At 37.0% G+C, this 144,179-nt stretch overlaps 1 protein-coding gene and 1 long non-coding RNA gene across 14 annotated transcripts; one reads left to right on the top strand and one right to left on the bottom strand.

The window, feature by feature from the left end:
* Positions 1 to 45,523: 45,523 nt before the first annotated feature.
* RBM26 (RNA binding motif protein 26) lies at positions 45,524 to 134,531 on the bottom strand. Of its 13 annotated transcripts, none has more exons than XM_049700968.1 (24): positions 133,980 to 134,489; positions 107,516 to 107,634; positions 106,763 to 106,899; positions 103,022 to 103,110; positions 102,137 to 102,354; positions 95,516 to 95,776; positions 94,583 to 94,822; positions 93,996 to 94,166; positions 93,492 to 93,647; positions 89,636 to 89,747; positions 88,424 to 88,583; positions 85,785 to 85,949; positions 84,834 to 84,965; positions 83,535 to 83,606; positions 74,835 to 74,960; positions 74,409 to 74,483; positions 72,800 to 72,967; positions 70,823 to 70,927; positions 66,475 to 66,675; positions 63,686 to 63,772; positions 54,838 to 56,072; positions 53,178 to 54,338; positions 52,481 to 52,539; positions 45,524 to 48,747 (listed from the first exon to the last, which is right to left on the bottom strand). In XM_049700968.1, the coding sequence occupies exons 1-21, from the start codon at positions 134,048 to 134,050 to the stop codon at positions 55,926 to 55,928; spliced, it is 3,012 nt and encodes a 1,003-aa protein (XP_049556925.1). In that variant the 5' UTR covers positions 134,051 to 134,489; the 3' UTR covers positions 45,524 to 48,747; positions 52,481 to 52,539; positions 53,178 to 54,338; positions 54,838 to 55,925. The 13 variants fall into 13 exon arrangements, with proteins under 13 accessions (XP_049556925.1, XP_033255996.1, XP_033255991.1 ...); XM_033400105.2 differs by having other exon boundaries at positions 53,178 to 55,224; positions 55,959 to 56,072; XM_033400100.2 differs by having other exon boundaries at positions 55,959 to 56,072; positions 133,980 to 134,488.
* Positions 134,532 to 134,600: 69 nt separating this feature from the next.
* LOC125961896 (uncharacterized) lies at positions 134,601 to 140,183 on the top strand. Its single transcript, XR_007472999.1, has 2 exons — positions 134,601 to 134,852; positions 139,905 to 140,183. It is a non-coding gene; the product is annotated as an uncharacterized LOC125961896 (long non-coding RNA).
* The last annotated feature ends 3,996 nt before the right edge of the window (positions 140,184 to 144,179 follow it).

The raw sequence follows: 144,179 nt of genomic DNA, 5'->3' as shown, positions 1-144,179 counted from the left end.
ACTGATCTAGCAAGCTGTTTTCAAAGCAACCTAACCTTGCCCTCTATCCAATCTTTTAAAAGAAGTATTGATAAATTCGTTTGCCTATGTAAACAGAATGATAGAGAATGTGACTCTATTTGGCTGTTTTCATTTTCTATATATGGCATTGTATTGAATATTTTTTCATATTTTTATAGAAGGCAAAACAGAGACTGATGAACTGGATTTGTCCCTATTGATTACAATTTATATGATCATTTGTATGAATTTTCCACAGTTGTCTGGTGAAAAAAAATTTATAAATTTTTTCATAAATTTATTTATTTTACTTCTGGCTGTGTTGGGTCTTCATTGCTGCGCGCGGGACTTTCTCTAGTTGCGGAGAGCAGGGGCTACTCTTTGTTGTGGTGTGTAGGCTTCTCATTTCAGTGGCTTCTCTTGTTGCAGAGCATGGGCTCTAGGTGTGCGGGATTCAGTAGTTGCAGCACGCGGGCTCAGTAGTTGTGGCTCGCAGGCTCTAGAGCACAGGCTCAGTAGTTGTGGCACACGGGCTTAGTTGCTCCGCGGCATGTGGGATCTTCCCAGACCAGGGCTTGAACCCGTGTCCCCTGCACTGGCAGGTGAATTCTTAACCACTGCGCCACCAGGGAAGCCCAATTCGAATTTTTAAACTTTTTAAATTGAACCATTTATTTCTAACCATTTATTTAGTATCTGGAAAATCTATTCAAACCACGATATTTTATTAGGTTCTTGATAATGATTCATTAAAATGTCTACAATGTCAAGGTTCATTTCATTGCATACAAATATCCAATTGTTCCAGCGCTATTTGTTTTTTTTCCACTTCTACAACAAATATTTATTTATTTATTTATTTATTTATTTATTTATTTATTTATTTATTTATTTTAACCAGCACTATTTGTTGAAAACATCTTTTTCCCCAATTGCCTTGGCACACTTGTTGAACACCAACTGTCCATATGTGTGTGGGTTTAATTTCTGTGTTCTCTATTCTGTACCATTAATGTATTTGCTTATCTATATACCAATTCCACATTTTCTTTATTACTATAGCTTTACAGTAAGTCTTGATATAAGGTAGTGTAAGTCATCCAAATTTGTTCTTTTTAAACTTCTTTTGGCTACTTTAGGTCCTTTCCATATAAATTTTAAAATCAGCTTGTTGATTTTTATTTTAAAAAGGCTGCTGGGATCCTTATTGGGATCAATCTGGGGAGAACTGACACCTTAACAGTATTGAGTCTTCTGATCCATGTAATTTTCCATTTATTTAAGTCTTTTAAAAATTTTGCTAAGCAATGATTTGTAGTACAAAATTTAATTCAAAATGAATCATAGGGTTTCCCTGGTGACGCAGTGGTTGAGAGTCCACCTGCCGATGCAGGGGACACGGGTTCGTGCCCCGGTCCGGGAAGATCCCACATGCCACGGAGTGGCTGGGCCCGTGAGCCATGGCCAATGAGCCTGCGCGTCCGGAGCCTGTGCTCCGCAACGGGAGAGGCCACAACATTGAGAGGCCCGCGTACCGCAAAAAAAAAAAAAAAAAAGTGAATCATAGACCTAAATGTAATGTTTAAAATTACAAAAATTCTAGAAGAAAACATAGAAAAATTCTTAGTGATCCTAGGTTTAGGAAACAGTTCTTAAATAGGACACACACAAAAATCACAAACTGTAAGATAAAATAATAAGTTGGATGTTATCAAAATTAAAATGTTGTTCTTCAAAAGACACTATTACAAAAAACAAAGAGCAAACTTCAGACTGGGAGTAAACATTTGCAAAGCATGTATATGAAAAAAAGTGCATCTACATTATATAAAGAATTCTTACAACTCAATCAGAAGACAACTCACTTTTATAAATGGGTAAAAAATGTGAACAAGTATATAATCAAAGGAGATATACAGATGACAAATAAGCACATCAAAAGATGTCCAATATTAGTCGTTAGTGAAGTGCACATTAAAACCACAGAGATCTCACCACATTGCCATTAGAATGGCTAAAAGACTCTCCATACCAAGTGTTGGTGAGGATGGGCAGCTACTGGAACTTCCAAATACTCTTGGAGGGAATATAAAATTGTACAGTTGATTTGGAAAACAGTTTGACAGTTTTAAAAGTTAAACATACACCCATCATACAGCTCAGCAATTCTGTTCTTAGGCATTCCTAAAAGAAATGAAAGCCTATGTCTACACAAAAATTGGCATAGAAATGTTCATAGCAGTTTTATCCTATTAGCCAAAACTAGAAACAACCCAAATGTCCATCAACTGATGAATGGATAAATAAGTTGTGGTATATCTATACAATAGATTACTACTCAGCAATAAAAAGAAATGAATTTTCTCAGAAATAAGAAAGAATAAGCTATTGCCACATACAGCAACACAGACGAACCCAAAATAATTATGCTGAAATAAGCCAAACAAAAAGGAGTACACATCATATTGTTCCATTTATATAATATTCCATAACATGCAAACAAAACTACAGTGATGCAAAGCAGATCAGTAGTTTCCCAGGGATTGGAAGGAGGTTGGAGAAGGGAGCAAGGGAGAGATTACAAAAAGGCACAAAGAAACTTCTAGGGCTGTAGATACATTCATTTATCTTTACTGTGGTGATTGTTTCATGGGTGTATACATATGTCAAAACTCATCAAAGTCTACATTTTAAATATGTGCAGTTAATTTCATGTCAATTACACCTCAATACAGCTGTAAAAATAATGTCACTCAGTTGTGGCAAAAAGCTGGTTAGATAAAATATTAATTTTTAAATGTTTTATTGTTCTTTACTTTGAGGAATTTACTTTTGCCTTGGTGTTTCTGGCGTTTTAATTGTCAGTGACATTATTGGCACAGTAGTAATAGAGCAGACATACTCTTGTACCTATGCAAAAGGTAGAGTGGCAGAGTAATGTGATTGCATTTACCAGCTGGACCGACCCTCCCAACTAAAAATAAATCTGTCACTGAACTCTACCTTTATTTTCAATATGTTAATTAAGAGTTCACAGATTATCTCCACACCTGAGTCTGAGCATTCAATTATTAAATCTATCTATGCTGATAGATGTGAAAATGAAACATTCAGCAACTCTAACTATGGTTCTTAATGATCAAGTTGATTGTGCATATTAAAACACAACCAAACACAAAAACGCAGCTCAACCTGAAATAATTGCTAATTATGTTAGTATAAAAATAAAACCACTTCCCCTCTACCTAGAGTTAGCCATGTTAACAACAGCAAAGAAGAGCTCTCACATCTTCCTACAGTTTGCTTCCTTTCCATAGCAACTGGGCCCGCTTCCCTTCACTGAGAATCAGGTTAATAACAGTAAGTAGGGATTTTTCATTTGGTCACATGGTTATGAGAGGTGAAAGGAGAAGTTTCACCTATTGGGGTTTAAAAAGGAGAGTTTAAAAGTGGCCCAGGGGCTTCCCTGGTGGTGCAGTGGTTGAGAGTCCGCCTGCCGATGCAGGGGACATGGGTTCGTGCCCCGGTCCGGGAAGATCCCACATGCCGCGGAGCGGCTGGGCCCGTGAGCCATGGCCGCTGAGCCTGCGCGTCCGGAGCCTGTGCTCCGCAACGGGAGAGGCCACAACAGTGAGAGGCCCGCGTACCGCAAAAAAAAAAAAAAAAAAAAAAAAAAAAAAAGTGGCCTAGAACAGCATTGCAATGATACTGTAACTGGTTAGATACCTTATAACGCATGAGAGCTCATGTGGACCCTTTCCCTCCATCCCAACAAGAAAGTTTTTCAGTCTCAAAAGATTGTACTCATTTTAAAATGTCTTGAAATCTTCAGAATAGATATGCTTAATCTCTTTTAGAAATACCATTTTCAGCCAGAGCTCCCATGACTGAAGTTCCAGCCAACTCTAAGGAAAACTTTTTAAGGATCAATGAACTTATTGCTTTTGGTTTTCTCTCACAATGTTCTCTCGTTTCAGAGTCCATTCCCAGCTCTTTCTAAGTCCTACCCATGGACACTTTGTTGGGACTTCACAGTCTGGCTGCCAAGAATGACTCTTCCTGGGAAGTCCCAGGGAACAGCTTGATGAGCATGGTTTTGAGGGGCTCCAAAAGGCCCACCTCCCTGCTCACCCAGGGCCTGAGTTCAATAAATACCTGTTAAATGAATGTATAAATAGATCTCAGACATAAACAAACTGGACTGAAACCCTTACATTTAGAATCCAAAATTGGGTTAGACCCAACAGGTGAGAATATTGTCTCCAAAAACAGAGAATATCTATTTCAAGGGTCATTGTGTGAATTAAATGAGATTTCTGTGGGTAATTACCTCTAATAGGCAATATCTGCAGGAGAAGAATCTTAGAGAATATCAAGACAATAAAACATAATCACAGAAGTTTGGAGCAACTTGTGAAAGTCACTCAGCTCATGATGAAAAGAAGCAGGTTGGAACTCACATATTCCTGCTCCCAGGTCAGTGCTCTGCACTTGAGAATATCACCATGGAACTCCAGGAATCCCATGGAACTTCACAGTAAATCGAAGAGCTTCAGGGTAAAGGAGATACAAAATGGACAGATTTCAGTGGGGGGTGTGAGAAAAAGAAAGCAGGAAAGAGCATATTTTAGCTTTTAGTTTCATCTATTGTCTGTCTCTCCCCATTATAATTTCTCTATTGTTTGCAACATACAAAACACTGCATTAGGCATTTTATATAGGTTGACCTCTTTTGATTTGCACAGTGGCTCTCTGAAATAGAGATTCTTATCCTGTTTTAATAATAAGGAAACAGACTCCAGGAGGCTGAATAACTTGCCCAAGACCGCCAGTATACGCTGGAGCAAGAGTTACAGCTCAGGTCTGTCACATCCAAGGTCCATTCTTTTTCACCATGTGACACAGACTCTTTATGGTGGGCAGATGAAACCCTCAGACAAGCATGCCAGCCAAAGGCCTCTATCGTACTCACTCACTCCTCGTTTTGCACATAAGAAGTTGTTTCTTCAAGATGTCCCTATTGAAATTCTAACCCTGAAAGTGGAGAAATGTCAGTACTTCTTTGGGGTGAATTAGATGACAAGTAAAAAGGGAACCTGTGACATGGGCATAGTATTTAGGGTAGGAGCCTGCAATGTGTAGAACAGAAAATCAAGGATTACAGAAACACCCAGGGCACTGAGGGGCATAAACACATGTTTCACAAACTTCATTTTTCCCAGAGATAAACTAGAACTCATTCAAGGAAAACCATACATATATCACTGCTTCATTCCTCAATTATAGAATTTATCACATGACATAGTAATATACCTGTTAATAAATACACTGTTGTCTTTTTTCACTAGACCATGAGTCTCTTGAATCCGGGCAATGGAGGGTGATAAAAAAGGAACATTTTTTCTTTTCTCCTGGCTTCAAACACAGACGGTACTACCTTAAATAACACTATTGCAATGGGATTTTAAAGTGATTACTGCATATCATAATAACTAATGTCCCAGTTTAGAGCCATGGGTGATTGGTTCAATACCAAACGACAGTGAATTCTGAGAAAAATGTCTGAAATCCAGGAGCTTATTGGTTAAATATTGTTTTAATTTAAATCTGAATCTTAGCCCATGCACAACACTTCCCTTCGCCCATGCAACCCCTTTCTGGTTCTCTCTATTGTATGACAGTGTTTGTATCTGTGTCTGGGTACTATATTACACCATACCATTCTTGAAACCAGGGACCATGGCTTATTCCTACAACCAAAAGAGTAATGCTTTGGAAATAAAGGGCATTCACATAGCATTTGTAAAAACTAACAGCTAGATTTACAGTCTTCCCATCCTCTCCCAACAAAAGTGAGTGAGGGGTCCCTGGTGGCTCAGTGGTTGAGAGTTCGCCTGCCGATGCAGGGGACACAGGTTCATGCCCCGGTCCGGGAAGATCCCACATGCCGCAGAGTGGCTGGGCCCGTGAGCCATGGCCGCTGAGCCTGTGCGTCCACAGCCTGTGCTCCACAACGGGAGAGGCCACAACAGTGAGAGGCCTGCGTACCGAAAAAAAAAAAAAAAAAGTGAGTGAGAATAGGGTTTGAGTATAAGTCAATTGTGATTACTACTTCAAGCACATATCAAGGTGGGAAAAAAATAGGCTACTGGTAAAATAGCTTCATAAACATCACATCAGACATACCACAATACAATCTAATGGACCATGTATAAGAAGACAATTATCATTATTAATTATAATGATAATGATATTAATTAATATTAACTAACATTTACTGACCGTTTGCTACATGTCAGAACTGGTGCTACTGTATTTACATATATCAGCTCACTTAGCTCCCCCACAAAATACAAAATTCATTATGTACAATTCTTATGTCCCATTTACTGAATGAGCAAATTATGGTGTGGAGACATTGAGCAAATCTCCTGCGGTCGTCCTTGAGTGTTGAAGCGGGGAATAAGCAGGTTTGTATGGGCTCAGGGGTTCTGCAGATCTATGATTTTAGCATTATTTTGATTACTTTATTGGGAGTTTGGTTTTTGTTTCTGTTGCCTTGTCATTTGATCTATTTATTTTTAATTCATCAGGCTGTTCTTTAGACTTTCACAGATTGTCTTCGAGTGTAGGAGTTGAGAGAGTTGATTTCTTGATTGCCCTGCACTGTTCCATCACTTACAGTAATAATTACAGAAGTAAAAGTGTAATAAAATGGGAGGTTTTAACCCATATTTTATGAGTCACAAATGGGCTCTAAAAAGCTGCTATTTTATTATTTCCTTTAGAGATACTTAATAGGTAATGTCAGTAGTAAAGTTTAGTGCCCAACTAGCACTTAATATATTCCCTGCCTCAAGAATTATCAACCATCCTTAAAGGAAGAAAAATCAAAGGAGGTTTGTAATATATACACATGTCCATCCAATTTCATATCACATAGATTAATAACTCAAATGTAAAGGAGTAGGAATTAAAGGGCTGCCATCAACTATACAGATTGGGTAACAAGAAAAGGTAGGAAAAGAACCAAAATGAGGATCTTATCCAAAAAATTAAAATTGTATGTGGCTGTACATGTAGCATATACCACCTGGAAGAAATGGCCTTAAATTGTAGACACAGCATGAAACAGCCATTGCAGAGTTGGTTAGTTTCACATTAACTCATATAATCTGACCTTCTTGACATAGTTCAGCACCTAAAAATTTTTCATTCCTCCCTAATAAACTAAACATCTCTTCACCTTGGTTCAGCTAGATTTTCCGTAACTACCCTTACTAGAAGCAGCTGATTAACTAAATTCTTTGCAGCTCTTGCCTAGCTGCTGGTTTCTTTGCATTTTCTGCAAAACAAGTGTATGTATTTCTATCAAGGCATCATTGGAAGTAGTTTGTCACCTCATAATTCAGCTTGCAGCAAAGCCTATTCATCCCCTTTCCCAACACAACAACCCAAGGTTGTAGACCCATTTGGGCACTTACTAATCTCTCCACGTGGAGTTAACCCACAGAGCTATTGCTGCTCAAGCATTTACCAGAAAGCTTCAGAACTTTTGAGGATCTGGGAGATGTAGGTTACAGGTCAGTGTATATAATACTGATTTTTTTGAAATTTGTTGAGACTCACTTTTTAATCCAGTTCATAATCATTTTTTGTAAATGTCCTATGTGTGCTTAAGAAGAATTTGGATTCCTTAAGAGTTTGATGCAGAGTTCTATTAAATCAAACTTGTTTATTGTGTTGTGCAAATTTCTGTATCTTTATTAACTATTTTTATCTTGGATATGACAATGAAACAGGTGTAATAAAATTTTCACCGTTACTGGCAGACTTATCTTCCTCTGGTTCTTTCAATTTTTGTATTATATTTTATTAGAGGCATACAAGTTTAGAGTTGCTATGTCTTATTGGTAATTTCAGTATTTTATCATTATTTAGTAACCCTCTACATTCCTAATAATGCTTTTCGTCTTAAAGCCTCTTTTGTCTGATAATATAACATACCATTCTTGTTTCGGTTAATATTTGCTTAGTATACTGTCCTTCTATCCTTTAAACCATTCTATTCCTTCATACTTTAGATGTAAACTAGTATATTTTAACCTAATCTGATCATCCCTATCTTTAACTAATACGTTTAATCTATTTTTCTTTATTGTATTTTTAATATAGTTGGACTTCTTGTTACCATCTTTTTTATTTATATTTGTTCCAATTTTTTTTTTTTGCTGTACACGGGCCTCTCACTGTTGTGGCCTCTCCCGTTGCGGGGCACAGGCTCCGGACGCGCAGGCTCAGCGGCCATGGCCCACGGGCCCAGACGCTCCGCAGTATGTGGGATCCTCCCGGACCGGGTCACGAACCTGCATCCCCTAGCATCGGCAGGCGGACTCTCAACAACTGCGCCACCAGGGAAGCCCTATTTGTTCCATTTTTAATGGACCTTTTTGGATATTTAATTTACTTTTGTTTGCTTATTTGTTGCTTTGTCTGTATTGAACCTATCTGATATTTAACTTCCGAGTCTCTTGCCCTACCTATCTTTTATTTCAGCTACTGCTGCAATAACCATCTCACTGTGGGCTCCAACCAGCTTCACACAGAAGCAAACTGACAGCATCGTGCCTCAGCCCCATATTCTAAACATAAAGCAGTTTGTATGTAAATTGCCATATGCTCTTAAGTTAAACTGATAGACTCCTGTCTGTGGAGGACTCGACGTTTTGTTACAAATATATGGAAAAAACTCATTGCACAAATACTTCCAAGAAAAAGAGAAGAAGTGTCACATAAGAGTAGCAAACAAACTTTGTGTCTAATTCAACTTGGTCATGAATAATATTTTGCGTTTGTCTCTGATAATGTTCTAACAAAAACCATGTTCTCTGTTTTAAATGAAGGGCATTAGGTAGTGAAGCATTTTTCTTTATTAAAAAATTTAGATTACACACATGCTACGTGGATCAGGCAAAGCCTGTACCTTCCACCGTGTAACTGCCCCAGCTTCTAAAACAACACGCACACATACACACATGCACATGCACACACAGTGCAAGGCACAAAAAGATACCTACATCTTTACCACAGCTCATGTTCAAAGTAAACTTTCAGTAAGATGAAATAATTTAACTCAAATTTATTCCCCACCAAAATCGCGATGACATAGTTCTGTTCATAAAGAAAGACCGTTTTAGTTTTATCGAAAAATGTACAATAGCCATATTTAAGTAATTTAATCATCTACTTATTATACACTTTATTCCATCATCCAACATTCTAAACTATATTTAAATAAATTGAATAGGGCAATAGAACAAACTTGCATAACACTAAATTTTTGTATATTTAAGAGATCCATGGGAGAGTGGTTATTTAGGATAAGGCAGGAGGATGAAGTAAGCAATGGTACTTGAAAAAACAATTACAGGATCCCAGGAGTGCTTTCAAGACCATTCATTCATTCGTTCACTCATTAAACATTTCCTAGCACCTCCTAAGTACCAGGCCCTCTTCTAAACACTAGTGATATGGAGGCTGCTACCGACTGAATGTTTGTGTCCCTCCAAAATCCTAATCCCTAGTATGGTGGTATTAGGACATGGAGCTGGTGATTAGGTCATGGGAGAGGAGCCCTCATGAATGGGATTTGTCCTTATAAAAGAGACCCTACAGGGGCTTCCCTGGTGGTGCAGTGGTTAAGAATCCGCCTGCCAATGCAGGGGACATGGGTTTGAGACCTGGTACGGGAAGATCCCACATGCCGTGGAGCAACTAAGCCCGTGAGCCACAACTACTGAGCCTGCGCTCTAGAGCCTGCAAGCCACAATTACTGAGCCCGCATGCCACAACTACTGAGCCCGCATGCCACATCTACTGAAGCTCACATTCCTAGAGCCCATGCTCCACAACGAGAAGCCATTGCAATAAGAAGCCTGCGTACTGCAACGAAGAATAGCCACCGCTCGCCGCAACTAGAGAAAGCCTGCATGCAGCGACAAAGATTCAAGGCAGCAAAAACAAATAAAAATAAAAATAAATTAATTAAAAAAAAAAAAAGAGACCCTACAGAGTTCCCTCACCCCTTCCACTATGTGAGGGCACAGAGAGAAGACAGCTGACTATAAACCGGAAAGCAAGCCTTCACCAGACACCAAATCTGCCTGCACCTTGATCTTGGACTTCCCAGCTTCCAGAACAGTGAGAAATAAATTTCTGTTGTTTAAGTCACCCAGTCTATGGTATTTTTATTTCAGCAGTCTGAATGGTAGAGGTAAACAAGAGCAGCAATATCCCTGGCCTCATGGAGCTTACATTCTGGAGGTAAAGAAGACAATCAAATTAGCAAATAGTGATATAATGTCCCATTGTGGTGAGGTGGTGAGTGCTATGAAGAAAATAGAACAGAGCAACATGATGCTTTTAAGCAAAGTACAATGTTATCTCATTTACATTCTTAAAGTATCATTTTGTCTACTGTGTAAAGAATAAACTACAGTAAGGTGACTATGGAAGCAGGGGGACTAGTTAGAATGTATTGTCTTAGACAAGGCAAGAGAAAAGAACAATGTGAATTAGAGTGCTAGTGATGAAAGAGATGAAAAAGGGGTCATATGGGAGTTCCCTGTGGCCTAGCGGTTAGGATTCCGTGCTTTCACTGCCGCGGCCCGGGTTCAATCTCTGGTCGGGGAACTGAGATCCCACAAGCCGCACAGCACAGTAAAAATAAAATAAAATAAAATAAAAATGGTCATATGTGGAATCCATTTTAAAGGAAGAGGCAACAGGATTTTTGAATCGATTGGATGTGGAGTGTGAGAAAAAGGTGCCAAGGATGAGTTCAAGGTTTGGAGATGGAGAAATATTGGCTGTAAGAGGAACCATTTACAGAAATCAGGGACGCTGGGGGAAGAATGGGTGTGAAGGGGAAAATCAAGAGTTCTCCTGGGCACATTGAATCTCAGAAGCCTGTTAAGCAGCTGAGTGAAAAAGTTGAGCAGGTAGTTGAATATGCAAGTTTGAGGTTCAGTGGAGAACAAATATTGGCATCATCAGTATAGAGATGTATTAAAGCCTCAGAAATGGCTGTATCATCTAAGAAATAAAAATTCAAAAAGGAAAAGAAGTCCAGGGACTAAGCTCTGGAGCATTCCCGTATGTAGAGGTCAAGAAGAGGAGAATGATCTGGAAAAGGAGTCTATAATGGATAGATAGCAGCCTTATGAAAGAAGAAAATCCAGAAGGGTGCAGTGTTTCTAGAAGAAGGAAGAAGCCAGCAGAGTGAAATTCTACTGAGAGACTGAGTAAAGGAGCACTGGGACTCGCCCAGTGGACTAGGCAGTGGGGCAGCCCTCAATGTTCCTGATAAAAGTAGTTTCAGTGGAGGGCTAAGTGCAAAAGCCTGATGTGAGATGATTCAAGAAATCATGTGAGAAGGAAAGTGAAGAAAGCAAACAGATACCACTCAAGCAACTTTTCTGTAAAAGGGGGGAGAGAGGTAGAAGGGTAGGTAGATGAGGGCTCAGCAGTCAAGGCAGGAATTTTTTTTTTTCTTTAATGAAGAATACCATTCCATGACGTATGTTTATGAAGTCCTCCAAGAGAGAAGGGAAAAATGATGATACAAGAGTCTTCAGGCAGGCAAAAAGGGCTGGGATCCTGTGTCCTGAGGTGGAGTTCACCTAAATTAGGATCAGGGACAGTTCATCCAGTGCAACAAGAGAGAAAATAGCGGTATGGGTTAGGGTCAGTAGATTTGATAGAAGGATGCGGAAGTTCTTTTCTGGTAGCTTCCATTTTCTCAGTGATAAAAGAAACAAGGTCATCAGTGGAGCATGAGTAGGGAAAAGAGAGTGTTCAAGTTGGAGGAGAGCAGAGTGAGTATAAAACATTCATCTGGGAGAGTGGGAGCAGGAAAATGGAGTGACATCTGGGTACAGAGGTGATCAAGACTGGGAGTGACACATAGACTGTGATGCACCAAAGAGAGAGCCCAGCAGAGAGGGTGAGTAAGGCACAGGGAGCCTGCCTGAAGAACAGAAAAAGAGAAGGGGGATGTCCTAAATAGTCAGCGCCATCGGGAGGCTGCGTGTCTAGGAATAGAGCTTAACTCTGCTTCTTACAAGCAAAGCAGTAAAAACATCGGAGCAACGTTGGGCCCTATTGATGTGCTAAAATGAAGACAACATGTCTTTCACATGAAGAAGAGGTACTATGGCACCACAGAAAATGAGGAGGTTCAAACACAATCTGAACAACTTACCTATCATATGATGTTGGATCTATTACTTATTTCTTCTGAACCTCGGATTCCTCATTTACAAAGTAAAGACGTCTGGGAATTCCCTGGCGGTCCAGTGGTTAGGACTTCATGCTTTCACTGCTGAGGGAGCAGGTTCAAACCCTGGTCGGGGAACTAAGATCCTGCATGGCCAAAAAACAAAAGAAAACAAACAAACAAAAACAAAGTAAAGATGTCATATCTCCTTTTTAAGATTGTTGCGATGACAAGATACCTATAAATTATCTTACTGAGTACAAGTGGAACTACTAGTAAGTTAAATAAGTTAAATGTTTGGACTTCTCTTTAAAAACAGGTCAGTTTAAACATACATATCATGTTTTTACTCTCTCAGAAAAATCACAAAAACAACAGAGAAAAAAAAAGAAAATCATAAACCCATAGGGACAAAGAGGACAGAAAATGAAACACTTTTGAAGGTGTTCTATCTGACTTACAGGAGTTGTAACCTGCATATCTTCCAAAAAGAAGCAAGCAGTTTCCAGCCACAGAGCCCCAGAAAGTCTCAATAATTGGCGATATCAAGTACATATGAAGTGGAGGTTAGACATGGGGTTGAAAAAAGGTGCAATGGATGAAATGCCCAAATAACCCACCTCTACTATATGGCACCAAATTAACATTCCTCCCCAACCCCTCAAGACAGTTTATCAAAGCATTTGAGATCTGGGTAAATTGAATCATAGAGGTTACAGTCACCAAGGACAGGTTGAGGTGAAATATCAGATTGTAAACAGAAAGATCCCAGCTCTTCATCAAACCCTCAACCCTTTAGTCACTAGATCTCTGATAATGAAGTTTCTACTCTACAAATAGGTGTTTGGTGAATTCTGTGCTTATATGACATTATTGCTTTTGTTAAAATGTTCATTTTTTAAAACCGAATGCTTTAATGTCATACAGACCTAGTTTTAGAATTGAAGTTGTTATTCTATTTCAGATCCTGACCATGTGGAAAGCTTGCTTGGCACATAGAAACTTTTGTGTCTATCAAACTCCATCTTTTGAAAATAAAGATGAATTTAAGAGTCTCATATGTAACATAAATCTAAGAAGGGCAGATAATCCCCAATCCAGTTCAACAATCCTGTGGTGTATGCTACTGAATAACCAGTATGATTATTGCCTTCCTGCCCTGTGTGGTTCAATATAAAGGTATGTGTTTATGGGTATTTAGAATTTTAGGAAAGGAAAGAAGATGGGAGTGGAATAGTTGGAAAAGAAAATTAATTTCAAAATATTAATTTCTGTTTTTATCAAAAATAACACACATAATTTGAAATATCAAAGTTTTTGATGGAAACCACAGCCATCTACCCCTCTGTCCTGTTCCCCAGAGACAACTACCTTCAAGCCTTTGTGTTGTTCCTTATGGTCCTTACCTCTGTACTTCTGGATAATATGCTCATATTGCTATTATATTTTCTTAAATTGATTTAATCAAATTTAAATTGATTAACCACTATGAGAACCATCTATTGACCTGCTACCGTGGTAGATGAGGATATAGTTCTCTTCACTCTCCTCTCCCCCATCAATATAGTTATATCACCTCTCTTCAATATAGTTATGCCATAATTTTTATTAAAAACTTTATTGTTTACATTATTCTGACAATGTAATTTTTATTGCTGAGCAAAATAGGGTACTACGATTAAATTTCTTTTCTAATATATTTTCCTGTTATTAATGATTGCTAGTTTTTTCTCTTGCTAATTTTTCTGTGTTATTTTCATTAATTGTTCCCAATCCTACCAACATCGTCTCAATACAATTTTTAAAGTGATCAAATATATCTGATCATCTAGCAAATCCTTCTTCTTCTTGCCCTACCCCCATCCTCACTCCTGAAGCGCTTCATTCTCCTACTCCAGTCTAGGAATCTTTCTATCTTGATTAATGCTATCATCCTGTCACACCTGGGACTCTTAAATTCATATCTTTGTTTTCAGAAAATGGAGTTTGGTAGTCATAAAAGTTTCTATGTTCCAAGTAAGTTTTCCACATGATCAGGATCTAAAATAGAATAACAACTTCAATTGTAAAACTAGGTCTGTATGACATTAAAGCATTCAGTTAAAAAAAAAAAAAAAAGACTAAACATTTTAACAAAAACACAAAACTCACCAAACCCTTATTTACAGAATTCCACAGAAGGTTCTTTTTATGAATCAGTACAACCTAAAAGAAAGGCCTTGTTTTTCTCCATGCAGGGAAGCTCACCAGTACCATGAAATAAAATAGAGAATGAAACAATAGGTCCATTGTCTGGAATATCATTTCCTTAAATCTGAAAGCATAAAATGCCTTTTGTGTCTTAGAATTAATCTAAGTAACCTACATTTAGATGCTGGAAAATACCTGACAGTTCTTCCCATAAAGATTAAAATCCATCTTTACTCTTCATCCTCCCTAGATCTTATGGAGGTTTTGTTTTGTTTTTTGTTCAGGATGAAAACAGCACTGAAAATTGGTAACAAATCAAGCCAGCCTAATTTTCAGTCTCAAAGTTAACTGACATTACATTAAACAGATGATCAACCAACAAAATTACTACAGCAGTGTTTATTTTCCAGATCATATTTTGTAGTCTTTGAAATGTCAAATATGCATTCCCACTGAGAGGTAAATGTGGATATACATATGCAAGGATGTCATCAACGTAGAGAAGACTGAAAGCAAATTCACAAGAATTCATTGCAGAACTAATCCTTCCTAAAATTCTGATTAAACAAGGAACTGACAGGTGGCTGGATGTGGGGGGATTCGAGTTATTGATTACTGACGTAGGAACTTGATCTACTCATGGTCTGATCAATCGGAACTTCAGATTTGAAAGTGTGTGGCCTCTAGATAAAGGACATTCGTTTTGGGTGTGGTGTATTCAAACTAACATTCTACAGTCTCTTCCTACCTATAACAGGCAGAGAGCTGTCACCTGAAGAGCTGTATTCCTTTTTATCACATTAAAGAACAAAAGGCCACAAACATGCTCATTAATGAGTCTAAAAGTCCCTTGAAAACATATAAATCTTTTAGAGCAATGATGGGAAACATTATCTCAGACCTCTGTGCCAATTAGTCAACCCAAACACTTAAATTTGCCTTTGCTTTGTGGCTTAGCCAACCCTCCACCTCCCCGACCTACCCCAAACACACACACTTTAAAAAGTGTCTGTAAATGTGTTTAACCATGACACACAAGTGACCGATTTCTCCTGGCAACCACCCTCCTCAATCTGTCTTGTCTTGCCCCAAGTCACAAAACACAAGGCACTAATTGGGAACAATGGCTCTCCTTCAGACTCCTTGTGCCTTTGTTCTTACACTATGTGTGAGGACAATGGCACAGGTTTCTCTTTTTAAAGGGTTCATCGTTTATGTGCCGAAACAACAGCCAAACACAATTTCTGGGTAATAGCTGAGGACTAGAAGAGACTAAGCTAAGCATGAGGGAGGAGCAGAGGGAAGGAAGGTGCTCACACGGGCTCAAGTAGAGACTGCATTTGAGGGCAGCCTTGAAGGGCAGGGCAGGCAGGGGCGCCAGCAGGGGCCAAGGGCAACATTCCAGTCTGGGGAATAGCATCTGAACAGTGTTCTCAGGAACCCATAAATGGGTTCCGTGTAACTGAGGCCAAAATGCATTGGTAGAAAATGAAAGAGATGAGGCTGCAAAGTTGTGGGAATAAATGACAAAGGGTCTGGACTTCCCTGGTGGCGCAGTGGTTAAGAATCCGCCTGCCAATGCAGGGGACATGGGTTTGAGCCCTGGTCTGCGAAGATCCCACATGCCACAGAGCAACTAAGCCCATGTGCCACAACTACTGAGCCTGCACTCTCGAGCCCACACACCACAACTACTGAAGCCCACGCCCCTCGAGCCTGTGCTCCACAACAAGAGAAGCCACCGCAATGAGAAGCCTGTGCACCACAACAAAGAGTAGCCCCCGATCGCCGCAACTAGAGAAAGCCCGCGTGCAGCAACAAAGACCCAACGCAGCCAGAAATAAATAAATAAATTTATATATTACAAAAATGACAGAGTCTGCTATGTGGAGCTAAGGAGCTTGGATTTTTATCTTATAGGCAATAGGGAACCATTCAGAATTTTTAAGTAAGAGAATATAGTTCTAGAAGTTTCAAGATTAATCTGCTTCTTCATGTTTTACCACAAATTCGCCTAAGAAAACTCTGAAAAGGCTCTTCTCTCCATTTTAGAGTTGATAGGAGGATTCACTCACCAACACAAATTTCTCTCATGGCCTAAGATCAAGGGCCCATAAACGGAGAGAATGCTTCTCTTCTGTGTGCTTTATACTCCCTCTAATTCCACTTAGCCCTAAGCAAGGGAGCCTTGAGTGCATGCTAAATCTATTCCTAGAATTTCCTAAAGTAATCCACAGCTTCAGTTTTCTACAAATAACTTTCACCAAAGAAAACTTTCAGGAGCCTCTCCTGACAACATACTGCTTCCTTCTCTAGGACCGATGTTTCCCGATAGAAAATTTCAGTGCATTTGGATTTTTTGCCCTTTTACCAATCCAATTTGTGGTTATGTGTCATGACAATGCCTCCATTCCTTCACACTCCACCTCAGATGCAAACATTTGACCCTGGGTCACATACTAAACACAGACGAAAGTCATTTTCTTGCATTCCTGTGAAAAGAGATCCTTTTTAAAAAACATAGTAAGTGCTCAACAAATGCTAACTGCCGGACTTGTGAGCACCTCCTGCTCATTTCTCAGCAGATTAGAGGAGCAGCGGATTGGATCTCCGGACAAGGCAACGTTCCCGGGGCAGATCTAACTAGAGCACACAAAAACCATCAGCACTAAAATTAGCCTTAGCTGAATGCCGGCTGGAGATGGTTCTTTGAAGAGCTGAACCATACAGTGCCAGAGGGACAGATGTAGTTTATTCAGAAACCAGAGAGCTCGCCAGAGAGCTCTATGCTAAAAATTGCCACTGGGGCTCAGGAGAGGTCAGTCCAGGCTTGGAGGCCACTGGCCCGAGGCCAGTGCACGTCACACTTACAGCTTTGGCTTCTCATGTTGTTGAGAAGCAGAGGGAGCTGAAGCCCAGCTCCCACCCCACATCAGAAGCCCCCATGCAGCCCCCCTGAGCCAGCCAGCACCTGTTAGCAGTGCCTTCGGCATCCTGTGGATGGAGGTGCTCTCTGGGGAACGTCACCACCTCCAGACATGGTCACACAATTAACTCTACATTGATTTTTTTTTTAATTCCCCTTTACAATTTTTAACATTTTAAAGGTTATTTTTCAGCCTAATTAAAGACAGGGAATTAAACTACTTTTTTTTTTGGCTGTGTTGGGTCTTTGTTTCTGTGCAAGGGCTTTCTCTAGTTGCGGTGAGCGGGGGCCACTCTTCATCGCGGTGCGCCGGCCTCTCACTGCCGCGGCCTCTCCCGTTGCGGAGCACAGGCTCCAGATGCGCAGGCTCAGTAGTTGTGGCGCACGGGCTTAGTTGCTCCGTGGCATGTGGGATCTTCCCAGACCAGGGCTCGAACCCGTGTCCCCTGCATTGGCAGGCAGATTCTTAACAACTGCGCCACCAGGGAAGCCCTAAACTACTTTTTAAAGCACTACTATATGTTTATTCCATGCATATAACGTATATAGCCTTTATGATACTGTTCCCATTCTAGAGAGAAGGAAAATAAGACTCTGAGAAGATAAGGGATTTGACCATCACACAGCTTTTAGGTAGTGGAACCAGGGCCACCTCTCAGATTGTTCTGTTCCCTTGGCCAAACCTTTCTCTGTGCTACACTCCCTCTTGGGACTTGCTGAGGCAAGTGGAATCAGTGAGGAACTCAGGGACAATTGGAGAGTCCCTCCTGGAGACCGCTTTCAGGTGTGTGATGATGCCCTGATAGAGAGGAGGGTGGAGCGGGGAGAGAGACCGAGAAGGGGGGAGAAGGGAAGAGGAGGGGAGGGGAATTTAACTTGCTGATTCCCACCCCTCCAAGTAGATCCTATGAAATGTTGGCACAGGATGTAGAACATGTTTCATAATTAGAAATATGTCTAGCTTCAGTCAAAGGAGCTAGAGTTTCCAAATGTGTTGAGCACCCATTTCAGGATTTTAGAGTGATTTTTATCAAACTAAGTGTTTGGGGTATTGATTTCCCTCCCTCTCTGCCATTGACCATTGTTGCCATTACTGATCTGATGGCCAACAGTGATACAGAGGAAGTTCCTGAGGCATTAGGAAACTCCATGCCAGGGGGCTGCTTAAGGCCTTAAGTGGGAGAGGAAGGGGAGTGGTTTAAGACAACAAAAAGAGGCATTAAATTTTCTTCAGCTACAGAAATCACATTTGGTTTTTCCTAAACCCTTGGCTGTGACAAAGCCTACCATTCTTCTGCCTTTCCTCAGAACCCATGTCTTCTTCCCATGTTGTGTCCAGAAAAAAATTTTTAGGGACAATCTGACTAGGGAAATATTTTATGAAAAACAATGAATCGGGCAATCCCTAATTGCTCCTCACATAATAGAGCTTCTGGAGGCCAATCTTAGAAACATCAAATTATAAATTGTAGCCCTTCTGATTACTGAAGTATAATAATTAAATTACATAGAAATTTCCTTAACTGTAAGGTTGAAAGGAACAAAATAACTGGTAATTGGTCTCAACCGGAGTAAATAATGTCCTTCTTTTTATTTACATTTGGTTTTCCTATAAACTGCCTACTGGGTTGTGTGGAACTAAGAGGCTAGCAAAAAACTGAATCCCCATCCATCAGTATTAATCTCACACTTTACTGTGGCTCCATCCATTTATCTTTCCGACACAAATTAGAAATTCAAGAGTTTTAACAAATGAGCCTGCAAATGTAAACTTATTAGGCCATATATTTTTACTACACACTGTGCAGTGCCCTCCACAAAGCTGTCCCTTCAGAGAGCATTTTCCTATTTTGTGTTATTGATGGCAGCTAACTAATCACATTTTTAATGTTGTCTTTGGGGAGGGCTGTTTGAGTGAATGTGCAAGCTAAACTACCCAGAATAAATCTACCTTATTAAATGCTTGAAATTATGTGTCTTTTACGATAAAGAAACTCCCGAGCATTGTTACATTTGCTAACCTTTTTTCTGCAGGATTCAAAAGACTGGGATTAATTAAAATAATACATCAAAACTGGGGTGTTGTACAGAATGTGTCTATGTGTGAGGAAAGGCCAAGAAAAATTGGTTAATTGGCCTCTTCATCCCTATTCAGTCCCCTCCATCTAAATAGCTTTAAGTGTTGCTTTCTGAACGGAAACTACAATAACAGGAGGAGGAAGACTCACTCTGCCTGCTTGTATACAATGGCTGGTCCCCACCCACAGGAAATTTGTTCTAGTTTACATAGTGCCTCTCTGATTAACAAAGAACTCCAAAAAATTTGGTCTCTAGACCTAGATGCTCTAAAACATAGAGAAAGTATCAATATATTAACAGCCCAGCATTATATTTCATCTAAACAAAGATGCACTGATTTAATACCCCTGAACAATGTCATGTTTTGGAGGTGTCGAAAGAAAGAATCTGGAGGTCAATACCTCTTCCCTGGAAGCCCAGGTCCTCCTTTCCTTTAGCTATGATGAGCAATCTAATGGTGGGCCTCCCTCCATACTGTGTACAATCATTTTATTATTCTGAAGTGGTTTAATTACTGGCAGGTCCTTTATTACTGAGCTCAAGTGCTAATCTGAGCCCTGAGTGCATCTGCTTTCTACCTCTTTGCTTTGTATGTTCTGCGCTCTCCGAAGCAAATGCATACATGGCCACAATTCTGGCTTGTCACATAAATTTCAAGGATAACAAATGATGCTTAAGCTCGAACAGAGGGAATGGAGATCATCTGGGAATCAGAGCTCTCAACAGCACAAGTGGTACGGATTTGAAAGCTGAAGCTGCGTCAATACATACACTTTAGGACATAAAGAGATGTAATAGAAATTTACCTAAAAGGGAAAAAAAAAATTTCAAAGTGGGAGGTGATAAAGGAAGGACTCAAGTTTTTGCAAATTATTTTCCAATTACTTGACTGTCCCACTTGTGATGTATGCCTTTTGTAAAACTGACATTTAAACACAATAAGCATATGCTCTTCATGGAAATTAAAGTCACAAGCATTTTAAGACTGTATAATAGATGGTTTTAGTGTTCTCTTGTAATCAGAGTTCTTCTCTATTACTTAGCTTGGAGGGGACACAAACTTGATTAGTACTTAACTGGAGTGTAATGGCTGATAAATTGGCCTTAATGTTTCAAAACTAGACAACTATGCTAAGGTTGCCTGGAATTTATTTCTTGACTACACAGATACATTCATTTTTCTCACTTAGTCACAGGAATCAACAATTTAAGAATTCATTGGCTCTCTTGAAGTGTATTTCTTATTTATCTTGGATTACTTAGAGGAAAGATTTAGCTGTTATCTCTAGCAAACCTGCAAACTAAAGAGAGGTAAGGACTGATGAATTAAGAATAAAGTCATGGTCGGCAGAGGCAAAACTGACTAGAAAAGCTTTCTGCTTTAGAATCTGGTTTGAAAAATGCAAGGTATTGTTTTAGTCACTCAGCAAATATTATTGAGCACCTACTAAGAGCCCAGACCTGTGTCAGGTGTTGGAAAGACAAAGTTAACTAACATCTCCTGTCCTCAGTGACAGAGCTAGTGAAGAAGATAGCCCTGTAAGCCTGTAATTCTACTTGATAAGGGGTATGATAGAAACATAAACTAAGAGTTTGAGAGCTCAAATAATCACTAAAGAAATGTTGCTGCCTCTCAAAATTGTATTTGTTCCAATGCTTACAGTCTAAATTACACTTGCTTTCATTGCATTCACGTGGGGAAAAAAAACACCAACAACTCCATTCTGCTGTTAATGTTAATGGAAACAATATTCACATATCTTAAATATGTACATTGTTACCTTCACTGTGAAACAGGTAAAACTCCGCATCACAGAAGAGCTTCTAAAAAGCTGCGTTTACACAGAATTAAATAAATATTCATTTCTAATAGCCCATTTAAGGAATATTTACTCTTAAAGAGCACCCTGCAATTAATCCTTTATTTAAGCAAAGAATCTTTTTGCAGTTTGAGCAATCCCCATATTTATTTGCAGTATAAGCCTGGATTTTCATATATTAGGTTTGAATCACAAAAATCTTAGTGATGGGTCCCCAGGCAACATATTGTATTATCTTCTTAGCCATGACACTGCCTGTGCTTGCAGTGAATAGAGCAAAAGGCATTAAAAGCACTGATCTCTTGCCCTCAGGATAAAGTCCAAATTCTTTAACCTTTCATGGATGGTCCCTGCTTAATCCTCCAGACTCCCATTGAGTGACATAAGCTAGTGGACCTAGGTTCCTGAGTGACTACCTGGAAAAGAGACACCTCCACACCCCCGACTGTCCCTTCCTGTCATGTTGGGTATATAATGTGAACCATAAATAAATAAGCCATTTTTCTTACACTCCTGAATTCAGGGCTTGTTTGTTACAGCAGCATAGCCTTTCCTGACCCTCAGCCCTCCTGCAGCCATACTAGTGTGGCCTAGAGCAATATTTTCAACACTTAAGCACTCAAGTGCTATCTTCACATTTTTTTGCAAACCTAAATACTATTTTTCATTTAAATCAATTTAATTTTATCTACCTAAAAACATTTACTTTAAAATAAAACTATATATTCTTATTTAGTAAGTAGAAAATTAACTGTAAAACCCTTAACTCTTCAAATAAGCTGCTTATTTTTGTACCACATTAAAATCTCTGATTTACCACCAGTATAGATCTAACACACCTTTAGAAATACTAGTAAAGAAAGGCATAGGCCTTGATGTCCAAGAAAATTCCATGTGAATCCCAGCTTTACCACCTACTGTGTATCCTCAGGTAAGTTACCTGACCTCCCTGAGCCATGGATATTTTATAATGTGGACAACTATTAAATAAGATTAATTTGGAGATTAAATAAGAAATGTATGTGAAATGCCTAGCACATATTTTTAAGTGCAAATTCAATGGTTTTTGGTATACTGGCGCATTTTTAATGCTCAGAGATATTGTTGTTATTATTATTGTTATCATTGATGTCACATACTCCCTAGTTGTGAGCTCCCTAAGCTATGTTTATCCATCTCTGAATCTTCATCACCCCTAGTACTGTCCTTTGCACATCAGAAGTGCTAAATAAATGAAGTGATCTGCATAATCAAAGATTTCTCACCTTATCTGTGATGTTTGTTTTTCATGTATGTGTAGAATCAACTAATCAGTCAAATTACTTCTCAAGGTTTGCATGTAAATCATTTTGACTAGGCTTTGACTGATTTCCATCCATAGGCTAATCAAGGGTTCTCATTTTGTCAAACTGTTATAATTCTTCAAAATAATCTGTATCACGTCTTTTAGTTCAAAGATTTAGTTACTAATTAGTAGCAGAAAGGATCTCAAGTTTGAAATTCTGATGAATGTAATTATAGTAGAAGAAAAGGCTGGGTTTTATATTCAGACAACACAGGATTCAGGACATTCAGACATCAGTGTCAATTGCTGTGCACCTTTCACGCACACATCTGGAAGCACAAAGAACCTAAAAACAGACATATTGGGTTTGAACATTGAATTTGCCATGGAGAAGTTCCCAGACCTCTCTGTCCTTAGTTTTATTATTTGTAATATGGCCCTATTAATAAAAGTCTCCTCTTAGGATTGTCATGAGGGTTAAATGAGAGAATGTACAGAGCTTAGATGGGTTTAGAACAGGTCTTGGCATACAGAAAGAGCTTATTAAATGTTAGCTCTTATTACTACCCTGTTTATACCTATTGTTATAAAATTTTACATTCTAAGTATAAGGATTTATACTTGGAACCACTATAAACATTTCAGGTAAGTGAAGGGAGACCTGTAGGCATTCTGTAACTTGCCTTTTTTATACTTTTCAATTCAGTCATTTTATTTATCAGAATAAGCTAGATTAAGCTGCGGTTTAAAAAAAAAAAAAAAAAAGTTCAACAAAAGTTTCTCTCTCTCTCACTCTCCCAGACAACAGACAACAGACAGCACTCTGGGGCAGCTTACCTTCACATGTTGGCTTCATTATCACCTGCTTGAGTCTTACAGCATCTTCACATCAACATGCATGTCCGTGATCAATCACAATGGGAAGGACAAGCAGGTTGAAGAGTTGAGTCATTACTAACACATAGTACTTCCACTCACACGCCCTGGGAAAAGCAAATTGCATGCATACCTATCTTCAGGACAGCAGGGTGGGGAAAAGCTGCCCACCCATCTGCCTGCCCAAAGGTGAAGGAAAACCAGACATTGAAGAGGAGTGGTAATGCCTGCTGTGATTGTGAATGATCACAATAATCACTTACTGTAGTCACTCACTACAATCACTTACTGTAGTCACTCACTACAGTGACTGGGTCTTGGCAGTTATAATTTCTCAAAGCTTTTAATAAAAAGCTATTATTATCTTACAACCCCAATAAAACATTTAACAAAATTCTAAAGCAGATATCAAAGGTCGTGAAAAAAGAATCCTACTAAAACATTTTTAATTCACACACAATTTCAGGAATTTATGGTAGTTTCCCACTCTGAACTCTGATCTTACCTCTTGCTACAAGAAAGGGAGTTCCCTTTCTTTGCTGTCCCCAGAGCAGCAAAAAAAAGGAACCTAATTCTTGAATCTAATCCAGTGTGGGATTTGGACTTTTATTGATATTGTTTACCTAAAACAGACTGCCAGTTACTTCTCCAGCAAAAATGGATTTATTCAGGATCAGCAAAGAATTGCAATTCGTGGTCTACAACCATTGTGAGCCGTGTACAAGTCCCCACTTGACAAGAGAAGGAAAACTCTATTATAGAGGGGAAAAGGAAGTTGAGAGGACTCTAGTAAACAAAGAGTCCAATGGCTTTTCATTGGTTGAGTTGTTACCAGGAAAGAAGAGGAATCATTCTTCTTCTGTTGGGCTCCAGTATCATCACAGAAGAGCCCCTCCACTTCTCTCTCGTTTCCCCAATCTATTTTAATTGAGGTTTATGTTTATTAATTTTTTTACAATATGATCATGTGATTTGCTTTGGGCAGAGAAAGAGGTGTCCCTACTTTACTGGCCCCTCCCAATTTTCCTCCCTTTTCCTGAAAAATAATAACTTTCTTATAATTCTCCTACTTGCTCAAGCTATCTCTCTAGCTTTTCTTTCACTGTCAAAGTCCTGAAACAAGTTATATCCCCTGACTCTAGTTTATCATTTTTCATTTCCTCCTTCCATGTAACTTTCATATTTGATCTCCACACCTGCACTTCCAATCTCAATCACCACAACTACCTATACACGACATCACTTAAATATTTTACTTTATAAATCTAGAATCACACTCAGAACTTCCCCCCAAAGCCAGCTAGCTCTGTTTCATTAGTTAATATTCTGCCCGAGTTTGAAACATCAATGAACTTTGATTTCTTTATCTTTCTGAGCTCCAAATTTTATCTGGTCTCAAGACCTATTAATTCTTTTTATGAAACCTTCATTTTATGTGCTCTTCCGTTTCCATGTTTCACCACCTTTATACTTAGTACCTCGTACCTGGACCACTGAAATCATCTTCAAACTGGTCTCTTTTTCTCCAGGCTTTTCTCTGTCCCCTAATTTCAGCACACCACCTGCACAATCATCCTAAACCAAATATTACTTTCATTAGGTTAATCTCCAGGGGGGAGGGGAGGGGGAGGCATCCCCTTCTGTAATTTGCCCCTGCACACAGTATAAACATCAACTCCTTTTCACCACTGGAGCTTTTGTCTTGGGCATGAATTTCCTCTCAAATAAAATCAAAGCGTTCACTCATCTTAGGAAAGATCATCTACTTTTTCTTTCTCTGCCTTTCCCCTTCCATCACTTCTACCTAGCATATGGCCTCCTATTTTCAAGTCCCACTTGTCATTTAAAGCTTAAAACCAATGTCTTCATAAACTCTTCCTGAACCATGGCTGGTTCTGTAAACATAATTTGCATGCAAGTAGTTAGAAAGCAGCATCCCACAGAATGTCACACAGATGTATTTTGTTTCGTCAACATGGTGTTGTTGTTGTTGCTACTGATTAAATTTTAATACTTTCAGGGACCACATACACTCTTCAGTTCCCATACTGCTGAAGTTTGAAAATCCTGGTCTACGCATGTCATGCTGGTGTTATTTCCTAATCTTTATCTGTGATTTTTAAAAATGTTTTGTTTATATTTCTAACCATCTTGTAAGTTTTCTAAGGTCAGGGAAATGTTTTTATACAATTAAAAATTTAAATAGGCCAAGATGAGTGGAAAGCACTTTGTAAACATAATTAGCCCAAGAGCTGTTGAGTCTCTTTTATCTCAAGTTCTGCTAGCTCCAAGACCAGGAGGATATATTAGAGCCATTCAGGAACCAACATGGTTTCACTCACTGGGGAAGAGAAGTGATTTCATAAAAGTCTTCTCTCCTCTTTTCTGCTTTCCCCACCCAAATGACAGCTTATATTTTCATATTAACTCATGGATTCCTTCAGTATTTTATCCCAATATAAGCTTAGTATTCAATAAAAAAAATTCTATATACTCTTCAAATCCCAAACAAGAGTAGTCATTGAAGCAGGTGAGTCTAATATGGAGAAATGAGTAAAGATGATTTCAAAGAAAAAAATACCAAAATTCAGCAGAGAGAATAAAGAATCTCAGCATTTGCAATGGTTTGGAAATGGGAGAGGAAAAATATTTCCAGGAAATATTCTGAGAAAAGAGCAAGAGTAGGAACATAGTAGTAATTGAAAGAGTAAATTAACTAATATTTATTGAGTGCCTAAAGCCAGCCAAGATTTCACATGCCTTAAATCACAATAACCAAACAAGTTTGGTATGGTTGCTCTTATCCTAAATGAGGAATTGAAGTTGACAGATTTCGCCTGAGGTTACCCAGCTTGGTAAATAATAACATCAGGATTCAAACCCGGATCTGTCTGACTTGAAGCCTGTATTCTTGGAACTAGGCTGTGCAGTTTCCTAATACAAAAAAAAAAAATTTTAATGGTAGACTTAGTAGGCAATTGATTCAATGGTTTATTTTAACTAATAAAAACTTTTAACTTTATTCAAGAAGCCACAGAAGAATAATTCTAATGGTGCCAAAAGACAGACAATGGTTAAGAAGAATTATTCTAATGTGAAATGAATAAGGGGTAACTATGCAGTAGTTTCGAGCTGGGATGCGACTTTGAGGGGATGAACACACCAAAGCAGGAAATGCAAGCAAGACCAACACTAGTGAGGGCAGAGATTGCGGTTGACATTGTAAAGTGGTTCAACTTCTTAGATGACAATTTTGCAATATAGTTCAATATTCATAAAGAGTTCATGCCATATGAAACAGGAATCTCACTCTGGAAACTTAGCTCAGAGGAATAATACAAAAGGTGGGGGTAGTAGGGTAGGGGGCTTGAATGAACAGAGATACAGATAACAGTGTTTATTTATAAAAGTAAGAGGACTAGTAATAATATGAACATCCACTTGTTGGGGAAATATTGGGTAAACTATGGAATATTATATAAAACCATTAAAATACTAAATATGATTGCTCAGAAACCTTTAAAAGGTATTTAAAATAGGTCAAAGGCAAAAGTAAAGCATTAATTTTGTATGCACTACAATAATAGCTACTACTTTTGAGCACTTACTATGTGCCAAATTATAATCTAAAAGTATCACATGCATTAAGTCATTTAAACCTAATAACTAATCTGTGAGGATGGTGTTATTATCACCTCCAGTATGTCAAAGAGAAATCTGGAGATAACAGTGAGTTTCTCCCAAGGTCATACAGTTACTGAGAGCATGAGACAGGACTCCAACCCATGCCTGGTTCTAAAAGCCAAATTATTAACCACAGTGTTAATGCTACCTCCATAATTAAATGATCCATAATTAAACTAATGCAAAATGAAAATATATGTGGATAAAGGAAAAATATTACTGAAGAGGAATCAGAACAACACGGAAGTAGAATGAAGGTAGACCATGGTTTAGACTTATTAATTTATTTTGTTTCTACTCTGTAAAAGGTCCTGTGCTAAATGCTATAATAAGAGAGTTCTCTGGTAAGAGTTTCATTCAACCCTTCCTAGAGTGTTAAATTAATTTTTGTGGTCTTTTCCAGATGTTTGGTTTAGAGATATTAAAATATCTTATAATCAATATTGTTCATATGTGACTAGCCATATCTAGTTGAAATTTATACATCAGGGTCATAGAGACTTTCACCCACACAGTAAGAAATTACGATGACATAAAAATAGTGAAGTATAAACAAAATATAATAGGGATGAAATTATTCCTCTAGCTGTTAAAAAAAAAATTTAAGTTTATCATGTATGTGTTAAAGTGGTGAGCATTTCATACCATAATATAACTCCTTTGAACTAAAACGGGATTAAACATTGTAAAGAGATTAGTGTGCATTCAAATTTTCACGTTAGATTTAACCACTCAGCATTTTAGGGGGTTGTAGCAAAAAGAAAGACCTTCTTTTCTTTAGGATAAGACTGTATAAAATTATACCATTCAAATATTTCTTTAATCCATTTCATATGACCTACTAAAAATAAATCCCAAAGGAATACTGCAATAAATGATGTTACATCCAACTTTTGCAAACCACAAACTGTCACTGTAATGTCACATTTCATTTTAACCCAATTTCAAGAATATAACCCTCCAATTCTTCAAGGTAATTTAAGCTGTATTCAACCCTAAAAGGTTTCAACTTTAGTTAATGCCATCTTCTTTGTTGCTTGAACATCACATACCTAAAATATTAGAAACAAATTAATGCAGTAAAGCAATGAGAGGTATTGTTATAAATGAAAGAGACATTTTCTCGTGCGACTCCTGGAAAACAAGGTTTTTGACTTTATAGAGATACCATTATGTATTGTTTTAATGAGCATCAAGAAATTACCAACTTAATGCCTGTAAAAACAAGTTAAAGCCTCTTTATAACAAATATTGAACGAGACTGTACATAGTACACATACAAATTTTCAAAACACTCATACTACCTACCATTTAAACAGCTCATGTGATTGAGTATTGTGAGCAAAGGAATTTTATCCATTGTTTCTAATACAATTTCAAATGGAATCATTTGAAACCTTGATTAAAAATGTATACTGGTATGGCAGGTAAAGTATTACGGAACAGAAATACGCTTTTTAAGACCCATTATACAAGTTTTGTTATTTGAGGAACAGAAAGGAGCAAAATAACACATAGGTTTTAAAATAACATAAAGGTTTCTACAACGCCCATTCTTAATTTTCTCCTACCAAAAGGTTATATAAAGAAATAAAATTATCAAATGGAAGAACACACAGAGGCATCCATCAGCATTGTAAAAATCAATTTAAGAAGTGCAACTGCAGTTGTCTTTCCTGGGTTTTTAATTATGTGTTTGTTTGCCATGGTGGCCTAATTTAGTCAAGAAGATGAGCCAACATTAAAAGCTGGTAGGAGAGGTAAGTAATCCCCAGGGTGGGCTGCTTGTGCTCAAGAGTTTAAAAGCTACATGTACAGAGGCAGAAGCCAAGGCACATTTGAGAAGGGGGTCCACATGACAAACAGTGAAAGGCAAGCAAATCAAATTTTTCACAATTAGTTGAACAACAACTGTGACAGGTTTAGCGCTTAGCATTTTCATTTGTGTGCTCAAATTTGGTTATCTGTCCTCTTTTATGCAAATGCGATGTGACAGGAGAAGCTGGGAGCGCTGGAGCAGGCCAATCACTCACAACAGGGGCTAGGGCAGCTCGGCTGAGAGGCCGGGATTAAATGGACTGGATGCTGATGGATGAATGACAGGAAGCGCGCTGAAAGCCTCATGAACTGATTTAAAACTTCTAAGGGAGGATGCCAAGAATATAATAATGCTTTATGCCCCAGCCTAAACTGTCAAAAATAAAAAGATAAAAGAAGAATATAAATTGTACCAAATGAATATTATCAGCATTCATAATTTAACTAAACCCAACATGTTTATCCTACATTGGAAAATAGATAAGATTGGAAAGCTGTGTTCTTGTACCACAGGCTTTAGGACTGAAGCAAAGTTTAAAATTTTTAAAGCGAAGCACAATGGAAAGAAATCCGAGACATCGCAGCTGTTCTCTTAACAGGCTTCCATCTCCAAGGCAGAGGTCCTCTCTGTAGTTAATATAGTCAGTTCATCTTCAAGTGTGTCTCTGCAAAGAGGTTCAGGTTCAGGGTGGCACCTCCTTTGTGCTCAGAACCTTGGAGAACAATCACCAGCAACCAGGAGATTCTGAGGGACAATTTCCATGAATGTGAGGGTGTTTGACCTCTGTCCCAACCAGCACAAACAGTCTATGATTCTATGAAGCCAGAAGGGTTAAAAAACACTAGAGCTTGTTACCTAGTTTGCTTCGCTGAGGCTTTATAATTCTGTAGTCTCTAAAAGTTCTCAATAAAATGCTTTACAACACCAAATTTCTCAGAGGGTAGTGTCTGCTATCTGAAAACAGGAATATGAACTATTATCCTCAGCTCCTTTTAATATCTGATTTTACAATTTCTCTAATTATCACTACACACACACACACACACACACACACACACCTTTCTGGGAAGACATCACTGATTTTAGACAAAAAGACAGAAAACGGAGGACCTCCCTGGTGCCACAGTGGTTAAGAATCCGCCTGCAGGGGACATGGGTTCGATCCCTGGTCTGGGAAGATCCCACATGCCACAGAGCAACTAAGCCTGTGCACCACAACTACTGAGCCTGCACTCTAGAGCCCACGTGCTGCAACTACTGAGCCAGTATGCCGCAACTACTGAAGCCCAGGTGCCTAGAGCCCATCCTCCGCAACAAGAGAAGCCATCGCAATGAGAAGCCTGCACACCACAATGAAGAGTAGCCCCCGCTCGCCACAACTAGAGAAAGCCCGCGCACAGCAACGAAGACCCAATGCAGCCAAAAAAAAAAAAAAGACAGAAAACACCCACACATATGTACTTTATGGCTAAATATATATATATATATTTATTAAAATATATATATAAAGGGGCAATGTAATCTTAAATCTTTTTATAAAAAGGGAGGATACCAAACAATACTTTATGAAGAGATGCAGAAAGTAAAGATAGTAACAAAGGCAAACCATGTTTAAATGAATTACATAGCATGTGTTACATAGACAAAGGATTAATCTCCAAAATTTACAAGCAGCTCATGCAGCTCAGTATCATAAAAACAAGCAACCCAATCCAAAAATGGGCAGAAGACCTAAATAGACATTTATCCAAAGAAGATACACAGATTGCCAACAAACAAATGAAAGGATGCTCAACATCACTAATCATTAGAAAATTGCAAATCAAAACTACAATGAGGTATTGCCTCACACCAGTCAGAATGGCCATCATCAAAAAATCTACAGACAATAAATGCTGGAGTGAGCATTTATTTGCCCTGTTGGTGAGAATGTAAATTGATACAGCCACTATGGAGAGCAGTATGGAGGTTCCTTAAAAAACTCAAAATAGAACTACCATATGATCCAGCAATCCCTCTACTGGACATATACCCTGAGAAAACCATAATTCAAAAGGAGACATGAACCACAATGTTCACTGCAGCTCTCTTTGCAATAGCCAGGACATGGAAGCAACCTAAGTGTCCATCAGATGAATGGATAATGAAGATGTGACACATATATAAAATGGGATATTACTCAGCCATAAAAACAAACAAAATTGAGTTATTTGTAGTGAGGTGGATGGACCTAGAGACTGTCATACGGAGTGAAGTAAGTCAGAAAGAGAAAAACAAATACCGTATGCTAACACGTAAATAGGGAACCTAAAAAAAAAGTGGTTCTGAAGAACCTAGGGGCAGGACAGGAATAAAGACGCAGCCTTGAGGACATGGGGACAGGGAAGGGGAAGCTGGGACGAAGTGAGAGACTGGCATGGACATATATACATGACCAAATGTAAAATAGATAGCTAGTGGGAAGCAGCCACATAGCACAGGGAGATCAGCTTGGTGCTTTGTGACCACCTAGAGGGGTGGGATAGGGAGGGTGGGAAGGAGACACAAGAGGGAGGAGATATGGGGATATATGTATATGTATAGCTGATTCACTTTGTTACAAAGCAGAAACACACCATCGTAAAGCAATTATACTCCAATAAAGATGTTAAAAAAAAAACGCCCACATGTATGTACTTTATGGATATATATATATAGGGGCCATATATATATATATATATATATATATAATATATATATAAAGGGGCAATGTAATCTTAAATTCTTTTTATAAAAAGGGAGGATACCAAACAATACAATAAAGTAAAGATAGTAACCAAACAATACAATAAAGTAAAGATAGTAACAAAGGCAAACCATGTTTAAATGAGTTACATAGTACTCATATTCAAGTAAATAAATACACAAATGTTAAAATATACTTTGTTAAAGGCAACTGATACTATTAGCTAATAGACATCTTTGGCTCTGCAAGAAACTTTGACATAATTTGCTACCTTAGTCCATCTCTTAAAATCATCATTGCTTACCGCAGGATTAACTACTACAGAGAATGTCATAAAATTCAGAAAATACTAACTGGTACACACATGTATTTAATGAAAAATAAAAATAAAAATACTGATTCCTGTGCAAAATACTTGATCCTACTATGCTAATGAGAAAGAAATCTTTAAACCTAACTTTACAAGGCTAGAATATTACAAATGTAAATGCTTGTTACTAAAACCCGTTTAAATTTTTTATAGAAGTAAAAATACATATACAGAAAAGTGCACAAATCATAAGTGTATATATCAATGACATTTAACAAACTAAACACACCTGTGTAACCACCATTCAGATTAAAAAAAAAATGCAGCATTAACAATGCCGCATAAGCCCCCGATATGCCTCTTCTCAGTGATTAACCCCTTCAAATATAACCACTCTTCCGAATTTCGTCAGCATAGCTCGGTTTTGCCTGTTTTTGAAACTCATATAAATTGAATCTTACAAAGTCTACTTTTTGTGGTCTGGCTTCTTTTTTGGGGAGGTGGGAGTGCCTGACTACTTTACTCAATATTGTTTGTGGCATTTATCTGTGTTGTTGTGTAACAGTAGTTTATACTTTCTCACTGCATAGTATTCTGTTGTATGCACAGCATATCCTTACCGTTGGATTGCTGCTGGGAACATTCTTGTACATTTGCTTTGGTGCACATGTATTTTAATTTCTATGTAGTCTAATACCTAGAAGCAGGATTCCTGGGTCACTGGGTGTACACATATATTTGAATACGACTCTTCAGCTTTAGTAGATCCTGCCTAACAGTCTTCTAAAGCAGAACAAAGCCCTTTTTATATAGTAAGGAAATTTCACTATGTCCTATGAAATTTTCTTTTAGGTTACCAAAAAAAAAAAAAAAACCCAAGAAAAAGAAATTGACTAAAATTAAATACGCATGCCACACATGTAATTCTCAGCCAGAAAATAACGTGCCTGAGTTGAAATCTGAATGTTAATATTTGCTAACCCTGCCAATATCGTATATGACTTGCTGTGAAAAGAAAGAGTGGCAGTCCAAGCTGCAACTCTGATGCCGTCTGCTTAAGGAGTTCATTAAATGGACTGGAAAATGATCAGTTTGTTGAGTGACTTCCCAAAAGTGTGCTACGCAACTAAAGTTAGATATAGCTGCCCACAAATCCCAATTCTATGCTGCAGACACAGGACCCACTTTATTTCATTCAGAACATGAGCTACATTTTTTTGTTTTTATTTTTGGCTGCACTGGGTCTTAGGTGCTGTGTGTGGGCTTTCTCTAGTTGCAGCGAGTGGGGGCGACTCTTCGTTGCTGTGGGTGGGCTTCTCATTGCAGTGGCTTCTCTTGTTGCGGAACACGGGCTCCAGGTGCACAGGCTCAGTAGTTGTAGCTCAAGGGATCTAGAGTGCAGGCTCAGTAGTTGTGGTGCACGGGCTTAGTTGCTCTGCGGCACGTGGGATCTTCCCGGACCAGGGATCGAACCCGTGTCCCTTGCACTGGCAGGTGGATTCTTAACCACTGCGCCACCAGGGAAGTCCATGAGCCACGTTTTTATTCATCTAATACATCTGATTTTATCCTTTTAAAACAACAAAAGACCTGTTGCACTTTCAATCTATAAATGTGCTTTTTCAGTGGGTAAATGGACAGAGTCCTCACAGTTCAGTGTCACAGCTCGTCTTGCACAGGAGAGGGCCTGGATAATACTATTAGCCAATCATTGCACGAGTAAGGCTCATCTGCTGCCCAAATGCGTACATGCAGCTTAAAAAGCAAATCCAATTGCTAACTCTACTTACCAGGCGTGCCAACACATAGTCACAACTCAGAGCATCAGCAACCAAACCCTCTGAGCAACATTTAAGTCTATTTCGGGGAAATTTACAGTCTGGTCCACTCTCACTTCTCCCCAACAGTTTTCAATAGCTCCAAGGGAGAGGGAGCTGAGATCTCGAACTACTCCCTCTAAGGAAGCACCTGGTCTGAGAATTTCCCCACTTTACCCTGGAAACCATCACAGTCTACAGAGTAAATTTTTTCTATCGTTTTTTGCAAGTATTAAAAATGAAGGCTTTGGGCTTCCCTGGTGGCGCAGTGGTTGAGAGTACGCCTGCCAGTGGACAGGGGACATGAGTTCGTGCCCCGGTCCGGGAAGATCCAAAATGCCGCGGAGCGGCTGGACCCGTAAGCCATGGCCGCTGAGCCTGTGCGTCCGGAGCCTGTGCTCTGCAACGGGAGAGGCCACAGCAGTGAGGGGCCCGCGTACCGCAAAAAAAATAAAATAAAATAAAAAATGAAGGCTTCACCCACTAATACACAGTCAGCATGTCCCTCCATGGGTTCTACATAACCTTTCTTCTGGTAACTGAGTTCTCTTGTTCACCTGACTTTTGATGGTCATTCTCATAACTTAATACTTTATTTCACTGTCATATTCCAGCATGAGATACTGCTTCCATCTCTGTGTTCCTGGAGATGCTAAGTCCTTTCCTGGGAGGCCCTTGGTTTAGGACAATCCCTTTCCAAATCCTTACACAAATTCCCTGATGAACCCCTCCAACCCCCAAGACCCTTCTCATCCAGTGTGCCCTCTACCCTTCTCTCTGAGTCTCCAGTTTTGATCAGGATGGTTCTGTCATCTCTCCTTCCAAATTGTTCCCTGCGGTTGTCATCCAGAGATATTTAAACTTCCACCTAAATGCTTCATCCCTACTCTCCCAGGCAGCCCAAATTGCATTTTCAGGCCTACATGATTTGACAATATTTTCTTAAACAAGCAAGAATAATCACTAACAATTACAGTTCAATTTTCTAGACTCTAACTTAACCAAAAAAACCCCCCAAAATACAAATAATTTGTGGGAAGGAATTCTTTTTCAACAGTGCCAAAATACCTAAGCTACCCTGCTCCACCAGACAGATTTTTATTCGCCCTTTAACATTCAGCTCAGATGTCATCTTCTGTGTGGAACCTGCAGGAACTCCTTCAGAAAAAGTTGGTCATTTCATTTTTTAAGCTTCACAAAACCATTATAGCATTTAACATATTGTATTGGAATTACCTGCTAGGATGTCTGCCTTCCCCACTGGGCCATGAACTCTACAAGAGCAAAGGCTGTGTCTATTCATCTTTCTATCCCCCAATTCAATTCAATTCAGCAAATATTCAACACCCACACTGTGACAATTTCAAAGTTGGTACTTAATATTTCATGCGATAATGAAAGCGTGAAGGGAGATAAGTTTACATTATTTTAAAACGCTTTCAAAAAAGTTCTGGCAGAAACTTCCTTTTTTATTTCTACTTCCAAAAGGAAAAATTGTGTTTTTCCAAAATCCATGTTTAGGTCAGGAAACCTCAAGATTTGTTTTTCCAGTTTGCTTTATGTTTGTAAATTAAATTTAAATGATGAATAACTTGAATTATATGGCATAGCACAAGTGGCCTTGGAGGTAAGCTAGTCTAGGGAGACAGCTAGTATCTGGCACTTACATTGCCGCTCTCCATATCCTGCACTCACAGCAGACAGCACTAATCGATCGTGGCACTCCTCATTAAGCCCAGACCCAGCCTTAGAATTTTCAACTCAGCTCTTAACGGGCTACTTTCTGGAGTTGGTGGTCAGGATGTATCCTGCTTATTCCTAGTCTGATTCATTTTCTTTTATCACAGATAAGCAGTCAGGTCCAGAGAGGTTAAATGACTGCCTAGGTCACAGAGTTAATTAGTAGTAGAGCCTGAACTGGAATGGAACCCTGGTCACCAAAGGCTCTTTCCACTAGAATACACGTTTTATTGTTATAGTCAGTTAATAAAAATGAACACTTCATAGAACATGTTAGTTTTGCTCATTTTATGCACATGTGCATGTTATGTATGATACGTACTAGTTTAGAACCTTCACTTATTACTTCTTAGCCGATGGTGTTATTAGCAAACCAATGTATCATAAAGACTTCCTTGGGATGTTATATCAAGACAGTCTTCCCTTAAAGCCATAGAGGCATAATTTTTCAAAAACTGACTGCAGCTAGGTCTAGCTCTCTGAGACAAATATTCCATTTTTTAAGTCAAAAAGTGAGGTACCTCTAAAAGTTTCCATAAAAAGTTATAAAGCACAAAATGATGCAATGAAAAAGAAGCACTCATCAGTTTAACTGTTTGGTATCCTTCTTATAGCTTCTTAGCATATCAAAGATGTATTTGAAAAAAATAGCTATGAAAATTAGAATATAAGCAAGACTTGTCATCTATAGTTCATTTAGTAATTTTCATTAACTTTCTCTGTATATTCACATTATCCTCTTCCATCCTGGTGTCACTGCCACCAGTACAAGCAGGTATCAGGTAGGATCCCAGAACTGTCTTAACAGTATTTTTAAACCGCTCAAATGCTGTGGTTATCCATCTTTATCACACACAAATGCTTATGTGTAAATGAATGTATGTAAAAGAAAACAAGAAATATATTAAGAAGTATGTGCAAGCCTCTGTTTTCGTTTCCAGAGCATAAGCTTAAAATTCTCCAAAGGCATAGGTTTGTTTCTTCCCAGTGGGTCAGGAGGGGTATAACAAAGAAACAAAGAAAGTTGAAATGAATTAAAATCTCAGATTCCTTAGCCTCTTTTTCTTTGAGTACCATACTGAAAAATCCTCTCAAAGAATGAACACCCAGGATACCTCATTACCAGAAATAGAGAGGCAAATGAGAAAGGGTGTAAAGAAAAAGCAAACCCACAGCCTGAGAATAGATAAAAGGCGGCCAGCAAAGTTCTTGGACATGGAATCACACAAAGGTTAGCCATTTGAGGATCAGAAATGAAATGAACTATTACCAAAAACAATGATAGCCTTTGGGAAAAAGTGTCTGATTTTTGTAGACCAAAAAAAAGTAGTTGTAACTGACCTGTGGTTGATATTTGGGCAAAAAGTGTCCATTTATTTCAATGCATGACTTACAAGCGCTGCAAACATATGACAGTGGCCCTGTGGACATGCCTCTTCAAAGATCTGAGGTGTCAAAGCAAGGCATTAGCAATCCTATTTTTCCAACAATCCCTGGGAGAAATGGTGATGGCAGCTATGCTGTTATTTACCTACTGCCTCTCAGACTCAATCCAACCCCTCTATACTTGGCTTTGTAACGCTGGGTGTCTGCGAGCTACATTTCCCAGACTAACTGCCAATGGGAGGCACCACTGGGAGACTACCAGGGAAAGAAAGGAAGAAAAGAAGCTCCCACTTCCAGCTCTTGTGTGTATCCTTCCAGCATCTTTTATCACTTTCAGAATCAGCCGTGTATGAACTCCTCAGAAGTCCAAGCAGCCCCTGTGAGCCAGCCCCTCTTCCATGACAGTTAACTGTCCCCTTCTATTCTTCACTCTTGAGACAGCAAAGACCCTCTCCGCCATTTTAAAACTGCTGTAACTAGCACTTCATTACCCATTTTTGTAAACTGTTTCATGAGTCTATCACTGGGAGACAAGAAGGCAACACAACTACATGCTAATATACTGTGATAACTGATTTTTGAATCATGGCATTTGGGGACTGGTGCTATTTAAGTAAACTGTGGTAACGGAAATTTGTCCACATCTTTTAACCTTGAATAATTTTGGAATTCCTCACCAAACTCTCAAGCCAGTTTCCCCCAAGACACAGAGCTCACAGGGAGTACCTGAAGCAGCCTTAACTCCTTGCAATACAAAAAGCTCAGCTATCACTATTCCACAGGCTCCATGCCCCTTTAATTTAGGGCTCCAGAGTATTTAGAAGCAGCTGGAGTGAAGAAGGGGAAATACCGAGACTTTTCCCAGGATTCCCTACAACTAAACCAGAGCAGATGAGAAGGTAAATCCAATTCACCTTCCCAGATGAGGCACTGGGAGTGGATGATGGAACTATCCTGCATCCATTTTCATTGACCTTCCTCTGGGCCTTCCTTTCCCCCAGACAGGGAGCTCATAGGCGGTGTTTTCCAACCCCCAAGTCTTTATAAACAATTACTAATCCATTGAGTCATTGCTATGCCCCAAATAAATCCTTACTTTTTGCGGTTTCATCAGATTTTCTCAATAGTTCAGTGAGAAAGGTGCTGTTTTTAGCTCCACTTTCCATATGAGGAGACAGATCTTTACTCCAATCATTTGCTGGAGGTCACACAATTACTAAACCCAGGTGCTTCCTCTCTCTACTTAACTTACATTACTCATTTCTAGGAAGCAGTAGCAGGAGCCAAAGTTAACAACTCTTGCCCTGGGAAGATTTTCATTACTCCAGGCATCAAGACACAGCTTGAAAGAAATAAACAGTTCAGAGTTAAAAAAAAAAAAAAAAAGAAAGAAAGAAAGAAAAGAAAAGAAAAACCCAAAATTTTCTTTTATTCCTGGAAAGCATAGACAAACACATTTTTCTTACACAGGGTCTTTTTAATTCTGGTGCCAGGCTTTGTTATTTCATCTTTCTTCCCTTGGTATTTTCCCTCTCCTCACTACCCCTTCCTACACGTTTATTATTATTAATTTCCCTTCTCTCTTTTCCAGAAAAGTCCAGAGCAGCCTAATCCATTTGGATGCTTATTATGAGCAAAGTACTTACATTTTGTAATGGACAATTACAATATTCCAGTTGTGTTTAGATGTGTGGGGATTGGTTGCAAATGACAACCAGCATCCCCCAGCACCTGACACCTGCCTCAGTAATGACCAAAAGCACTATCAAAACTGATTTAAAATACAGAATTTGGCTAGTTCCATGCATTTCTCTCTGCCACATTCCACTTGGGCCTTGGCGACCACATTCTAGCATACGCTCATCATTCTTCTCACAACTGCTCTGTCATTCCTTTCCACGGTGTACCCTGAAACACCTTATCAATTATAAACAAATTCCCTTACATTCTTAATCTCTTCCTTCCATTGACTCTTTTCCTTCAGTCTATAAAATGAGCTCATGTTTCTGCCATTCTAAAAAGAATCAACCACCACCTTTCCTTTACCCAGCAAGCTACCACACTGAATTTTGCCTTCCACTTTGAGTTTCCTACATTGTCTCCACCTAGCATCCCAGTTACTCTTCATTCCACATCAGCATGTCTTTTCCTTCCATTAAGCTACGTACAGACTTATGAATTGTCAATCTATCTTGACCTTACTTGACTTATTTGATTAAGCCCCCATTTGTGAAGTTCTCTCCTTCACTGGCTTTTGTGACATCACTTCAGTTTGGTCTTCTTCTAGCAACTTTTTTCATCTACTTCATGGTTACCTCCTCCTCCAGTCCTTGCAAATAATGGAGTTCACCATCCTGTCTTCCCTCTTTGAATGCTATGTGTCCTTCACTGGGAAATCTCATTCTTATATATGGTTCCCAGCCCTGTATCTGCATCCCAGACTTCTCTCCTGGGCTTCAGATAGCAGACATCTGCCCACAGGTTATTTCCATTTTGATATGCTACAGGCCCTGAAGCTCAACATGTCAGAAATGAATTCAACTTCTTTCCTTTTTTACAAGCCAGTTCCCAATCCCACAACCAGTCAGCTTTACTGCTCAGCCCAGAAATCTGGGGTTTCTCTGCCCTTGTTATGCTCACTGTCCTCCCTGCCTCCAATTCACCCTCCTTACCACTGCAAAAATGATCTTTCAAAACTGCAAATATAATCATTTAACACTACCCTGCCCTCATCCCTGTCTTCCTTTCATTCCATCACCTTCTTTCTTATAAACTTTCAAACCTTTCAGTGGCAACACCACAGTATGAAGTTCAAAGTTCTTACCATGCTCTAAACCTTGTTTCTTTTCAGACTCCTTCTATCCTTCTATTTTCCTTAAAACCCTTTACATTCTAATTACTTCATGCTTTTGCCACTCCTCTGACCGCTTATTTTCATTAATTGATATTTACGAAAACTACTTTTTCGCCTAAATATAAAAAAAGAGAGTAGAAAGGGCAAAAAAAGGATTCTGAGATAGCAAGATGTTTGTTTACCCACTGGCATGAGAGGTTTAGGGCAGGAAATAGAAGAGCTGTGTTCAAGAGAGACAGGCTCTGAGCAGATGCTATACACTGGATCCCAGGAACAAAGACTGACAGAGTTGGAGAAGGGTCATTGACTTTCTCACAGCTCAGTGCAGCTCTGGTGTCCTGGGTAGGGGAGAAGGACACTATGAGGGTTACCAGTAAAGCAGTGTTTTAACAGAGGCCACATAGTGATAGAGGCCTTCGTGAAGAGTCCAGATGATTCTGGTAAGGAAGAATGTGAGGGGACTAGTTAAGACTAGATATTTAGGAGATTCTCAGGTATAACTGAGAAAGATGGTAAAAGGGGGATGCTATACAGCAGTTACACAGGTGAGGGCTATGTAGCAAATGATATTCCTACTTGTAAAGAAAACTGAAGTCATTTGATGGGAACTCCTTTAATTCCATTACCAAACCTAAAATCATAATGAAATTTTCTTTCTCTCCTTGTCTCCAGTTAGTCCTCCAGTGGACGACTTGTGTGTATTACTACCTAGGAGCAGTCCTTCTAATTGTGCTTTGGATCTTTTCTCATCCCATCTTTTGGGCACCGTAAACTATCATTACTGTCTACTCTGTCTTCTAATTGGGACTCCTTTCTGCAGTGATTTAAACATGATTAGGCCTCTGGCCTCCCTTTATCTCATCTGCCTTGCAAACTACTAATCTCTCTTCTACCCTTAAAAATCTTCTCAAAAAACTTGTCTATACTCTGTCTCCATATCCTTACCCTCATTTCACTCCTTAGCCTATACATTTTGTCTCCGATATCCATCATTAAAAAGCAAATAAGCAAAACAAAAAAAGACAAAAACACATTCCAGGGTTATCAATGACTTCCTTATCCTAAAATCCAATGGACATTTTCACATTTCATCTTACTTTACCTTGCAACATTTAAAACTGTTGATCATTTCCTTATAAAGCAAAGTGGGCTTTTTTTATTTTGGCCTCTATAACTCCCATTCCTGGGTTTTTTTCTACCTCTGTCATTGCCCCTTCTAATTTTCCTTTGCAGAATCTGTCCACATTATCTGGATTAAATGTAGAGTTCCTCACTCTATACTTGACCTCTAGGAATTTCATGCTGACAGATTAAGATTTCTGTAATAAGTAATTCTCAAATTGTGTATCTCTGCCTTGTAGCCACACTGGGTTTCTCTCATTCTTCAAATGCACATCTGGTCCCTCTATAGTACTTCTGTACAAAACTGTTCACTCCCTCAAGAATATGCTCCCCCATAGTAGACTGCTTAGCTCTCATCTCAAATGAAAGATCACTTGTTACGGGAAGCCTTTCCTAAGTCAGATCCATTTGCTTTATACTTTCATGAAACTCTGTTCCTTCAGAGCATTTAAAATTTTGCTTTTGTTCTGTTTCCTTCCCCTTTTGGATGATTTCAACCCTCCTGAACTATGGTAAAGGGCAGGAAGAGTGAGATAAGAATCAATTGTTTTACTCCTCACCCACCTTTTCATAGGTAGGTGAGCTGTGCCATTTCTCAGTCTGAAGTCCCTTTCAGGCAGCAATGCTGATGGGAAGAATTAACATGCAACATATATATAGAACTACTTCATTTACTGGCACTGGCTGTGGTGTAACCAGTGAGAGAAATAAGTCTGCAGTAATTCCAAAAGTTCTCAAGTGTGCAAACTCAATTCATTGCTTTTATACACCTCAAATACTTGTTCTCAAGACCTTTTTCTTTTCTTTTGGCTGCGCCACACGGCATGCGGGATCTTAGTTCCCCGACCAGGGGACCTGTGCCCCCTGCAATGGAAGTGCGGAGTCCTAACCATTGGACCACCAGGGAATTCCCAAAACCTCATTCTTTATGGGGGGCACACATCCAAGGCATTTCCCTAGATTGCACCCTAAAATGGGACTAGTTAGATGTTATTCTGCCTTTACTGTTTTAAAAATTAAACTTTTGATTTCGAGATAATTAAAATTCACATGCAGCTGTAAGAAATAACACAGAGGTCCCATTACCCTTTACCAAATTTCTGCTAATCCAATGGTAGTATCTTGCAAAACTATAGTACAATTATCACAACCAGTATGCTTACATTGATAGATGAGAACAGTTTCCATCACCATAAGGATCCCTCGTTTCCCTTTCACAGCCACATCTGCTTTCCTCCTACCGCCACCACCTCCATAATCCCTGGCAACTACTAGTCTGTTCATCTCTATAATTTTGTCATTTCAAGAATACTATATAAATGGAATTCACACAGTAGCTTTTTGGGGCTGGCTTATTTCATTCAGTGTAATCTCTGGAGATTCATCCCGGAGTGGCATGTATCAATAGTTTTTTTTTTTTTTTACTGCTGAGTAGTATTTTCATGGAACGGATGTTATCAGTAACCATTCACCCATTGAATGCTGTGGATTATTTCCAGTTTTTTACTATTATGAATAAAGCTTCTATGAGAATGTGTACAGGTATTTGCGTGAAAATAAGTTAAATGCCCAGGAGTATAACTGCTAGTTCATATGATAGTTGTATGTTGGGCTATTTAAGAAACTGCCACACTGTTTTCCAGAGTTGCTATCCAATTCTCACCAGCAATGTACTGAGTATTTGTGATCCAGTTTCTCTGCATCCTTGACAGCATTTAGTGTTGTCACTGTTTTACTTTGGCCATTCTGATAGGTATGTAGTGATGTCACATTGTGGTTTTAATTTTCTCATTTCCTTAATGGCAAAGAATGTTGAATATCTTTTCACAAGCTTATTTGTCATCTGAATGTCATCTTTGAGGAAATGTCTCTATGTCTTTTGCCTATATTCTAATTGGATTGCTGGCTTTTTTATTGTTTTGCTTTGAGTTAATGATACAATCTAGATACCAATCCTGACACATACTAGAAATGTGGTTTGCAAGTACTTTCTTCCACTTTGTAGCTTATCTCTTTGTCCTTTTAACAGATTCTTTCACAGAGCAGAAGTTTTAAATTTTGATGAAGTTCAATCTATCATACTTCTATGGATTAAGCTTTTGGTATCTAGTCTTAAGAACTTTTTTGCCTAGCCCTAGGTTCCAAAGATTTTTCCGGATGCTTTGTTCTTCCTAAAAGTTATAGCTTTATATTTAAGTCCATGATCCATTTTGAGTTGAGTAAGGTGTGAGATTTAGGTCAGGGTTCATTTTGTTTTTGCCGAGGGATGACCAATCGTTCCAGGATTGTTTGTTGAAAAGGCAATTATTTCCTCCATTCAACTGTTTTTGCACCTTGTTAAAAATCAGTTGGGCACACTCATGTGGGTCTACTTCTGTGATCTCTATATGTCTATCCCTCCCATCAAGAACACAGTCCTGATTACTATAGTTATAAGTCTTGAAATTGGATAATTTCACCCACTTGATTCTTCTTTTAAAAAAATCATTTTAGTTATTCTAGTTCTTTTTGGCCTTTCCATATAAATTCTTGTATGATCTTGTATCTACCAAAAAGAAAATTACTTATGTCAAACCTGTGTATCAGTCTGGGGAGAAGTGACACACTTACTACATTGGGTTCTCCGACCCATGAGTCTCTCCATTTACTTAGGTCTCCTTTTCTTTTTTTTTTAATCAGCATTTTGTAGTTTTCAGCATACAAGTCCTGTACACAGTTTTTTAGATTTACACACAAGTATGTCACTTTTTCGCTTATTATAATTGGCACTGTATTTTTAATTTCAGCCTCCAGGTGTTCAGAGCTAGTATATAGAAATGCAATTGATTTTTCTAAGTTTATAGTTTGCAGTATGCCATAGTTGGGACTGCACACAGGAAGGCCCTAATTGTTCACATTTGGAATGTTCCCAGGTCCAAGTGGGTAAGGGCAGTCACAGGTAGGTTACATACATAGCACAGTAAAAATCTTGGGACATTGAGTCTGGACATTAGGTCTGAGTGGCGTGGCTTATGGCTTTATGTGATAAGTTGTGCTGAGGTGCTCTTGTGGCAGATAACAGGGAGTTATTGGGGTGGGGGGCAATGTAACTCGCTCAGGTTGCTATCATCATCCCTTCCTTAAGTGGATCCCCATGAGAAACACAAGCAGGACCTTGAATAGATGTGCCCTGGATACATGTTTTTCTATGAAATTTTCATGTCTTTTGATGCTCCATAAAGCTTATCAGTCGAGGAGAAAAATAAAAATAAAAATAAAAAGTACTACTTGCTTCCAGGCTGCTTCAGTCAGAATTTTCACAAATGCAGGACTAAATCTATAATCCATCCTCCTCTTCCCATCCTTGGCACCTTATATGGCTCTATTCTTTTGTGAGCACTCCCAATCTGGGGATTCTCTCTTTTTTCACTGGAAACCTTGACAAAACAAAATTTTAACGACCTACTCCTTTTAGGTTGACCAAAAAATGGTTGGTTAGGATTATATTACATTAGTATATGCAGTTTTCATCCATTTAATATTATAAATATGATGTATGTGAGGGCTGTCATGACTAATAATCAGCTCAGTATTCAATATTTTTGTCAAAGAGTTACCTGTTTGGTTTCTATGTAAATTCTTACCTCATTCAGACATGACAATTGTTAAATGCCAGAGATCTTCCTTTTTATCATCATTCTTTAATTTCTGTTAACTCTGAATATCAACTTGATAAGAAAAAAAATATGAAGTTGGCATATTATCCAGTTATTTATCCCCCAAAAAACCCTAAACAACAACAAATACTGCATTAAACTTAGTACAAATTTGAAAGCTATCCAACTCCAAACTTGCAGACGGCTATAACTTCTAAGTATTTCTTCCTAACACTGACTTCTAATAAAAAATACAGGATTGTCTACGAAGTTTTAAATCACAGATGTTATTTTTTTTAAATAATGGGTTGGTAATGTCCCTGAAAATTCTGATTTAAATGAGATCTTAGGGACAAATGTCATTTTAAGATTAAAACACGGTTCAAAATGCGAAAGACTTTAAAGGCTTACATTTTTGTGTGTAATTTGTACTATATATAGGTATATATCTATATATATAATTCTTTTTAATAATTTTACCAAGTATCATTATTTATTAACCAAAGTCCTCTATTTTAAGCCAGAGACTTCTACTATTTCATAACCAGATCTCTTTAACTAGATTTTTATCAAAACTTATATACTGAGATGATAATGTATTTTCTTGTAGAAGCAGTGGAAGACAGGTTATTACCAAACTTATTTAACCCAAGTTATAGATGATGGAAGGGATATCTGCAATGAAAAACAAACACAAAAAACAAATATTGCAATATTTATCATTCAATAAAAATAAATATGAAATGAACATGCTGAATGCTGGAAAAGTATATCAAATTAGATCAGGAGAAGAAATGTTCAGATGAAAACTGAAAATTATGGAGGGAAGTTCCAAAAACTTTCATTGGCCTTGGAAGTTGACAGTATAAGCACTTTATGTTTCTACTTGTGCAGTGCCCAAGGGCTGCCAGTTTTCCTTTCTATTCTATGTTACTATAATTGATGCAAAATGCAAGACAATTTTAAAAAGTTAACAACTGCTTTTAGTAAGACTATTTTATTTTAAAATTTTTCAAAATATAAAAATAATAAACATTATGGATATTTAACAAACAAAACATAATTCAACTATAAATAATAAAAATGTTGACAACCTCACATAAACACGTAATACTATAAACATTCTAAGCATACAAGAGTAGTTTTCTAGTTCAAGTTTTACCATTTTCAGTTCAAGTTTTATTATCACTTTAAAAAATAAACAAAAAAAGCTGCTACAGCTTAACCAATTACTTTCGCTCCACTCAAAGAGCAGGGAATTTTCCCCCCATGCCAACACACATTCGTGAAATGGGATACTTATGGGCACAGGTATTAAAAACTGGAACAATCCAGTCTCCAGACAAGAAAGAACTCCTTTGGTGTTTTTCGGTTCAACAATCCACAGAAATTGAGTTAGACTAAACCACTATTAAAGGAAATCTTGTGCCAGACATGTTGTGAAGTAACATCATACCCAAAACAGGTTCAGGATTCTGAGAATCAAAAGTAAACATCTATGAATGCTTTGCTGATACTTAAAAATTGTATCTTAAGAACATTCACTAAGGTGCTGGAATGAAGTCTTGCAGATGTAGAAAACAATCTGCACATCAACACAAAACTTGTACAATGTAAATAATACATCTCTTTAGAACTTATCAAATGTTCTATAAATATTTAAGAATTACCCTGCCTCCTGTTGAGTAAAAGACAGATGGGAATTTAAAGCAGAACAGGATTACACCATATTTTAGGAATAGAAAAGTTTTCCATTTGAAATGTGGGAAAACTGAGCCATGCTGAATGTATCATTTTCTTTATTCTAGTCATATTAACACACCACTCCTTTTATCAAAAGAGCTAATGAAAAACTGAAGAAACTATTTTCTTTTGGGGAAGCTGGACACAAATTAGTATAATGTCATTCTCCATCTTATCTTTAAATTATGGGATGTTTCTAATTGGCTGGGCTCTTTACCCGACTCACCGCAGACCACTTTTATAATTATGCTGCTAGATTAGATTAAGTTATAAGCAATCATAGATTTAAGCCTAGCAAAGTCTAGATAACAGGTTGAAAATGATATTGAAAGGTTTTGTAGCACCAATGACTTTTTCCTAAGACACTTGAGGGGCTGCATCACTTTAAAGTATTATTTATCTTGTAAACAAGACCAAAAATATTCAATTGATCTGTATTTTGAGCACAAATATTTATAAACTCTATTAAAAAAAAACAAATATAGCATGACTAGGGCAGCTGATAGTGTAAAAATCTAAGTATATTGAAAAATATAAAGATATATAAAAGGCTTCCATAATGCAATCATGCAGAGGTAAACTGCTTCACTCAATTACACAAAAGTGATTCTGTACAGTTATCTACACATAGCTCCGTAAGAATCCTCTTCAGGAAAATGAAATAATGAAAATCCCTATTTTTAATTAATAAACATATGGGAACTCAAATATGTACCTGACCTACCAGATCTCACAGCAATTTTCAGAAAGTACAATGATCTCAATGAGAATTAAATCATCTCAACTTCTGATTCCCAATGGCATGTTCAATTTAGTTTGTTTTTAATTTAAAAGCAAGGGGGGGGGAGGAAGATGACAAAATAAAATTGAGAGCGGTGGGATATGATCCACATCTATTAACCAACCAAAACTGTTAACAGCAAGTATGGTCCCTTCAGAGAATGTTTTTTGGGTTTTTAGCCCAGCAGGTTAGAACTATTCTATTACACAGGCAGAGAATCTTTCCTTAAAAAGAAAAAACTACTGAACTAATCTGGGAAAATATTTGTGAACTCCCAGCAACTATATGTTTGTTCATAAATGTGAACTAGAAGAGAAGTCCAAGTTTTAAAATGCCCTGTAGGCTATAAGGTCATAATTATGTTAACAAGACCTTCCTTTAAACCAAGCCTACATTAACCATGCTGTCTCCAACTAACGTGTATCAAAATAGATAACTTACATTACGTCTGACGGGTTCATTTTTTTTTTCATGAAGACAAATGCAATGCATACTCAAGAAAAAGTGCTTGCAGAATAGTTAACTTTGCACAAAAAGGTGAAAATATGAGCATGGCTGAATGAAACTAAAAAAAACCACAAAAAACAAGGGAGAAAAGAATCAAGTATAATTTGGACTTTTCTAAAGGAGTTGCTATCAAGTATAACTTCCGACTTCTCAAATGCTAATGAGAATCTATGAAGGAATACTAAGAAATTAGTTTTCTGAAAACTTTATGGTGCCCATTATAAAGAGGGTATTTTGGGTGAATATTTAGAATAAAATTTAATCACACTCTTTATAAATAATTCCAAGCCATATTGCTTATAAATAAATGATATGGACATACACCTTTTAAGACAGGGAAACTATAGTTTTAACAATGCTAGACACACAACACTATTTCCCCTTGCTTTTAAAATTGTCTTTGATATCTTGGTTGCAACTGAGGAAAATAAGGAAAAACTGTGTAAATTAGACATTTAATAGATATTTCTCAATATCTACAATCCACAGATCATTTTATACTACTTTAAAAGAAAGAAAATTATTTTCCTTGTTTACTTTGAAGAGTTAAGAGTTTTTTAAAAATTATTTGGGTAAGTGGCCTTGGCAGTGACTTCAATAAGTATATTTAGAAGAAACAGGCAAGTTATCACCATGTGAAAAAAGTATTTTACTAATTGTTCAAAATTGTTTTAAGTGACTATCCTAACTCCAGAAATGTATCCTAAAAACCCAGGAAAATTAAAGCCAAACCAAGGTTTAACTTTTTAATCATTTTCATCATTCTAAGTTGTTCATGCTAATGAACATAGTATCATGGCTTTACAGACTTCCTAGACACAATTTCAATTTGGCTGAGACTGAAAACTTATCTCAGGTTAGGAAAACCAAGAGGATTTTCTTTTTTTTCCTTCTTAGACTGTTTAAAAATAAATGGCTATAAAGGGGAGAAAACATTTAAGAATAAGGTCAGACAAAGCACACAATCAGATTTACTTCTGGACTCAGATGTACCCTAAAAGAACTGTAAAGATAAAATGCTAATTATGGTACATGTAAACATCTATTCAAAATGATAAAGGGCAAACATAAAACGATAGTATCATATTATTATAACAGTCGTCTCCAGACAGGAACAGGTCTTGCTGTTGTAGTCACAAAGCTAAATTCAGGCAATGATGATCTCTCTCTGCTGGAAAAAGAGAAGACTATTAAAAAAAACTGTGAAAACAGTAAATAAATCTAAAAACTGAATCATACCATACACTGAACTCTAATTTTTTTTAACATTAAATAAAATCTGAGAAAGGAATCAAAATGAAAGTTCCAGACAAATTTCACAAAGATCAGCCTTGGGTTAAAATGATTTAACAAAACTTCTCTGCATCATGCTTCACTGAAACATTAAGCTGCAAAGATCACAGCTCTGCAACATGGTTACGATCTAAAATTTTTGATTAGGAAATGTCATAACTGACCACATAGTAAATTTTTATCAGTGTGGGTTGGCAAAGTAGTAATTTTAAGAAATCACGAACAAATTCCAAAATATTGATATAAAATAAAAGCAAGAACAATTGTCTTAAGTTTCCCAAGGACTTCATTTCCTTAAACTCCATGTGATAACCATTTCATTCTTCAATCACACTATATGACATAAAATACTCTACTAAGCATAATGATTAACAACAAAAGTAAATAAAAAGGAACATATCAAAATGAGACACTGCTTCGTATACAAAGGAAGACTAACTTGGATGATTGGGAAGATGAGAGGATGGATGAAGTAAAGTGACAGGGAGGGAGGGATGAGGAAGAAGCAAATATAATAAATTGATACAAAAAAGTAAAATAAAAATGCTTTTAATTATACTAAGTAATGAGTACATAATACTGATAAACTGTAAGAAAGTTATTAACCAAATTAGGAATTTTTCTACTGAACAAGTATGAAATTTTTCTTTGAACAAGTTTTCATTAGAAATTACTGAGTATGTCAGTCATGTTCACCAAGGTTTCTTCCTTTCTTAGGTCTTTTAGATAGCTATTTTGGAAGATAATCTGCTGTCATCTGATAGGTATACAATGATCAGAGAGAAAAAATCTACTCTTCTCTAAAAGCCTGTATGCTGTATACATACCTCGGAGCAACTAGCCAGTTCAAGAAGTTAACAAGAACAAGGTAGTTCCTGAGATCTGGGAAAAGGAAATTTTCTTTCTGCCTTACAGATACTGTATGCTGACAATTTATTCCTAGATTACATTTCTGCTTTAATTATATGGTTTTGGAAGAATGAGAAAAGCCCTGCAAAAGACCAAAAGGTGAACTAACCTAATAAGCCAGAATTTTATGCAAGACATTTTTGTTTTAAAAGGCTAAAAGACTTCTTGTAAGGGAAGAAAAAAGAAAATCTTACAAATATTTACATAAATTCTGGAAGGACTAAAACTGATTTTCTATAATTAGTTCACACTATAGGTAAGGGGAAAAAAGAAAGAAAATATAGACTGATAAAGTTTGTATAATATTCTACAATAGCCATTGATATTTCAACATACCAAACAAGCAACTGTTTGCCTTCTTTTTGTAACCCTTAGAGCCAGTGATTAGTGTTCCAAGTAAGACTGAAAATACAGTCCCCATAAAACAGTTCTAGTAACAAGAAATTTCCTTCAATTAAGCTCAGCCATACTTTCTACAGGCAATCAGCTAAAACAGTGAAGTCTTATCTTTATAGTAAACTACTGTTTGATACATTTGATTATATTACAAAATAAAACAAGAGCTATGGAATACTCTCCCATTCATGCAACATGATTTCATTAAATGCTTGAGTACTGGTTAAATACTAAAATTAATTTTTAAATGTTACAATTATCCAATAACAGTTAAAGCAACACTGCTTACGTAGAGACATAAAATATTGAGTGAAGTATGTAAAATGACAACTCAACCATCCCTTGAGGTAATCCTAATCAATCTTTTAAAGCAATGATACATAATTTCCTTCAATTTTTTCCTGGAAAAAGTAGCTACCTACGTCTCAATCCCTTTTTCACTCCCACCTCAGCCCAGATCTATACTACAGCAAAGAACTTGTTAGAACTGCAAAATTTAAAAGCGTGTATCAAGTTTTAGGTAGCATACTGTAATAAGAAAGAGTTTTAAACTTTAAGTTTGGAAGTGAAAGGAAAGTTACAAGCAAGAAGAAAAAGTGTGAATACAGAAGTTAATCTACACTTCCCAGGTTAAAAGGAATTTGGGTAGCAAAGGCAAACATTTGGGAACACTATATACAAAACTGTACCAAGACACACTGTATGAATTATCATAACCAAATCTAAGTTGTTTCCACTGATAAGATGATAGAAACAGCAACAGCAACAACAGGTAGGGAGAATTGATATAGATATGTTTAATTGTTTTAGATCAAACACTAATATACTACCAGGGAAACTAAAGACGTGGAACGGACCTCAGAGATCATCTAGTCCAACCCCTTTCATTTTACAGACAAGGAAACAACCCTGGATAAGTTAAGAGACTTGTCTAAGGCCAGAGAGTCAAATCACAGAGCTAGGGACCAAAAGCTAAATCTCTTAACCCTTGTCCAGTACTCTACACTAGCTCATCTTTGGATATAAAAAATTAACCGGGATGGACTAGATTAGTGGCTCTTGACATTTCTATTCTTACACACTGATAGAAACCAAAAGGCGATTTTACTCCTGAATGGACATTTAAAACTCCAAAATTTTAATAGCCTACTAATTGTTATGGAAATTCCACTAAGACTACTTGTATATTCCTCCATCAGTATTTGTAACCCCCACTGGTGCAATACTTAACAGTATCAATTGTTTACTAAGACGGTCCCAATGACTGAGAAGACCTTCAAGAGAGATTTTTAGAAAATTGATAAGAATTAACAAGGGAGGTAATTGTCACTCCATTGTTGGAGATTTAAATATGCATTCATCCATTAATTCATCCAACAAACAACTGAATGCCCACTATGAGCCAGGCTTTATGATAATCACTAGAGATAAAAAGATGAATAAGACATGGTCCCCTTCCTAGAGGAGCTTGTAATCTAGTGGGGAAGACAGACATATAAACCAGATAAATTATATTACAACATAAGTACTGTAACAGAGATATGAACAAAGTGCTGTGTTAAAAGGGATGGTTAAGGTATGAACTGGCTAATGACCAAGAAGTCTACTAATTTTGTGTAACAACTACCACATTTATTGTGAACACAATCTCATGCCCAATCAATAATTAGGAAGGAGGTAGCAATGTAGAGGTTTAAAAAAAAGTTGGCACTGAAATCAGAATGCCTGCAATTCAAATTTAGTCCTTCTACTTACTAGCTGTCACTTTGGGCAAGTCATTTCATCTCTATTAGCCTAAGTTTCCTTATCTGTAAAATGGGAATTAACAACTACTTCAAAGGGATATTTTAAGTTTTAAATGAGAACACATGAAAGTACATGTAGAGTACTAGTATTTATAAACATATGCATTAATTTGAAAAAATCCAATAGCAATTTCATACTACGTAATATTTATAATTAAAATCATATTAATGATAATAAAAATATAATTATGGACCTAATGATTGTTGCTAATATTTAATCCCCATACTGCAGGACCCTATCAAAACATACTTGTCTTCTGATTCATTCAAAGCAACATGGTGTAAAACCTTTTAATTTTAGGTTACTACAGAATTTAAGATTAGGGAAAGTGATTAGCTATTTATGGGTTTAAGTAAATAGTATGTGATTTCAGTTACATTATAAGGGAATTTTACAATAATTGCAAAACATCATGCTAAAATTTACTAATCATATTATAAAGCCAAAAATCAGCATGGAGATTTAACTGGCCTTTGCAAGATTTTCTTTCTTTATAATACCTGTTTGGTGTAAAGAGAAGAAACGTGAGCCTCTGCCAATTTGGCATCTTTCACGACTACTAAAAAGAAAAGAAAACAAACTTACCTAATGAATCAGAATAGCACATAGTCAACATACAAGAGACTACATCAAAATATATCACAGCTCTAAGTAGAGTAAAGAAGTTTCAAGTAAAGTCACTATTTTGACAAAAGAAATCTGATAGTGAAATTTTAAATATAAACATGTGCATCAACTGCAAGCCAAAACATTCCTATGAAATATAATACCATCAAGAATATATATACAACTTTAACCCTAAGTGTGGGAAGAAAAGGAAAAGAGGAACAGCATCCACTAGCTATCCACTGGCAAAAGACCATGGTGGTGAAATTACAGTCTGTGATTGTGAGGACCCCAGTATGGGAAGAAAGTAATTTTTTTTTATGTGACTTTTAATATAATCACTATATTCTCAGGAGGGGTAGAAACACTTGCAACCAAAAGGATAAACTGTAAAAGATAAATATGTAATCTTCCACCCTCCATTCTACAAAGAATGCATTTATTTCCTGGAAACTGCTGTATCAACTTTCAATGATCATGTTCACTTGTCAGAGAAAGCCACTTAAAAATCACAATATTGTTGCAAATGTCAAAGATTTTTTATACAAGTATAGGAAATGCACACTTAAAATATCAGACTGGAACACTTACCAAACAGTGTTTTCCTAAAGTAGTATCTATAGTACATTTCTTTATTCATACATCTTCAAATGGTCAAGTTTTCTTTCATACATCCAAAATGTAATGTGATGTTTTCTTATTCACCAAATGTTAGCTCTACTTGAAGTCTGGTTCCAAACTAATCAGCCTGCTTTTAATTTAAGACATCTGTTGAAAGTTTATAGGATCAAACCAAACTGAAGTGGTATAAATTTTAAACAATGGATTGAACATTATTGTAAAGGTACTGGTAACCATTATTATTATTATTAAGAATAAGTTAGTGATTATAGCTCCTTTTGTGATAATTGGGGGGAAGGGTAGATCACCATCTGGAATGGTCTATTTATTTTAACTTTCTTTTCCTTTTTTTTTTTCTTTTTTTAAATCAAGGAACATTGTCTTTTTTTTTTGTCATTGCTTTTTTCTTTTCTTTTCTTTTCAAGAGACCATTCCACTTTATTTTTAACATCTGAATGCATAAGGACTCAAATGCAAAGCAGTCATACACCGTTATCATTAAAACCCATATTGTAAAATACATACACAAGTCCAACAAAAGGCTAATACATAGTAAAGCCTAAGCATACTACTATGTAATATTATGAATACATAACTTGGAGACTTTAGTTAGAGTACTATGTTACCTACTCATTTTTGAAAACATTCATTAAGATCTTAAATGCAAATGCATTCCTTATTTGGAGTAAAACAAAATCCTCTAAGTTATAACAAGTATTGGTCATTAAGTCTTCAGACCTATTCATTAAATTACAAAGAACCCAAAGAATTCTGTAATGTTCAGTAGAAGTATGTAATAAAAACATTGCATATGTTTCTAGTGTGATGTCTTTACCAATTGTTTACTGAAATAAAACTCAAACATCAATCTTTCAAAATACAGGATTCAGAAGGTAGTTTTCTTCTCTTTTGTCTATTTGTGAAATCCATCTTCATCACATTTTACCAAAAATTGTTTTTACAAATATGTAAAAGTACATTAGATAATACTAATGAAACACAGGTAGAGTTCTATCATATGCAGATCAATGATCAGTCAAATCATCTTCTCCAAGAGCGAGATTCATTGTCCTCTTCTTCTTCATCATCATCTTGAAGTAATGAGTCATCCACCAAAGACTCTTCCTGAAACTTTAGGTTAAAATGCATTTAGGAATTTACCCAAAAAAAAAAAAAAGAAAAGAAAAAAGGTGACACTTTTAAACACTGATTACTCTCAACAGAGTTGAATACAAAAGGTATTTCTATAGCTAGAACATTCAAGAAACAAAGAAAAGCAATCTTTACTCAATGGTTTCTCAATACTATCTATTCTATTGCTTGCATCAAATAGACACTAAAAAAATATCAAAGTAAGCCTTTGTACATGCCGTTTCTCCTGCCTCTCTTTATCAAATTATGCCATCTTCTATACCTACAAAACATTGCTCCACACCTTTTTTTTGTTTTAAAGAAAACATCAATAAGTCTTCTCTGACACTAAATCAACCAACAACTTGAATAAAGTTTATCAATATTTATATTTCTTTTCTGCTATATGTAACAAACATTTTCTTTTATAGCATTCTTTTCTTTTCCCCATTCCCTTCATAAAAGCTTCTCAGTCTACTTTTCAAACTTTTCAAAATACCTAATACCAGGAGCTCTCCTGCTTTTCTCCCCATTCAATTCAAACTCATGGAAGGACAAAGGTATAATCTAAAATATAAAATGACAAATCATGTATATGAGTTTCAAAATACACATTTTATTCTTGCATTTGACTATGGATATGTATAACAGCCTTGAATGCTCTTCAAACAAAATGAAGTGCCATTATGAAAATCTAACCAATGTAAAACATGGAACCATTTAGTTTCCCCACCTTACCTTTCATTCCTTAACTTCCTCAACTTTTTCCTACAGCTTATTTCATGATTAAACAAAACAGAGTTGCTTATCTTTAGGTTTTTGGTTTCAAAGGGCTCTCCACTTCACTGTTCTTCATGCTCTCACCTCTCAGCCATCAGACTACCTGCTGTTACCCAAGAAAAAATATACTCTTCCACACCTATACTTCTGCCATTTAAAATGCCTCTCTCAACTATACTCCCAGTCCCAGCTCTTGGTTATGAAAAGTTTTTTTATCACTCAGGGTTCAGCTCCACTGCCACCACCTCCTTCAAGATTCTTCTGGAAAGAAACAATCACTCCTTCCTCTGGGTTCCCACAGCATATTGTTCAAATCTTTATTTACCATATCAGTCTGCCTTTTATTATAATTAGTTTCTTATGTGTCTGTCACCACCCCCTCTTCCATATTATAAGCTCCTTGATAACAGGGACCGTGTCTTATTCATTTTTGTGCCTATCACAGTATCTACCATATAGCAGGCATTCATGCTAATGAACTAAAATGGTATGAATTAAAATGAAACCTGAAATGTTAATAAAGCAACTGAAGAGAGTATATACTCTAAAACTTAAAATATCACAAGATTTCCTGTGGATAAAAATCTAATGAATAATTAATGTTTTCTAAGAGTAAATGAAAACTGAGTATATATATGATTTTCATATATTCTTTTTGGATTAGCAATCCACAGTTCTCATTAATACATAAAATTTAAAGTTGTCTGCATTTATCTGATATCCCCTGCCTGGAAGATGGCTCAGGAATAAAAGTTTTATGTTAAAATCACAGCCATAAAATCACATTTTATATAAAAACGTAAACATTTAAGGGTAAAAACAAGTGGAAAAAAAACATACTTCCTCTTCATCAGGTTCAACTTCTTCTGTTTCAACAGCTGAAATATTAGTTATTGGTTTATTCCAAGCCAGTTTTAGATCCTGCCCTTTGAAACGAGCTCCATGAACTGCAGCCTAAAACAATTAAGAACATTGGAATATAGAATATTAATAATTTGTGAAGAAAAAAATGAAATGTTATAGTACCTAATATTTAAACTAAATTAGCTAAACACAAGTGAAAGTTGTGTATTTTTGCTTTGTGGTTTACTTCTTTATTTACTATTTATTATTGCAATTTATAATGTACTTTATACTGTTATTTACTTCTAAAATCAGCCTAGTGATTGTAAATTCCTTTATAAAAAGAAAACAGGAACAATTTCTCATAATCGAGTAGAGCTATTTCACTACTGGCCAATATCTGACTAGAAGAACTATGTCTCCATGTCTACAGTAAAAGGATAACTGCTACTCAAGGCAACAATCTCAAAGCACTTCAAGATTCTGGCTGTAGATCTTAATTCTTGTTAATTCACAAATGGCTCATATAATAACTATAAACTAGAAACCTTTAACAAATATAAGAATAATTTTGCATGTGTATTTATTTTTAAATTACATCAAAAAAATCAAAAAATACCATAAAATGTCTGACGTATCACTATTACAAAATATAAATATCTCAATGAAGAAGAAAAAAACAAACAAACAAAAACCCTGAACTTTTCTATTGAAAACTAAAGCACTTCCCTACAAAGCTTTCAGACCTGCATATGGTAAAACTGAGTAAACAGTCAAGTCTAAGTACTTGTTACATTAAATGGCTGGTTTAGAAAGAATGCTTTCAAATTAAAGTAATGTGAACTAACATAAATCAATGTTAGCAACATACCAAAATAACTCATAGTCACAAAAGATTTATAGCACAATCCCAAAGTACAGCATAATGTGATATGTAGAAACAATTACATGTTCAATGACATCTGACTATGAATTGTGTGATATTAAAGTCCCCAGGTATAAATTTTAAACTTGCACATATAAATTTATGATAAATTTAAAATATTTCATGCCTATTAAAATGCAGCTCAGGAGTTTTTAGTCCATGACCCCATCATGTCATATAACTAAAAATTTTTAAGTACTTATATATAATATTTAAGGCCAGAAACAAACTGTAATCTTTTTGAAGCTATAACTATTACATAAAAATATATTCCTGTAAGGAATTCCAACTGTCTCATGCAAAATGGCTACTCATAAAACTCATGTTTTCATCCAGCTAAAAAAGGCAAAAAATGTTAAGTGATGTTTTTTTATAGTAAGTTCTTCAAAAATTTCTTATGGGAACTTCCCTGGTGGTGCAGTGGTTAAGAATCCGCCTGACAATGCAGGGGACACGGGTTCGAGCCCTGGTCCAGGAAGAACCGACATGCCGCAGAGCAACGAACCCCATGCGCCACAACTACTGAGCCTGTGCTCTAGAGCCCACGAGCCACAGCTACTGAAGCCTGCACACCTAGAGCCATGCTCTGCAACAAGAGAAGCCACCGTAATGATAAGCCTGTGCACCACAACAAAGAGTAGCCCCTGCTCGCCGCAACTAGAGAAAGCCCGCGTACAGCAACAAAGACCCAACACAGCCATACATACATAAATTTATTTAATTTATTAAAAATTTCTTATGACCTAATTTTGTAAATCTCTATATTTAGCACATACTTCAAATTTGTAAGGTGAATCTACAACTCTCTAAAGTTTTAATTTTAAAATTATTTACTGGATGCTATCATCCAGGCTCTGTTGTTCCGTTTACAGAGCACAGGCAGAGTAGATTTAGCATAAATCTAAGGGTCCTAGGATTTTCAGAATGCTAAATGAGCTCTGGTTTCAACTTCAAGTCATCTGCTACATTAGCTCCTCACAAGAGAGTCAGCCTGACCTTTGAAGCTTTGAAACCAGGCATTGACTTCTCCTCTCTAGCTATGAATGTCCTAGATGGCACCTTCTTCCAATATAAGGCTGTTTCATCTACACTGAAAATCTGTTGTTTACAGTAGCCACCTTCATTATCTTAGCAAGATCTTCTGGATAACGCACTGCAGCTTCTATATCGGCACTTCCATTTTTATATTATGGTGACAGCTTTTTCCTTAAACCTCATGAACCAACCTCTGCTAGCTTCAAACTTTTCCTCTGAAGCTTCCTCATCTCTCTCAGCCTTCACAAAATTGAAGAGAGTTAAGGCTCTGCTCTGGATTAGACTTTGGCTTAAGGGGATGTTGTGGTTGGTTTGATATTCTATCCAGACCACTAAAATTTTCTCCATATCAGCAATAAGGCTATTTCATATTCTTATCATTCATGTGTTCACTGGAGTAGCACTTTCAATTTCCTTCAAGAACTTTTCCTTTGCATTCACAACTTGAATAACTGGTGCAAGAGGCCTAGCTTTCATCCTATCTTGGCTTTTGACATGCCTTCCTCACTAAGCTTAATCATTTCTAGCTTTTGATTTAAAGTGAGAGATGTGTGACTCTTCCTTTCACTTGAACGCTTAGAGGCCACTGCAGGGTTATCAACTGGCCTCATTTCAATGTTGTTTTGTCTCAGGGAATAAGGAGGCCTGAGGAGAGGGAGAGAGATGGGGAATGACTGGTCAGTGGGAGCAGTCAGAACACACATTTATTGATTAAATTTGCTGTCTTACATGGGCATGGTTTGATGGTGCCCCTAAATAACCACAGATCACCAGAACAAATATAATGAAGAAGCAAGTTTGGAATACTGCAAAAATTACCAAAATGTGATACATACAGTGAGCAAATGCTATTGGAAAAATGGCGCTGACAGACTTGCATAATGCAGGGCTGCCACAAACCTTCAATTTGTTAAAACAAACAAATAATATCTGCAAATTGCAGTAAAGCAAAGCACAATAAAACAAGGTATACCTGTATACGTGTGTGTATAAAAACCATATAGTACAGAATTAAATGGGAAATATCAGTAGGATATGTATGTATATGTACACGTGTCTATATGAACATATGCATTTTTTTCCCCACTCCCAGCTCTTACCACTGAAAAAGATTAGTTATAGTAACAAACTCAGTAGTAATGAGCATCCCTAGTACTCAGATTGTGGTCTTTAAATACCTTTCCCAGTAAAAAGAATCAGAGCTCCTTAGAGAAATGGCCAGTTCCTAGTCTGGAAGAGAAAATTTATAAGATGAACCTAGAACACCTTTTCATACCAGAAAGCAGAGAAAGTATCATAACCCACTAGAGTCCTGTCAAAAGAACTCAGGAACAAACCTATATACTAGCCACTAGCCAAAGATAGGACATCAATAACTGAGGACAATGGATCAATGCCCATGAAATGTTTAAATCTATGAATTTATAATTTCACAATACCAATCAAGTTAAATCAAAATATGAATCTTATTCTGAATCCTTAAAGGAAGTAAGTAAAATATTTATAAGCAAACCAGAGAAATGTAAACGCTGGTATTTGGTAATACTTAAGAAATATTAATCATTTTTAGGTACGATAATAGTATTGTTTTATTTTTTTAAGGCTCTAATATCGAGAGAACAGGTTCAGTATAAACACTGAAAGGTTTACAGCTGAAATGATATGATGACTGGGAATGGTTCCAAAATAAGGAGGCAGAGGGTTGTTAGTGGGTGGAATACAGACAAAATAAGATTGGCCATAAGTAGATAATTGCTAAAGCTTGATGATGAGTGTGTAGAAGTTCATTTTACAATTTTCTCTCATTTCTATGCTTTGAAGTGTAAATAAAAAGTATGTTTAAAAGCTGAAGCATTTTATTCATAGGCTTGCTTTAGACATTTGCCTATTTAGTCTTGCATAGTCATTCCAAGTTTGCACCATATTAGGACGTAAGGAAAGCAGGCACACCCAGTGACAGAAGAAAAAATTTAAAAAAAGGCTTTGAAGACCTGACAAATGAAGGAAGAAAAAAAAGTATGAAAAGTAGTTATGAGGTAGGTTCCATATCTTACATGGAAAATGATTCTGGAAACAATTAACATCTGGAAAAGGCTGGATTAAGCAAAATTAAACAGGTGTGTTTGCCTTTTCAAGTCATTGAGATTATAATTCTAAATTGAATATACAAAATGCAGCTCTTCACAAATTTACTGACAAGAGAATCCTTTGCTAGAGGAGCTCCTATAAAACCAGTGTTCTGTAAAAACAATGTGGGGAAATCTGACCTAAGGCCAGAAGAGCTAAAGCTGCAAGCCTAGTGTACCTAACTTTTTTTTAGTAACCATATCGATAAAGCTATCTATAAAAGAAGGTTAAAACCAAGCTTATTAATGTTTGTAATAACCACAGTATACAATGTTTAGGCAGAAGTTACATTAAAGGACCACAAAAACATGTAAATTCTGATTTTTAGAATTTATAGGGAAAGACTACATGGCCACTCTCACAAGCTTCAGACTTAGATTTACTAATTCTCATAGCACAGTGCCCATCACATAGCAACACTTAATAACTATTGAGTAAATCAGCAAGAACACACACACAAAGACTGTGAGATACATGATTTGATTTCTCTTGAATGAATCCACTTATACATTTACTTCTTGCTATAAATTTACTATTTACTCAGTCAGCCCCATCAACTTCTACTCTTCATGCTGCACTATCCTCTATGAATCCAATTTTGTGCTTCTATCTTCAGGTCTAAAGAATGAGAGTTTTGAAATCACTCTATCTTGTTTGTATTCAGTTTCACTGATTTACCAATCAATTCTCATTCTTAAACATACACACACACACAAATATTAAAAATAGCTAACATTAAGAGGGTTTACTATGTTCCAGGCACTGTTCTAAGTATACCTTACAAGTTCTGAGTCAGTGAATCCACACAACTACTGGGAATTGAGGCATGGGTGTCAAAAACGCACCAGTAGAACAAGATTCTCTTTCTTTGTGATATAAAAAGCTATATACCTTCTTTGAGTTTGGGACTGTAGAGTTTCATCTTTGGGACTGATTCTTATAAAACAGGAACTTAACTATTCCTATTCTAAAACTGGATCCTGGTTTCTTACAAAAGTATAGGAACAATTCAGAGTAGGAAAACTAACATTCTAACCAGTCATGGGAAGAGGTTACTTTTTTCTGTCCTGTTTGGGTACTTATGCACCTTTAGTACATTAGGGGTGGTGACAGACAAATTGGAAAACAGAAAATAAAGCAGTAGGATCCATCTTCTAACTAACCAGAATCAAACCTTAGCCATCTTAACCTAAAGCTAAAATGGTTCTGTTTATATTATTACTCCTTAAAATACTTCAATCTCTTTTCTGAGGAAAATTTCTTACTTTTCAGTCATATTTGAATGTCTTGATTATCTTATTCCTGTACTTTCCTTTGAAATATTATGCATCTATTGACTTAAGGAAATAGACATACATTCAGCCATCTAATACAATGATTCAGAAATTATGAACAATGAAATATTTGGAAATAAACATTAGCAAAGGTTTACAATTTTCTTTTCTTGGGAAGGACTATCCTTTACCTTGAGTTTATATACACCTACATTTGGTATTAAATTTTTCTTTATTTTATATAATGATGGTACAATTTTTTTTGTACTTTTTAAGCATTCTTCCTTGACAAAATTAAACACTGGAAACCTAATGTCAAACACACTAGTTTTTAAATTCCTAAACCTCACTGTTCCCTAAAATCCAGAAGTTTGAAAAACACTATTTTAGCCTATATTCTGCTTGTATAAGATTAGCTTCAACTTAATTTTCTATCCTCTTCTAAAATAGAATGTTACAAAATTTTAAGAATTTTTTTGGCTTAAGGAAATGTTTAACAACTTCTATAACCTAATTCCAAATGTTTATCATAGCAATGGTAGTTGTTCCTTTTAGTCTGTTACGTAAATCCAACTAAAATGGTATTTACCCTGAAAAGCTAACTCTCATCAGATCTAACTTAAGCTAAGTTATTCTGCCACTTATTCAACCTTCATATAATTCACTGTTAAAATCTTTCTTTATACATTAATCCCAGGTCTTTGAAATAACTGCTATTCATTTGGAAGATATATACATAGTATAAAAATATATATTAGAATTTATATCTGAGATAGAAAAAAGCAAAACCCAAGAAGATATATGTCAACAGGTCCTACTTACCAAAAGCAAAACATCCAAAAATTATTTAAGAGGCAGGAGCGTTTTTGTTTTTTTTTTCTCAGCCACATAAGTAAACAGGGACAAGTAGTAATATATATTTTTAAAGTAGTTACTAAATTCACAAACTTGGTAATACTGTAACCATTTGAACATAACAATTACCATTGTTTTATAATAAGACTACTTCCTAGAAAGTAAATAGAACATAAAAAGATGGTACTCAAGCAACGTATCCAATATTACACTGAAAACTGTCACTGAAGCTGTCATTTAAAGGAGGCTCATTCTTAACTTATATTCAATAATACCTCTCAGAGAAAACTTGATCAAAAATCTACTTTTTCAATATAACACATATACATATAAGCTTATAAGAAAGTTTTAAACTCTCATCAATTATAAATTACCTTTTATTTTCACAAAAGACCTTTAAATAGAAGATTTCTTAAAACTTAATAAAACTCTAGGATGAGGAACTCCTATTCTATAAAACTATCCACTACCCACCCGCCTAACCCTGAAACTATGTTATTCTAGGGCCCAGTTAAACACTTTTCTGAGACTTATCAGACCAACAGTCTTTTTTATAGGCTGCAATGTGCCAAGAGCAACTCCTACCAGGTAAGTTCCCAGCAATGTACCAGCAGGGAGTATTCACTACAAAGAGAATAAATCAATTTAGAAGATTTTCAAAACTTATTTAGACCACAATCATCTTAAAACTTCTGAAAACCATCCTACTCTTTCATTCACATTAGGTTAACTGTTTGGAACGCTTAACGCGTTTTTCCAAGGTCAAAATGGTACATCTATTTCTCTACAACCTTGAACAAAGAATACATAGGGCTAAAAATGTTCCGATGAACCCGTTACACCTCGCACTCATTTTCCTTTTTTAAATCTTTTAAACCCAGAAGAAAGACAAGGCTGCATATACTTCTGGTCATTCTTTAGAAAGATAATTCAAGATACACATTTTAAGACAACTATACTAAAAGGACCCTAAAAGCTAGCGCTATATATTCCTGTCTTGGGCAAAAAGTTGTAGAGGCCTAGTTGTGGGTATGCTGAGCTACGGACACTGTAGGGTTCAGCCAACTGGGACTAGGAAGTAGCAGATGAGGGATGGTTAAGAAGAGCAGCCATCAGGATTCTATCTCCGCTTGTATCTTACCCCTCACCACTCATTCTGCCAAAGCAGACTTGTTCTGGGCCAGCTGAGAAAGGGATAATGGAAAGTGGAGTGGCCCTATCTCCTGTGAAAGAGAATGGAAGAATTCCTGATGTCTCAAGAGAGTACAACTTGACATTCAACTTGGTGATTAACTATATATTCTAAATATTCATGTTATATATAAAACTGCCTAACTGCTTTAGGACATTCTTTGTAGCCATGAATTCCACTTCCTATGGTCTATCTACTGTCACAGTGTAGTTCTTTAGTAAGTCAAAAAAAATTCATTTATATTAAAACTTAGAGGCAATATTTATAGAACATTTAAATCTGAATTTTAATAAATTAGAATATTTATAATACTTACTGCTTCAGCTTCTGCTCGTGTCTTGAATGTAATTACTGCATGAAGTGAAGAGTCATCAATCTGACAATCTTCAATTTCACCATATTGCTTTAAATTAAAAAAAAGTATTTCCTCCAAATAAATATTTTGAAACATCCAAAATCCTAATGGTTTTTAAAATATTAAGACACCAATAAATATAACCCAGAATGCATAACAATTCAGGGTGATTAGCAGAAAGAAATTATGAATAATTCATTTTAGGACGTAATATTGTATGATAAAGGGTGTTCCTATTTTCCAATATTATTTACAATTCTATACTTTCTAGAACCAGGGTAACTTACACTTGATTGAACTATTCTTTAAATAGGGAAACAATGGTGAAAGATTGAGTTTCCTTATTGCCATTCCTTCTATACTCATTATTCCAATTCCAGAGTATGTTAAATTCTTTCTAAAGCAGAATATTTAATCCTCAGAATATTGTGTGAGTTTTTTGTATCATTCCCAATTTAAAGATGGGGGGGGAGGTTCAGAGAATTTAAGTAATTTTTCCAAAGTAACTAAGTTAATTACCAAGATGAGAGTCCAGTTTTTCATTCAAAAGTTTTCGATTCAAAACTTTAATTGACCCTGCTTTTACTCTTACTTTACCCTCCTCTAGACCACACTCTTTTAGGACATTTAAAAGCTAAACATATTAAATTATGCTTGTTTTGGGTGTGCTGGATTTTATTTTTCCCTGTGTAGGAAGATTTTTCTGCAAACAGCAGAAAACAGCACCTTTATCACATAAAACTTTAGTCCTTTATATATCATTACTAATACCTCCTTATTTCTTACCCCCAAATAAAATTATAACCACAATCTCATTAAATACACACACTCCACACAGAAAAATTCTGTAGGGCATAGTAAAGAAAACGACCACAGAATCAGTCAGATCCCAGCTCTGTTAGTACTAGCTGTGTAAACTTGAACAAGTTACTTAATCTCTTCATGCTTCATTTTCCCGATCTCTAAAATAAGAATAAAGGTACCTACCTCATAGAGTTGTCAAAATAACTCATAATATGGTGAGTTATATAAAAAGCATTCAGAAAAATACCTGCCACAAAATAAGTGCTCTGTAAGTTTTAGCTGTAATGTTTATTACTGCTACTGGTTCCAATGGATAAATTAAAGAAAGCATTTTGTTAATCACAATTTGTAACCGTCAATGATCCTTTAGTAATGTAGATTTTTTTTCTCTGATACCTGTCATATGTTCAAATCACGGGTTGAGATAGAGAAGCTATCTTATTTAAAGACTGGCAATTTTTTAAATGTGCATTACCACTACTAACTTTGAGAAGAGTTCGAATCTCCAAATACATCCAAGAATATCCATTTAGAGGCTCTGACTGTTTCTAAAACCAAAACCATTTCAGTCTCATCAAAACACATTCCTAAACTCACCTTGTTTGTCTGGATTATTTGAGCATATCCTTTGATAATTTCCTGATTAGCTGTATAACGATATGTAGTACACCTAAGTTATCTGGATCTTCTTCCCCTTGGGAAGGTGCAGAAACAGGGTGTGTAGTAGGGAAGAATCGAGCTACAGTTATTTCCAAGCTAGAAAGCTGATTCCTTATTTTCTCCCTTTGAAGCCATAAAGCAGAAGACTTTCCAGACTCACCATCCTTAAATATTAATCATTTTAGTTATTTCTTAAACATATACTATTTCTTTCAATACCTCTCTATGTCCTGAAAAAGTACAGTTTTACATTTGTAACTGCAGTTAACAGTCTGGAATATAACTGTCAAATATTTAAATCTGAATATTCAAAACGTTAAATTATTTGTGTACCTATCTATAAGCTTACCTATCCCTCAAGACCCAAGCTCCAGCTTTACTACCTCTTGAAACTTTCCTCTACTGTTCTTTCACCATCATATGTCTGTGTGAAAAATACTTCTCTAAGTTACTGAAGTATTTATAGTTTTTAATAAATTTAACTTGATTTTAAATTATTTGTAGTTTAACTGGTTTGTGTTAAACCATTATATGTAAAATCCTTGAGGGTAAAGAACTGGTTATTTACTTTTTATCTCCAGAGCAATTACTCTAATGCTGCAGGCAAGACCAATGGTTAGTAACTAACCTTTGGGATACCACTAAGAATCATAACATTTAAGTTGAAAGGGCTTTAGGCAGATATGATCTCCATTCTGCACATGAACCCAACAGATCCCAGGAAATCCAAGTAAAATAATGGATTAGCAGGGACTAGAATCTTATTCTCCTTCCTCATAGAAGGAAGTCCATTGCAATTAGACTGACTCCCTTTAATTATACCCTGGCACCAAATAAGGCAATGTCAAGATCGTATTCCAGAATTGTGTCTTGTGTCATTTCTAGGCTGGCTAGGTCAAGAATACAGTATTAACAAATAAAATTCCATCTTAATTTTTAAAAATCTGGATGGCCCATGCAATATGCTAAATTTTTCCTAAAAGTAAATATCAAATGAAACTAAACGATAGGACTTCCCTCTCTGAAACAATAAGGTCTAAATCATTCCTTTCATAAGCTGAAGGCCTACTAAGTGTAAGAATAGTAACATTTCTTCCAGACAATGATTAAACAAAAAACCACTAGAGCTTGTTTTTTAAGTAATTAACAAAGGATTATTATAGATTAATCAAAACCTTTGGTGAGATTAATGGGCTTATTCATTTCATTTTCATACTTTCCCTTTAATATCCATTATCCCCAACAATGATTATCAGTATTTGTTTTGTTGGACAGTAAGAAAGTACCGCAAAATGAGGAAGAAGATCTTCTCTATCACTCTCTGTAAATGCAGAAATCTCCAATGCCCTGGGACGGTGATCCACCACAGCATGACCAGGCACACCTCGACCTCGACCTCGACCCCTGCCTCGGCCGTGAGCTGCCCCTCGACCTCTTGAATGAATTCCTCTACCACGACCAGATGAGAGAATCCCCCGTTTCGCAGCCTAGAAGAGATTAGACAAATAGGTTAAACATCACAATTACTAACACGAGCCAAGTGTTATACTCAGTCAGATGAGTCATACAATCTGACATGAGTTATACAATTTGATACATATTTACATATTCAAATAATGCCCTACAAAAGGATTTCATAATTTAAGTTAGGGTTTTAGTTTCTAAAGTGAAAAAAAATTTAGACAGCTAATGAATTTAGAAAACAAAGTAACATTAATTTAAGCAATGTTTTGAAATTAATAAATGTGCCTTATCTACTAAGACATCAAACTATATCACAAAAAGACCAGCAATTCTTGAGTTCCAAATAAGGCCCAGAGCTGAATGTTACTTCAAAAGTTAGTATAGGGACTTCCCTGGTGGTGCAGTGGTTAAGAAACCTCCTGCTAATGCAGGGGACACAGGTGCGAGCCCTGGTCCGGGAAGATCCTACATGCCACGGAGCAACTAAGCCCGTGCACCACAACTAGTGAGCCTGCGCTCTAGAGCCCGCGAGCAACAACTACTGAGCCCGTGTGCCAAAACTACTGAAGCCCACGTGCCTACAGCCTGTGCTCCACAACAAGAGAAGCCACCGCAATGAGAAGCCCGTGCACCACAACAAAGAGTAGCCCCTGCTCGCCGCAACTAGAGAAAGCCCGGGCGCAGCAACAAAGACCCAACGCAGCCAAAAATAAACAAATAAATAAATCTATTTAAAAAAAAAGAAGTTAGCATAATGTAGACATACAAGATACCTATATATATAAGTGTATTTTTTCTAGTTATGGCTTTCAAATACAGTGTTTCCATTTGTTTGCCCGTTGACTTCAATATGTACAGTTATTTCAAATTCATCATTTTGATCATTTACACTAACACCATCATACAACCAAAGTAGCACAGTAACACATTCCACTTTATCTCTCTATATGAATAGCACACCATTCCTTCATTCCACAAATATTTAATGAGCACTTCCTGTGGTCTAGTCTTTACCCTCATGAAGCTCAAATCCTAGAAGGGTAGAGACATTAAGCAATCTAGTTATTTGATTATATTAATGAGAAGTGATTCAAAAAATGAGGAAATGCTCTCCTTAAAGATTTGAATAGAATATTAAAGATCTGCAATGAATAAACTACTAGAATAAAAGTTCCATGAGGAATATTTTTCCTTGTTTTACTCTCTACTTTATCCCCAGCACCTAAAATAGCAGCTAGCAGATTGTAGAAACTTAATTATTTGTTCAATGCATCAAAGAAGATACAAAGAACAAGCAAGGCAAGGGTGAGGGGTGGGGATTAGAGCATGAACAAAGGAACCAAGGCTGAAAGGAACTTGGTACTTCTAAGAAGGAATAAAATCCAGTACAGCTGGACCACATGTGATGAAGAGATGAGGCTAGAGAGACAGGCAGAGCCAGATAATGAACAACTTTAAGAACCACGTTAAAGATTTTGATTTTATCCCAAGAGCCATGAAAATCAATTAAAACATCTAAAGTTCAGATGTAGGGTGATGTAATCAAATCAGTGTTTAAAATATTATTCTGGTAAAAGGAAAAGAGAACAAGCTGGGAAACCAGTCAGGCTACTACAATAGTGCCAACAACTGAAGATAGAAGCTTAGTCTACAATGGTGGCCATGGAGATAGAGAGAAGTAAAATAAACACTTTTAAGACATACTGAGGAGGCTTCCCTGGTGGCGCAGTGGTTAAGAATCCACCTGCCAGTGCAGGGGACATGGGTTCAAGCCCTGGTCTGGGAAGAATCCACATGCCGCGGAGCAACTAAGCCCGTGTACCACAGCTACTGAGCCTGTGCTCTAGAGCCTGTGAGGCACAACTAATCAGCCTACGAGCCACAACTACTGAAGCCCGCGTGCCTAGAGCCTGTGCTCTGCAACAAGAGCCCGTGCTCTGCAACAAGAGAAGCCACTGAAATGAGAAGCCCGCACACTGCAATGAAGAGTAGCCCCTGGTCACCGCAATTAGAGAAAGCCCGCGCATAGCAACGAAGACCCAACGCAGCCAAAAATTAATTAATTGATTAACTAAGGAAAAAAAGATACACTGGGGAGTAATATGTATAAAACTTGGTAATTAAATGTGTATGAATACTGAAGGAAAGGGAGAAATCAATGATGACTCCCAGATTTCTGGTTTGGGTAATTGTGTAGATGAGTTTAGGGACAAAATAAGCACAATTTTGAACATGTTGAGCCTGAGGATGTGAGACATCCAAGTGAAAATGTCAAGCAGGCACCACTGCCAAAATCTCTGCAAGTATAAATATTTTAGTTTATTCATCTCAAGACAGTTAATTTTAACATTAGCTAAAGCAATCATCTAAAATCCAAATAACAAACTTCAAAGGTCAAGGATTAATGTCAATAACAGCACAGCATATACAAAAGTATACTCTTAGGAACTTCAAAATGCTCCTTAAAAAAGGGGTCCCTGGACAAGTAAGTTTGAGCAATACTGAGTATTTAAACATGTGTTTCTGGAGATTCACAGATTACAAGCCTCTAGAAAACCATATACAAAACACATGTTTATACATACACTGCCAAATGTAAAATAGATAGCTAGTGGGAAGCAGCTGCATAGCACAGGGAGATCAGCTCGGTGCTTTGTGTCCACCTAGAGGGGTGGGATAGGGAGGGTAGGAGGGAGATGCAAGAGGGAGGAGATATGGGGATGTATGTATACGTATAGCTGATTCACTTCGTTATACAGCAGAAACTAACACACCACTGTAAAGCAATTATACTCCAATAAAGATGTTAAAAAAAATAAAAAATAGAATGTGGGGAAAAAAAAAAACACACGTTTACTATAACCTCTTCCAAACTTATTTGGCCTCAAAAGCTTTTTTCACTAATACCTATTAACAAAATATGGAATTGATGTGGTGAATGAACACACTCTGGCAAACACTGCATTACTGCATATACTAATATTAATTGCAAACTAAAGTTTGGCCATCATAAAAGAAAAACAGAAGATGTCATTCAGTGTTTAGCTATATCATGATAAGAATGAAAACATGGACCAATAATATAAAGGATATTAGTAATACTATTATTTATTTGCTAAAATTATGGGCCAAAATTTTAAAAATGATAATGTATTTTTTTAAAGTCGCATGAACACAGGCACGAAATCTCCAGAATGGTGAAAACACAATTTCTATATTAACATAAAAGGAACCTATCTTTTCCAAAACTTGTTATCTTAGGCAGGACACACAGACAACCATATCAGTTTTCCAGAGAACGCAAAATATATGCAGGTTTAATATACCATCCTATGGCTTCCTATGACAGACAAGACAAGAGCCTTAAGACAAGAACAATGGCTGCTAAATGTTAAAGTCTTTAATAGCTGGATACCAGTACTCAATACAGATTTCTACTATGTTGGAAAAAGAAAATCAAGTTGCTAACGAATTTGGAAAAAAAGCATTATTTTCAGATTAAGCAAAAGGAATAAGCTAAAATACAAAAAATTAAATTGTGGCAACGATAAATATAGGCAAGTACCAACTACACTAATGACATAAATGTCCCTGTACTTCAAAATGTAATTCTGATTCTTAAACATCTTTTTGCTAAATGTTAAAAATTCTCATGTATAGAGATCAATTTTACTAGATTTTTCTTATATAATCATATAACTAAATTATAAGAAGTTAGTTTTTTTTCTCTTTAACATCCACAGCACCATCTATAGGCAAAACTTAAGTAAGCATGTTCTTCAATATAATTCTACCACTAAAAGTCTGATCCTTATAGGAACTCAACGTAACATGCCTATACATGCACAGAATATCTCCCTAAGAATAAATGAAAAGCCTTTAATAGATTTTGGTCCTAAGAAGAAAAACAAACCGAAAATAGAAAAGGAACAAAATTCACTAGAAGTAGAGGGACTTGTGTATAAAAGTAGAATGGTTATCACCCCTCATTAAATACTAAGAGATTTTCTATTAGCTCTGAAAGATTTGCTAACCTCTTCCCTCTTTTCCACATCAACTCCCAACATGCCAACGACTGCTGACCAGAATGAGAGGAATGTATTTTCAAATAAACCATCAAGACTGTAACTACTCCTCTTTAGCGTACTGTGTGGCTATCATGAAACATACCTCCAGCTGTAATTCGGTATACTTTCTCCTAAGTTCAGTGACTTCTTCTCCAGCTTGCATCTTCTTATATAAATCCAGTTCTGTGTCAAGTAATTCTTTCTGCATCTAGAAAATAGTAATAAATATTTTAGGTGATGACAATCAATATCCTGCATTTATACCAAACTTCTTACAAAGAAATTTTTACACATTCTCATTTAATCCGTACATTTCTTCTCTATCTCCAGTCCTACCATCCTAGTTCAAGCCACCAGTCACCTCTGGTCTACACTACTGCAACAGCTTTCTAACTTGTTCCTACTTCCACTGATTTCCCTATAATTCATTTTCCAGACAGAAGCCAGAGTGAGATTTCTACGGACTGATATGGAGTAATTTTCAGGAAATAACTGAAAAGAAAAGCAAAACACCAAGGTGTTAATGAGGAATATATAGTACGCTTTTATGTAAGAAAGAATACATACACACACACCAAGAGGGAGGGAAGAGTGGGGAACAGAGTGTCAGGGCTCAAAGGGGAATGGTTGTTTATATAAACCTTTTTATATAGTATAACTTTTGAATCATGTTAATGTTTTACTTATTCAAAAAATAAAATTAAATCAGCAAGAATGACAGGGAGAGCGATCCAAAACTGAATACAGACAGAAATAAACCTAACTTTATCAAATTAATAACATAACCACACGAACGGAAAAACACATGATCCTACACCACGGGTCTGACTCTATACTCTTAGTGGAGTATATTATGAGGTTGTAAAGAATGCAAACAAATTCTTAATTTTATATTTAGTTAGTTGTTGGAAGTGGTATTGTTTTAGCAATTCTGGAACTATTCGAATGGATTACAGGACTGTGCAAACGCATACTGTATTGATGTTAGTGGGAACCAAGTTGTCATCATGGGAACAGGGAGATAGGGCATAAGAGAAAGAAAAGAAGAACGCTGTGGTATTAGATTAGAATGAGAAATATCAATATAAACTCATAATTTTATATATATACATATATATACACACACACATATATACATACACACACAACAAATACACACATACACACACACTAAGTATAAGTATTGTATAACTCCACGGGTTTTTTTTAAATCACTTATTGTCATCTGAAATTAACTTGCTCACTTTTTTGTATCTAATCAGTTAACCTACCTGAATTTTCTCCCTTTCAATCGTTCATTCTGGAGACTTCACTGGTGGCACAGTGGTTAAAGAATCTGCCTGCCAATGCAGGGGACATGGGTTCGGGACATGGTCCGGGAAGATCCCACATGCCGCATAGCAATGAAGCCCATGTGCCACAACTACTGAGCCTGTGCTCTAGAGCCCGCGAGCCACAACTACTGAGCCCGTGTGCCACAACTACTGAAGCCTGTGCACCTAGAGCCCGTGCTCTGCAACAAGAGAAGCCACTGCAACGAGAAGCCCGCGCACCACAACGAAGAGTATCTCCCGCTCGCCGCAACTAGAGAAAGCCCGTGTGCAGCAATGAAGACCCAATGCAGCCAAAAAATAAAAATAAATAAATAAATTTATTAAAAGAAAATATCATTCATTCTGTACAGTGACATCAGATTGGTACTTCTCTGTTCATTAATATTTTATACCACCAATTACTTACAAAATAAATCTCAAACTCCTCAGTCAAGCATTCCAGTACCTATATTGTTTTGTCCTCTAGCTACCTTTTTAAGATTATCCATAACTATTTGTCTAATTACTGACTTTCTAACTAAAATTGACTTTCTAACTACAATGTGCAGGGTTCAAAAGATGAGTAGAGTTTGCTTGTTTGTGTTTATTTACTTATTAATTACTAGAGAAGGAGAAGAATGGTAGTATATAATGATCAAATTTTGAGCAAAGAATATTAGCTAAAGGAAAACTGAATCTTAAATAATGTAGTGTTTTAATGTTCTTTTAACAAGTAGTAATATGAATAACAATACAAATTGAAATACCTGAGTCTTGGTTTTTATACTTTTTGGAAGACAGCGTCCAGGAGAAGCAGCTTTGACCTCATCTTTCAACTTGGTAATATTTTTTGTCAAAATCTCTAAAGTTTTCATTATTTCTGCTTTATCTTCAGACTTCATTGCTTTGTTTTTCTCCAGTTTCGAAATTAACATCTGGCAAATTTTTAAAAACAAATATATGATACATTCCTACTATTATTTAAAAAGCAAACATGGCAAAGTAAATATAAATAACTGCTACTTTTAGTTTATGTATTCATGACAAGGCTTACAATCACTGAGATAGAAGAAGAGCAGATTGGTGATGCTAACTATCTGAAGTCTTAATCTTGGTTTACGTTGTGAAGAACTATATTACTACTTAAGTCTCTTAGAACATAAGTTCAAAGCATACAACCACAAGAAATTTAATTCAATCCCTGAAAAGTTGTCATTTTGAAATAGCAACAATCTTACTTTCTAATCCACTTGCTGATATTACTGATCCTAAGTATTCCCACTCCAAACATAGTCCGTAACCCAGAAAGAATCAGAGGAAAAGTTTTACGGTTTCCCTCCATATGAGATATTAGAAAAATGGCATATTTAGTTACCTACTTTCTTTGTCAGAGGGAACAGTAACTGGCTAGGCTAAGAACAATATGCCCAACATAGATAGGAAGTAAGAAGATAAACATGGTAATATGGAGAAGACATCACAAAGTATTATAGGTTCTCTGAGTCAAGATGGTTTCAGTTTTGGGTGTAAAGCATTGTGATGTCTCTTTATCAAGTACATACAAATTTAAATTAGAAAAGACATACATTTTAAACCAAAAGGTAAAAAGTTTGTGTATTTTCAATATTTTCAAGTGTCATAACTTTTATTACCAGACATAATCAAGAACTGACACTAATTAAATGCCATAACTAGAGCAACACTGTACAAAAGAAATACTGCAAGCCACATAATTTTTAATTTTCTAGCAGCCACCTTACAAAGATAAAAGAGATACATTAAAGTTAATTAAATACATATTCTATTTAACTCATTTTATCAAAAGTAACATTTCAACAAAAACTACTGGGATGTTTTACCATTTTTCTTCATACTACGTGCTTGAAATCTGGTATGTATTTTACACTTACAGCACATCTCAATTTGGATTAGACACATTTCAAGTACCTGATAGTCAGATGTGGCTCTTAGCTGCTGTACCAGACAACATAGGACTAGAGGATCACAAGCCAATTAAAGAAAGGTACATATGTCAACAATGAGAAAAAGGTTCCATTTACTATCTATTGAACTACTGTGCAGCAACATACCTGGATAAATATTCCTTATTTTCATTTCAAGTTGATAGTCATAGCTCCATTTAAACTAATCCATTTCCCAGTCCACTGTGCAATGTATATTACACAATGTAATACACTTCATCACCAACATTTTATCAGTTAATATATACATTACTATTGATAAATATTTCAGTTTTACCATTATCAATTACAGTAAATATGTTTCTCAGGACTATCTATAGAGTGTAAGATTAAATTCACTAAAAATTATGACACTTATAAATACATTTTGCCAAATCTAACTTTAATATTTTACCTTCTGTGTTTCAATGTGCTTTTCTAAAATTTCTTGTTTTCTTTTCCTTACATCCTGCTGAAGTTTCAGTGCCTCCTAGAGAAGGGATCAAAAATATTATTAGAATATTTACCATGTACCTTTCCAATAAATGAAATTACCCAAGAAGACAGAACTGGTTGTAATTGAAGAAGCTTGGCAACAAAAATGAAATGCAAAGTTTTCCTATGTAAAGCTTAAATAAGTACACAAGTTTCAAAAATCAATCAGGAGAGCCTTTCATTCCAAGATGAAAATTAATATTTACTAATATACTAGGGAAAATAAAAGTTCAGTGGCAGCCAACATATACCTTTCTTTTAGCTCTATTTTATGATAAGCACTGAAAAAACACATACATGCAGAAAAGCTTCCCGACCTGCAAATTCTGTACACTACTATACTTACCTGTTTTTTTTTCTGTGCTTCATTATTATCAACTGCAGAGGTGGAAACAAGTAAGGTTTTTTGTGCAGCCTTCAAAGCAGCTGGATTATACACCGTTTTTGTTAGGCCAGTAGATGTAGACAACACCTACCAATACAAATTCAACTTCTCAAAAAATGTATCAAGCATTCATGATTTCCTGAGTACTATTTCCTTCAAAACTCTAAAGCACTCCTGTCAAAATCTACCACACTGAACTAAAAGTATTATATATTTGTAATAACTAAGTCACAGTGATTTGAAAGAAAGGGTATGAGTGAGGGATAAACTAGAAAGTAAAAAAAATTTTAATTAACACCATATACCTTTAGAAGAAAAGCAAAAAGCAAACATACAGAAACTTCAAATCAATAAAAAACACTGCCATTACTGTACCACTGAGAAAATATTAGTTGTTGAATACATTACTAGTATTCCTAGTGACTAAAGCAAAAACTGTACACAAGAACACAGCACAGGAGGAAATCAGACACTGTCCTGCAAACAATTTAAAATTATCATTTGTAATTTACATTTCTGAAATTAACCTTATTGCTTTCTATCTCCATTCCTTTGCTAGCACTGCTCCTACTTTAAGTGACCTTATTCCCTTAAACTCAGCTCAGGTTCAGCACAACCACTCCAGACCTCCACAAAGCTCTAATCATTTATTTCTTCTACCTAGGTCCTTTGATGAAATATTATTCCTATTAAAATATTTAGTAAAAATGACCTGATGACATATTAATTTATTTTATATCTCTCTCCCTATCTTCACTGTAAGAGCCCTGAAACAAAAATAACATGTCTTTCTCCTCTTTGTGCTTCTTCTAGTACCTAAACCTTACTACCAACTAATTATGAGACAATGGGTAAATTCAGGTACCTTCTTGGGCCTCAGTTTGCTCATTAAATAAGAAGTTCAACCTGATGGTGCCTAATGTCCTCACAAACCCAAAAATTCATTCCATGAGGGTAGGGATTTTTTTGCTTGGTTCACTGCTTTACCTTCAGGGCCTAGAACAGCACCGGGGCACACAGCAAATACTCAATAAACACTTTTGCACCAAGTTAAAATGAAATGATGGTAGATCAGAGTGGATAATATTTTCCACACAAAGGTCAATTTAAGAAAATTAAAGTGTATAGGCTGCCTTTTTTATCCTCCGAAAGCAGAAAGTTGTAGGTTCCAAAGAGTGGTTGGTTACTGGTTCTTGGAAAGGAGTTTAGAGATCCCTTCAAAGAGAGCTATGAATGCTATAAAATCTAAACATGAAACCATGTGTGTGAAGAGTGTAACTTCCCAGAGGAAAAAACATAGTTTCCAAAGTCTTAAAGGAGTTCATGACCTAAAAGAGGTTAGAAGAACTACATAAATAGAAGAGTATCAATGAGAAAAAGAGCCCTACTTTCTCAGTACTAAAATGTAAATAACTGGGTATATCAGAGAAGTAGCAATCTGGACAATACTTTCTAATCTTTTATCATGAAATTAGATTAGGGAACATCACAAAGCTTAGGCAACTCATCACTATTCTAAGTATCCAAGAATGTCTTAGCCTCTAAATGAAATAAAAACCTAGAATACTGTAATTACACTAGTTCCATATAGCACAGCTGACGTTTAAAAATAAAGGTTCTTTACAACAGTTGATGTGTATCAAACTTTGATAATTTTCTTCAATAATGAAAATACTTAAGATATCACTAACAAGTATGAAATGGTTGCATTCAGTAAAATATAAAGTAGACACAGATTTAGTTCATAGTCTAACTTGTCACATTCTCTGTAACTCTAGAGGAAAAGTTATTCCATGCTACCTTACCACACCATACAATGTCAAACTGTATGATTATATAGGGTGAGATAATAACTTTATAAAGGGAGAAACGTAAGATAATCTGCATAAGAAAGTGACTGAGTGTTTATAAACTGTTTTCGTCATGATGGTTCCATAACAAGTTGAACAGTTGTGACCAAAACAGGATTTCTATACTCAAATAAAGTTGGAAACAATATCATAACCCTACTTTCTAGTTTCAAAATGTATATTATCGTAAGAGCTGTGAGAAAGCCAGAAGTAAAGAAACCTATATAATTTGTTTAATTCAGCATTTCTCCAATTTCAGTGAGTAGGGAACACTCCCTTTCCAAGTACTGTTATTAACACCAGATATCACACTAAGGATTGCTGTTGCAAGGTGAATAAAAGTATATGATAGGGCTTCCCTGGTGGCGCAGTGGTTGAGAGTCCGCCTGCCGATGCAGGGGACACGGGTTCGTGCCCCGGTCCAGGAAGATCCCACGTGCCGCGGGGTGGCTAGGCCCGTGAGCCATGGCCGCTGGGCCTGCGCGTCCGGAGCCTGTGCTCCGCAATGGGAAGGGCCACGGCGGTGAGAGGCCCACATACCGCAAAAAAAAAAAAAAAAAAAAAGTATATGATAACAGTAAGAAGACTCCTTTATTGCTACAAGCATCTTACTTCCTTGTTTTTTCCAGGAACTTCCTTCTGTAAAAACAGAACATCAGCTAATATATTTCACTGAGCTTAAGATATCACTGCCTAGGAGACACACTGTCATTTAATATAACCCTACTAAAGGAAAAGGCTGCCAATTATAATCATAAATACCAACAACTATAAGATGTAGCCCAATTTCAGAGGTGTAAAAATGTGAAAATAAAATGTCTTAGAAACAGTGAACTATATGATTACAAATATTGCTCACTATCTGAATCTATTAGGTTCCAGAGTTTAGACAGTAAGAGTTTGAATAACAAGAAATATCTGTATTTTTCGAAAGATGAGGATAGAGTTGTCACAAAAGAGAAGAATGTAATGAACCCAAAAGAAAAGATGATGCTACGATTCTAAGAATATAATAAAAACATAGTGGTCTTTCTAAACAACCACACCTCTGTTTTCCAAAATGGTTTCTGCATGTGCTGTATTTTTACATATTGACCTTATTTCCAGTGACCTTACTGTATTCACTTATTAATTCCAATCGCCTGTGAATTCTTTTGGATTTTCTACATATACAATCATATATCATCTGTGAGTAAACACAGTTCTGTTTCTCCCTTTCCAATGTTTATGCCATTTATTTTATTTTATTTCCTTATTGTAGTGGTTAGGCCCTATACTACTGGAAAAAAGTGACAAGAGTGGACATCGTTTGCTGTTCCTGATCTTAGGGGGAAAGTATTCAATATTTCACCATTGAATATGTTAACTGTAGGGGTTTGTTATTTTGCAAATATACTTTGTCAAAATTAAGGAAGTTTTTTTCTATTCCTAGTTTGCAGAATGCTTAATGTGACTAAATAATTTTACCACATTTCTTTTCTACTGAGATAATCACATGGGGTCCTTCTCCCTCCCTCCAACATCTACCACATACCTCCTCCCAACCCTTTATTTTGTTAATATGGTGAAATAAATGATTTTCAAATGTTAAATCAACCTTGCATTTCTGGAATAAACTCTACCTGGTCAGGATGTATTATCTTTCTCATATCACTGTACATTTGCTAACATTTTACTTAGGATTTTTGCGTTTATGTTCATGAGATATTGGCTTGTAATTTTCATTTCTTGTAGTACACTTGTCAGGTCGGGTATCAAAGCTCTCTTCAATTCGTAAGATGAGCTGAAAAGTATCACACGCTTTGTTGTTAAAATATGCATCACTAATACCTCTTACTTCCCAAGATAAAAGCCAATTCTCCAATAAAATAGAGGTTATAATCCATTAACACCTCCTTATCTTACTTCCTATATAAAATATTACAAGCCATGACTATTATTAGTACTTGTAAAAAAAAAAAGAAAAATAGATGTTTCTCACGGATAAAAACGGAATAAAAGAAGTATTTTGTAAAAATTACCTACTGCAAAAGAAGGTTATTACAAATTAAGTCATCCAAGTATCATTTTTTAATAACCAGTGCCCAAGTTAAAATCAAATACAAAAGAAACATAGTTAGGATGCCCCAAAGCAACACTCCCAATAAGCTAGTTCTCACAGGTGTCTAAAGCAGAAGTGCCTTGCTTAAATGCAATAAAAAGACAGTATTCTGGCTTCCCTGGTGGCGCAGTGGTTGAGAGTCCGCCTGCCGATGCAGGGGACGCAGGTTCGTGCCCTGGTCCGGGAAGATTCCACATGCCGTGGAGTGGCTAGGCCCGTGAGCCGTGGCCACTGAGCCTGCGCGTCCGGAGCCTGTGCTCCGCAACAGGAGAGGCCACAACAGTGAGAGGCCCACGTACCACAAAAAAAAAGACAGTATTCTGAGGAGTTATGTGTAGGAAACTTATTAATATATAATTACCATATAGTCAACTTTTATATTAAGTAAATAATCAGCCTTTCAATAAATCTCAATGTTCACTTATGACATTCCCTTAAAGCAGCATACAGATGTGTTTTCTGTAGCAAAACTTAACTGGGAATTCCAGTGAGGACGACAGGAGTTTACTTTAAAATTAAGTTTATCAAATATTTTCAGGAATTAACGATTTTATTTCTTACAAGAATACCAACTAGCTTAAAAGAGACAAAGGGATTGAAGATCTTGCAGAGAAATATCTTAACATCAAAGAAAAACATGTTTAAGTCAGTAATCAATTTTTGCTACAACAGCTCGGTTCCCAGAAAATTCAGCATAGCAAATAATTTTATATAAATCATATTTCTCTGTAAGAAAAATAATCCTGGTAATAATACTGACTGAGTAATCCACAGAATAATCCTGACAGAGGCCAATCCATTTTTTAAAATTAAAATTAGTCAATAACAGTTATGAAAAGAAATGATCATACATTTCCTTAATCTTTATAATAACATAGCAAAATTACACAACAAATACAAATTTTAAAAATCAAAGGGTTACTTAAATGACTGTATTTTATCGTTAAGGAAACAGAGAAAGTAAGACTTATCCAGGATCATCCAGAATGTCAGCTGCTAAAACCTAACAGCCAAATTCTCTATATGACATGCAATGTTCCTTCAATTATGCCACACAATTTCCCTTTTAAAAGTTCCATGGTACAGATGTCAGCTTATCATCATGCAAGGGGACCAGGATATATTTTTAGATTACCAAAAAAAAACCCTGCTAAGGAACAATAACATCCTGTACCATAAGTATGATATACCTAAAACTGATATAAGAACATTAAATATTCAACTGATTAGTCAGTTTACCTTCTTAGAATTTAGAAGAGCTTTACGGGGATAATTTGGACAGTCTAAACCTTTTTTAAAAAACTAACCAGGATGGACTTCCCTGGTGGTGCAGTGGTTAAGAATCTGCCTGCCAATGCAGGGGACACGGGTTCGATCCCTGGTCTGGGAAGATCCCACATGCTGCAGAGCAACTAAGCCCGTGCGCCGCAATACTCTGAGCCTGTGCTCTAGAGCCTGCAAGTCACAACTATTGAGCTTGCATGCCACAACTACTGAAGCCTGTGCGCCTAAAGCCCATGCTCCACAACAAGAGAAGCCACCGCAATGAGAAGCCTGTGCACCACAATGAGAGTAGCCCCCGCTGGCCACAACTAGAGAAAGCCCGCGTGCAGCAAGAAAGACCCAATGCAGCCAAAAATAAATAAATTTATTTTTTAAAAAAACAAAACTAACCAGGATGGTATATGCAGGTGCCACCTTTATTCTTCATAAATCTCTCTAGAGTAAGCTGAGGCACTCAAACATCATTTTACTGATCACTCTACTCAAACAATACCTATTTAATAGCTATTACAGTATCTTAATATTTAGCAGTAAAAATTAGGTTTTAAGTTTCCTCTTTCTTAGCCCTCTCACATGCAATCTTAGAATAACAAAGAATCACTAGAGAGTTTAGTGGGTGCTATTTACAGGAAGGGGATAAAATTTTACATTTGTGTACTTGTTTGCTTTAACAATGACAAAAGGGCTTCCCCGGTGGCACAGTGGTTGAGAGTCCCCCTGCCGATGCAGGGGACACGGGTTCGCGCCCCAGTCCAGGAAGATCCCACATGCCACGGAGCGGCTGCGCCCGTAAGCCATGGCCGCTAAGCCTGCGCGTCCGGAGCCTGTGCTCCGCAACGGGAGAGGCCACAACAGTGAGAGGCCTGCGTACCGCAAAAACAATGACAAAAGGTATTGTTTGGATGCAAGGTTTGAGTTTTTCCCAGCCTTCAATTTAAAAAAAAATTGAAATAACATTTGATGATGGGGAACATTCTCCTACTCTTCCTAAGACTTCTCTGAATCACTGAGCTCTAAGGATTATGCAGTAAAAACCCCTATGGACTAGGGGAACAGAAATAACCAAGAATAAGCAAAAACAAAATGCTATTCTGTAAACACGTTCACTGAAGATGACAGGAAGTTACATACTTGTAAATAATTGCTTTCCTTAGAAGATTCTTTACAGTATTTACTGAGTAGGTTTTTTTTCATAAATAGCCCACTACCATTAGTGATTTTTCACAAATATACTTAATGCTAACTATATTAGCAAATTTATACTATCAATTCCAAATTTGGACACCTTTCATCTAAAGCTATATAAAACACGTTAAAAAACAATAATGAGAACAAGTAGCAAAACACGCTAGAAAAGTTTTGTAAAAGCTATAATTAGTACACTTCAATTTCAGAATCCAAATCTTGACATAAACAGATCCTACACATAATCAGGGTTGTAGACCTCACCAGAATTGCTCAGCACTATACTAAGTAACAGCCCTTATATTGTTATTTTATTCCTTAGTTACTTATTATCAAGGAGGATAAAAATAATCAAAGTAAATATTTAGATGCTGCTAAATTTAGTGGCATAGACTAAGCCACACAAATTCGGGAGGGGGGCATATATGGAAAACTCTGGAGGTTTCATAGTAGAGGTTAGAGAGATTTTCAATCTTTAAAAGAATGACTAGAAATCTGTTAGGCAGAAGGAAATTACTCCAGAAAAACCACCATCAAAAAAAAAAAAAAAAAAGAGGCAGGAAATAGCAAGAGACAATGAACAGAAAAGGGCTCATTAGGGTAGAAAGGAACAACTAAAGCAGAGGTAACAGAACCACAATAACTGAGGTATGATGAGTTATGAATCAAGCAAATTCAGCTGAGGAAATGAAAGTTTCTGTACGAAGTTAACATTAAAATAAGTCTGGGGCTTCCCTGGTGGCGCAGTGGTTGAGAGTCCGCCTGCTGATGCAGGGGACGTGGGTTCTGTGCCCCGGTGTGGGAAGATCCCACATGCCGCGGAGCGGCTGGGCCTGTGAGCCATGGCCGCGAAGCCTGCGTGTCCAGAGCCTGTGCTCCGCAGCGGTAGAGGCCACGACAGTGAGGGGCCCACGTACCGCAAAAAAAAAAAAAAAAAAAAAAAAAGTCTGAGAGTAGAATGGTGGCAGTGTAAACTAGAGGAGGGGGATGCCAGTCCAGAGGCCAGGGAACTGAAGGAGACAAATGGACTACAAACACAAGTGAATGACTCTAAGGCTTCTAGACTGCACAACAAGGAAAATGGTGGCATCACTTCCAGAGGTGGGTGGCTAGGAGGAGAAATTACTTTATAGGGGAAATAATGAATCATTTTAGGCATTTTATGCCTAAAGTAATGCTGAGGTACCCAAGAAGAAAATGTGATATACAAAATGAGATTCATACTCAAATTTCTAGAATTGCCAAAGTTTAACACAGTAAATAGGAAAATAATATACTGAAGAACCAGTGAAGAGAGCAGGTCAGCTATTTCATGGGATGCTCTAATTAACTATAATGTCAATTTCCCACGTAATCTTCATAATGGAAGGAGCCATGGACTAGAAAGAAATCAAAGACCCAGATTCCAGTCCTAGCTCAGTAACTCATAGTGTATAGGTCAATCATAAAACTATTTGGGGGTTACCTTCCTTAAGGTGAGGATAAAGAAATGAGAAAGATCATCTAATTCTAATATTCTGTGATTCGACATACCTCAAAAAAGACTAAAGATCAGGGCCATTCACACATACCTAAACAGAGAAAAATAACACATCTACACAGAACTATAAGACAGGTCCAAAAATGTTCTCAATTTAATCAGCATTTGCTCCCCTCATTTAAAAAAAGAAATAACTAACTATATTGTCAGGCTATACACAATAGCTGTTTGTAATAAATAAAAAACTTATTTATATCATTCTAATTTACAAAATACTCTTTAAATAATTGATTTTATTTAATCATCATAAAACCCCATAAGACAAATATTACCATCACCATTTTACTGATGAGGAAAAGGGTTCAGAAAGGTTAAGAGCACTGCCCAAAGTCATGCAGTTAGTAAGTGAAGAGCCAGAGCTCAAACTCAGGTAAAATTCCTAATTCATGGCCCTCTCTATAAGGTTGTCAGAGTTTTCAAATTAAAATGTATGATATCTCTAAAGAAAAAATAGTAAATAAAAACAAAAAGAATGGAGCATAAGGAAATACAGTGAGCAGCAAGTATTAAAATGCTGATGCAAAAAGCAAAAAGAGGTAGGCAAATATTTTTCTTTTTCAGCAAATGGAAAGCAAAAAGGTAGGAATAAAAGATACAATTAAGAAGCAAGAGTTTGGAACTATGAAAAAAATTAAAAAATTAAGATGCCACCTGAAAACATTTATGAAGCCAAGACACACACATCATGCTATTCTTCTTACCTTTTCAGTTGCTGAAACAGATGGCTTTGATACAAAACCCAACCTGTCCTTCACAGATAACTTAGTTACATTCTAAAAAAATTAAAATGGGACATATTCAGTGTTTCCCCAAACATATATAAGTCTGTAGGGATTTTGAACATTCTGATTTTACTAACATATACTGACTCTGTAAGTATACTGATGTTAATAACAAAACCTTGGGCCTTCTGCAAAGACAGAGACAGAAAGAAAATGTTTGGAAAAACGAACAGTATACAGTATTACTCAATCATGGAAAATTATGATGTAAAATAAGAGATTTGAACCAGGTGGTTGCTAAAGTCCCCTCCAGTGATACAGAACCATACATTCTTAGAATCCTATGTTGACAAGTAGAAAGTTTGTACATTCTAAATATTAGATCTGAGTAGTTAAAATACATGCCTGCTTTGTGAGCTTAAAACAAATGCCATTCTTTCCTAAATTACGTTTGTTTTATAGCCAAATACACTGTATTTGGTGATGATTTGGGATAGCAGGATTGGAGGAGTTTTTTTTTAGTACCTAATAATTTACTAATTTACATTCTGCATGTTTTTGTAAAATCTCAATATCTTACTCTTCAGGAATTATCTACAAAGACTTATTTTAACAAGGTGGCATCCATTAGCTAAGTAGGATACGACATCCTAACTATTTCACACAGCAAATATTGAAACATAAGAGACTGAGGGTGCAGAAACAAGAAAGTGCCACTCAAGTGTGGAAGGGAGGGAAGGGAATGGCATATGGAGAAGAGAATTTGAGAGTCAGGAATAAGTGATGCAAAGTTCTGAGAGAGCTGCATAAGTAACTTCAAGGTTTAAGCCTTCCCTTTCCAAAAGCTTTCAGTTTAGTCTACTGCATAATTATCTCTGGAACAACATTCTAGTTAAGTAAAAGATGATGGGAAAAATAAGATTTAATGTACTAAAACTTTACATTTTAGACAGTTTTGCTGGAAAATGTCTCCTCTACAAAGTGAAAAAGTATTTATTCTCATAAATAAGTATTAGCTATACGAAAGAATTTAAGATTCAAATACTATAGGAAAAGTAGACTGTGAAAACGTTATGGTAATGGTAAAAAAAAATTTTACAAGTGGTGTTCAAATACGAATAGACAATCATATTTCTGCATAAAACGTATATATAATACATATATATATATATATACACATATACACAGACACACAATTAATTATAATTCAAATCACCAAGGGAAACTAATTGACTGAGAACCTATTACAGGACAGGCACAGTAAGACTTTTCATTTACCTGAGGAAGTTCTGAACTGGCACTCTGGGCTTCTGCTGGTTCAACAGTACTTGAAGGTACCGGACCCAACCGCTCTTTGACTGACTGCTTCACAACAGGCAAAATGGGCTGCTGGACTAAAGGCTGCATTACCTCAGAACAAGAAAAACATGTTAAACAAGTTGATTAGTTCATGAGCATGGAAGGTAACCTTTGTTATTTTGTTACTAAGTTGCCCATGCAGAGAAAGTTTTAAAAGTGCAGCTTATAATCAAAACCTAACCACCTCCCAAATTCCTTCATGCATGTATACAGATGCATAAAATATTTACAAAGTAGAGGAAAAAAATCAAAATCTGACCTTCACTATCTTGTCTCTTTTTTTAGTTAACAGAAGAAAGATAAACAGAAAAACAAACTGCTGTAGTACACATCTGCAAACAATTAAACTTTACATATTCATTGGCTCACTGATTGAAAGAGAGAAAAAGAGAGCGAAGGAAGGATTTCCAATATGAACCTACAGTCTGAGTTTCTAGAATACACACAGCTACCATGTACTGGAGTATCTCCCATGTAACAGGGACTGTTCTATAGGCTTTACACATATCATCTTATAATTATCTAAACTAGGGATTAATGTCATAATAAAATGAGAGAACAGGTTAGAGAAGTTGCTTTTAAAAAACACTGTGCCAAGGGCTTCCCTGGTGGCGCGGTGGTTGAGAGTCCGCCTGCCGATGCAGGGGACACGGGTTCATGCCCCGGTCCGGGAGGATCCCACATGCCGCAGAGCGGCTGGGCCCGTGAGACATGGCCGCTGAGCCTGCGCGTCTGGAGCCTGTGCTCCGCAGCGGGAGAGGCCACAACAGTGAGAGGCCTGCGTACCGCAAAAAAACAAAAACAAAAAAAAACACTGTGCCAAGAGCGTTCCAAGAAAAGCATTTAATTTCACACAAATTTCTCTCTTACTTTTGGAGAAGTAGTTTGTAACTGCTGGGTGCTTCCTTCTCTGTGCCAATAAACCTTAATAAAGCGATTATTTAGCACTGCTTCTGTACTTGATATTGCTTTCTTTGCTTCTTCATATGTTGCAAATTGGATAAGGGCACCTTCAGGATCACCATTATAGGCAACCTAAAATTTAAAATATTAAGCACAGTGAATTTGCGAATGAATCTATTGCTTTATACAGTAAAATTCCCCAAGAAATGAAATATTGGTCCTCCAAGTAAGAGTCTACCTTTACACTTCCTTATATCTAGATTATTACCGTAGCCTACTTTCACTCCAGAAGAAATGGTAACTGAGGACCGTTCAGAGTGGAATCAGAGCCTCCTCTATATAACACTTAGTAGAGAATGCTCACTGCACAAATGTTAAATACAAGCATTAGAATGTTTCACTTTTTACCCCCAATATTAAGGCTATGAGAAATAATCCTTATGTCACTGAGTGACATGACTTAGATCCCCAGAGTCAGAAAAAGTCAGTAAACTACTTTGAAAGGAGTGATCTCTAACTGAAAATCACAGAAAAATCCATCTGTAAAATTTTCCAAATTGGTAACCCTCACAAAAATATTTCCAAGAGCGTAAGAAAATTTAAGGTGGGCAGGGGGAGTAAGATCTACAAAACAATAGCAACAATCACATTTTACACATAAGGAAACTAAGATTCAAAGAGTGCGTGATTCTGTAGATCCATACAATGAGTAAGTAGTAGATCCAGGGCTTTTTAGTGTTCAATTTCCTGTTCTTTCAATAATACCAGTACTTTCCGAAGTATGTTATATAAACCACTGGTGATGCAAAGCAATACAAAATAAGGATTAAGCACACAGACCCTGAATCAAGCAACCTCGCTCCAGATAACAATACCCACTCAGTAGTTGTTAAGAATTAAATACTGATTCATGTAAAACAGAGGGGGGGGCAGTTATATTAGGATAAAGCTAAAGGGTTTTTTTAAACTAACTTTCAAATATATGTATTTTATAAATAATAATGCAGGTAGTATACAGATACAGCAGTAGGACCTGTACAGAGATAAGATACCAATCTCACCAGTAACTGAGGAAATACAAGTTGAAACAATGGTGAGATACCATGTTTTAACCCTCAGCTTTAAACTTCTTTAAATTTAATATTACTAATGTAGTTAACTGTGTAAGGAAAAGAACTTTTTAAAGTCTAGATCTAAACGTGCTAGATAAATCGAATTGCCATAAAAATATTTAGAGATATTCAAGATGCAGTAAATAACTACAGGGTAATATGTATACTCGAGACCCACATACTTTTAAATATGTACATATTTTTAAGTTTGCATACTGATTTATAGGTAGATACATACTCACAGAAATACAAAACAAAAAATCCAAAATAACACATGGTAAATTGTTACCAATAAAGTAATAATATTATGGGTATATATGAGAAGAAGAATGGAAGAGACAGAGAGCTGAACACATTTTCTTTAAATTCTATGTAAATCTCTACTGCCCCACCCTTTTTTGTTGAACTTTCTTTTCATTTTAGGGATTGACTGACTGACTGATTTGGCTGCGTTGGGTTTTCGTTGCTGCCTGAGGGCTTTCTCTAGCTGCGGCGAGCGAGGGCTACTCTTCCTTGCAGTGCGCAGGCTTCTCATTGCGGTGGCTTCTCTTGTTGCGGAGCACGTGCTCTAGGCACGCGGGCTCAGTAGTTGTGGCTCGTGGGCTCTAGAGCGCAGGCTCAGTAGTTGTGGCACACGGGCTTAGTTGCTCCGCGGCATGTGGGATCTTCCTGGACCAGGGATCAAACCCGTGTCCTATGCATCGGCAGGTGGATTCTTAACCACTGCACCACCAGAGAAGTCCCTCATCTATTACTTTTATAATATTATTTTTTAAATGGAAAGAAAACAAATTTTTCCAAGTATCAACTTAAGCTGTACTCTCTAACATTTATTCTTATCCAATTATGGGAAATAATTTAGTTCAAAAGAATGCTGCACAAACTGGAGAAGAAGCCCAACATTATTTGAACTTTCAACATATTACATAATGTAAACTCAATACTAAATAACCTCACAAGTAACATATAGCTAAGCCAAGGTCTAATTTTAGGGGAAATCAAATACAAATTACACTGATATTTATCTTAAAAGATGTTCAAAAGTGGAAGAGTAAAAAGTAAATGTTTAAACTGATTATGGATTACCTGGTATCTGGGCCCCCAAAGTATCTATTAAATGTGTCCCACCATAGCGGCAGCAAAAATAAATCTGACTGAAGCATTCTGCTAATGTGAAACTAAGGAAATGAAAACTACTTTAAGATTAGATTTTACCACTGTGGTTATTTAACTTTGCTGTAATTTTATGATAATCTCTATTAGGTAAAAAGTGTATAATAAGATCAATCAAGTCTCCTGCCTTTTGAAAGTAAATAGTTATTCAAAATCACATTTTCCTAAAATAAAAAGTTTCACTTCATATCCAATTTTCTAAACTTAGAATATTACCAAAGTTTCCATAATATTTTCTTATAAAACTATTTTTCTTACTATATTAAGATTCCCTCTCTAGATAATTAAGCAGAGACAACAGAATCACTTCAAAGCTCTTACCTGTAAGTTAACCAAGGTTCCAAATCGACTAAAATGCTCATTAAGTTTGCTGATATTATTTAATTCTGGAGGAACTTTTCTAAGTTCAAGTTTGGTATTTTCATTTCCAAACTGAACCTTTTTCTGGAAGCCTGGGCTGTTTGTTCTATTAAAATTTGGCCTGTAACAAAAATCAAGTTAATTAATACATTCATTTATAAATCCTGATCCCTATCAAGTACAAAGGAATAAAGTTTTGCAACTTAAGTTCAATTTTTTTTTCAAAATTGAAATTGCTAGTTGATAAAGGGAATTTTTTTTTCCCTCAAAAAATGAAGTTTCCAAATGAGTAGTGTTCATTATCTTTCATGGAAGCCAAATGAGAAGGTTTCTTCCTCATCATTTGTTCCTTTTCACTTCTATTCCACTCCTACTTAAAATTCTTAGCAGAAAAGTTCTTAGCACCCTCTTTCAGTCAATTTGCCTATATAACCTTTGCCATTTCTGCAAAGGCTAACTTATTGAGATATTTCCTACTTCAAAACATTGATTAAAAGCAAGAAATGACTGTCTCGACCTCCTTCCAATTAAAAAAAAAAAGTCAGAATTGTAGGCCATACGTTTGACACTTGAAGAAAGGGGGTCAAAACTGTGGCCCAGGGAGGTTACATTGCTTGCCCTAAATCACAGAATTAAAGGCAGAAACAGAACTAGAAATTATCCATTATTAAACATATGTTAAAGCTCTAAAAGTGTGATCCCAGTCTTTCCTCAAACATGCATATGAATCATCAAACACACAGCATCCCCTACCCCCACAAAGGCTGCTTTCTAACTCCTAACAGGAACTGCCCACATGTAAAGTCTCCTCTCATACCTAACCCTTCCTTCCTTCTCTAAGAATAGGCTCATGACTATCCTTTAAACAGCTAGTATTCAACAACATTGCTAAATTAAGGGGTGGGTTGTTGTTGTTTTTGTGAAGGTAGGGGGAGGTACAAATAGGAAAAATAATGTGCTCAACCACCACACCATTTCTATAAGAAAGTACCTTCCAAGTACCAGACTACTAACTTACATATTTTTAGAAAACAAATACTATACACTTTAGTTGGGGACTGCCTACAGAATAAATTTTATTTTGAAAGAGACCACTATACTGTCACAATAATACTGCAACGATCCTAAAGATCACTGCATAATAAAATTCCTCAATTTCCCCTGCCAGCTTACTTATCAAACCAAGTCTTCTTTGTAGGAACTCCAGGCTCCCCAGAACCAATGGTTCTTTTCCTTGACTCTGAATCCACTACTATCCTCATACTGCTTTTATTAGGAGGCTTTTCTGTTTGAAACAAAAGAAAAGAAAGCATAGATTAATATTTTCTGTTAATCGTAGCCACCTCCTTAAATCTGCATTAAAAACAAAGTTCTGGATTTTTGTCCAAATATACATTTTAGAAGAAATAGAAATATAAGTACATCTAAATACAGTCATCTAAGGGATTTTAACTTATTTTGAATTCCTTTCACGCTTAACTGAACAATAATCAGTAATTCTCATATGTCAAATTAATAATAAATAAATCATCTTGGGGCTGAGTTTATAGTTTTGAAATTAAATGCACAATCTACAAGATTTAAAATTTAACACTAGTCTAGTAATCCTAAGACTCAATAACTTGGAGTTGTGACTGAAATGAGTTGCTTATTTAAACATCAGCATATTAACAAAATAAAATCATGTTAAATTAAAAAAGGTAAATATTCAACATTGAAATGCAGTGCAAAAGAGCTGTAAATATGTGCTACTTTCAACATTTTACATACACTTAGATGGAGTTTGACAAACACAAAACTACATTTAACCTGTTATTCCCAAATGACGCCAAAGTTTAAAACATGCTAACATTAGTCCACACGGAAAAAATATATTTTAAAACTCCTTTCTTAAAAGATGGATAAATTGGTTATATAACTCCTATTCTGAGTATTTCTAAACATATAACTAACCAAAAGAACTTAGGATCTGTTTCAGCACAATCTCTCTTATGGCTACCACTATAGTCTCCATGCAGGAGATCCTCCTACCAAATCTGTTCTTCCTCTCAATGAATGATATTATCATCTGCCCAATTATCCAAAACAGAAACCTGGTGTCTTTCATTTCACCTTCTCCATTACCCCCATTCTAAGTCCCCAAATTCAATAAATTAAAGGTGTTGTCAACTCTTTCCACTAAACTTAAATCTCTTACTTCCCACTGTTACTACCCTAGTCTAGCTACTTATCATCTCTTTTCTAGAATTTTTCAAACGCCTTTAATTGGCCTCCTACCTCCCCGTTCCCATATCCCTTACTCCCTCTGTTCCTAATCAAAAAGATCTTCCAGTTTCACAAAAGTAGCACAGGATATATGTGCTTTATTGACCCCCTTTTTCCGGCTAACTCTGACTTATCCCACATCTCTACAGCAGATCAGGTGGAAACATCCAGTATCTGGCATTGCTGGCATTCACAGTGCAAGTTGTAGTTTCTTTGCCGAGTGGTATCTTCACAGGACCAGTTCTGCAACAGAATTTCTGGCCTATTCCTGCCTCCCAAACATGTTCACTAGCCCTTTTAAAGAGTCTTTGAGCTATCCAATATCCTTTTGTACTTTAATATATTCTTTATCTGAAGGTTCACCAAGAAAGGCAGTGATGTGTTTGCTCCAACTCATCTGTATTCTCTCACTCATATTCTCTTTCACTGTTATTTATTTAAAAGGAGTGCTAAACACACAGAAGCAAGTTCCTCTTGATATACAATTAGTAAATGTGTCTATTAGTTGTATTTACTGTGTTTTCCCCTGATATCTTTTTAATAAATTGTTTTTCTGCTTAACGTTTTCAGCACTGGTTTTGTTGATGGCAAATGAAAAACCACTTAGCCCTTCTTCCTACCTATCTATATCCAGTCAAGGGAGTGTCTATCAAGTTCTCCACTGCCTTAGAAATCTAGAAAGTACAATTATCACTTTTTTGATTCCAAGGCATCAAAAGGCCTAAAGTTTTTTCATTTGTTTAATAACAATAATTTCCTATAAAGTTGAAAGTATGAAGCATAAAAATATAGTTATCACATAATAGTCTGTGACAAATGTAAATGAGGCCATCTATAGGCTATTAGAAATGTATAGTAATTATATAATGAACAATATTATAAACTTTTAATTATGTATATGTCCCAATCCAGGCCAGTAAATTTCAAACCAAATGGGCAATAGATGAGAACATTTTGAGGGGAGGAGGACTGAAAAAAGATAAGGCAACCAGAAGTATAGGTAATCCTCAATTTAAATGGTTTGCTAAATCAGTTGTCTGGTACATAAAAACAATGTTATTAATGGAAAATATATTCCTAAACCAGCTTACAGAAATAGTACATGATGTACCTAAAGAAATTTAAAAAGTAATAAAATAATCATTATGTATAATGATTCTATAAGAAAAGGCATTCAAATTTCTAAGTAGGCATACCAGACATTTATATCTCAATAGAGCCATTTCCTATAACTTGTAACTACATGCATGTGGAGCTGAAATTACCACAATTCCAACTTCTATATGGTAAGATTTATGTGCAAGGGGTTTGATCCTTCTGTCTTCTCTCAATCACCAGCAAAAAACTGTCCTAGATTTGGGATGTATCTAATAAATGTTGATCTATAGTGGCATACATTTATGCCACTCCAAAGCAGCAAGGTAAGAATGAGATGATTTGATGGTTCCAGCAAGAGCAAGGAATACTGGTATAATGAAAAGAAAATGAGTGCTAAGTAGTGACCCAAAGAAGGAAGGGTTTTTCTCTGAACTAGTCAGGTAGGAGACACTCAAGGGATGAGTAAATACCATGAACAGCCATAATCTTAAGTGGCTACTTTTCAATTACAAACAATCTTATTTCCCTTACATAAAAATTGTTAAGAAACCTTTTTTCTATTGCTGTTATTAATGAAAGTCATTAGAATGCCTCAAAGAGACTTTAAAAGGTGTGGGGGGAAAGGGACATCCACATGAAATGTTGTCCTGTGATCTCACAGGATAGAAATTAAAATGTTCCTCAGTCCTCCACCACAGAAAGTTCTCTGAACACTCAAAGTAGATGCTCAGAATCTGACAGTTTCTAATGAACAAACAAAAAAAGTGCAAAGTGTAAGTAAACACAAGTTTACTAAACCACATTAGGTACAGACTGTTACTTATTTAAACAAGTTGGACTTTTATTCACAACTGACAATGCATGACTTTTTTTTTTTTTTTTACTAGAAATAAAAGATGGCAAGGAAAGATTGGAAAGAAAATGGGATTTAAAAGTTAGTTGAAGTAGTTAGGAAAAAAGATATATTTTTATTGGCCTGTATAATATTTTCTATGATGTCTGACAACATTGCTCCATCTTTCAAATTAATATGAACTCTCCCTCCTCTGAACCTTTGTATCAGTTTGCACCTCTGTATAGCACTTTTCCTGCCCTGGCTTGTGGACCAGTCTAAATTCTATATTCTTCTCCCATTTAGAAATTATACCAAAAAGTCTGTCTCCTCTAAGAAAATTTTAAAAGCTAACAAGTCACTTTCTAAAATATAATTCTTTTTGCTTAAAGTATTATAAGCAAACCAGTATCAAATTCTAACATGTCAAAAGCAAACAAAAATAAAATATGTATCAAGCATTAAATTTGTACAGCTAATTTCATGATCTAAACTACAAAAGAATTTATCTTTAGGAATTAAAGCATTATTCTTAAAGAGTTTAAATGAACCAATTAAGACTGCAAATGATAGCATATACCCCGAAAAAGCTAGAAAATAAGGACTTTGGGGAAATTCCTTTCCCCTTGGAAGACAGAATAAAATGTCACCAACACCACAAATAGGGTACCACACATTACCTTCTCTCTCATGTGAGACCAAAGGATCCAAGGAACAAACATAAGCATCATCCCTTACTCAACTCCAATAAACACAGGACCGACTGTTCTTTTCAAATGCTTTGCCACTCTTGATATTATGAAAATGATAAGAAGAAAAGATTCATCATAGTACCTCTGGGTGGCAAATCCATATCCCCTGATGTTAGTCCTATCAAGTTAGGCCTTTGTGCATGCACTCTGTGTCGATACATTGGTCTGGAAGTGTTTGTTATGCTTGGGGCTTCAGGATTGTAGCCATCTGTGTCATATGTATCTGGTAATACAAAAACTGCAATTAAAAAACAATTATAAAACTCCTCTTGGTAATTTTTTTATACTGATAATAGAAAAAGTCAACTACGTAACATATTACTAATTCATAACTAACATGCATATGTATTTTTAAAAATAGTCTTCTAAAAATTAAATGTTATTAAAAACTTAGTTTTTTAAAAAGTGTAACTGAGAACTTATATTTAATGTGCATTCACCATGTCTACATTTTATTCCATATAATTTTAGTAAGAAAAACAGACTTGATAGAGCAATTCACTCTCTAGACATTTTTAAATTCCTCACCTAAAACTCTTCTCTAAACTATACTACATTATTAATACAGAGAGGGCCAAAACCGCACCTGCAGTAAAAAGAGAGGGTGGAGCAGGAGGAGGCTGGTGATGGATGCCAGTTGTTACCACAGTAGGAACAGAGCTGGTCGCAGAGTTTGGGGGAGCATCCATGCCAGATGGTTGCAAAGGAGGAAGTGGAGGTGGTGGTCCTGTCAAAACCAAAGAATAAGAAATATCATCTGAAAGCAAACAAATAAAATAAGTTATTGTATATCCAAACGTGATATTCTCCTTTAGCAAATTATAATATCTACAAACACCAAGCTCTTACAACTATATGAGTTTTTCAGGGTAAAATATTCATTTAATGTATTCCAAAACAGGTTTGTCTTAAGCTATAAAGGACTACAGATAGCTGGGATTCATCAGTAACATGCATAATTCAGGGCCACCCTAAACCACAGTAAACCATAGGTTTGGCACAGCCTGAAAAATAAGGAGTATATTCCAGATGGGAGCATCTTACTCTTAGTTCCTAACAGGCATCTATAGGATTACTTTAGATACTTTTAACAAAATCAAGCATCAAACTATCAACTTTTATAAAAGACTATGAATGGATAGATAATAAGCATAGGCAAACATATTTACTTACCTGTGACAGGTGGTAGACTGGGTGGTAATGGGCCTGGCGGTGGCACTGGGGGTCTCAGATTCACAGGTGGGGGTGTAAGAATTGGTGGTGGTGGAGGGAGTCCAGGAGGAGGTGGTCCTTCAACAACAGGAGGCTGTGCTGGGAAAGGCAGCATACCAGGAAGATTGACATCTTCTACAACTACCGGGTCACTTCCATGATCAAAAGGGCACATGTCTCCTCTCATACAGAAACCCTTTTCTGTGAGGAAGAACAATTAGAAAGAAATATGAAAACCGCTGGACATATACATTTTCTCTAAGTTAAAAAAAGTGGAGATATTTAAAAATAGGAATATTTTTAATACTGGGCAAATATAAGTAACCATATCACAAGAGCTACCTACTCATTTCCAGTAATATAAAATATATATTAAGTGAAAATATAGCTAACATACCCACTAAAAAATATTACCAAATTAAAATGAGTATACCCAGCTAGCAACATGATACAGCTTTAATACAGTTTACAAAACTTTTACAGTAAAATCTTAAAGAGTCTTCAATTCATTTATAAAATGCTTATATAGGTGATATTCACATTTCTAGGTTTTACTAACATTCTAATAACCACTGATTTCTAAAGAAGTAAGTTTTGTCAAGAATGTTTCAGTAGCCAATTCCCTGGTAGGTTACTCAGTAGATATTACTCTTGTTTGGCAAATTCCAAAAATACATTAAGACTTGGTGCAAATAAACACTATTTAAATTAATATTCAATAGTCAGTGGTGACTAATGAAGACTTCAGTAATATACTGAGGAATTCATGAAGTGCTTAAAACTAATTTCCCACTATTTCCAATAGGTTAAGTCTTTGTGTATAACCTAAATTTACAGAAGTTACTCAGCTGGAAATATTAATTCGATACCTCATGAAATAGTTGACAGGCTTACCATCATAGTCTCTACACCGTTTCTTTGGCATTGGTGGTCTTACATACGAGTTATGGTCCACTTGGTCTTCATGAAATTCAGACCAACTTTCGGTAGTATTATTACCATGATGAGTAGGAGCAATTACTGTAATAGTGCTGCTCAAAGTAGGTACAGGGTAGTGGCCAGATGAAATATTAGGTACCGAAGAGACTGGAGTATAATTGTTTTCTAATGCATCTGCTCTATCCAGGTCATATTTAGGTTTTACCAGATCCCTTTCTGCAATAAAATATAAATGACTTATAAAACTACACTCTATTAAACAAAAAAACAAAAAACACACATGTCCCCAAGCTAAGAAATAGATATTAGGTTCGCCAAAAGGTTCGTTTGGGTTTTTCCATAAGACGTTATGGAAAAACCCAAATGAACTTTTTGGCCAACCCAATATTTTTGCTAAACATAGAGAAAAAGTTCAAATTTTACACAATCCTCCTTTTAAAAACTATTCAATGTATATACAATGTTCCAAGATAAGCAATTTCTTTTCAATATGACCTAAACTAAAAAACCACACATAAACTTGTTGTACTTAATGAGATTTTTCTTTGAGCTTTACTTAGCAGAGAATTTTTAAATTTTCTTCATTGCAATCTTAGTATGCATAACTTTAGCCAACAAAACAAAATATACAAGTATGGTTATTTTTTCTGTGGTGAATATTTAGTTGTCATCCATTCAAAGGTCCTAGCATGGCTTTATACACTGAACACTATTTGTTGAAGATGAGAATGGATGTGTAAAGAGGAAGAAAAAGGAGTACATAATAAACACAAAGAAATTAACTGGGCCAAGAAAAGAAAATTTACCAAGGAAAGAGAAAAGACATTAAGGAGATCAGTTAAGTGAAGCAATGTGCAGAAAGGCCTAATACACCTAGATCACGGGGCGGGGAAAAACTCTAAGAGTAACAGAGAAATACAGGGCTTATACAAAAGCCATAAATATTATTTCCTAAAGACTAAAAGTAACTATACAATAAAGGTCGCAAGGGTAGTAAAAATCTAAGTTGAGTAAAGGTGTTTTACTCTTAAGGTGTTTAGTTGTTCTACTGCCTGCAATATATCCCTTTCAATAATACACATTGAAAGAAAAATATGCATGTTGGAAATGAGACACTCCTGTAAACTCACACATCTGAAATGAAAATTTTTAACTGTTTTCATAGTTTTGAGGTCTGATATATGATAAACTGAACATACTTAAAATGTACAATTTAATGAATTTTGATCGATGTATACACCTGTGAAACCAAACATCACAATCAAAATAAGGTATATACTGTACATACTCATCACCCCCCAAAAGTATCCTTGTTCCCTTTTATGATCCATCTCTCCTTTACTTTATCCCAGGCAACCACTGAGTTGTTTTCTGTCATCATAGATTAGTCTGCATTTTCTAAAATTCTATGTCTGTCTGTCTGTCTGTCTGTCTCTCTCTCTTTCTCTCACACACACACACTTTTTTGTGTGGCTTCTTTCAATCAGCATAATTATTTTGAGATTCATGCATTTTCCTGCATGTATCAATAGTTCTTTCCTTTTTATCCATTCTATGGCTATACCATAATTTGTTCATCTATTCACCTGTTGATGGACGTTTGGATTGTTTCTAGCTTTTGGCTATAACAAATGAAGCTGCCATGACCATCTGTGTATGTCTTTGTGTGGAAATACACTTTCATTTCTTTTAAGTAAACACCTAGGAGTGGAATGACTGACTGGATCATTTGGTAGGTACAGGCTTAACATTTTTAAGATACTGTTCAAGTGTTTTCCAAAGAGTTCCAGCTTATCTCCATCCTCACCAACACTGGGTAAAGCAAGTCTTTTTAATTTCAATCATTCTGATGGGTGTACAGTGGTAATTCATTGTAGCTTTAATTTGTATAAAATAAAAATTTTTAAAGAAATTTTTAAAAAGTATTCACTTGGACCCACAAAATACATCAAAATAGAAAAAAATAAGTATTCACATTCCTCCCCACAGATACACCAGAAATACATCTACGCGTGGAACAACTCCTACGGAGCACCTACTGAACGCTGGCAGAAGACCTCAGACCTCCCAAAAGGCAAGGAACCCCCCACGTACCTGGTTAGGGCAAAAGAAAAAACTAAACAGAGACAAAAGGATAGGGACGGGTCCTGCACCAGCGGGAGAGAGCTGTGAAGGAGGAAAAGTGTCCACACACTAGGAAGCCCCGTCGCGGGTGGAGACTTCGGGAGGCGGAGTGGGGGAGCTTGGGAGCCGCGGAGGAGAGCACAGCAACAGGGGTGCGGAGGGCAAAGCGGACAGATTCCAGCGCAGAGGATCGGGCCGACCGGAACTCACCAGCCGAGAGGCTTTTCTGCTCGCCCGCCGGGGCGGGCGGGACTGGGAGCTGAGGCTCCGGCTTTTGTCGGAGCGCCGGGAGAGGACTGAGGTTGGCGGCGTGAACACAGCCTGCAGGGCGTTAGTGCACCGCGGCTAGCCGGGAGAGAGTCCGGGGAAAAGTCTGGACCTGCCGAAGAGGCAAGAGACTTTTACGTCCCTCTTTGTTTCCTGGTGCACGAGGAGAGGGGATTAAGAACGCTGCTTGAGAGAGCTCCAGGGACGGGCGCGAGCCGCGGCTGAAAGTGCGGAGCCCAGAGACAGACATGAGACGCTAAGGCCGCTGCTGCCGCCACCAGGAGGCCTGTGTGCGAACACAGGTCACTAGCCACACGCCCTTCCGGGGAGCCTGTGCAGCCCGCCACTGCCAGGGTCCCGGGATCCAGGGACAACTCGCCCGGGAGATCGCACGGCGCGCCTCAGGCTGCAACGTCACGCCGGCCTCTGCCGCTGCAGGCCCGCCCCACACTCCGTGACCCTCCCTACCCCCCGGCCTGAGTGAGCCAGAGCCTCCGAATCAGCGGCTCCTTTAACCCCGTCCTGTCTGAGCAAAGAACAGACGCCCTCCGGCGACCTACACGCACAGGCGGGGCCAAATCCAAAGCTGAGCCCCTGGGAGCTGTGAGAACAAAGAAGAGAAAGGGAAATCTCTCCCAGCAGCCTCAGAAGCAGCGGATTAAAGCTCCACAATCAACTTGATATACCCTGCATCTGTGGAATACCTGAATAGTCAACGAATCATCCCAAATTAAGGAGCCCTGTGGATGAAAGGCTCTTGGTGCTGCAGCCAGGAGTCAGTGCTGTGCCTCTGAGGTGGGAGAGCCAACTTCAGGACACTGGTCCACAAGAGGCCTCCCAGCTGCACATAATATCAAACAGCAAAAATCTCCGAGAGATCTCCATCTCAACGCCAGCACCCAGCTTCACTCAACGACCAGCAAGCTACAGTGCTGGACATCCTATGCCAAACAACTAGCAAGACAGGAACACAACCCGACCCATTAGCAGAGAGGCTGCCCAAAATCATAATAAGTCTACAGACACCCCAAAACACACCACCAGACGTGGACCTACCCACCAGAAAGACAAGATCCAGCCTCATCCACCAGAACACAGGCACTAGTACCCTCCACCAGGAAGCCAACACAACCCACTGAACCAACCTTAGCCACTGGGGACAGACACAAAAAACAACAGGAACTACGAACCTTCAGCCTGCAAAAAAGGAGACCACAAACACAGTAAGATAAGCAAAATGAAAAGACAGAAAAACACACAGCAGATGAAGGAGCAAGATAAAAACCCACCAGACCTAACAAATGAAGAGGAAGTAGGCAGTCTACCGGAAAAAGAATTCAGAATAATGATAGTAAGGTTGATCCGAAATCTTGGAGATAGAATGGACAATAGAATGGACAAAATGCAAGAATCAGTTAACAAGGACCTAGAAGAACTAAAGATGAAACAAGCAACGATGAACAACACAATAAATGAAATTAAAAGTACTCTAGATGGGATCAATAGCAGAATAACTGAGGCAGAAGAACGGATAAGTGACCTGGAAGATAAAATAGTGGAAATAACTACTGCAGAGCAGAATAAAGAAAAAAGAATGAAAAGAACTGAGGACAGTCTCAGAGACCTCTGGGACAACATTAAACGCACCAACATTCGAATTATAGGGGTTCCAGAAGAAGAAGAGAAAAAGAAAGGGACTGAGAAAATATTTGAAGAGATTATAGTTGAAAACTTCCCTAATATGGGAAAGGAAATAGTTAATCAAGTCCAGGAAGCACAGAGAGTCCCATACAGGATAAATCCAAGGAGAAATACGCCAAGACACATATTAATCAAACTGTCAAAAATTAAATACAAAGAAAACATATTAAAAGCAGCAAGGGAAAAACAACAAATAACACACAAGGGAATCCCCATAAGGTTAACAGCTGATCTTTCAGCAGAAACTCTGCAAGCCAGAAGGGAGTGGCAGGACATATTGAAAGTGTTGAAGGAGAAAAACCTGCAACCAAGATTACTCTACCCAGCAAGGATCTCATTCAGATTTGATGGAGAAATTAAAACCTTTACAGACAAGCAAAAGCTGAGAGAGTTCAGCACCACCAAACCAGCTCTACAACAACTGCTAAAGGAACTTCTCTAGGCAAGAAACACAAAAGAAGGAAAAGACCTACAATAACAAACCCCAAACAATTAAGAAAATGGGAAAGGGAACACACATATCGATAATTACCTTAAATGTAAATGGACTAAATGCTCCCACCAAAAGACACAGATTGGCTGAATGGATACAAAAACAAGACCCATATATTTGCTGTCTACAAGAGACCCACTTCAGACCTAGAGACACATACAGACTGAAAGTAAGGGGATGGAAAAAGGTATTTCATGCAAATGGAAACCAAAAGAAAGCTGGAGTAGCAATTCTCATATAAGTTATATATATATATATATATATATATATATATATATGTAGTTTGCTTGAGTGCAGTGTTTTTTGTTTTCTGTACTGAATTCATTAGCATGGGTCGGTATAAAATTTAGCATAGGTCAATATGTAATTTGTAAACTAATAAGGTCTTAAAAGTGAGGAATTAAGTCTTTTAAATTTAATTATTTATTGTAAAGAGCAGAATAGCATACATAAACAGGTGCCTAAGGAAAACTTGTATTCTAATATGGAACTCTCATGAACACCTTTTTTTTTTTTTTTTCTTCTAATGGTATGATAGTAGGCCATTTGATTATTTTTATGGCTTTAACTTTACAACAATGAAATATTCGTAAATTGTAAAAAGTATTTTTCTTTATTTGATGCGGGTGGGATACTGGAGAAATGAAAGGTCAAACATCTATTGAGGAATCCATACTTGTCTATATATTGTGTACTTTTATTTCAAGAACTGATTTAAAATTCCTAAAAGGATGCTATAATAAGTTATTATGCCATTTTACAGACTGAATTAAGTGAATTTCAGGGAGGTATGAAACTTGCCTAAGGCTATCCAGCTACCAAGCGGTAGAAGTGAGAATTAAATCCAGGTATACCTATTAAAAAAAAAAAAAAAAAAAAAAAAAAGAAGGCGAGGGCAGCACCAGGGTATGGGGTTGTTAGTTTTATAGGGGTGAGTAATTTCATACGCTGATGAGTGGGAGGAGTATTCCAGCTATTTTGGGGAAGGGGTGGGGATTTCTAGGAATTGAGCCACCGCCCACTTTTTGACCTTTATGGTCATCCTTGGAACTGTCGTGGCACCTGTGGGTGTGTCGCTTAGCTTGCTGATGTGTTACAATGAGTGTATACTGAGGCTCAAGGTCTAGTGGAAGTAGACTCGTCCGCCATCTTGGACCTATTTTGTTCTAATCAGTTTATGTTGTGTCCTCGGGCTATGTAATTCTTTTAAAGGTTGTGCCCTGCCCCCTTTCCTCCTGTTTCATATTGAATATATAATATTTACCAGAGTATGTTTTAATAATTAATACATGATATATTGTATAATTAATTTATATATCATATATATAATGATATCTATAGGTATTTGTTCTAATAAGTCATTAAAAATAAATGAATAAAAAAAAAAAAAATATTTGGGAAAACGCCGGAAAGTTCCAAAAAGCAAGACATGAATTTGCCATGTACCCAGCAACTATTTACATAGCATAGCATTTACACTGTATTAGGTACTATAACTAATCTAAAGATGATTTAAAGTGTACAGGAGGATGTGTGTGAGTTATATGCAAATACCGTGCCATTTCATAAAAGGGACTTGAGTATCCTGGGATTTTGGTATCTGTGGAGATCCTGGAACCAATCCCCTGTGGATACCAAGGGACGACTGTATATGTTTTATACATAAAAGATGTATTTTTACAGTGGTATATATGTGTAATTTATGAATAGAATATATGTATATTAAAGAAAAAAATGTAAAATTATTTAGAGATATTAAAAAAAAAACATATAATGTAATATTGGATAGACATTTAAAATCACAGTTCTATCATCTATGTATCTATGTTGAAATATGCTTACAACATTTGTAAATAAACAAAAATTTCAGTGCAAAAAAAAAAAAAAAGATAACACTGACAAAATTAAAACAATTTTTAAAACCCTCAAATACAGAATTTTTTTCACAATGAAAGTGCCAACCAAAATACACATATATGTGGATTATTTACCCCTGCTTCGGGTCCTGCTTCTGCTTCTAGTCCTGCTTCTATCTCTATCCCTGTCACGAAGCCTCTCTTTACTCCAACTTCGACTCCGACTCCTGCTGTAACTGCGACTTCGCCCTCGTCTTCTATTGTACCGGTCTCTGTATGAATCTCTTCGAGGAGGGTTTCGATCATAATCTCTTTTGCGAGAACGATCATCTTTTTTCCTCTCATCACGACTTCTAAAGAAATATATGATCACTTTTATGAAAATATTTAAGTGGATACAGGAAAAACTCTAATTAAATGCAAAAGTTCTATTTTATTCTTGTACCATGATTCTTTATCCCATCATCAGAATACAAACATAGGAAACTCAAAAAACTGAAAACCTGAACATGACCTGCTAAAGTACTCTAAAACCTCTAAAGAAAAAAAGAACTCTTTTGAAGTCTTCATTTTATACACAAATGCATCTATACATTAAGGGATCTGTACATATGTCCTGTAGTATATATTGTCTTGTACACAGTCTCATACTTATAGGTATATAGTACATGCACTGCACTCTAAATGCTTTTGAAGCCTTAATGGGAAAAATAATGTATTTACTCTAAAGGGAAACTTTGGGCAAAAAAGGTCTCACATTAAGACTTCACTGGAATTTGCAGTTAGGAATAAAAATAATAACAATAACCAACATATGCCAAGCACTGTTCTAAATCTCACTTCCAGGACCAACAAATCACACCTAGATATTCTTGGTAGAAAAGGAGTGAGTTATCACTTTCCTAGACCAATAAAAGAGTAGATATTACTTACCCCTATGTAAAAGAAAATCAAGTCTAAATATTCATATAAAATAAAAGTAATGTCTAAACATTGAACATGGTTCAAAGAATCAATCACCTATTTTCTCTGTATCGGGAGCTTGACTGAGGAGGACTGTGATTTAGCCTTCTAGAAAACTTCTTCTCTCGCTCTTCCTCTTTTGTGATCTGATACACAAAGAAAAATGTGTGCAAATTTAACAACAGTTATTCCTTGCCATGTTACTGTTTCAATGACTTAACTGATATTAAAATATGAGCAATAGAGTCTTCTTGTGAAAGCATTAAACAAAATAAATTTGTCTTCTAAGTACAATCATTTAATTTAACAATAAAAGACAGGCTTGCTGAAAGTTAAAGTGAATGGTAAAGAAATTCATAAATGTTTATCGTAGATAACAGTAGCAAGAAAAACATTTTAAGCAAGTGTCCCCATTTTACACATCATTAATGGAAAGCCAATTTTATTCCTTCTTTCAAAAGTCCATTCAAGTTTTGGTTTCATGGATTTGATCTGGCACCAAACACATTAGGGACTAAAGGAGAATGCATTAGAACTAACCAAGTCATAGAAAAAGAAAACATTTGAGAAAAAAATACCTGTGAAAATAAACAAGTGAAAACAGTTCTCTAGTTTCTCACAGCAGTATGACAGCTATACATTCCTCTTTCCTACAATTCATATTATATAATTAATATAATGCAGCCCTGAAAAACATTCCCTTGATCAGTGCTACTTTCTCTAGACCAGTTTTCCATGCTGCCCAAAAAACTGGTTCCACAGGACATTAAGAGGTGTTATTAGAGAAAAAAGGATTCCGAGCATAAACAAATTCAGAAAATATTGAACATGAGCTTCTGTAAATATGATAGGGCTCAAGATTTTGCATGTTTAATAAAAACCCTAAGATATTCTTATGCACATAGTCTACAGATAGCATAAATATGTCCCAGTTTATGCCAGCTGTTTCAGCATTCCTTTGGGTAAAAGCCTCTCACTGTCAAGTGTCTCACACTGGATGATAAATTAAATGGAAATCCTATCAACAGACCAAACTCTGAGAAATAATACTTAAAAGCCTTCTTTTAACAGTTTGCCTTTTTCTTTCTTGTAAGTACTTTTTTTGTTCTACTCTTCCTATCCATTTCAACCTTCCCCCCTGCAAAAACAAAACAAAACAAAAAACCCTCCTGATGCACTTTTTCCCTTCAGTTTGCTTCCATGCACTCTTGTAAGTAAGTTAGGTTGACAGACTGTCACATTCCATGGTACCTGCCCAACTGCGAACTTTCACAACACCCACAGCATTTAAAATCCAGACTGCCATCTGACATTTCGGTTCTGAAAGATGAGGGATAAATATCCTTCACAACTGCTCAAGACAACTGTGGTGAAATATTATTATATCAACAGATGTAAGACTAAGGCTTACTGCTTCTCAAACAAAGAGCCCATGATTTACTCAAGATTTCCAAGAATTAAAATATAATTTGCAATTATCTGGAAAAAATTCTGGAACCAATCCAGACTTCCATCAATGGGTAAAATTTAAATAAATTATTGTATATCTCTATGTTGCATAAGCAGTTGCCAAGACAATATCCACTATCCCATTCTTCCTTACTAACAGACCCCCTATACCGTTAGGTACAAAACATGCAGTTATAAAATTATTTCTGGTCTTCCTCTGAAGACAGAAGTGATGGGGGTGTCTTATGTATATGTGCATGTAACTATATATATATATATATATATATATATACATGTGTGCAAATATGTTCAGATATACAGAGACAAAAATACATTTGAGAATTATATAATACATATGTAAATACATATGTAAATTACAATACATATCATACATATGTAAATATTATTATATAACACATATGTAAACATAACGAACATATATTACTTATATAATCTGGAAAAAAACAGATTATCAGGTGAAAAAAAACCAAGGGCCACAACCACACCCAACACACAACAATGTCTCAACAATAATAGCAACTATCATTTACTGAGAACCTACTTTGTGCCACACACTCTGCCAAGTGCTTCACAGACCTTATTTTACTATTCCTCACAACAGTCCTATAATATTTCCATTTCACGGCTGAGTAAACTAAGGGTTGGAAAAGTAATAATTTCAAGGTCACAAAACAGTGGTAAAATTTTTTTTTAATTAATTTTATTTATTTTTATTTTTGGCTGCATTGGGTCTTTGTTGCTGTGCACAGGCTTTTCTCTAGTTGCGGCGAGCAGAGGCTACTCTTCGTTGCAGTGCGCAGGCTTCTCATTGGCTGGCTTCTCTTGTTGCAAAGCATGGGCTCTAGGCGTGCGGGCTTCAGCAGTGTGGCACTCAGGCTCAGTAGTTGTGGCTCGTGGGCTCTAGAGCGCAGGCTCAGTAGTTGTGGCACATGGGCTTCATTGCTCCGCGGCATGTGGGATCCTCCCGGACCAGGGCTTGAACCAATGTCCCCTGCATTGGCAGGCGGACTCTCAACCACTGCGCCACCAGGGAAGCCCCAAACAGTGGTAAAAATTTAACCAAGATTTGTTTGACCTAAAACTAGGCTAACCATGGATATATTATATTAATAGCTTAATTGTCAATGATTATTTTTGTTAAAATTACAATCTTTAAACATCAAACTGAGGAAATTTGAACTATTATATGATTATTAAACAAGACGGTAATCTTGTATGAAAGGTAAACACCTCTTAAAGTATGAAGTCATTTACATTGCCCTGTGAAGGTCCTTTTATTTGACTACCTTAAAAATAGTCCCCTACAGGGCTTCCGTGGTGGCGCAGTGGTTAAGAATCTGCCTGCCAATGCAGGGGACATGGGTTCGAGCCCTGGTCTGGGAAGATCCCACGTGCCGTGGAGCAACTAAGCCCATGTGCCACAACTACTGAAGCCTGCGCACCGCAACAAGAGAAGCCACTGCAATGAGAAGCCCGTGCACTGCAACGAAGAGCAGCCCCCGCTCACCACAACTAGAGAATGCCCGTGTGCAACAAGGAAGACCCAACACAGCCAAAAATAAATAATAAATAAATCTATTAAAAAAAAAAAGTCCCCTACAAAATGCATGTAGGCAGAAGCAAACCGATCTACTGACAATCTATTTTCATAGAACACAGATAATAAGAGTCCATACCTATAAACACTGTGCAGAAAAGAATTAAAAGCACTCCTGAGACTGTTATCTTTAGAAAGACCTGCTGATAAGGTAAGCCCTTAGCTGGCATCTGCAAACAACAATTTCTGGAAGGTTCACATCATTCCCTGATAACAATAGCTCACTATGCCTAAACTGTCTGGATAAACAATATGGTCTATGCTGAACATCTGCTTTCCTCCTCAGAGTCTGGAATTTTGGTACATATGAGGCTGAAGATGCCTATGTAACCAGTGCTAAATAAAAACCCTGGGCACTGTGTCTCTAATGAGCGCCCCTGGTTCACACATGTTGTCACTACTTGTTAAGTGCATCTTCTTTGACTCCACTGGAAGAAACCTCTGGAAATCTGTTCCTGTTTTTCCCCAGATTTTGCACCATATACGTTTTTCCCTTTGCTGATTTTGCTTTGTATCCTTTCACTGTAAGAAATCATAGCCATGAGTATGACTACACACTCTGAGTTCTGTGAGTACTCCTAGTGAAATAATCAAACCTGGAGGTGGTCTTGAGGACTCCCGACACAGATAAAAATAAACAAAACTAAAAATAAATTAAAAAAAATAAAACTCAGTTTAATCACTCCAAATATGTTTTTAAAGAACATGTAAAGTTTAACACAAATTCTTACCTCTTCTTTTTTTATATCTTTTTCTTGGTGCTGAAAAAATTCTACCTTTAAGCTTCCTGATGATGGCTGCTCTGGAGGAGGTAGATAACTCTTTGTATTCACAGCATCAAAAAGTTTTTCCACAAATATCTGTGTCTCTAAAAATAAAACCAAAACCAGCATAGATTAAAAATCATTTGCTAAGATATTTATTCTCTACTTCTCCACATCAGTATGATGAAATATGCCTTGATTTTTATAAATCTAAAAATTATACTAAGACCAACAGCTTCCCAACCAGTGTACTATGGCACAAGTCCCATGGTAATACTGATCCATTCAATTCTCAGGATGCTGAGGGCTAGAATGGCTAGAGCCTCTGGGTCAGTCGCTCCCAGCCATCACTAGTCTCCATGTATCCTGCCTAGTGTGCCAAACAGAAATATTATCATTACCTAAATGCTGGCAAGGTGAAAAAATTTGAGAAGCACTGTGCTAGACAACATCCAAAGTAGGTTCCTAAGCAGTACTATCTTTCAGTCATTTTCTTAATCTCTCAAGAAAAAAATAACAGCATTCTTTAAGAATAAGCATATGGACGTTAATGAAAGAAAAGATTTCCATTATAAATAAGCTATGGATATAATCAGTAATAATACTATTTGTTCAACTTTGTTACAGTTAGAGTCTGTCTCTTACTGAATTCCTTTAACACTCTCTGAATCTTATTTTAAATAACTTTTTAAATTAGTATTTTTAAACCAAAGATCTTACCTTTTTGAAGAAATACATCCAGTTGATCAATACATAACGCCTTTAATTCTTTTTCACTTTTGTCTTTCTTTACCAAAGCGAGAACATATTTTGCTAGGGCTGATGGATCTGCATCACAGCTGAAGAAAAAAGCAATGTTGAAGGAAATTTAACCATAAACAATTGCACATTCTACGAATTCCAGTTACAAACTAATAGCATGATAGTTAAATGAGTTAATATATGTAAAAAAGCATCTGGTTCATAGAAAGCAATGAAGAAATATAAGTTTCTCTCCCTTATCTTAATATGCTTTACGTGGTATATGTAGTCATCATTCAGTATTCTGCCAAATACACACTAATACATGTATTAAAGATTCAGTAGGCTCTATTATTAAAAAAAGAAGTTATGACAAATTATAAACAACACCAAAACATCAAAAACTAATAATTAGTGTGGTACCAATAAAAATACCAAGAGGCGGGCTTCCCTGGTGGCACAGTGGTTGAGAGTCCGCCTGCTGATGCAGAGGACACGGGTTTGTGCCCCGATCCGGGAAGATCCCACATGCCGCAGAGCAGCTGGGCCCATGAGCCATGGCCGCTGAGCCTGCGCGTCGGGAGCCCGTGCTCCACAACGGGAGAGGCCACAACAGTGAGAGGCCCGCATACCGCAAAAAAAAAAAACAAAAACAAAAACAAAAAAAACCAAGAGGCTATTCTCCCCCAGAACAAGGTAAATAATGGTCAGAAAAACCCTGAAGAAGAGGACAATAAAGGGAAACTTGAAAACATACCACACAATACAGAATTTTAACGAAAGAAAAGCAAATTTAGAAATAGACCCAAATATATATAGAAACATAAATTTTATAAAGGTGACATCCAAGTCAAGGAAGAAGGGATGAACTACAAAATAAATGGTACTGAGAAAACTTGGCAGCTGTCTTTCTAAAAAATTAAGTTGGACCCATAACTTATTCCATATACCACAGTAAAAACATGAAACCATTAAAGTATTAGAAGAAAACAAGAAAAAGTTATTTTACAACTCTGGAGTAATGAAGACCTTTTGAATTATGAGAGAAAATCCATATATTGCACAAGAGTAATTTGACTATACAAAAGAAGCAAAAACTTAAGAATGTAAAAAAGACTTAAAAGTCAAATGAAATACTAAACAGAAAAAGAAATAAAAATGATTCTTAAATATGAGTAAAAATATAACATCATCCATAAGAGAAATTCAAACTTAAGCTATACTGAAATATCATTTTTCTGTTATAAAGTTGATAAAATCTAAATATATGGAAACATATTCTGGAGGCAAGACAGAAACAATCAGTTTTCATACATTATTGCTGCTGAGAGTAAACTGGTAGCTCCTAGGGTATGGCAGTAAAAAGATCACAAATACAACTGACCCAGCAATTCTACTTCAATGAATTAACTTTACAGATATACTTACATGTTCAAAATGATATGTGTACAAGTCATTCAGTGTCACACTGATTGTAAAATCAAAAATCTGCAACTGTCCATTTACAGAGGACTGGAAAAAGAAAGTATACTAAATCTACACAAGGGAACGGGATACAGCAAAAGGACAAAAAAGAATGAGGAAGTTTTCATATCATGGAGAAATTTTCCTATCAATTTGTTAAGTTTAAAAAGCGAGATAGAGAAAAAACTTGTATAGCGTATTACCATTTGTGTGGGAAGAAAAGGAGATTATATATTTGGGTTGGCTTATGTCTGAATAATGAATAGCTATAAGTATAAACAAGTAACTATGGTTATTTGTTGATGGGGGTAGGGAGTAGGAAGTGAAAAAGAAACAGGGTCAGGAGGGAAGAGGGAAAGTTTTTGATGCCCAAACCATGCCCATCCAATTGCTAAAAAGCAGATAATTGTTTTTCAGCTAAGCTAAAGTTGCTACCTATTTAATTAAAGATCATTTTACAAGTTAGGGTAAATAATAATAAAATAATAGCAATAGCTAAGCACTAACATTTACTGAACCCTCATTTGCGCCATGAACAGTGCTCCACACTTTACATTCTATATTTAGTTCTCATTTTACTGATGAAACTGAGGCTCAGGAAAAAGTTAAGCAAACTGCCCAAGACTACATGTAAATTAGTAACAGAACCAAGATTTAAACCTAAATTTCTTACTCTAAAGTCTGCTCTCTTAACCACTACACCAAATTGCTCTTACAACAAGCTACCCAAAAACCAGACCTCCAATTTACTTACTGCTACAAACATCTAGTTACAGCCACCAACTCCCTATCCATCCTAGTAAAAGCCCCCTACAATACCTCCCTTAGTTGCTGTCCAAGGCACAGTTCCTCTAATTTACTTCCTCTTGTACTCTCCCCTCAGAGTCCACTATTTCAAACAACCTCTAAATTCCTCAGCCACGTTTGCCTCACTTTCTTTCTACTCTTCTTCTATGCCACCAACTTGGCAAAATCCCAAGTTAGAATCCACCCCCAGCTTAGATTTAACTTCCTAGCTTCTCTTAGTTTCATGCCAGTAACATAAATAATGCTCAGTAAATTAAATTTTCAAAGGACACTGATGACACAAAAAGACTTACCAATTACAGTTTTTAAAAAAAGACAAATACATTAGGGAATTACAGTAGGGAGAGATGACTACAAATGAGGGGGAGAGACAGGATAACCTAATAGTTCATTTGAGGAAAAACAGATACATACATGATACATGACATCCTTCAATTCATTTTTATCGCTCTTTATTGTAACAACTATTAGCAATTTTAACTCTAACAATACTAAACACAAAATAGAAATTCCACATGTTCTACCAAAAGTTCAAATGCTAGAATATTAATAAGGAACTTATACACATTAAAGCTAGAAAATACTTTAATACATATACCAAAAAGTCTTAATTCCTATACATATCTGGAATGTAACAGTTTTACAGAATTATAGCAGTAACATGTCACTGAATCAAAAAGTACATCTTAAAGACACTGGACAGCTTTGGCTGCACAGGCTGCACCTATGGAAAATCTGACTGCAAGTGAATCAACAGGTCTAATACAACCATCTGCATTTTGCTTTGTTTGTTTTTTAAGGGCTGTACAGATAAGTCTGATACAGTATCAGAGTTGAGAATTACTCTATTAAGGAACTAGTACAGCATTTATTATATAATGTTAAGACTCCTTAGTGTACATCTTTGTGGTGACTGTGACTTCAAACTCTTCAATCTTCCCTTCAAAAGGCAGAGCCCAATTCCCCATTCTTTGAGAGTAGGCTCAATTTAGTGCCTTGCTTCTAAACAAACAGAATATGGCAGAAGTGATGGTGTCTGATGTTTATGGTCAGACACCATCTAGGTCATTTGCAATTATATATATATTCTAGAGAAATCAGCTGCTATGTTTCAAGGACACTCAAGCAGCCTTACAGAGAGCACCATGTGGCTATGAAATGAGGGCTCCAGGGAGGACTAAGGTCTCTTGCCAAGACCCATACATGAATGAACATGGAAGCCAATTCTACAGACCCAGTGGAACCTTGAAACGACTGCAGCACTGACCAAAAGCTTGACCACAATCTCATGAAAGACTCAGAGCCAGAAATACCTAGCTAACCTGCTCCAAATTTCTGACCCACAGGAATGATATATGTCATGAGATGATAAAGGTCTGCTGTGCTACTAAGTTAAGTTTCAGGGTAATCTGTTAGTAATTATATATCAACTTTTCTCATAGATCTATTTCCATTTATTTACAAAGACTTGAAGTGGGTTATAACCTAAACAGGAAAAAAAAAAAATCATTTCAATGGTACATGAGATTTTTAAACACTTTCTCTTTGAAATTTATTTCAATATATTTATTTATACCAACAATTTTTTAAATGCAGACAAAGTGATTTGTGGTAAGTTAATTTTTTCATGTTTATCACAATGAGCATTATTAAATAATGCTAATATTAATAATGCTAACGTTAATATTGTGCATTAATATTAAATGCACAATATTAAAGATAATATTCATGTTGGTAATTTTGTGAGAAAAATTTTAGAGCCTGCTTTTCACTTAATTGCTAGTGAAGGTGATGATATGACTCCAGAGACAATGGGCCATGAATTTTCCCATTTTTCTGAAACACCAATTAAACAAGGAATTTCCTTTAGCAAAAAGTCCACAGATAAGGATATAGGAAAGAGCTGGACAACGAATTCAAAGAAACTGGAGAGGCTGGGGTCAGCCTCTGTGATGAAATAAGCATGAAGAAATGGGACAATAACCTCATGATGTATCTATAGATACACTTATATCTGGCAATCTGGTAACACTGCATGATAGACCATGAAACAGTACTTTCTCATGTTAGGTAACCTGAATAAGCACAATCAACTAAACATTAACCTAACTAGACACCAAGCTGAACATACTTCAGTTTACTGGAAATCACTGTGATACATAATACTATCACTGTGTTATACAGTTTTATTGCAACTGTTAATGAACAAATTCAGAATCTCTACATTGAGTCCAAATGCTATAGTCTGATTGAGTATTGGTTTGATTGTTGTAGTGAATTTTCAACTTAATAACAGCCTTTCTAATAACTGTCACTTTACATTTCTCTTAGCTAAACACCAAATCTATTCCATTCCCTCCATTATTTTTTAAACAGGACACTTTAAAAGTGAATTAAAATGTTAGCAGCTAAAAATGTGGAGAAAGACTTTTGCGATTTTTAAAAAATTATTGTGGCCTAGAATACAGTTTTATAAAACAGCAAGATAAACTCCTGAACAATCTTTGCTCAACATCTTCTATTAGAAGCAATTCAAACCAAATCAAGAACCAAAAAAAGCCACAACAATCATAATGAATTAACTACCATACCAAAAAATGTTAAATACTTAAAACAGTCTGAAAGGTAGATTACTTTTTAAAATTTGTTAGACTGCAAATTACATAGTAGAAGCAAGGTTTACAATTTCACATTTAACAACAGAACAGGTAAATATGCATTTGGGAGGTAATTTTTCTTAAGTCCTATAGGAAGCCACTTCATTTTTATTTTAATAACTTTTGAAAACAAAAAAAGGTATGTAGTTACAAATTATAGCTAAGTAAAAAATAATTTGAACCACAGAAGTTTAATAATATACCAAAATGTTATGGATCAGGGACAAAAGGCAAACTGTGTGTTCTCTTTTCTATTTCTCTTAATTAAAAGTACCAATGCTACTTCATCTGAACATCTAGCGATAATAATCTGCTATGCAAAATTAATGAAGTAAAAATGTTTAAATTACTGAATCAAAAGAAAACTATATTCTGATAGTAAGGGGTTACTTTTAAAAACTGTCTCCATGGTAAACAAGATTGTTCACGAGGTACTTTACTATACCAGTTGGTACTGCTGATGATAGGTTTGTGATTTGAATGACACATTATCTTGTCAAAGCTAGTCTTTACCCTCTGCTACACTGCCAGCATTCTAGAAACATGTGAAAGAAAAGTGGGGCTGAAATCTTCTTTCAGATCAGGGAAAGAGAAAAAAAGAATCAGATTTTGAAAATGTTAAGGACAAAAAAATAATACTGAAACAGTGACAAACTTCACTCCTACCTTAGAAAACAGGCTGAATTCCCACTAAGTCTCTGTTCCATAAGTACTTCTAAGCCCAGCGAAAACATAATCTGCCAATAAAGTACAATTCTGACCACAGAGTGCTCCAACTTCAATTACCCTTCTGTGTGTGTGTGTTGGGGGTAGGAGGGTGGGAGCAGTGAGGGGATAGAAGGAGGGGAGCAGGGAAAACACAACAAAAACCAGAAACTACAAAATAAAGAAGACATGGCTTACCAATAGCACTGTGGAAGGTGGGGTGAAGGGGAAGCAACTAAGTATTTCAACTTACAAAAGTCAAATGAGATAAAGCATTAAAATGGAGGAAAACAAATCATAACCAGAGAGGAAACAGTGCAGCTCTCCCATGCAGTAGGGAGTGCCACTGCTTTCACTTCTAGGTGCCACCTTTTATAAATATATAAACAAAGTCAAACATTCTTAGAAAATGACCAGAATGGTAAATGGATATCATTATCAGATAACTTGCTAGGGATTCTTGTGTAGCCAGACAATACACACACAGAAGGCATTCTCATATAAACAAGTGCTCCGAAGAGGAAAAAATGCCAGGTAATGGGATAAAGTATAGAAGAAGAGGAATGAAGGGAAAAAAAGAGGAAGAAAGAAAACAGAGGGAGGAGAAGGAATGAATGAGGAGATCCTAGATAAGATTATCAGGTAAGGATATTTAAACAGGGTCAGAATTTAAATAGGGAACAGAATGTAGTGCAAGCAAGCTTTTTGGCTTTCTGGAAAAAGGTCAGCCCAGGCAGAGGGAACCAACAGGAAAGGGCTGAGGTGGGTATCTACTGATACTTGACTCATGAGGGATAGGAGTCCAGTGCTCCATTCCATCCAAATGTGTCATGCACATTTGGATTTCTAATCTCTCACCTTTGTTAAGGATTTAAAATTTACATCAGATCACTATGAAGTCATTCAAACCAATGATTTTAAAGGCATAAAAATAAAATTGTATCAATCTCTGAATATATTCAGTTAAGGATACAACTAATAATAATACCCCTGAAAAGCATGGGTGAATATCTAAGAGGGTCTTTCTCCTCCAGCTGTATCTGGGAAGGAGAGCACATGCACTAAATAAGTTAGAAAAGCCAAAGCAATGCAGAAAATCAAATGTTTTAATAAAATCTCCGAAAAGAACTTAATTTTCTTAAGAAAGACTTCAAAAAACATGAATCAAATAACTGAGTCACTTTGCTGTACAGCAGAGATCAGCACAACACTGTAAATCAACTATACCTCAATTAAAAAAAGAATCACCCCTAGATATAAAGGTTCTAATTAATCTTCCTAACACACTCATCATATTAGTTTTTACTTTTTAATTTAGTACTTTCAAAATAGTAACGAGACAGTGAAGCAAAAAACAAAAAGCTAACACACCAGTACAATATTTCAAAAAGAAGTTTGTTTTGTTTTGCCCAAGTTTTTTGGAGGCTTTAGAAATTCAGTGGAAGATAACTGATGAAATTTTACCCAAGCTTCCATTTTCAGTAATCTTGAGAAGGAGGAGCTGGAGGTGGCAGTGGGAATTAAAAATTAAATTTAAATATGTTAACTCAGTCACTTTAGAACACGGATATACACCCACGTCTGTTCCTACCAAATTTTCACTTTATATTCAAGAAAAATATCTAATTTACATCAAAGTCATGCAATTATATTCTGTACACAGAATTACTCTTTTAAAAACCCAAATTCCATTGCAACAAACATACTATATACATTGAAAAATTCAATTACCATAGTTTATTATACGGTTTCATCCAATTCAAAAAAAGAGTAAAACATAGATTATTTGTATGTAGTAATTAGTTACAGCAAAGGTTACTCATAAAGAATTATTACATACCCACTTTATTCTACAAAATAAAATGACCACCACAAAATAAGCATATGTAAACGTGATACATCCATGAGCATCACATGAACCACTTATCACTGCACAAACTTAGTACAAAACATGTAATTATAATGCTGAATACTATTCAGTTAGTTCCTTCATTCCCTTATATTACCCCCAAGAAATGGCAGGAATTCCTCCTTACCTTGAGAGCAGTGGTTCTCAAACTTTTTGGTCTCAGAATCTTTTTACACTTTAAAAATGACAGAGGACCCGGAAAAGCTTTTATTTAAAAGCTAGTATTTACCATATTAAAATTTAAAAATGAGAAAATTCTAAATTATTTAGTTTAAAATAACTAAATAAATCCATTATGATTTAACTATAAATACCTGGGGGTGGGGGGTAGGAGGAGTAATCAAAAGGAGGAACTTATTGATATAAATAAATGGGAAGTCCAAGAGTAGGATTGACTTTAGGCAGAGCTGGATCCAGGAGTTCAAATGATGTTACCAGGACACTCCCTTTCTATTCTGCTTTCCTTTGAACTTGCTTTATTTTGAGGCAGGCACATGTGGCAACAAAAATAGCCCTGAGCAGTTCTGGGCTTACATTATTCTGACAGCTAGTGAAGCCAGAGAAAATAGCCTCCCCTCTCTCCCAGAGCATCATATTGGTCCTTGAAAATGACTGACCTTCTCCCAGTTTGAGCTATACCCCCACTGCAATGCAGGGATGGGCAGAGCTCGATAACTAATAGCCTCACCTGAAACTAAACACAGGAATCCCCTGCTTTTCAAAAGTTTGCTTTATGCCCCTTTGTGAAGCTTTTACAGAAGACCTACATTGGTAACTACTAACCACAAGAAATTCAGAAAGAATTTTCACTTTTATGAGAAAAGATGAAAAATATAAATAGTGTCCAGCATTTGTTTTGCAGCAAGTTGTATAGAGGTAGCCCGTATCATAAGCAGCCAGAGTGGCACTGCCCAGATCCTTCCCCAAGAACTACACTGGGCATCTCAGCATCAAGCTGCCATAGCTTTGAACTGTATCTGTGAGCAGCTATGTTTTATCTCAATTTATTTTGTGCATCCATTGACAAGATGTGTCCTAAAGTAACTACTTCTTCACTTTACGCCATTTCAGCTTACGAAAAGTTTCACAGGAACACTCTATTTCAGATATCAGGGGAAACCTGTACCCTATATTTTTTTGTGAATAAAGTTACATTCCCACACCAAAATAAAAATTTAGTAAGAAGATTGACAATGGTTCTTTTTTTTTCTTTTTTTTTGCAAATACTATTAATGTCTGCCTTAAATAATAGACTGATACTTACATCTACTTTTATATTCAATCTGTTGTGATACCCTGTTTTGGTTGAAATATAAAATCTGGCCTCACACAGGTATACAGTTGGGAAAGTGGGGACCTCACAGACTCCATGAAAGGGTCTCAGGAAGCTCTAGGAGTCCTCACACCACATTTGAGAATCGCTGCTTTAGAAGTGATTCAGAAAGCATGTGTTAAGCGTCTAATTCAAAGACAAAGTCAGTCTTCACACTCCCAAAGACCCAATAATCAGACTGTATACTGCTCAGTGCAAAAAGCAGTAGCCCAAAGAGCAAATTGAGCACAGATAGGTGTGGTTATAGAATCATGTCACAGAATTCTCTCTTAAAAGAAAAGTGGAACTGCAGATGAAATGCTGATATGGCAGCCCACAACAAAACTCCATTATTTCTTGTACGTTTTACATTCTAATTCACAGCTGAGGAAGAATCAAATTCTCTGGGAAAGGGCTCTGGGGCTTCCAAAGGCCACCTCTTCAGTTACTTATATGTGGATTCACATTTACCTAGTTACAAAACAGATTTGAAGCGCTTATTCCCTTCAGTTACTAAGAGACAGGAGAGGCTAAGGAACATTTTCTCTCTTGACCAAGAAGGGGCAGAATTATCCAAAAGAAATAGCACTAAGACTAGAAATGTGAAAAACCTAGTTCTGTCATTCTGTTTTCAACTAAATTCTTACAAACTGTTTCCTCATATATTAAAAAAAAAAAAATTCGGGCTAATGCTGTGTGGCTGTATGGTATACTTCTGGATTTTTTCCAATATTGCCACAACAGTTTTCTAATACTGCTATCAAATCACGCGAAATTTTTTCATTAAAAAGGGGATACTTTTCACCTCACAAATCTCAGGACTAAAGAAACTAAGCTTCAGTTTCCTTATCTGAGAGAACAGCTGCTCTGCCAAATTAGAAATAATTACAAATAAATATGACTGCAAATAAGAAAGCATTTTATTGACCTGCCAAACACCGGAACAAATGGACCACTAAAGAATGAAATAAAATAAAAATTTGAAGTAATAAGATGCCTATTATTGCCACCCCCTTAGAATAGGTGTTAAAATCTAGCTACTATATTTTAAGCACTATTCCCTTTCAAATCTATGTTGTCTTCTAAGCCAAACTAACAGCTTTTCCTTGAAGCAGTCTGGTATTATAAAAAAAAAAAAAAGCACAGAAATGAACTCCAAAAGCCCAGGGGTTTTCAGATTTCTAGTCTGATATCATCTTACTTTATTCATTAGTTATATAATTCTGGGTTAGCATTTTATTTCTCTAGGCTTCAGTTTTCTCATTTTTAAAACAAAGGTGTGGAACCATACAATCTGACAAAGTGGGGCATTTTTTAGGAATAAGATGCAAAGCTTTCATCGTCATTGCACTCCCCTACTCTCATTCCCAGGAACTTTAACTGAACTTAAAAATAATTCAGTATGTAATCTGAAAAAAAATTTTTTTCCTCTAGGTCTTTTTCAAAAGCCATATAATTCCCTTTTCTGAACACTCATGAGCAAAGTTTGAGCCTCTGGGAAGGATAAAGAATAACTAAATTCTACTAGGTAGAAACACTTTACATAATTTTTCTGAATTGCCAGACCTTAAGATCTGCACATATTTCTACCACTGTTCAAATGTTACTACTGGTGTGCTCGTCTGTTTCAGACTAGGTAACTATGTCTACCTTTTCCCTAGAACCAATCACACTGGTTGAGAAGTATCTACTAATTATCACAGTATGTAATAGCATACTAAGTCAGGGGCATATCAACCAAAACTCACAAAAAAAAAATTCTCAGTTTAGGTCAAACCCAATTATTACAAATACAAAGGTATGCCAACAGTTTAAAAAGCTGTCACAGATACCAAAAAAGGTCAATAAAAAAGCTCACAAGCATTCTGACAAGTCCTTCCTAGTTGCTTTTTCTTCCATATTCTGACTGCTTCAATGGCCCTCATATATATCCAGTACATATGTTCTAAGTATACTACCTCTCTCTTCCTACCTCCTGCCAAAGCCCAAATTTAGGCATTTTACAACTCACTCTTAAAACTAGAATTAAAAAACGATTTAATCTTCCTTGTCTCCAAAATGTTACAACTTAATCAAATCTCTAAACACCATAGTTTCATTCTTAAGAAGAGATGTGACCAAGTTACTCTGCTACTTTAATTAACCTTCCCAGTATCCCATAATCTAGTCCCCAAAATGTCCAAACACTTCAACATGGTAATAAAATCTTTTTAATTTGAAACCAACAAAGGCTAGCTGGAGTCAAAAACCTTTTCCTACCCATAATGAACGGTCATAATTCCTCATAGAACATAACTATTCATCCAATTTGGGGCACTCAATGTCATCAGGAGCTTCAAAACTTTAACACAGGGACTTCCCCGGTGGCACAGTGGTTAAGAATTCACCTGCCAATGCAGGGGACACAGGTTCAAGCCCTGGTCTGGGAAGATCCCACATGCCGCGGAGCAACTAAGCCCGTGCGCCACAACTACTGAGCCTGTGCTCTAGAGCCCGGGAGCCACAACTACTGAGCCCATGTGCCACAACTACTGAAACCCATGCGCCTAGAGCCCATGCTCCGCAACAAGAGAAGCCACTGCAATAAGAAGCCCTCACACCGCAGCGAAGAGTAGCCCCCACTCAATTAGAGGAAGCCCACCCCCAGCAACAAAGACCCAACACAGTCATAAATTAATTAATTAATTAAAAAAAAAACTTTAACACAATCCAATTTGAGAAAGTTCTTGAAAAACTTTCACAGCCTGGTAAGTACAAGTTTATAAAACAGTTTTCAAAATAAGATATATCTCTTTCACAGTCTGTTATTATAAAAAATTAAACGTTTTGAAAATGTAAAATAAGTACTTCAGCTATCATTAAAGAAAATATATAAAAATAACAAGAGTCACACTGATAATTTCTTTTTAAAATGCCCTAAAAAGGTTAAGTTATAGGTTTCAAAATACTTCTTGCACTTAAACTATATTAAAAAGAGCAACAAATGATCTGCTGAACTGCTATTAGTGCTTATATGCAGGACTTGACATCATTCAAATGTTTTTTATTTATAATAACTGACTTCAAGATTTGGGGTTTTTTTTTCCGTATCAACTTTTAAACTGCCAGTAAGCAGTGGAAAATTAATAAATGGAGAATATAGGCAAAGCAGTTGTTTTGTTGCTCCTTCCCTTTTCTTTTGTAGGGTAACCACCCAATTCTCTGTGAAGGCCTGGAATGCCTAAGAGGAGTTTTGCTCAGCCCTCCTGTTCTACTCTCAGACTTTGCTAGCTGAAAGCTGGGAGTGCCTTGGTAGATCTCTTCTACTTCTCCTTCCTTGCTTGCAGAACTACTCTTGTGTTTTTAGTTGGTAAGTGTTGAGTGGTTGTACACTTAGTTGTTTTATGATATTGTTCTATTGCCACTGTCCTCCAATGATTATGAAGAAATATTAGCGACCATTTAAGTCTTTGTTTTCCTGTATCTGTCTTTTTTTCTCCCTTTGGCTACTTTTAAGATTCTTTTTATTTGGTCAGCAGTTTGACTACAATATGCTTAAGGCTGTGTGTGTGTGTGTGTGTGTGTGTGTGTGTGTGTGTGTGTGTGTGTGTGTGTGTGTGTGTATTTTATCCTGTTTGGTTTTGCCAATTTGGATCTATGTTCTGATGTCTTTCATCAGTTTTGGAAAGTCCTTGGTCATTATGTCTTCCAACATTTTTTCTGCCTCATTTTTCTTTCCTTTTTCTAAGACTTCAGTAACTTGTATTTTAGATTACTTGATACTATCCTACAGATCTCAGATGTATCTTTTAAAATTACTTTTGTCCCTTTGTTTCCGGTTTGGATATTTTCTATTTTCCTACATTCAAGTTCACTGCTGTTTTTTTCCTCTATGGTGTCCAGTCTGTTGCAAAGCAGAATTCTTTATTTCTGTTACAGTTTTCATTTCTAGGTTTTTCCATTAAGCTCTTTTTAATAGCTTCCGTGTATTAGCTGAAGTTCCCCATATCTTTATGCATGCTGTCCACATGTTCAAATAAATTCTTTAGCATTTTTATCATAGTTATTTTAAAGTCCTTGACTAATAATTCTATTATTTGCGTCATCTCTGGGTATGTTTCCATTGACTATTTCTTCTCATGTGGATCTTATTTTCTTACTATTTTGTGTTCCTTGTTATTTGATCTTCTGTTGAACGTTTTGTGTAAAAGAACACTGAGGTGAATGGAGACTGAAGTAAATAAGATTTACCTTCAGTAAATGCCATGCCCTTTCGTCAGGCCACTAGAGTGGAGTCACTTGTTCTGTAATTGACATGGTTTGGGCTTTGTAAGAAGCTTTAGTTTGATTCAGTTCACCACTGGTTTCAAATGTTTTGAGGGCATGATCAGGATTTTCCCTTTCATAAAAACTGGAATCTCAGCATTAACAAGATTCTGGATACTTGCCTGTGCTTTACCTCCAGGCTCCAAGCTTTTGAAACTAAAAGAAAAATATAAAACCAATGACATAAAGAGGGAAAGGCCAGCAAACTAAATTCAAAGTAGGAAAAAAGGAAATAATAAAAATATAATATTGAAACAGAAAACAATCAACAAAGCTAATACTGTTCTTGGAAATGATGAATAAAATTGATAAACTTAGCAAAACTGGTCAATAAAAGAGTAATATTACCAACGTCAGGTATAATTTTTAAAAGGGGAGGGGGAGCATCACAATAGAGTCTAGTCATTATATGAATAGTAAGGCAACAACAGAAACAACTCTATGTCAATAAATCTGGCAACTTAAAAGGAAAATCCTTGAAAAACATAAATTACCAAAAGTGACACAAGAAGAAACAGAATACCTAAACAGACCTACACCTATTAAAGAAACTGATTTCGTAATAAAAAGTCCATTTCACAACAAAATCTTCAGTTTCAGATGGCTTCATCAGTGAAGTCTACCAAACATTTTAAAGAAAAAATAAAATGCAGATAGCCCTCATAAACAAAACCAAAACCTCTTAACAAAATATTAGCAAATCAAATCCGGTAATATGTATAAAAATGATAATACATCATGACCAAGCAGGGTTTATCTCCCGAATGCAAGGCTGGCTTAACATTTGAAAACCAATCCATGTAATACACGATATTAACAGAAAAAGAGAGAAAACCCCTATGATCATCTCAATAAATGTAGACAAAAGAATTTGACAAATTCAATACCTTTTCATGACAAAAACACTCTGCAAAGTAAGAATAAAAGAGAATTTCCTCAATCTGGTATTTAAAAGGCAGTTATAAAAAACATCTAGGGATTCCCTGCTGGCGCTGTGGTTGAGAGTCCACCTGCCAATGCAAGGGACACGGGTTCGTGCCCCGGTCCGGGAAGATCCCACATGCCGCGGAGCGGCTAGGCCCGTAAGCCATGCCCGCTAAGCCTGCGCGTCCGGAGCCTGTGCTCCGCAACGGAAGAGGCCACAACAGTGAGAGGCCTGCGTACCGCAAAAACAAACAAAAAAAAATCTAGCACTGAGGACTTCCCTGGTAGTCCAGTGGTAAAGAATCTGCCTTCCAATGCAGGGGACACAGGTTCGATCCCTGGTCGGGGAACTAAGACCCCACATGCTGCAGGGCAACTAAGCCCGCACACCACAACGACTGAGCTCGCACACCACAACTAAAGAGCCCATGCGCCCTGGAGCCCGCACAACACAACTAGAGAGAGAAAACCCGCAGGCCACAACTAGAGAGAAGCCTGCACGCCAAAACAAAAGATCCCGCATGCCTCAACAAAGATCCCGCGTGCTGCAACTAAGACCTGACACGGCCAAAAAAAACAATCTAGCACTAACATCAGTTAATACTGAAACATTAAGTCTCTCTCCCCTAAGACTGAGACAAAACAAGAATGTCCACTCTTACCACATTAATTTAACTTGTACTGTCTGTCGTTCCTAACCAGTTCAGTAAGAAATGAAGGCATAAAAAATCAGAAAGTAAAACTGTCATTAATCACAGATGACATGACTGGTAAAAGAAATTCCAAAGAATCTATAAAATAGCTACTATAACTAATAAGTGTACTTAGAAAGTTGCAGAATAAGGTCAATATGCAAAAATCAATCATATTTCTATAAATAACAAAGAAAATTGAAAAATTAAATTTTAAAATGATTTTATAAAACATCACATACCCAGCGAAAAAAAATCTAACAAAAGATTTACAAGGACTCCACACGGAGAGCTACAAAACATTGCCAGGAGAAATTAAGCTTGAATAAATGGAGAGATTACCACATTCATCAACTGGAAGACTAAATATTATGAAGATGTTCTTTCTTCTAAAATTGATCTCTACATTCAACACATCCCTATCAACAATCACACAGGCTTTCTTGCAGAAACTGAAAGGCTGATTCTCATCTTTATAGGGAAATGCCAAGAAGCCAGCATAACTCAATCTTTTAAAAGGACAAACTAGGAGGACTTATATAACCTGATTTTAAAACTTATTATAAAGGCAGTTGGCTTTAGACAGTGTGGTATAAGCATCATAATAAATAAATATCACTGGACGAAGACAGAGTCCAGAAATAGACTCATATATAGTTAATCATCAACCAACATGCCAAATATCATTGGACCAAGACAGAATCCAGAAATAGACTTATACATAACTTAATTATCAACCAACGTGCCAAGTCACCCAATGGGAAAAGGAATGTCTTTTTAGGAACCATTTCTGGAAAACTTAATATACTTATTAAAGAAAAAAAAGGAGCCATTTAGCCCTATCTCATTCCACATCCATTTTTTTTTGTTTGTTTGTTTTTCGTTTCTCGACTCCAAACAGCCTTGAGCCAGGGCAGCCAGTGCTTGTCTGGGAGTCCTTCTGAGTGCCTCTGAACGAAATGAGCTTTGGCAGCTGCTGGGGACTCAGGGAAGAGGCTGCTCCTGGCCAGGGTCAACCTGCCACAGGAATAGACTACTGGGCTGGCTCACCAAAACTGATACCAAACGCAAGTTCGTTTGCCTGAGAGACACACAGTTAGGCCAAACAAACCAAAATGTCGGAGTCTGGCACTGAGAAACGATTACTGCAGGGCCAAGTAAGAACAGGTGGCTTGTGCTCAAAAAACCCAAACTCCTCCATATGCATTTTTTTTAATTCATTTGAGATGAACAGACCTAAACATAAAACCAAGAGGCAGAAAATTTCTAGAACATAGAATATCTTTATGATGTTGGAGGAGATAAAGCCTTCTTAGACACAAAGGGCACTAACCATAAAAGAAAAATAAATTGGACTTAATAAAAATTAAAAATTTCTGCTCACGAAATGACATCATTATACAATAGTCCCCCCTTATCCATGGGGGAAATATGTTTCAAGACACCCACTGGGAGGGGGGGTGTGAAACCAGTGAAACCACAAATACACCCTATATACACTACATTTTTTCCCACACAGATATACCTATGATAAAGTTTAATATGTAAATTAGTCACAGTAAGAGATTAACAACAATAATAAAATAGAACAATTATAACAATATACTGGAATAAAAGTTATGTAAGTGTAGTCTCTCTCTCCTCCTTTCAAAATACTTTAGTACAAATTGAATGCCTTTTCCATCTTAAGCATTTATCACACACTGTTGCTGCAACTTTTTTGCAGTTTGAAGTGTGACAGCAAAACCAGAAAGAATTTTTTTCCTTCTTCACAATTTCACAGAAGATTCATTCTTACTGTAAATCTCAGTAACTTCAGTACTGAATTTTTTCTTTCCTTATCAAGTCGAGAATTTTCACCTTTTCGCTTAAAGGAAGCACTTTATGGCTTCTCTTTGGTATATCCACACTGCCAGCGTCACTGCTCTCGCGTGTTGTGGTCATTGTTAAGTAAAATAAGGGTTACTTGAGCACAAGCGCTGCAATACCATGAGAGCTGACCTGATAACCAGGACAGCTACTAAGTGACTAACAGGTGGGATATGCTGGACAAAGGATTAATTCACATCTCGGGCAGGACAGTGCAAGATTTCATCATGCTACTCAGAACAGCATGCAATTTAAAACTTATAAATTGTTTACTTCTGGAATTTTCCATTTAATATTTTCAAACAGCAGCTCATCACAGGTAACTGAAACCACAGAAAGCAAAAGCACAGGTAAGGGGGGACTACTGTATAAAAGTCACAGAGTGGGGAAAAAATCTGCAGTACATGTATTGTATATGAATAAAGAGCTCCTATAAGTCAACAATAAAAGACAGCCCAATTTTAAAAATAAGCAAGACTTAGATACTTTACAAAAGATATGACAGTCAATAAGCACATGGAAAGGTCCTCTATAGCATTAGTCATCAGGAAAATGCAAATTAAAACCATAAAGAGAACTAAACTGTCAGTCCAAAAAAGGAAAGATGCCATTTTATACTCACTCTAAAGGTTTAAAAACAAACAACAACAAAAAAAACCCTTGACAATACTAAATATTGCTGCGGATATGGAGCAACTGGAACTCTCATAAATCACAGGTAGCAACAATTAGGCAGTTTCTTATAATAGAAAACATACATCTATCTACCCTATGATCTAGCAAATATCCTCCTAGGTATTTACCCAAAAAAAATATTTCCACAAAGACTTGAATAAGAATATTCATAGCAGCCACATTCATAATGCCAAAGTTAGAAAGTAGATGCCTTTGTTGGAGAGGGAAAGAAAAACCCAGAAAGAGGCACAAGAGAATGTTCCAGAGAATGTTCTAGATCCTGTTTTATACGGTGATTACATAGGCATATATAACTGTCAAAACTTATGCAACTGAGCTTCCCTGGTGGTGCAGTGGTTGAGAATCTGCCTGCCAATGCAGGGGACACAGGTTCGAGCCCTGGTCTGGGAAGATGCCACATGCCGCGGAGCAACTAGGCCCGTGAGCCACAACTACTGAGCCTGCACGTCTGGAGCCTGTGCTCCCAACAAGAGAGGCCGCGATAGTGAGAGGCCCAAGCACTGCGATGAAGAGTGGCCCCTGCTTGCCGCAACTAGAGAAAGCCCTTGCACAGAAACGAAGACCCAACACAGCCAAAAATAAATAAAATTAATAAATAAATTAAAATTTTAAAAAATAAAAAAGAATCTGCCAAAAAAAACCTTATGCAACTAATGTTTATGTTAAGTATAAATTGACACATGATAGATATATACACCATAGTACTATTTTTTCAGTAAATCAATAAAGGCTGGTTAAATAAATTATGGTACACACGTTACATTAAAATGCCATGCAACCGTTAAAAAGGGGGCAAGTCTCTTATGTATTATATTGAATGACCTCCAAGTATGAAACCAGTTATATAAAAAAAGAGAAAAATATATATAAACATATTTGCTTGTACATAAGCAAAATATCGCAGTGAGAACCAATGAGTAACATATCTCCAACATACTCCATTGTTTCATATACACACAAAATACTAAATATAACCCTAAGTTAAAAATAAACTTTTACCTATTTCAGAACTTACAATCTGTAAACTGAAAAGGATTTTCCCACAGAAACAAGGTGGTAGGAGGGTAGTGAGTAAGTCTAGTAGGAAGCATTTACCATCCACTCGTTTCACTCATTCTCTATTCTCTGGGACTAAGGAAGCAGGAGGAAGAAAAAAAATTCCTAGAAGCCTACATTTAGCTCAAGTTTGAGTTATTCATTCTCAATATGTACACACCAAACACTGTAATATCTTATTTTCCATTTTGTTCATAATACTATCCCTATATCTTGATTTATGCATGTAAAATAATTCATTTGAAAAGAACTGTAAGCCAAAGAAAAGGAATTGCTAAAATAGACAGAAAATGCTAAATGCATTTTAACTACTCATCACTCAGATGGAAAACCCAACTAAGGTTGCAGCAGTAAAATGTGGTAATGAAGGTCATGAAAAATATTTTAGCCAATAATTAATTACAGAAAAACTCTTCTACCAGCTGTAAAATTCATCAGACTAGAATTACCATACATAATTTTTTGTGCAGCACCATGGAGGTGCGCAATCTAGCATACAGCAGCATTCACTAATACTTTAATGAGTAAATGTTAATACTCTTCAGTGTCCTTTCCCCCTTAAAAAAATCACTTAAGCTTTAGTAAATTTGAAACTGCTGAAAGGTAAAAATAAAGCAAAACAGGCCCTGAGATTAGTAAATCTTCAAATTGCTCACTTATCTGCTTCTCTGAAATAAAAGTTTTACACAAATGCCTCTTCTCTCTTAAGTCATGGGTGCACAAAATAGAAATTTCAACTAATGCATTTGAAACTCAGATGCACACCCCACACATGGCATTGTGCTGGGTGCTCACACAGAACAGGAGAACACTTAACCTTAAGATTTGGAGTTTATTTTCAAGGACCTTAGACTCTTAACAGTACCCTTAAAACAAGTAAGAATTAACTACTGAACAAGTTTGCAAGTGATGAGTACAAACTAGAGCTAGGAGAGGAGAGTCATGGAGGAGAGTCACTGCTTCCAACTGGATAGATGATAAATGGCTTTCTGGAAGAACTGGAATCACACTTGACCTTTGATTTCAACATATAAAAAAGAAACGGAGAAAGGCAGTACATGATAATGCACAACAAAGCTCTGGAATATAAGTGTCTTGTTTTTAATCCTGTCTCTATCATTTATAAGCTATGAATGAAGTGTATTACTTAATCTTCCTAAGAGTCAACTTCTTCATCCTTAAAATTGGTATAACAGAACCTAGCTCACATACAATGAATGCACAAGCGTTAGCAAATAGCACTCAATGAAGTAGAAGCACTTACCTTCTACTTAAAGTTGAGGGGAAAAGGACAGTATGACCAATGTGATAAAGAATCAGAATGTAAAGTTCAGTTTTGCTGAAATTAAGACTTACATAAAAAGTAGGAAGATATAAACTGGAAAGATAATTTGAAACAGACATTAGAGTCCTGAAAACCAAGTTAAAAAGTATGCAATTAATTACTTAGGAGTCCTGAAGATTTTGATCTAACAATAGGATATAAACAAGTTGGGCATCCAGGCCAGAAGAACTGGAAGAGAGAAAAAGACTGGAGATAGGGAGGTTTGTTAGGAAACAAACTGCAATGGTTTAGATAAGGAGTTAAGAGTCCCCTACTGAGCACTGTCATTAGTAAGAATTATTAAAAGAAAGAGACAGAACCCAATGACCAACTCGAATGGGAGAAAAGAAATGAAGGGAGGAGAAGCCAAAAAAATAAAACTTCAAGCCCAGATAATTTGGAGAAATGAAATGGAAATAAGTGAACTTTTTATTTTCAGAAACATACAATAGTTTGAAGTTCAGATGAGAGGATCAGGTACAGAGCTAGCAATCGGAGTTAAGAGCTTAAAACTTTGAAGTGGTTAAGCCTAAACATAATTGTGTGAAAAATAAATGCATACAGGTATGTGTTGGAAAAGCTCTAAAATTCAAATGCAAATGTGTATATGCAATATCCTGGGGAAAACAGTCTTTAATCAAACTTTCAAAGCATCTACAACACACACACAAAGTTTTTAAAAACCACAGGCACGTATTACAATGGAAACCATCCATAGGAATGAATGTGAATGAGGGAGCAGGAGTAGAATGATTAAGAAAAAAAAGTCTTGGGAACAGAACTAAGAATAATACAATTCAAAGGCAAGAAAAAGAACTTAAGGAGATAGGAATGATTTGAGAAGAGAACCAAAATATTATGGATCCAAGGCATGAGAAGTTTAAAAAAAAGAAAAAGGCAGCTATCAACACTGTCTAACGTTATATACAGAGGTCAAAGAATTAAAATTTATACAAAGTATTTACATTTAATAAACAAATTCATTGGTAACATTGAGGTAAGCAATTTTGGTTGAATACAAGTAGCAAGAAACTATATTACAGGCATTAAGAAGTAAATGGCTGGGGCAAATGAGTGAAAAATTAAAGGCTGACTACTGTTTCAAGATTTAACACTGACAGGAAAAGAAAGCTAGCAAAGTGACTAGAAGTATGATTTAACTTTTTGTTTTATTTTTTGCTATTGTTGCTAAGCTTTTCTTCCTTAAGGAATGGGAGACTGACTCTGTGCCCAAAGGAGTCTGTAGAAAAAAAAAGATCAAGGGAGGGAAACAGGTATAAAGTTCAGAAATAACAAGATCACCTTTCAGCTCTTCTTGTAAAACTGGAACAAAAATAAATTTTAATGTGGTAAGAAAGGTTTAATAACAAGCGTGGGTGAAGAGGAAAAGACTACAAAAACTCTAGGTTTCTTTCTTAAACTCTAAAGCACTGATAACCATGATGCTTTAGAACTTTGTTCCTTTACAATAGCAGCTACTACTCCAAAAATGTAATAGTAAAAAAGTGTATAGGGCTTCCCTGGTGGCGCAGTAGTCGAGAGTCTGCCTGCCGATGCAGGGGACACGCGTTCGTGCCCCGGTCCGGGAGGATCCCACATGCCGCGGAGCGGCTGCGCCCGTGAGCCACGGCCACTGAGCCTGCGCGCCCGGAGCCTGTGCTCCGCAACGGGAGAGGCCACAGCAGTGAGAGGCCCACGTACCGCAAAAAAAAAAAAAAAAAAAGTGTATATACACACACACAGAGTAATAGGAAACAATACATTGTATTGTGTTGTAGTAAATTAAGAACAAGGCTCCAGAGTCAAAAACTTGAGTTTAAATCACTGTTTAGTCACATGTAAAAGCTGTGACTCTGGGCAAGTATCTCAACTTCATGCTCTAGTGCCTCGGGGTCATCACTTGCAAAATGGAGGTACAGTATTTACCTCACAGAACTTGAAATACAAAACTTTAACAATGTGTTCAAATGTTAATGGTAGCAATAATAGTAATGTAACCTATTTGTGTTTAATCAATCCGGTATTTAAGAAAGGAGGGAAGGGCTAGGCTCTTTAAAATGTCTCATTTAATCCTTTCAACTACAGAAAGAAACAAGTATAATTCTCCCTATCACACCAACAAGGAAAAGGGAGGTTCATTTGCCTAGATTACTCAGTTAATAAGTGGCAGAGCTGAGATGTGAACACTGGTCTATGTGGACACAAAAATGTTTTCTTTCCACTACACAATGCTACCTCCACAGCACTACATAGTAGCAGGAGCACAAAACTAGGCGTTTTGTTCTTTACTACTAAACTCAACAAAATCTGGGCACATCATTAAGTCCATCTGTCTCTCAATTTTATTTTCTGAAAAATTAAGGGGTTTGATTAGATTTTGAGGTTTCCCCTAAACTAAAAATAATCCATGATTTTATTAAATCACCACATTCAGTGATGTGTAAACTCAGAAAAAGTTTTAAAATACAGCAGAAAACCTCTTCTGTTTAAAAAAACAAAAAAAACATCGAAAGAAGATAGCTTAATTCTTTTCCAGGACTGCACATTATGAAAAAGAAATCAATGTAAAAGGGAAGACCAACATCTAATTTTATTATTAGCATGCATGACTAAGCAAATGTTTGGGAGAACAAAAACATCAAGTATTTCAAGATGACAATTTTAACACCTATATTTTCAATAAATTATGAAAAAAACTCAGAATCTTGATATACCTACAGACCTTATAATCAAATAAAATACAGATTTACCAACTTTTATTTCATGTTGAAACTGCAACCAGGTTGACTTTTTTTTTTTCTTAATGTCCGTATGAAAACTTTCCTCCCCTAAAACCCTTCACTGGCTTCCCACTACCCTTCAGTGACATCCCAAATCCTTAAAATGACTCAAGAGTCTCGTGCGATCTGGCTCCTCTCTCTGGAGCTATCCACTGGCTCTTTTTTCAGTTTCTTTCAATTCCTCCAAGACACCTCTTTTTCCCTTTATTTTAGGGCCTTCATACCATCTGCCCTCTAAAACCTTGCTGTCACAGCTCTCCATTCCCATCCTTTTGCCCCAGCAAACTGCTCTTCATCCACCCCGGTTGAGATGAAATATTATCATGCCAGGAAAGCCTTTCTTGACCTCCCAGACATATATTTTGACAGCATTCTGGATTTATAACACTCACTAGTCTTATGGTTACTTGTTCACCATCGGTCTTCCGTGCTAAGCGGTAAACAATATGAAGATGGTCATTTCATGTCATGTTTCCTACTATTTCCCCAATATCTAACACAGTGCTTAGCACAGAGTAGATTAAGTGCTCAATAAATATGTGCTGAATTAATACATTTAAACTACGAGGCAAGTCCAAAACCATCAGATACTTTACTAGCACAAATAGCTAAAAAAGTTCTATACACGTTTCGAGTTGTGTCTTATCCTTTGTGCTTCATATGGTCCTGCCTCAAATAGGTGCTATATGGCAATTACGAAGTAAAGCAAAAAATTCTCTTTAGATAACAAATACATCTTCAAGTTTCACAAAACCAAGGTTAGAAACCATAGATCTTAAATAACTGTAATCAGCGTTAAAAGTCATCTAAAAGAATGCACCTGAGGGGCTTCCCTGGTGGCGCAGTGATTGAGAGTCTGCCTGCTAATGCAGGGGACACAGGTTCGAGCCCTGGTCTGGGAGGATCCCACATGCCGTGGAGCAACTGGGCCCGTGAGCCACAACTACTGAGCCTGCGTGTTCGGAGCCTGTGCTCCGCAACAAAAGAGGCCGCGATAGTGAGAGGCCCAAGCACTGTGATGAATAGTGGCCCCCACTTGCCGCAACTAGAGAAAGCCCTTGCACAGAAACGAAGACCCAACACAGCAAAAATAAATAAATTAACGTCAGATGCAGGCTTGTTAAAAAAAAAAAAAAAGTATTCACCTGAAATGCAATTAAAGGGACAGGAACTTGGATAAGGGCGCATTTTTACCACAGTAGTGTACATTATAAAAGGACCAATCCCAGCTCCTATCACTGTCTAGGTTCTACAAGTAGTGCTTTATTCCAGCAGTAATGACTGCACTGCTACAGTCATCTGAGTAGGCTATATGATACCCGAAGATGCTTTATTAAAACTCAAGAAAAATTACAAGCAAAGTAGCTATAATCTTCAATTAGTGAAAAAAAAAGGAAATGGTAATAAAGCTGATAAGTAATTTGAGAATTGAATGCTTAAAAAAGGGAATGCTAATTTTTTTTTTTTTTTTTTTTTTTTTGCGGTACGCGGGCCTCTCACTGTTGTGGCCTCTCCCACTGCGGAGCACAGGCTCCAGACGCGCAGGCTCAGCGGCCATGGCTTATGGGCCCAGCCGCTCCGCGGCATGTGGGATCTTCCCGGACCGGGGCACGACCCCGTGTCCCCTGCATCGGCAGGCGGACTCTCAACCACTGCGCCACCAGGGAAGCCCCGGGAATGCTATTTTAACTCAAAACATTCTTCTAAGTTTTCTGTTCACCGAACACTTATTGAGTGCTAATTACAAACCAGGCAGTGTTCAAAGATTTTCTTAACACATACTCATTATTTTCCCCATTTTAGACATGAGGAAGGAGGCACTGAGCTAAGTAACTTACCTAGTATCATACAGCTGGTTAAGTGGCAGAGGCAGAATTCAAAGGCAGCCATTCTGGCTCCAGGGTTCTCCCTCTCAACCACTATTACTACACTCCTGCCTACTCCCTCTCTCCAATCCACTTAAACAAGGCTTCTATCCATACCACCCTACTCCAGTGAAACTTTTCACTTAGTTCACCAATGACTTCTACCTTGACAAACCTAAGGGCCACTAATCTGCCTCCACCTTTTTCATCCATTATGCAGTATCACATCAAGTTGACAACCCTCCTCTTTTGTCATACATTTGTTTCATTAGTGACATGTATCCCAATTTTCTTCCTACCTCAGACCTGGACTCTCTTCGCTTCCCTATCTACACATTCTTCCTCAGAAACTTCCCAGTCTCACGGCTTTAAACACTATCTGCATGACTCCAAATATTTCTAGTCCTGGCCTGAGTTCTAGACTCATAACCAACTACTTATTTGACATCTCACTTAGGTATATAATACCTTACACTTAATGATCAAAACCAACCAACCTACTCTTCTCCGCTCAACCTGTTCTCTCCAACACGGATTCAGTTGCTTAGGCTAACTTCTTAGTTATCACCCTTGACTTCCCTTTCCCTTATCTCTCACACCCAATCGATCAGCAAGTTCTACCAGATCTATTCATTAAACATATTTAGTTCTGTCTCCACTATCACTCTAATGCAAACTATCTACAGCTCTGCCTACAACGTCCTTCAGAATGGTCTCCTTACTTCTCATCTTGACCCCTTAACCTCCACAAAGCAGGCAGAGTTAAAACAAAATCAAATCAATCCCTGCCTGCTTTAAATCATCTAATGTCTTCCCATTACAGTTTAAATTAAATCCTAGCTCTTGACCACAGCCTAGAAGATCCTACATGATTTGGCCCCTGCATACTTCTCAAACTTCACAACCTTCCATCCTCTCCCCCATCACAAGGTTCCCTGCAGCCACAACTGCCTGCTTTCTCTTCCCAGATCACACCGTGATCATTTCCACTACAGAGGCTTTGCACTCGCTGTTCCTTCTGTAAGGAGCATTCTCTCTCCAGACTTTTACACAGATAGTTCCTTCTGTTCCTTAGGTGTTGCTCAAATGTCACCTCCTCTGAGAGGCCTTCTAATCACTCTTTTACATGATTCTCTACTGTTACAATCATCATTACTCTTATTACCTGAAATTACCTTATTTACTTGTTTATTATGTCTTACTGATTTTGGAATTTAAAAACTTTAGCCCTGACCCTCCCACAGTACATAGAAGGAGCCTAATAAATTTATTAAATGAATGGATATTCCCCATTGTATTTTAAGCTGTTTATTGTAAATCAACCAATTTTGATAAAACACTTGGCCCATATTTTGCGTGTATTAAAAGATAAATCCTTAAAACACTCAATTCTTCCAATCTAATGCATTTCAGCACTCTGAACCCCCTCAAACACACACATGCACAGAGTCCACCTATAGAAACCTACTTAAAACTGCTAAATAGTCCATATGGATAGATTGCATTTTCTTCCTCCAAGCTAAGAAACGTGTAGGTGGGAAAGGGGAATTTTACTGGGCACCTTAGCACCTGTTACATCTTCAGTTAACAGAGGTGCTGATGAGCCAGACAGCACATGGGAGACATGGCCTTTCTTTCAGGGATTGTATGTAGGTAAAACGTGAGTGGCTGAGACAAGAACTGTTCTAATCCGTAATAAGGGCTATTCACCTCATTTAAAGAAACAAAAATAGTCTAGTGGACAGCGGATTATGCTCGGATTCACCAGAAGAAATTGATCTGGGGGCCCTGGGCAAATACGAGTTGTGTGTGTAGGTTGTTGGGGTCGGTCTACAAATAACGGGAAAACAAGAGGAAGAGACATTGGTTTAAGAACCAACTCAGCGATAAGGTAAAGGTCAGCTCAGGCTCCCAGGCGTATTCTGAACCTGGGAACGAGGGTGGTAGAGGACGAGAAAACACAGAGCCCTGGGACCTGCGTTCACCGCTTCGGCCTCCACGGAAGGCACTTGAGGCAACCGTGAGGCCACCTATCTCCCACTTCCACCCCTGCAAGGAAATAGCCCCCGGATACTCACATGGGCTCGAGAGTCTTGCTGAGCCAGGACTTGAGGGCCTCGAAGTTTTCAATGATCATTTTAGAAACCATCCACAGCGGCCCAGAGGCCCGTCACACTAGTCCGCCCGCCCAGGTCGCGGTCGCTACAGCCGCCGCTGCCCCCGCCCCCTCCTCCGCGCGCCGCCCGCGTGGGCCGCGGTGGGAGGCGCCGGTGGCAGGCTCCCGCGAGCCCCGATGGGCCAACAGCTCCGGGGGGACGGCCGCAGGCCGCGAGTCCACGGGGTGCCAGGAACTTCCCCTCCCCGGACCCCGGCCCCGGCTGAGGCAGCGACTGTTTGCCCGGGCCCTCCCCCTTCTCTCCACCCCAGCGAATCTTCCTGGACCAGAGCGCGACACGCTCCTAGACCCGGGCTTTCTCTCAGCTTTGAGACCAGGTGCTGGCTGGCAACGCAGAAGAGGCAAAAGTGAAGAAAGCGAAGACGAAGGGCAGCTGAATGGGAACGGTTCGGGGGGTCTTCCCGGCTCCCAGCACCCCCAAGAAGATGGCTGCCGATAAATCTCGCGAGAATTGTTGAAGTGTCGCGGTGACTCCCGGAGCCTGCTGGGAAGAGACGTAAGATCAGCGGAGAGCGCGCTAGGCAAGTTCGGCGAGTTTTGCGTCTTTGCGTGGTTTGTGGGCCCTTTGCTTTTTCACGCCTTGATTCTCTTAAGAAATAAAGGCTTTATTTTTTTTTGCAAGGAGGGAAAGGCCGCTGATTTCAGAATCAGCGGGAACCCCAGCCCGTCCTCTGTAACTGACGGCGTGGCGCATCGGCTGGAACGACCGACGGGAGCGCTCCTCTGAGAGCGTCCACTCGGATGTGGCGGGATGCAGGCGACCTGGGGATTACAGGTGTGCTGCGCTGTGCTGCCTCCTCCGTTTACCTCAGGGTCCTGCAGTACTATATTCTGCATGTGCTGTGGACAAGATTGGGAAGAACGGGCTGGTCTAATATAACGCACTGAGACTGCCAGAGGCTTAGTTAAGTCTTGTCCAGAATTACTCGACTTCATGCATGGGCAGAGCACTAATGACCTAGGGATTCCTTCAACCCTTGACAGTTCTGAAATAGTTTCCAAACATCTGAAACTTTCGGACTTTTCCCCAGCCAGAAAGGAGATGAGTGTTTGTGGTTTTGGGGGGGGGTTTTGTGTTTTTTAGTGTTAGTGTTTTTAATTCCCTCCGTTTAGAGCCGATTCAGCCCCAGATAGGGAAATTACATAATATCAAAAGAGAGCCTTCATATCAGCATCCTAAATAAAGTAACTTCCTTTCTCCTGGGTGGTCAAATAAGTTTGATTCCTGCCTCAGTTGTTCTATTTGCTATTATTTACTTCCATTAAGGTACTAGGTGGAATTTTACAAAAAGTCTAGTGCCTGTTAACTGTAATGAAAATAATTCACAAAATAGACATTTAAAGTAGAACAATAAAAAGCTTTTTATGGCAGACACAGTGGTAGACTAAATTGTTAAGAACTCTGAGTTTATAATTTGCTAGAGTGAAGTGTCCTTAAGCACTAAGTGGAAAAGATTTGATAAAGTCAGAAAAGCTTGACATTTGTTTTAAAATATAGCATATAAAGTAGTATGCAAATTAGAAGGCTGCTACTGATTAACCAGGTGTTAATTAACAAGTGATTTAGTTAAGTGAAATAAGCTGGATGCAAAAGGACAGCTATTCTGTGTTTCCACTTACGTGAGGTACCTAGAGTGGCCAAACCCCTAGAGACAGAAAAATAGAATTTTTATCAACTTGTTATCACTTAGTTGCCAGGGGCAAGAGGGGTAGGGGAGAATGGGGAGCTATTTTTTAATGAGTAAAGAATTTCAGTTTGGGATGATGAGAAAGTTCTAGAGATAGGCGGTGTTGATGGTTGCACAATAATGTGAGTGTTGTGAACTGTACACTTAAAAATGGTTAAAGTGAGGGCTTCCCTGGTGGCTCAGTGGTTGAGAGTCCGCCTGCCGATGCAGGGGACACGGGTTTGTGCCCCAGTCTGGGAAGATCCCACATGCCGCGGAGCGGCTGGGCCCATGAGCCATGGCCGCTGGGCCTGCGCGTCCGGAGCCTCTGCTCCGCAACAGGAGAGGCCGCAACAGTGAGAGGCCCGTGTACCGCAAAAAAAAAAAAAAAAAAAGGTTAAAATGGTAAATTTTTGTATATTTTGCCACAATAAAAAAATGATTTATAAATTTAATATTGCTAGGGAAAATGTAAAATCCTAATTGTTTAGCCTGCCTGTTTAATAGCCTTGCCGCGGACTGACTCCACCAGTTTTCAACCTCATCACCAACTGTTGGGTAACTCTGGCTCTGCACTCCAGCTAATCATCATTCTTCTGTTAAATGCTATATAATCCACGGAAACAGATTTGCTCACCTTTCCCTCCTCCAAACATTTATTCACATCATTTCCACAGGGAATGCTTCCACTTACTTCTTTCTCTGCCTATTCAAACCTTGCCCATCCTTCTCTCTCAGTACCACTACTACTGTATTTTTGAATCCTTCCTTATTTTTCCTAAACAATAGTAACAGGCTTTTAATTTCTCTGCCTCTTAGCTGCTTTCTTATCAGTTCATCTTCAGTTGCCTTCATCATCATTGCCTTTAATAGCAGTTATTGTAAAATTTGGATCTAATCATGTTAGTTCCCTGCTTAAAATCTTCATCAACTTCCACGTTGTCTTCAGGATAAAAAATCTACATTCTTTAACATCTATAAAGGACCTTTTAAAATCAAACTCTTCCTATATGCCTTAGAAACTTCTTTCACTGCCTTTCAGCCTTCGCTTCAGCCACCCTGAACTATTTCATGCTCCTTGAAAGAGGTGTGTTCTCTCACTAAACTGATCCATTGCAAAATGTGTTTCCCTCCCTTACACTTGAATCCTACCCGTCCATTAAATTCAGTGCATACAGCATCACCTTTAGAAAACCATCCTTGACTTCCCTGCTCTAAAGCAGGAGTCCCTCTGAGGTTTTATGACATCAGCTTGTGCTTACATCTATTGTAACACTCATTGCTTTATTTTTGCAATTATCTGATTATCTGTTCATTAGTAGACTATGGTTTTGAATCTCCTGTTCCATGCACAGCCCCTGATATATACAGTCATTTCTCAATTTTTTGAATGATCAAATGAAGCCCTGCCACTTCCAGGAAATCTTCCCTGAACAATGTAGCTGATAGCAATCTCTTCCACCTCTAAATCCTTAGTTACAGTGCTTGTTATCACTCCACGACTAGTCATCAGTGCTTCCTAGCATGATTCTCTTTCTTAACTATTATCATTTATCCCTTATCACTTCAGTGCTTCATCTTCTTTGGCTTTGTCTTCAGAGGTGATAATTAGCTAATGTGATAAGCAGTGCAACTAAGAAAAGACTAAAACAACCCCCATAGATTACTTTATGTATTCAGTAACAAACATTTCAGAATGTCCATTATTAGGTTACCTCCTTAACATTTTCTAACATACCATGTTCCTTCAAAGCCCTGTGACTTTGTTAGCGCTGTTCCTTTTGCCTGGAATGACTTTCCTTATAGCTCAAATACCAGATGCCCTAGGCAAAGGTTGTTGCCTCTTGGTTCTTACCTGTAGAATAGGAGTTAAAACGTCTTATTTAGTTTTTCATCTGTCTGTCTAACTAGATTATGAGCTCTTTAAGGACTAGGACTCAAGTTGATTCCTGTTTGTTCTTTCTGCACGTAGCACAGTGTGTGGAACTCAGAAATGTTTGTTGAAGGGTATAAGAAGGAAGTAGAGGCAGGGGAAATATTTTCGATAGGCAAGTCATAATGATATACCTCCCAGTAGGCCTCCATCTCCTTATAGTTTACTTAGCTGCCCTGATCCTAGGAATATTCTCTAGAGTATACTTAACTCCTCCTTAGGTTCTTACAGTTCTCTCACCTAGCTGGTGGAGACAGTCTTATTACTCTCAGTGGTGCTTTGGGGGTCTTGATTAAACACTTAGCCTGTATTTCAACATCACAAACATATTCTATATTTTTTCTTCTATTGTATAGTCAGTACTCTGTCCCGAGAATCACGTTTAGGTCTTTATTCTCTCTGGAATACATGCCTTTATTTGGTGTAAGGTGGGGATCTAGCCTATTTTTTCTCCAAACAGCAAGCCAATTCTTCTCTATAATTCTACTGAACAGTCTCTCCCTTCCCCATTGATTTTCAATGCCACCTTTATCATATATTCATATTTCCATTTATGTATGGCTCTGGTTCTGACCTCTTTTTCAGTTGGTCTCTTTGTCCATGATGACGCCAGTACCATGTTGTTTTTATTAACCATTGTCTTATAGACTGTCTTAATATGTAATAGTGAAAAATCCCTCCCCTTTGCTCTTGTCTTTCAAATTTGACTTAGCTAACTGTGAACCCTTGGTCTACTGAATACTTCCTAGAACAAGATTGTTGAGCTTAGCAAAAAAAAAAAAGGATCCTTTATTGAATTTATAGATTAATTTGGGTTGAATTGGCATCCTGTGTCGCAGTCACAGGTACTTTGCTCAGATCTACTTTCGAGAAAGGACTCACTGCCGAAGGCATGTAGTTAGCTGACAGCCTTCAGTCATTAACTTCTTCTGGGTTCACCTCAGCTTCCAAGCTGAAGTTACACTATTTTCAGGGCTACCCCTCTCTCCCATGCCCATCCTCAACTAAAGATTGAGTAAGGCATAGTATAAGGACCTAATGTCAACATTAGGATGACAGAGGCTTTTTCAGGCCTGCATGGCAGTCTGATGGCTCCCCCTGCCTAATCCTACTTTCTCCCTTTCTCTTTCACAAATGCTATCCTCCAGTAAACCTTTTGTACTTCTAACTCCACCTCAACATCTACGTCCTAGAGAACCTAACCTATGACACAAGTCATCTGATTCATTCTATTTTTATAAATATTTTTTAAATTATAGTTAATAAAATCTAACCATCCCTTCTGGCCCAATTACTTCTTTGAAACCATCCTTAGCCACCTTCATTTAATATGATGTCTCTCAGGACATACATTCTAACAAACCTTTGACTTTCTATGGCCATCATTGATTTAGCCCCTATCGTTTTATTTTTTAATGCACATATACTTTATCCCCTGTGGCCTCTTTAGTACCTTGTTTCATCAGTTACTTCCTTTTCTCATGTTTGCAACTCTTGTACTCTGTTGGGTCTTTCCAATTCATCACTCAACGAATGTTTACTGAAGGTCGGCTCTGTTTCAGATATACTACTACTTGCTGAGAATACAGTATGGACAAACAAGGCATGGTATCTGCCTTATGGAGCTTATAGCCTAATTTAGAAAGGGAGACATTTAACGGAAAATCATATAGGAAAATTTTTTTTAATTTTTGTAATTAAATTTTAATACAAATTATATTAGGTATTATGAAAGAAAATAGAGAGAAATATGAACCATGATAACAATTTAGACTGGAAAGACTCAAGCATGGCTTCTCTTAGAATATAGTGTTTAAATGGTTAAGAAAGGGAGTAATGAGTAGAAGTTAGCCATGTGAAACAAAATAGAGACAGGAATATTCAAGGCAGACATAATAGCTTGTGGGGTGTTCCAGAGGTAAGGAAGAGCTAGGCTCTTAAAGAAAGCCAGAGAGGTAGGAGGGTATCAAGTTAGGGGGAAACATGGCTGTAGGTCAAATTAGGTAAACAAGAGCCACATTAAGATTTTTGAACTAGATTTTATTTAAAATATGATACACAACCATTGAAAAGTTTTTCAGTATGACAGGATGAATTGAAAACATGAACATATGTACATACTTCTTTTAAAAGAAAAAGCTTAATTAAATTTGGGAATTTTAAAATAAAAACAGAAGGGAGGCAAATCACTTTTAACATAATAATGCCAGGATTTTTATTTCGCTAGAAGTGAATCAAGAGCTGGACTTCCCTGGTGGCGCAGTGGTTAAGAATCCGCCCGCCAATGCAGGGGACATGGATTCGAGCCCTGGTCCGGGAAGATCCGACATGCCCCAGAGCGATTAAGCCCGTGCACTACAACTACTGAGGCTGCGCTCTAGAGCCCGTGAGCCACAAGGAGAAGCATGCACACTGCAACGGAGAGTAGCCCCCGCTTGCCGCAGCTAGAGAAAGCCTGCACGCAGCAAAGAAGACCCAAAGCAGCCAAAAATAAATAAATTTATTTTTTAAAAAAAGTGAATCAAGAGCATGTTAATAAAGGAAATACAGTTTTCTCATCTGAGACTAGGCACTGATGACTTGGAAAGAAAAATAATGCTTGCTGTGGTAAGGTATATCTTTAGGTAATTTAAGAGGAAACACTTCAGCAATTGCTGATAGTGTAAATTGGGATCAGAGGACATTCTATCATTTCCCCCTTAATAAGTTCAGAGCACTTCTAGTAAAAAAAGAGTTTGTGGGACAATCACCAGTTCTTCAGTGGGCACTCCATTTATACCTATAATTGCTTATAACGACTCCTATAGCAGTACTTTTATAGAAGGGACCCAAAACAGTACAGAGAAAGAAGACTAGGAGTTGTGCTATTAATACCCTGAGCTCTTTATTTTATTCCACGTAAGGAGAGGAAAATTACTAAACAAACCAAAAAAAAATGCTGTGCAATAAAAATATAGTGTGAACCACATATGTAATTTTAAGTTTTCTAGTGGTTACTTTTTCAAAAAGTAAAAAAAAGTGAAATTACTTTTAATGATATATTTTCTGTAACTTATCCACAATATTTTCACTTCACTGTGCAATTAATATAAAAATAATTGAGATATTTTACTATGTTGTTGTTACTAAGTCTTTGAAATCTGGCGTGTATTTTTACACTTACAGGTCATCTCAATTCAGACAAGCTGCATCACAAATGCTCAGTAGCCACACATTGCTAGTGGCTATGGTACTGAACAGAGCAGCTTTAAAACTTTAGAGGGTGCCTCATGTGGGCATTTAATTGTACTTGATGTCTGTTGTTTCAGTGTTATTGGTCGTTTTCCTCTGCTCAGGTTCTGCCCCCCATAAGAGTGGGCTTGAATTTCAAAAACCCTAATTAAGGTTCTACATCATTACTTTTGTAATAGACAGTTTTGTCCTAAGGCTACTAAGGAAATAAGAACAAAATGTAGAGGTGAACCTTCTTCAAAAGACTGTTTATTCCTTCCGTCTCTTCTATTAGCCATAGTAGTATTAGCCATAAGAGAGGGAAGGAGAGGATAGGGTATACATAGTTTTCTTCTGATTCTTGGCTTGAAGACAAGACAAAGACATCTCCACAATAAATATTTGTTTTTTAAAAAGCAATGGCATGGAATGATATGACAGAGTCCCCAGAGAAGCTTTCTAGGGATCAAATGCATATTACCATTGTAAATACCTACTTCTCATGGAATACCAAAGTGAAGTTTGTGAATCTGCTCTGCTCTCTCTTGGGATGGTTTTCTCGAGCTCTTTTTCCTTACAGTAGCTAGGGAGATATCATATGTAGCATAAAAGATGATCCCCAGGAATCTTGGCTCTCAGTCTAAGCTGTCAGACTCACTTAGGTTATGGTTTTTGTTCTCCAGCGTTCATTCCTTCAACAAATACACACTGAGAGCCTACTGTGTGGGTATGAACTGCTCTAGGCCCTGGAGATACAGATGTAAACAAGACGGGCAAGGTCTTTGCCTTCATGGAACTTGTATTCTAGCCAGTCTATTAGGCCCCCCAGGGATCTTTTTGTTTTCTGGGTCTCCCTACCTTAGTATATTTTTTTAAATGTTTTTTGTTATGGAAAAAATTTTAATGTATCCAAAAGCAGAAAAAAGTATAATCTTTCCTGTCATCCAGGTTTTGCTTTTGTTTTTGTTTTTGTTTTTTGCGGTACGCGGGCCTCACTGTTGTGGCCTCTCCCGTGGCGGAGCACAGGCTTCGGACGCACAGGCTCAGCGGCCATGGCTTACGGGCCCAGCCGCTCGGCGGCATGTGGGATCTTCCCGGACCGGGGCACGAACCCGTGTCCCCTGCATCGGCAGGCAGACTCTCAACCACTGCCCCACCATGGAAGTCCTGTCATCCAGTTTTAACAGTAATCAACTCCTGGTCAATTTTATTTCATTGACACTCCATCTTCTCTCCTTAGCCCATTTTAAATTATTTTGACAGATTATCACATCATTTCACTGACAGATGATTTTAATAATGTTACATATTTGATTCTTCTGGAAACTGAGATTTACACCTATCATCATCTGTGGCAGTTTATATAGGAGACTTTGTAAATGTGTGTGTATGTATAAATATGTAATATATGTATACATGCAACATATAGATATATGCATATATATCTTCAAACTCCATCCAATCATTATTTTTTTTATAACTTTGTTTTTGGCTGCATTGGGTGTTCGTTGCTGCACGTGGGCTTTCTCTGGTTGCGGCGAGCAGGAGCTACTTTTCATTGCGGTGTGCGGGCTTCTCATTACAGTGGCTTCTCTTGTTGTGGAGCACGGGCTCTAGGCACGCGGGCTTCAGTAGCTGTGGCACGTGGGCTCAGTAGTTGTGGCTCGGGGGCTCTAGAGCTCAGGCTCAGTAGTTGTGGCGCACGGGCTTAGTTGCTCTGCGGCATGTGGGATCTCCCAGGACCAGGGCTCGAACGTGTGTCCCCTGCATTGACAGGCAGATTCTTAACCACTGCGCCACCAGGGAAGCCCCATTATTATTTGAGTCTTCCTCTTAAGTACACCTAGAATCTACTCATTGTCATTCAACCTAGACTATACACTGCAGCAAAGAAATCCATAAAATCCCATTCTAATCATCTCACTACTTAAAACTCTTTATTGACTCCCCATTTCTCAGGCTGAAGAACAAATTTATTTAAAAAAATACCGAACTGAAATTTAGTGTGTTTTATATTAAGCACTGTGCTATAAGCACTTTATATTTATTATGTTAATCATCACAGCTTAGCATTTCCATTTTACTGCTGAGGAAATTAAGGCTTTGAGTTGCCCAGTCATATACAGTGAGTGCCCAAGCATGGCAGAGATTGAACCCAGGTCAGTAGACAACAAAGACCACATCTTTTAACTACATCTTTACTAGATCTTTCATTAACTGGTGCTTGCCTAGTTCTCCAGCTTTATCTCTTACCTTTCACACTCTACAGTGCTGCCACACTAAAGTATTTGTAGTTCCCTAAAGAAACAGTAGTGCATGATGCAATAGACAAACTCATATATGCTGAAGTGCCAAAGCAGGAACATGAGAATATTTTTCAGAGAATTCAAGATTTCTTTTAAAGTATTAAACTACACATGATGAGAAAAACCAGAAGGACTTTCCTACATGTATTTTATTTATTTATTTATTTATTTTTAAAACATCTTTATTGGAGTACAATTGCTTTACAATGGTGTGTTAGTTTCTGCTTTATATCAAAGTGAATCAGCTATACATACACATATATCCCCATATCTCCTCCCTCTTGCATCTCCCTCCCACCCTCCCTATCCCACCCCTCTAGGTGGACACAAAGTACCAAACTGATCTCCCTGTGCTATGTGGCTGCTTCCCACTATCTACCTATTTTACATTTGATAGTGTATATATGTCCATGCCACTCCCTCACTTCGTCCCAGCTTACCCTTCCAACTCCCTGTGTCCTCAAGTCCATTCTCTACGTCTGTATCTTTATTCCTGTCCTGCCCCTAGGTTTTTCAGAGGCATTTTTTCTTTTAGAGTCCATATATGTGTGTCAGCATATGGTATATGCATTTTTCTTTCTGACTTATTTCACTCTGTATGACACACTCTAGGTCCATCCACCTCACTACAAATAACTCAATTTTGTTTCTTTTTATGGCTGAGTAATATTCCATTGTATATATGTACCACATCTTCTTTATCCATTCATCTGTCGATGGACACTTAGGGTGCTTCCGTGTCCTGGCTATTGTAAATAGTGCTGCAATGAACATTGGGGTGCATGTAGCTTTTTAAATAATGGTTTTCTCAGGGTATATGCCCAGGAGTGGGACAGCTAGGTGGTATGGTAGGTCTATTTTTAGTTTTTTAAAGAACTCCATACTGTTCTTCATAGTGGATGTATCAATTTACATTCCACCAACAGTGCAAGAGGATTCCCTTTTCTCTACACCCTCTCCAGCATTTATTGTTTGTAGATTTTTTG

Source organism: Orcinus orca, chromosome 18 (genome assembly GCF_937001465.1).
Source record: "Orcinus orca chromosome 18, mOrcOrc1.1, whole genome shotgun sequence".
Taxonomy (NCBI): domain Eukaryota; kingdom Metazoa; phylum Chordata; class Mammalia; order Artiodactyla; family Delphinidae; genus Orcinus; species Orcinus orca.
The sequence above is the reverse complement of the archived record's forward strand: the minus strand, read 5'-3'. Positions and strand labels throughout refer to the sequence as shown.

Coding starts and splice junctions, on each gene's coding strand:
- RBM26 (XM_033400100.2), bottom strand. CDS start 134,050: ATGGTTTCTAAAATGATCATTGAAAACTTCGAGGCCCTCAAGTCCTGG. Junction 106,900..107,515: donor GGATGTATTTCTTCAAAAAG/GTAAGATCTTTG, acceptor TTTTATTTTTAG/AGACACAGATATTTGTGGAA. Junction 74,484..74,834: donor AAGCACAGAAAAAAAAACAG/GTAAGTATAGTA, acceptor TCCCTTCTCTAG/GAGGCACTGAAACTTCAGCA.